This window comes from Amphiura filiformis, chromosome 17 (genome assembly GCF_039555335.1).
Source record: "Amphiura filiformis chromosome 17, Afil_fr2py, whole genome shotgun sequence".
NCBI lineage: Eukaryota > Metazoa > Echinodermata > Ophiuroidea > Amphilepidida > Amphiuridae > Amphiura > Amphiura filiformis.
Genome location: NC_092644.1, coordinates 22,982,168 through 23,126,346, shown reverse-complemented (window position 1 = coordinate 23,126,346; position 144,179 = coordinate 22,982,168). Strand labels below are relative to the sequence as shown.

The following is a 144,179-nucleotide window of genomic DNA, read 5'->3' as shown; positions in this document are numbered from 1 at the left end:
AGATCTTTTCAACTGCGTTGGCAACAACAATGGAGCTGTCCACCAAGATGAAAAGAATTTCACTTGTTATTTACCTATTTGTATGAATCTGCTGAAAAAGAGATAACGAACTTCGCCATTTTCTCACTTGACGTCAACGCCGTTATTAAACCGTTAGTACATTTTGTGTTGCTCCTGGGCGTTTTAAACCGCTTCTGAAGCGTATTCCACGAGTAGAATGAAGAATCATTTTCGCATCTTTGCGATCATACTTTGGTGTTGGGTTATGGTTTATGCCCAAGAAGGTCTGTATTATTGTGTTTGTAATTTTTATGGTAATATTGGCAATTCCGAAGCGCATGATTCTGCAACGCGAAGTTTGTATATGATTTTTTTTAAATGTAGCTGCCAAACATATTGGTGAATAGTATAATGGAAACTGTTTTTGGTAAATGAATGATTAAAGTAGGAGAAACTTTTCCAAACCACTCGAATTTCCTAATTTGCATATGCAGACTTAGCGTTGCGGAATAAAGCGCTTGGAATTGCCAAGATATGTGACCGTACAGCACGAATGAGCCGTAAATGTCCTCAATTGTATTCTGAGTTACAGTGTAAAATGGGCATGAAGGTCATATCCATAGGTATTTCAATTTGGTGCTACGTGTATCTCATTAAATGAGGTACACGTAGCACCCAATTGAGGTACCTATGAATACGACCTTCATGCCCATTTTACACTGTAACTCAGAATACAATTGAGGACATTTACGGCTCATTCGTGCTGTACGGTCACATATTGAATCGCATTAAGGGATGGGGTATGAACTTTTGGACAGTATTTTTTTGTGAGACATGAAAGCACATCAGACATACTTAATTGCATTCTTGATATCAAATAATTTTGATTTTTTTTTTAAATTCGCGATATAATACACATTTTATGGCAAATGATTAAAAATTTATATTTTTGATATTTAACAGTTCTTGATGTAAACAAGTATTTCTAAATCTAATGATATGTACTTAAAGGGTATGTAGCTGGGATGAAAAACCGACGATCAATTGAAAATGTTGACCTTTTGTATTGAAGATATGGATTTTTCCCAAAAGACCTAATTTTTTGGAGAAAAAGTTGAACAGGTCAACCACTTCAAGTATCTGGGCTTGGAGAAAACATATTGCACGGCAGCCATCAAAGCCATGATTGAAATGGCCAAAGGAAGAATGATTGAACTTCAGGATCTGTGGAATGATCGGAACCTTGCAACAGAACTGATAATAAAATTGTTTAAGATACTGGTATGGAGTGTATTCCCTTATGGCTTGGAGGGCTGGACTATGACTAAAGCAGATGAAAACCGGGTGCTTGCTGCTGAAATGTGGTTCTGGAGAAGAATGCTAAACATCAGTTGGAAGGAGAACAGAACAAACAGGAGCATCCTTGAGGAACTTTGTGTGAAGAGAAAGCGGCTTGGAGAGTTGGTAACAAGAAAGTAAATCTACCTTGGTCACATCTTCAGAGGAAGTGGCAGTGCATTAACACTCCAGATAATAGAAGGAAAAGTTGAAGGGAAAAAGAAGAAACAATAGTTTGACAATGTCAAAGAGTGGACAGGAATGAACCTACTGCAAGTCAAGCGTCTAGCTCAGAACAGCTTTGAAGGAGATAAGGAGATGCAGCCAGATTGTAGCCAATCGTTAGTTATGTTAGTAGTGACGGCGGCCGAAGAAGCAGTTTTCACTGTCAGATAATTATGTCCTCTTTTATATGTTGGAAAATATTCAGGAAGGTCTTATTGAAGCCAGTTGATGCACCCTTTTTACACTATTATTGCTTTCACCAAAAAGTGTACGGGTGTCCAAAATGACTACGAGTGACATTTTATTTTACTATGTGTCCACTCGTGACACATTAGGCACCAGAACCAAATTTGTTTGATCTTTGGATCGACCGTCGATGCTGTTTCGATGCTTGTAATTAAACAAGCTATCAACTAATCAACCAGAATTAGTGGTAAATTTGTCCCCCTCCCCACGTTCATTTCTTTCTCCCAATCCGAACTTTTCAATTGACTTTGATTTGATGTCAGACTTGCCAAATTTTGCATTCCAGTCTCTCCAAGATTATAAACATATCTTACAAGATATCCAGGATATCTTGGAGTTGACCATAAAAAAATTCCATAGCTTCAGCAGGCGCAGATGATATTGGTGCATAAACCTAGACGATTGAGGTGTTGAAATGGTTATCATGCACTGTGAGAAAAGATGATTCTGTCACTGATTGGGTTGAAGCTCAGGAAGGACATAGCTATACAGGGTGTCCCTGAAAGAACTGTATCGTCGTAAACTTAATTGTTTGGGTATTTTATCGCCACAACTAAACATAACGAAATAACTGGCGTGGTTATGGGAAAATCAGCTATCATATAGGCCTACCATTTGAATTTTGACAATTGGCTATTCATCCTTCTTGAAAAATAAGAATTTGACGAAACTCCCTCATTTTCAAACCTTTCCACGGATTAAAATATCAATCGATGATATGTGTTCGGATTGCTAATCGCTGCGCATCATCGTCTATTAGCATTGATAGACATTTGACTCCGTGGAACGGATTGAGAAATCAAAATGTATTTTAACGCCACAACTAAACATAACTAAATAACTGACGTGGTTGAGGAAAACATCAGCTATCATATACCATTTGAATTTTGACAATTGACTATACATCCTTCTTGAAAAATAAGAATTTTACGAAACTCCCTCATTTTCAAACCTTTCCACGGATTCAAATATCAATCAATGATATGTGTTCGGATTGCTAATCGCTGCGCATCATCGTCTATTGGCATTGATAGATATTTGACTCCGTGGAACGGATTGAAAAATTAAAATTACATGATATCAGAAGGGCATTTAAAATTCAGTATTTTGTCAATAAAATTCAGGATTAATTTTAATAATAATTATGTTTGTGTCTCTAAATATGCAGAGGATTGGTTTCTGGTCTTTCGTGCAGTATCTGGCGTATCGTCTCCAGACCCATATGAATTATGGATATCACATGCAGCCCATAACGAAGACAAACCAGAAGCTAAGGTCCTGACAGATTATTTTCAAGGCCACTACAAGAGCCCGTTAGTTCGATACTGGAATTATTTGGATATTGACAAGGTAAGGCTCACACATCCCCGTACACCCCATCCCCATTGTTACACACTCTTCACACACAAACACACCCAGATCAACCTGGTTTTCGAATAATTTTATTTATTTGTTTATTTATATATTTATTTATGTGTTCAGTGTTCAGCTATTTATCTGATGATCACCGTTTTAGGCGTGAAACTCCGAGTAATAAATCATGCTGTTATAACATAATTACGCTGTTTTATGTATTTTATTACACGCTCTACTATCTAATAGTATCGAGCACTATCTTCAGCTGTTTTGATTAACTATATATTATATATTTATTTACATATTTTGTTTTATCCACCTTCATCTCCCAGTGTTAAATTAAAATTCATAAGTCGTTTAAACAAAATTACCGTATATGATGTTTTTGGTGCACCTCTTTACACTATTTGCGTGTAAAATTCTCGTTGGAAAATATTTTGCAAATGGTCTATTGATATGTCGATGGTTATATAAGTAAATAATGATCGAGTACCAATAATTGTTTCATAACAATACACGACTGGCACCGAACAACAATTCCATTGTATTTGCTAAATAGGACTACTTTGAACACTAACTGATGGATGAGCATATATGGTCGAATCCAACCAAAAGTGTCCACGGGCCAAAAATAAAACTCCGAAATAAAAATGTCTCCACAATTTTTTCCTTTTGCCCATTGATTGATGACATATTGGCCTTATAGGAACCAAAAGTGCCATTACTAATCTTGAAAAATAAATCCAGGACGTGTGATAGTAAATGTGATATCAAAACCCAATGTTACCTACGAATACCACTAGGATGCTTTCACTATCGCAATACTAATCAACCTAAAACAAATGGAATATTCCCATTAACGCTTTTTTTCGTGTAATGTAGACCACAGGGTGTCAGGAAAATGCTAGCTCAACCAGAAAATATTTGTTTTTATTTTTATAACGCGATCAATATGATCTTAGTCAATTTATGCTAGTTTATTTTTGAAAATGAAGTTTAGGTCAGTTTCTGTATTTTATTTATCAAATGAGTATGAATCAATTTACACATTGTATAAGAACGAGTAGGATATATGTTTTCAAGAATATTAGGAATTATAAGCATACACCTAACGCTTTATACAATGAAAAGGTGAACAAACCCGGGTATTCGTAGGTAACATGAGCGATTTAACAATATCTATATTGAGTTTAGAGGTTTAAAGTTTGCTATTATGGTAATGAATTAATAAAATGGTAGTTTTTAGATCTCTTTCAGATGGTACGTCCAAATGAATAAATGCTATTACCTTAGATCAAAATTTTTTGATGCTTTTAGCAAGATTTTGACCACTTCATTTTGATATACAAGTAGTTAATCAGCAATTTACATAATAAATAATTGTTGAATGAATCCGTATATGGGTAATAATAGTGTCCTGAGGTACCGCTTAAAGTTTTTGACAATTAATTTCCATTGGTAGCGACACTTCATTACACATGTCATGTATTATGCTGTATTCGTAAGTAACATTTCAGTATTTGTAGGTAAGAATTAGACTTTTGGTGGATATCCCAATCAAAACTTCATTTTATAAAGCACTTTGAATGTATCATTTTCTTTATGTGCGTTTATTGATACTTTAGACCCTATCATGTATTAATAATGTCGGTTCACAGCGGTTGAAAGAGTATTGAAGTAAGAAACAAAGGCACTAAAGTGACTTTAATTTGCTTAATTGCACACAACTCGCTTAAAACCGTTATTGCAGACTTGTGAAGTCCATCTTGGAGTCAGTTACGTCTTGTGGCCTTTGGTTTGAGGGCAACTACAATTAGCTTTATACCAGGGTCCATCATTATGTTGTCTAGACCATGAGACAATGAGAACAGTCGTTTTTCCATGGTATTCGTAGGTAACCTTAGCGAAAACGTCAAAAGTTACCTTCGAATAAGTCAATTTGGACACAAATTACTCAGACACCAGAAGGTCGGTAAACATTTAAAATGAAGCACACATGACAGTTGACAAATCCAAGTATTTATCCCTTCTAATCTTCTTTGAATCTGATTTTTCTTTCAAATGAGCAGACCGTCGTCTATTTCAGTACATATTTTTCAACAATTAAGCCGTATTCAGTTTTGCATGGTGGGCATGTATGTGAATTCGCAACTTTCATTGACATATGATTTGATAGCAAACATACAGGCCCTCGTTATGTACCAATATGGGCATTGGCATGAATGGCGGTGTTTCACAATACTGTCATGATGTCAAATTGTATTCGTAGGTAACATTCGGTTACCGAAATTTACCTACGAATACTTGCTTTTATTGTTGACATCTCAGAAATATTTAAACGCAGGCTTTTGAAACTTGGTAGAAATAAAGAGTGTATTACCCTGCACCTATTGCTTAACTATTGTTTACTATTCTCTCACTTTGTGGAAATGACACAGCTTTTAACATGTATTCGGAGGTAATGCATATTTTTTACCAAACCTACCTTTGTGCCATTTAGAATTTCTGGCAGCTAAACACAATAATAAAGATGCCTGAATGCAATGCATTTCAGCATTGGACATATCAAAGCTTGTATCAATTGCGCATTTATTAGTGATTTCCATTTTTAAAGATATATCTAGTGCTATGAAAAATTGTATTCGTAGGTAATGTAAAAAATACCACTCAAAAAATGATCACAAAAATTCATAATTATGTACAAATATGTGAAAAATTGAACAGGCAATCTTTGAATACACGCCTTTCAGGAAATCAATTTAGATTCAATCCAATGACTTCTTTTCATAACTGATTTAGACGTTTTAAAAATACTTTAAGAAATATTTTGAAAAAATGGGTAAAAATAGCATGTTTTGGGGTCTCTGTGTCTAAGTTTTTCACAGAAGGGGTCTTATTATATATGGCGCGAAGCGTATGATCAAAGCGAATAAACACAATACAAAAATGAATGCCAATTGATTAATACTTTTAAGTTATGACCCTGAACATGCCGTGTACACTTTTCGTTGGATTCGACCATATAGATATTTTGGCACGGGAATGAATGATGAAGATGGTTGCTTTTGATTTTGATGTCGACCTTTTACAATGCTTATTGACTCCACAGGTATTCCTGCAATTATGTGTCAAGTTTTAATTAAACCAGAACAAAATTGATAGATGGGGCCAAACTTACAAGCTCAATCCTTTAGTTGGGGCCAAACTTACAAGCTCAATCCTAAGCCACTGGTTTGATATGTCTGGGAATAAAGTCACATTCCATATTCAAATAAGTAAAAGGTTTGCTAAAATGTAATAATGTGTAATATCTCTGCAAGCAAAATCCTAAATAGTAATCATCGTCTTTATACAGTGTAAGAAGAAGTGCTCTGGATGATCAACAGTATCACAAGAATTGCACAAATTTGTATCTTCTTTCCCCATTTTACTTTTTGTAGGATAAATGTTATGAATAATTTTCCAATTATGTGAAATAGGGCTGGCCTCTTTGGTATAACATGAGATTGAACCCCAAATATTTTCCCAATTAAAATCAAGTTTTAACAACCATCCTTGTATCATATTCATTTAACCTCTCAATTACAAGACACATGATCTACCGGTATTGAGATACTTGGAGAGAAATACACATCAAGGATTTTACCAGTGTTATTTGGCGCTAATTTCAAATTGCCGAAATTATTATTTTTCAAGAACCTCAAATTAAAGAAAATATGCTCATAATCATATTTCATAGTTTAAAATAATAGTTTTTAAATAAAAAATTTAAAAAAAAAGGTTTTAAATAATTATGCTTACCATTGATTCATAAATTTAATAACTGCGTAATACTTGAATGAAAAATCAGCCAAAATCATGCAGATGCGCAAGCCCCGAAAATGCAGTTTTTAGCCCATTTCATAAAATGACAAAATGTTGGGTGTTTTTTCAGAGAAGTTCTCTATTATTATCAATGTATAGAAATGTAATTGCTGTTATTTTCTTCCACCCAGGTTAAAGTATCACTCTACAAAGATGGCGTACCTGCTAAAGAAATTATATTTGACGCCGGAGATACTGATGACCGTAGTCCAGACTTGCTTAGTTGGTTTGATGTTTCTAGAATTCAGTCATCACCGTGGACAGATCTTAGGTCATCTAGTTCTAATCTTGCATTCTTCAGTGCTCAAGGGTAACTTATAACGTTATTATCAACAAATAAAATAAAATAGTGGTTGCACTTACGGGTTGGAGGGAAGCAATAAGAGTTGCGTTTGTAGTTAATTAAGACAAATAAAGCTGACATCCAAAATGAATTGTATTTGTTCTATAAAGGTCATGCAAACGTTTGTAAAAGGTTATTATAAAACATTTTGCAAATTACTTTTGTCAACACTTAAATAATATTATGTTTAGAATGTTTTCATTAAGTTTTCAAAAATGTATTTGAATGTTATTAAAACGTTTTTATACCCTTTTTCTGTAAAACGTTTTGTGAAAAAAAAAAAAAAAGTGGAAAGTGTCATTTACACTCCATTTTTCTCAAGGTTTCGTTTTGATACATTATTGCCCTTAACTATGTTTTTGACGATATTGCTGTATGAAGTTAAGCGATATTTTCACCATTTTTTCCCCTTTTCGTTGCCTTTCTTTCTTTCGTTCTTTCATATCCCAGTGACAATCAACCATCACAAGCGGTCATAAGGTTTTTGATTCAGGAGACATCAGGAGAAGTGTGTAATAGTTTCGAAAAAGGATGGCTAGCAATGATTACCTCTACTGGACCAGATGTATGTCTTCCTGCGGATAACCCAAATGTAGAGACACCACCGTTTTTTGTCTTCAGCAGTGGTGCTAGAGCAGCGGATACAGGTATTTACAGGGGTATTTGCGATCAGATCTAATCCAATCATGCGAAAGTCGGCAATAATGAAAGCACACTAAAACTAGGTTTTTTTTAACATTTCCGACTTTGGCCTGAGTGGATCAGATCAGGTCACATTTGATTTGACTCATTTCTTGACCTTTGCACATTCATATGTTTGTGTGAGATATGTTTATTAGTTTTGAACACCATTATGGTGACTTGCTTGCTTGCTTGCTTGCTTGCTTATGTCGACCTGTCTAGTCGGACTCCGCTGATGGCTCTCAACACAACTCTGTACTGCACGCAGTTCCTAATGTCTTGTTTCTCTAGTCCAGTATCCTCGATTAGTTGCTTAATGTAGATAGATAGATAGATTTATTATTGTAGTCCTTCCGTGGTTGTCCTCTTGATCTTTTACCATGCGTAGGCTGCCACAGCAAAACTCTGGAAGCTGCCTCTGTTTCACTTCTGGCACAGTGTCCAGCAAATCTCAGCCATTTTGTTTTCAGCCTTTTGGAGATTGGGGAGAGATTGCCGTACAGCCCCTTATTGGTTGTGTGCGACTGCTAGGTAACATTGGGGATGCAGCCATATTGCAAACCATTGCCTTGATTTTCTTGGCGTTCATGCTGAGACCGACTGTTAGTGCTGCAGTCTCAACAAGATGGAGTATCTCTTCGGCATTACTGAGACTGTCGGCCAGTAGTGCTATGTCGTCAGCGAAGTCGAGGTCTGTAATGGTTTGTGGGCCTATCCTCCGACTTTTCCTTGTTTTTCGTGTGAGCCCTGGACGATCTTCATTCCCATGTAGTGCTTTCCTGAGAACATAGTCGAGGACTGTTACAAATAGAAATGGTGCAAGCGTGTCTCCCTGCAGTACTCCAGCCTGAATTATGAAGTCGTCTGTGATTCCATCTGGTATGGTAACATGGGCAACTGTGTTCTCATAGGTGTTTCCAATAGCCGCCACAAGTTTCTCTGGTACTCCATATGCTCTTAGGATGTCTAGCATTTTCCTTCGATGGATGGTGTCAAATGCTTTTTTAAAATGATTATGGTGACTATGTGCTGTTAAAAATATTTCCATAAATTGCTTCAACCCCGGGGCTTCAACACCCGGTACCAGATGGTATCAAATGCAGTTGCGCAAAGTCACATGTGTTGATTCAGCAATCAACTATAACAATTTGACCAAATACCTCGTACGTTTTTAATCTGGTGCCATTTTTCAAACTTAACTGTTTATTGATATACATCTTCTCTAGTCCCTATGTGTATTTGAGTGAATTTGTGTGTATGTGACAAAAAACTTTGGTTTGTTTTTTACCGATATCTCTAGAAATACTTCTAACAGGTAAATCTGTGAGTCAAAGTTCGACAGACAGTACTAGCGGCTTTCCTGCAGATGCCGATCTTGCAATAGATGAAAACCTGGCACAAGATCACTCCGGGCGATCATGTTCGCATACAGGTAGCCATTTATTACTGTTAAATTGGGAACACTACATACACCCAACAGTCCTGTACATAGATAATATAAAGTCGATAATATATTATCGAGTACAGCTCATGGAGGCAGCCATTAGCATACCACCCATTGTCAGATGTTTGGATGATTTTCAGCTACACACACTACTGCAAAAATTCTGAGCATTGGGCGATTCTGAGTTTCATACAATGCAAAAAACAATATTTTTATCGATAGGATTGTCTGTAAAAGAGTTTTAAATTAGTAAAAATATTTTTGGCGGTTCTTTCTGGCTTTGAATCTTACAACGAGCCATATGCTTTAGGCCAGTTGACCATATTTGGTCACTGACCATTGAATCGGGGCAGAAATGTTACATGGCAAACTTCCGGTCAAAGATGATCCACTTCCGGTTAACGTGATTTTCACTAAAAATGCTACTCCCACAAATTACATAGCACGACGAAGTCACTTGCACACATACATCAGCTATAGCCAGCGTCTAAATGTTGTACCAAATCCCGTCAAAGGTCATTAAGGTCACGCTCTTCGGTTAAAAAATAAGTACCTTCAACATTTTTATTAACCAGCAAAAACATCAAAGTGACGGTATCCTCACATATGGCTTGTTTACTACCTAGTGTATAATGTGGTATTTTTGGGTAAAAAAGGGTTGCGATTGTATGCGCTCTGTACGCGCAAATTACCTCGTTCTTTCTGTTAATCTTATAAATAGCCATCATAGCCATATACTTTAGCCAGTTTGACCATATTTGGGTGGGCTCACAAATGTCACATAACCAACTTTGGGTCAAAGATTATCAGTCACTATTATTACATAACACAATGACGTCACTTGCACACATGCATCGGCCTTAGCAAGTGTCTAAAAGTTGTTCCCAGAATTGGTGTCATGTGTTATATAGGGGTCACTTCCGGTCAAAAACCAAATCGGTTCAACATTTTGTATTAGCCAGAAAAAAGTAACCCAGACTCCCTATTGAAATGAGATAATAATCATTCTACAACTGGTCTTAAAATGATACAATCTTCAAGAAGAAGAAGTTCGGCTGAAGTTAAATAATGAAAAATATTATTAGTGCATAAAAAACATCGTCATCAAAAAATAATATTAACATTAATAATCACATTTTAAGCATATTCGTTTTCGTTGCAGTCCAATGTCATACCCACATCACGAACAATTATGGACAAGGGAGGGTGCAAAACACAAATTTCCAATATCCTTGGCCACAACTTCCTGCTGGTATCACAAGATTCACCGTGTTTATCCAAGGAAACATGGATGCTTACATCACTTTGTCACCGAGTAATGATGGAATTACTGATGATGCACCCGCCGATGTCGGCATTCCCAAGATTGGTAGGTCGAGGCAAAGGTTTGTTTTTAGGTATGAATGATCAATGTTGACACAATTGCAAATAATACCTTAGTTACTTTTTGTGACTTTGCGTCTGGAACCATCAGACTTCATCATGCAACTGACCTGCTGTACAGAACATGTTATAGAAAGGTAAGAAGTAAAACAGTTTTATACTTGTCTACAGTATAAGCATGATATTAAGGGAGGTGTAATGAGCGTGAACCTGGTTTGGATGCAGAGGGAGTGTGCCTGTAACAGACACAGCCACCAGAAAAGGACCAGCTCAGATCGCGCGCCAAATAAGTTTGCAGTCCAGAAATTTCATTTTTTCTCAGCCTTGCAAAAAATAGGCAGAGGTGGGAATCGAACCCGGGACCTCGGTGTTGTAAAACCTACTGCGTTACCACTGAGCCAACTGACAATCAGCTATGAGAAGTTTGACAGTAATCCTTGATATTGCTGAATAGAATAAATCAATACTGATAGGTCTATTTATCTAATGTACGATGTTATTCAAATTGGCCTATACACTAGGAATATAATGTGAAATGACTATCAATCGATCATTCAATCAAGTTGTCAAGTTATCAACAATCAATAATAAACCGACGTAGGCCTATCATGGAATATTACTAACTAGGCCTACTAACTAATATACCAAATAAATAAAATAAATAAATAAGTCAGTAAATAAATAAATAGGCATAGGCCTAAATAAATAAATAAATACATAATGCAGAATGCAGTTAGTATTTTAGTTGCAAAATTCCAAACATTCTATTCACACATTCTATTAAATTTTCTGCTATACACGCAAAGGACCTGTGCCTTTAATATGTCCGCGCCTAATCAATAATGAGTCTTTCACCATGCTCACACACCATGTTAAACTATTGTATCCCTGCAAGTATTATCTACTGACCAATTCCTAACACCTCAATGAAATGGATGCTATAACGTACCCAATCAAGCGAACATATCAAGGTCATATCAGGGCGTTATACAAAGAATGGTCAAAGGTCAACGTTTCCAAAGAAGTATAGTAATAGATGTAGACACAAGCTTTCGTGCGGGAAACATAAACACATAGTCGTCAGTCGTGTGGTTTTTATGAGATTTGATACGGCGCTGAAGTCTATTGGCTGTCCCAAAATCAGTACCAGACCCGGTTTCCAGACGGCAATGTGTGTGTTGTTACAAGGAATGCAAACTCATTTTATCAATGAGTGAACCACATAGAGGAATACGACATCTATCGTGAGCCAATCTGCATTCTGTTGCCTGCAAAAGCCGACGACGATCAGGTAAAATTTCTAAAAGCAGCGTGACTAGATATTTGCGTTAATTTCATGATACGTGTAAAACGCATTGAAAACGCCAAATTGCAGTCATAAAATATATAATATTAGTAAATCACCCAATCGAATGTTAACGTAGGTATGTGGAAAAGAACTGCAATAACAATAACAAACTATGTGCCCAAAAAGTTGTCTTTGGCATGTCGCTTTTTTGAAATATGACCAAAAATATCAAATTTTGGAAAAACGCCCCAAAATTTAAAACAAACACGAACCTTCCAAAATAAATATATATTAGCACTCGGCGGCCCAGTCACTACCTGCCGCTGTGATTTGGGGTAATTCATTGCTTTCCCTCTCCAGATACCGGAACTTCAAGGTCGCTCATACCCCAGCCCTTAACAGTATTAGATTTATTTTTAACATTCTGCTAACAACTTCTGGTGTGTATAAATGTTATTCTTTCTTTCAAATGAACAATGCTGGTTCCAACCAGAAATGAGGTATGGGTCTCATGGGTACGTGGCAACTAGCTATGTTAGACATTACCAAGCCCGTAAGGGGGGTGCACTTGACTTTCGAAGTGGCGGGGATATGCGGACACCAGTTACAAACTAGGGACCTTTCGGAGACACCAAAGAATGGGTCATTCATTGAGAAGGCCCAAGAAAGGGGGTCTCTCCGTGAGACCGGGGAAATGTTGCCCAACATGGGGGTTTTCCGTGAGTCTGGAAAAAATTGGTTCAAAATGTTAAAATATTTGATACATTTTTGATACAAAATTTTCAAAAAGTTACCCAAATTTGATTTGGTCACGAGCGATTATCAGAAAGTTGTCCAAAAAAGCTTGAAAAGAGGGGTTTATTTTTGGTGACGGGAAAACAAAAAAGGGGGTCATTGTGCGAGAGGGAGTTATTAAATGGGGGTCAAAGTGGCCACATATCCCCGTCACTTATGTTTTGTGAATGCCCCCTTCGGGACCAGGCCCCGATTGCAAAGAGTTACCAGCCTTGAAATTTGGATTACAAACACTAATTATGCTCAACTGAAATTGATACCTGGCAGACAGATGCATAGTTACTTTTGAAATTTTACAAGCCCCCAAAAAAGAAAAGTAATACCCGCCGATGATCGGTTTTAAGATACAGTCTAATCTCGTATGAGTTTTGAGTATTTTGGAATACTGATTAACCCCGTCCCATGAACTATCGATCGTTACACATGCAACTTATTCCTTCCGTAATTCCTTCTTTTAATATTCTTATCAATAGCAATTGGTGGATGGTCAAATCAGGAATCTGGATTCCTATGCAACTCGAACGATGACTGGGAACGATTTCCTTCACCCAACATTCTTAGTTCAATCGAGGAAAGGGAATTTTTTGTGCAATTTGTAGACGGCTCTTTGGAAGTAGGAAAAGTTGGGGAAGCGCCGTTTATGACTGTAAGTTACAGTTGTGCCGTGGATGTCAAGTATATTGGCATAGCATCTGGTCATGGCGGCGACGTTCAATGGAGATATTGTGAATATGGTAAGAATTTTTGTCTTGCACACATCCACCCACTTACACCCCACATACACCAATCCCACCCTCATGTGATTGAAATGATTTACTTACTACAAAATGTGCTTTGGTTACTCATAGCTGCCAGGTTTTGGATTCCCGAATTTTGTGCTTTTTGAACTTTTTGAGTTTTGAGCTCGGATAGCGACGCTTTCATAAATCAATACACAATATACACAATACATAAATCGATTTTGATTTAGGCCACGTGCTCTGCTCAGGACATCGCATCGGTTGCGAGGTATGGAGCCTATTCAGCCTACCATTTTCTTGTAAAACGGTCTGAATTTTTGCAAAATTATAGGAAAAGTCCACGTAGGTCCCCAAAGTTTCTTTCGGAGATTAAAAAAATTATATTCCCATAAAGACGAAACAGTAATCTTTACTCGGGACCTACGTAAAATTTACATAAAATTTTAATCATCAATTCAGTGTTAATTTTGACTAAATGAAGAAAATATTTTGGCGTAAATAAAATTGAAACAAAATTCTCTGCCTCCTAAACCACATAAATTTTAGAACGATTGGGTATCACGAATCGTTATATATGATGTGCAGTTAATATTCATATATTCTTTTATACATAGGATGCTTCAGTTTTAACACAAAAATATTTCATTGAAAACCCTCGCACTCGGCGATTTCAAAAAGGTAACCACGCTTCCCTAGAATGTGCAATAAATTAGCATTACAATTTTTTCTTATTTTAGCAGCATTCTAGACTTGGCGTATGGCGAGTACTGCTGTAGTAAGGCAGTTACCAAGAAGGGTGACACTAAATTCACGGTTATTCTAATAGCAACGCAAAACCTATGAAAAATTCAGCTGGTTTACTAGCTAGAAAGTGAGGCCAGTTATCGATCCGTTATGAATAATTCATGTTCGACCCCTTGGATCATGTTAATTGATATTGTCAAATAACAACGTTGTTAGTTTTGCGAACTTTGCCTGTTCAATGAGAGTATAGCGCGCCCCCAATACATCTGGGCACAAACCAGACGAAAACGATCCAGTTTAATGGTATGGCGGACGGGTATTCCCATCAGGCACCAGTGATATGTTTTTTCAAAGAAAGTCTACTAATTTGATATGAAATGACATTTTGCAATAGCAAAGTCAAAATTAGGACTTGCTGTCAATAATATGAAGGAAATATGTGACAGAGGCAAGGTGTGAAATACAAGTAGTATTTGAAGTTATAATAACCTTTGATACCCGACCTGACCTTCCATCATGGCGCCTTATTCGTCTTATGTATTTCTATTATGCTCTCAAGTAAAATAAAATATCAATCTACACTAAGCAGACAGAATGTTACTTGGCTCCCAGCATGAATTATTGATTTTATACGGAGGTAAAGAAATGCACAGTGTATGTGCAAACCGTGCAACAATACTCCAAATATATACGGTAAATCTGAATAGTGGTCACATGTTGACATATCATGTGTTCGGGAAATCACGTGGCAACATTTTAAGATTTCAGGCTTGTTTACTAGTTAATTGCCATTTGTACTCTTTATTATTTATCTTTGTTGAAGGGGCATTTCGTGATCCACAGCCTCATCCCCCCACTTTTCCCAAAAAAAGTTGAAGATTTTTACACCGCTGGATACCTCTGGCTACATAATGTTTATGTACCAAATATTTCTTGCAGATTAATTCGTTTAGCAAAAATATCGCCAAATTTGAATTTCGTTCTGGTGCACCAGAACGAAATTACAACACATTGTCTATGGAGCAGTGTAATACACATAATCATGCATAACTCGCAAACGCAAAATCGGAATCAACTGAAATTTTGGAAATAAGCTTTTGCGCGGATATCTACTGAAAAATGTCATAAAAAGAGGATGCTAGAATCCTCCTTTAATTAACATATATTTTAAATGCTGATAAATCGTGGTTGGCTGCCCATAATATCTGTAAAATTCAATGTTTTATGAATATAATTCTACCACGCAGAGGGGGTCACGCAGAAGAATTTCACATCACCTGACTTAGCTAGATTTCGAAGCTCTGCTCTTCAAATTCATGTAAATTTCAAAGTTTATACACTTAATATATTTAATATGATACTAATTTTTTGTTATAACCAACTGGTACACGAAATATACTAGCTTATTACCTATACAGATAGGTGAATATCAGCCTTCACTCAGCAATTTGACATGCCCGGCATATGCAGCCATTCTCCGTCTGGATAACAAAAAGGAATGTCGCCCTCAATACGTCTGGGCACAAATTTAAATAACAATACGCTATTTACATATCAATGCGGCATCATGCTAATTAAAGCTGCCCCATCCAGGAGTTCATCTATGCAGTTACGCCACTTGCACATATGTATTGTTATTAGCCAGTGTCTATAAATCATACACAGATTTAGGTCGAAGGTCATTGATGGGTCGTTTCCGGTAAGAATCCAAATACATGCACACATTTTTATTAGCCAGGAAAAACATAGCAAAGTGACGGTATGTTAACACAGTAATTGTTGTTATCCGGTGTATATAGACCACTTAACATCGTTGTTTATCAACAAAGGCGAGGAACTGATCTATCGATATGTTTGAAGGAACCGCTACACTGTTCAATGGCTTTCTTGTGCTATATGAAATGTGGTGGGCGCAAAGAACAATGGAAAATGGAAAACATACAAGAGTGACGTAAAATACTATTGACTTTATTACAATAATACGAGTGTTTGGATTTACCTTATACAGGCCCTTGGTGGAAACTCGATCTGGGAACAAGTATGTGCATCAACAAGGTTATCCTCTATAACAGAAATGACATACGTAAGTAGGGCTCCAGTCGTTAAGCTGGCTATCAATTTCTTTGGAGGGGGGGATATTCCAAATTTCCGATCATTTGGTATTTTTGGAATAAATATTTGGCAAAAAAGGTACAAAGCAGTATTGACAAAGATGCCTTCTTCTGTACCTTTGAAGAATACGTCCAATTTTGACTTTAATACACGACTAGCAACTTTTGGCTTGACCTATTGCAGACTATGTTTGGACATCTATTCTACTTTCAAGGGTACAAAAAACTGAATTTGGATGATATAAATGATCAAATCACTGAATGAGCCTTTAAACACGCGTTTTAAAGCCCGAATATTCAAGGATTGTGCTGTTTGCTAATTATGATTTTAAATGAATTGTGATGCATGTTAGCTTATCCAGTACTTCTTATCGTTTAAATTTAGCATCACAAGATCGTATAGTCAATGCAGAAGTACGTGTGGGGGATAACGACGATGTTACCAACCCGGAATGTACCGGTTCACCAATTACCCAGGCTACTTACGACGCTTCCACTGATCAGGTGTTTGAAATCACATGCAACCGGAATGGACGATACATAACAGTTAGTCTTCCTTCAGATATTAGCAATGTTCTCAACTTTTGTGAACTCAGGGCATTTAGTTGTTCATCAGGTAGGTACTAGTCTATAGGGGTACTGATTTATATATATCCATGATCCAAGTGCTCGACTGCGCTCGTTCAAAACCCGCAAACACAACTTCATATATCCACATACCGTAAAAACTCGATAGTTAGCATATGTGCTTACTATTGAGCGCTTTTAAAATACGCAAACATGAAGAGAGCCATCCATAAAAGTGTAAAGGGTTTTGAGCAAATCATCGATACACATAGTTATATACGAACAAGTAAACCTGCAAATGTGTGTCTCAACCCCATTAGCTCAGTTGGTAAAGCACCCGACTTTGGTACAATTTCATGTTTTTAAAAGCGCTCGATAGTAAGCACATATGCTAACTATCGAGTTTTTACGGTAGTCTGAATTTACACGCATGTGAGTTGGGACTTTATTGACGCGCGCAGTAACAAAAGCCGAATAATTTCCGTCCTATATATAAGCCAAACAAACATTTAGTGTAGTAACTAAGGTATGACGTATTCACTACGACGGCAAATAGATGACAATAGACGAGATGCCCTTCATGATTCTGTCCCAGCCGTGAGAATTTGCCCGGTCGAACTCCTGCACCGTAATTTTGACCTACTTTTTGCCCAATTTCCTTATTGGGCGGAACCCATCTCCAGAAGAGGTCATCAACAAACTTTGCTTTGTCAGCCCCCGCCCATGATGTTGAAAATTTATCGGAGACACTGGTATAAATACAGCTGTTGTCAAAATAACAGATCATCTTTATGAACAACATAAATTTAAGTGGTTGACACTAGAGCCTACTTGTATTTTGCAGGACAGCTTGACTATGCCGATGTGTTTGCAATATCGATAAAGCTAAACCCAACTGCACAATGTAAGTACACAAACACAAACACAAACTTTTGAGTTTAGGTGTGTAGTATGTTGATATTGTCATGTGGGACGAATGCGAAGCGCTATGAAAATGACAACGATACGTCCAGTTCGTATCAAAGTTTACATTGATTAAATTTAAATTGATCGTTAAGATATTGATCAACAATATACACACAATAAACACATAAAACAAGAATATAATGTCGGACTTCAGTTAATTTCGGGTACATCAATTTATATCAGCCCAGATTTGGATATCCCGGTTGACCCGGGTCGGGTGCATCTTAAATTTTTTTTTTTTATATATACACAGCACCTTTGTCATTGACGTGTGATACATCCCCATGTGTGGTAGACGAAACAGCTGGCTGCGTCGGTATTCACATTAACTTAGTCTTGGGAACACCGATTACAACTGATGTTGAGCGTCGGAAGAGGGATCTTAGCAACTTTCAATTCGCTGCAAACAACGCAAGTCAGTAGGACGTGCTTTTAATTCGTGAATTCTGGCGATTCACAATACGATGTGCCATCAGCGGTTGCCCTTGTCCAATTTTTGACCTTCAGGGTCGACATCGCCGTTCTAGCCACTATTTGATTTTAACGCGAGTGTGACAATAGTTGAGAACATCTCCACGAAGGATTCAGTGTGATTGACAGAAGAAATAGATAATAATTGTAAATTACTGTTTTACTGCGCATTCGTGTGTAACGTCGTTATATTGACATTTAAATACATAATGACATTATGTTCCTGTGTTGTGTTCGCATTACGCGGGGTTTGGATGTCGACATTTTCCAATTCTCGCTATTCGCAATAAGGGCGCCGCCAGCGGTTTGCGATGTAATCGTGATGTATCATGGGAAAATCGTGATGTATCATGGGAAAAGGTCGACATCCAAGTCCGCGCAATACGAATATTACCATGCTATTACATAGGAACACGTGACAATATTTTTAGTTTGTCAATATAACGGTATTACACGCAAATCGATAGAGAAAAATTAATTGTGCACATTTCAAATTACATTATTAAGTATTATTGAGTATCGATTCGCGTGTAACACCTTTATTTTGACAAACTAAAAAATATTGTCACGTGTTCCTATGTAATAGCATGGTAATATTCGTATTGCGCGGACTTGATGTCGACCTTTTCCCATGATACATCACGATTACATCGCAAAATCCGCTGGCGGCGCCCTTATTGCGAATAGCGAGAATTATGCACTGCACTGCCTATTTTGACCTCTCTCCCAGCAAACGCTGGAGGCGTATTGTGAATCGATCGAATTTGTATCTTTCGAGTTTCTTCCTTTTTTTTAATTCCAGAACTTGATAGATAATATTAAATTTGTAGCAATCGTAAATTTGAAACTGTCAGTTCTGGGTGCTATAATGATGAATAAAAATATTAAGTTTTCTGAATGACGTATGTTTATAGACCAATTGCTAAAATCATAATTTAAAATACAGGTACGGCATAAACAGATAGACACACATTTCCTTCTGTTATTAAGATCCATGATATTGAGTTTACTATGTCTATAACTGTTTACTTTCCCCTATATGTTAGCTGGACACCGACGACATAGGCGAGCTTCTGATGTTCTAGTAAGTGCAGGTACGTTATACAATCCACTTGTAGCTGTTGAATAGTATTAAATAATGCACAACGTTGGGAAAAGAACATAACTCTTGTATCGTATATCTTTTCTCCTGTTTAAAGAGTAGAAAAAAATATTTAGAATAAAGAAGACGAACAATGTTCGAATGTTCCTCCTAAAAACATCAATAATACTGTTTGTTTTCTCAATAAAGACATTTTTTACCACTTTTGCAACTTCTCTATAATCATGTAACTATAAAATTCAATGGCAAAGCAACCATTATATTGAACCTGAATTTATAATAGTATAGATGATGATTAATATACAGTTGAATTTTAATTCCATTGTTAGTTTTTCAGACTAAGGAGGGGGATTCCGACACCGCTACTGCAATTAGGGATTTTGGACCACAAACTATTGAGACAACAGAGGACATGACAGTCTGTATTCAGATAGTTGATGATGATTTGGTGGAAGGGGATGAGTCTTTCACTGTAGAGCTTATTCCTTTACTCTCATTTGGAGCATCAATGGATCCTGTCACATTGACCGTGATTATCAGGGACAACGAAGGTACGAGAACTGTTCAAACACAATCATTTTCATCACAGTACTAATGATTTAAACCTCAAAGTTGTCCGCATTTTAAACACAGATGTCCCAGAAAAACAGAAATAGCTACAAATGTAAGTCGCGCAAGTCCATTTATTTGCCCTCTCGTTATAACCAATTTGCCATTTTGATTTAGGACACGACTTTGAACTCTGAACACTGTCTAGTTTCGTTTTCTGTTTTTTTCTTTAAACTTTCAACATTCAACAAAAAATCAGAGGTATCATACGAGTTTGATCGACCAACATACATCACTCGAGAATCAGATGATGGTGATAATGGTGGTTATTTTTCTGTCAAGATTTTACGATTAGGAGATTTAACCCGTCAGACGTCTGTTCGTAAGTATTGGAAATGTTCTACAGTAGTTGCATTGTTTGAAAGTCATTTATTTAAATAACCCAAATATGTGTAAGACGAATAGGTATGAAATTTCTAACGTTCGGAATGCAGAAATATTAAATTTCAATAACGCATCTTACAAATATTTTAGTTTAGTCAAAATGAGAGGTCTGTAATACAAAAAATGAAAAGTAAAATTGAAGAGCTACTTGTAATAGCTGTAAAGATTTATGTGCAAATTGTTCGAACATCTCCCGTTTTCAATTGGTAAGTCGAGGGTTAACATATTTGTAGTCACGAAGAGGCATCACCTTCGATGTTCAAACAGCAAAGAAAGTTTTAATATTTATAATTGTCGAATTTTGTTTTGTATAGAGATTAGAAGCATTGATACTAACAGTGCAGAAGACATCGTCGATTATAACGGCTTTACAGCTAGCGCTGTTACTTTTGAGCGTGGGGAGGATTCCAAAGAATTTTTCATTGGCATCGTAAATGATGAAAAGCAGGAGTGTTTTGGGAAAGCTGAGTTTGGCAACGATTAATATTGCGGATGATGATGAAGGTAAGTGTATGTCTGACTGACGCTAGTAACAAATGTATCTATTCATATCGAGTTCTAATAATATATTAATAATAATATTAACATTAATAATTAATTATAATAATGATAATAGTAATAATGATGATAGTAACAATAATAACTAGAGGCAATTTGTGCACATAGTGCGCGATGCATTAGCCAATGATCTTTTAGACACTGGCTATATAGATGATGCATGTGTACAAATGACGTTACGCTGCTATGTATTATGTGGAGTAGGATTATTAATGAAAATTACGTTTTTGGCCATTGACCGGAAGTGGATGACCTTTGACAAGAAGTTGATCATGTGACATTCTGTCTCCTCTTTTTACTGTGTAATTTGTGGAAGAAGCAGCATATCGAAGGTATTTGGTTATATCTGGAAGTAACCTCTAAATGACCTTTGACCCTAATTTTGAATAATAAATTTTAGACACTTGCTATAGCTGATGCATATGTGCACAGTGACGTCATTGTATTATGTAATGTGGAAGGAGTAGCATTTTTAGTAAAAACAGGAAATCACATTTTCGGCCATAATGACCTCTGCATGGCATTTGACCTCCAGTATGGCGAGAACTCAACAAAAAAAAACAGGGTTCATCTCAACAATACTGTTGTCATATCAAATTTACAGGACCAACATATCACCTAGAAAAGAACACGTACACAGTGCAAGAATCAAACGGACAGGTAACTGTTGCAGTCAACAGGGATGGGGATACATCACAAGCAGGGAGTGTAGGTGAGTGGAAGGGTCAACAGGGATGGGGATACATCACAAGCAGGGAGTGTAGGTGAGTGTAAGGGTCAACAGGGATGGGGATACATCACAAGCAGGGAGTGTAGGTGAGTGTAAGGGTCAACAGGGATGGCGATACATCACAAGCAGGGAGTGTAGGTGAGTGGAAGGGTCAACAGGGATGGGGATACATCACAAGCAGGGAGTGTAGGTCCCGGGTGTAGGTGAGTGTGAGGGTCAACAGGGATGGGGATACATCACAAGCAGGGAGTGGGGGTGAGTGGAAGGGTCAACAGGGATGGGGATACATCACAAGCAGGGAGTGTAGGTGAGTGTAAGGGTCAACAGGGATGGGGATACATCACAAGCAGGGAGTGTAGGTGAGTGGAAGGGTCAACAGGGATGGGGATACATCACAAGCAGGGAGTGTAGGTGAGTGTAAGGGTCAACAGGGATGGGGATACATCATAAGCAGGGAGTGTAGGTGAGTGGAAGGGTCAACAGGGATGGGGATACATCACAAGCAGGGAGTGTAGGTGAGTGGAAGGGTCAACAGGGATGGGGATACATCACAAGCAGGGAGTGTAGGTGAGTGTAAGGAAACATATACCAGAATAAACTCTTCTTTGTGGGTTTGTGAGACCTACTGCTTTACAAAACAAGACGAGGCTACCGATGAAGATCACGTTTCATAACAATTTTGCATTAAGATAATCTCCTAGAATATACTAATAATATGCTAAGCGACGTTTAATATTTATTGTTACTGATTATATCAACCCCCGGGGGGTCACTCCCATTGTGGCCTGTACACCATCCGCGATAATCAACTTTTGAAAAGCACCATAAAGAAGGATTTAACCCTTGGCTAAAACGATACCCTAAACAGGTAACACGCACCTGTTTTCACACCCTATTCAAATTTCATACCCTAAATTTCATTTCCGCGTATTAGCAATTGCAATTTTGCTACCCTTTTTTCCAATTTTCATGTTTTTGACACCCTAAACACGATACGCGCGTATCGTGCCTACCCACGAAAAACTACCCTTTTTACGCGTTTTTATTATCGCGGATGGTGTACAGGCCACATTGGGAGTGACTCCGGGGGTCATCCAGGTAATGGAGGTCAATGCATTTATATTGTTCGTTTTTTCTGTCATGACTATAAATGTATTTTAGAAACTAGTGTTTCTTTGTCTTGCGTATAAACATTGTGTACCATGTCGTGTGATGCTCTGAATTAATGTTGACTTTTTCCCTGTCCAATAACACACCGACATCTTAGCACGGGCATTGACCTCTCTCTCAAAAATACAGAGTTTTGAGCCTGTAATTATTGGCTATGTACACGATGTAGCTATTGAAAAAGTTACTGGAAATCAATTTTTGTCTAAAATGGTACATATCATTTGGCCATTAAAGTATCAAACAAAAGTATCACAAACATTTCTAATGCAGTAGTTACTTCAGTCTCAATGTTATATACAATAGCTACTACATATTCATGACTGTATGATGATGGTTGAAAGTGGTAAGGCAGCTGCAACCATTGATTGTGTGTTCTTCTGAGATATCGCAAGTCATTGGTGTATTGTCAATGCATATACAACATTGCTCAGATGACTATGTTCATACGACGTTTATGGCAAGCTAAGCGGCTCAGAACGTGGGACTAGCTACGCGCAGCTTCTTTCTCGTTACGTGCAGCTTATTAACCAATCAGATTCGCGGTTTTAAACACGTGGAGCTGATGTAAACATCCTCTCCCACAAATATTACGTTGTTAATTTTTGTAAATGAAAATATCTGTAGTATATCAGCAAAAAATGGTATAGGTGGTATTAAAGTAATATCTGAACAGAATGATGATTGTTCTATATCATTTTCTTCGGAAGGGGATCCCAAATATAGGGGTCATACTTTTTGGAAAGAAAAAAAATAAGGGGAGGGGGTCATAAATTGATAATGACAAAATGTAGGGAGTCACAAGATGACTACAGATAGTGTGTTTATTGTATTCAAAAGACTGATTTCAATACAATTTTAGCCTGTCTAGGGGTAAGGTGTATCGGTGGTGGGAGTCGGGGGTCATAACATTTTGATGCCGAAATAGTGAGGGCCGCAATTTATTGACGCCGACTTTTTGTAAATTTAGGAACCCCCCGTTCCGAAAAAAAATGATGACCCATTTTACTCTCTCCATATTTACACAGTGGCATGCATGTGATATCGCTTTCCCTGCAATATCTTTACACAGCGCTTTACATCAGTAGTAGTTGTTGTTTGACCTTCATATCCCCTGCACCGCTAATACAGCCCGAGCCCGAGTATAAAGTTACTTGCTATTAAACACGGTGTAAACTTGGAAACACTAAATAAATATGCTTTGTGTCATTTTAGCCAGGCATTAGCAACATGTTCTCTTGACACGTGCTGTGATTTGGCCTCCTTTACCCGTTCGTTATCTATGCTAATTCCGTAAATTAATTACAAGATAATAATTGTGAAAGAGGATACCTATAACTATACTACGCGCAGCTAACGACCCAACCACGTGATTAAATTTGACTATTTTGATTGGTCAAACAGCTGCTCGTAACGAGAAAGAAGCTACGCGTAGCTGTTCCACGCTTTTGGCCCCCTTGGCTTGCCATAGACGTTTTGTTCAAGGACATCCATTTCGATTAGTGGTTTTCAACAGCCAGCGACACACACCAAGTGTCTTCATGAGCATGATAATTGGAAGCTGTTGTCACCGTCTCACACGTTTGCCACAGCTGATCTGATACTGACCTGTACATGTATTTGTATAGGTGCTCATTGCTCAGAATGATAGACCTACGACGTTTTGTTCACAGACGTCCATTTCGATCAGCGGTTTAACAGCCGGAGACCCACTTCAAGTTTCTTCTTGAGCATGATAAGTAGAAGCCGTTGTCAGCGTACTACATATTTGCCACTGCTGCCCGGCACTGCTGGTCTGATACCCGGGGGGGCACATCAAAAATTTTGGTGGGTTATGTTCCACCGGAATTTTGAGGTGGTGGGTCTTTGGGAGCTGACGGCGTACCGGTAAAAGGGGGTCTTTCGGAGCTGCGAACCGGGCTGCGAACAAGTAAAATGGGGTCTTTTGGAGCTGCGAACAGTCAAAATCAAGGGTCTTTCTTGGCTTTTTGGTCGCCTGAAATAAAGAAATATGAGGAATGAGAAATTTAGAGCTGAAATGCTCAAAATCAAGGGTCTTTCGAAGCTCTATTATGGTCAAACATAGGGGTCTTTCGGAGCTGCGAAATCCAAAAAGGGGGGTCTTTCCGAGGGAACATATCCGTATGGTCATTTGAGTTGAGTGCCCCCCCGGGGTCTGATACTGACTGGTCCATGTATTGAACAGGTGTACAAAAATATTTTCCTTTATATTTTACAGTGCTTTACACGTCAGATGTTGAGGCAGAGTCTCCATCAGATTATGCGGCATCTTCATTTGAGATCAGTTTCCAACCGGGAGAAAGCACACAAAGCCGAACGATACCAATAACTACCGATAATATCTTAGAACCATCACAGTCGTTTGAGGTGACCCTGAGGGATCCTGTGAATGGAGATCTGTCTTCACCTGTTGCATCAACGGTAGTGATCAATGATGATGATGGTAAAATAAGCTGCTGACTTTATTACGATTTACTAACGTAAAATGCATCATCGTATATGTGCCGTATATAAATGGTCAACCACAGTCGCATATGTGGGATTTATGGCCGTAATGAGGAGCCCGTGTGGCCGAGTGGATAAGTCGCTCGACTCATAATCCATAGGTTGCGAGTTCGAACCCCATTTGTGTCAACGTGTTGTGTCCTTGGGCAAGGCACTTTATCCTCATTGCCTATGGGGAGTTACGTTATGGTGGGGATGTTTAGGTGTGTTTAATGTAAATTCTAGCAATTTGACCTGCGGGTCACCATTAGAGTTTGTAGTAAAACCTCAGCTTATTGACATGATTGAGCACCAAGAACTGGCTAGTCAGGTACAGCATGTACAGGGGTTTAGGATGTTATCTGTGTGTTCTCCGGTTCCATTGGATGATTGGAAGGGGGAGGGGGAAACCTACTCATTACCGTTGAGAAACTATCGATCGTGTATTTGATATCATTCGGAATTGATAGTGCGTATGCATTACTCTTATATCTTAAATGTTAAATCAATAACAATGTGACTCAGTGACCGACTGTGTAACTCAGTGACCGACTGTTTAGTCGTTTAAACGATGCAAACAGCTCCATATTTCTATCCTTATTTTTCAGTGACAGTATCACTGCTAAATAATAACTTACTCGCAAGTGAGGATGGGGGCTCTGTAAGAATCACTTTTGTGAGACAAGGATATTTGGGTGGACAGTCAACTGTATGTAAGTCACATAGTGCATTTCGTCTCAAGTTGAAAGTAACACCATGTTTGATTTCGTTGTGCATTATTTGAATCAATGTGTTTACGCGGTTGTATCGCCAGCGTACGGACTAATCGCGCTTCTTCGCGTGTATATAATCTGCACCGCACGATTAGGTTAGCGCATGGGATTCAAATCTGACACTGCAAAATCCAACATGGCATTAATCTTAACTTGAGACGAGACAGACGAAAATCTTGAATTTAAATCTTGAGACCTATAGTCTGAAAGCTGATTTGTCCGAAAATAAGCAAACAGAAGAAATTTTAACAAATCACAGTGTAGCATGAAAAAAAACACGCCGGTTCGAACCCCCACTACAGTCTATCTCTTTGCTTTTCCGTTCAATTTGCTATACAGTTTTATTAGCGTGTTTCATATTTTACTACTTTGCTGTGTTTCTTAATTAGATGTTCGTACTAAAGATGCCACCGCTTCTAGTATTCAACCTAATGCTGATTTTGAAGCAATTGATACAACAGTTCAGTTCGATTCTCGCGAGTCAACTAAATATCTGGATATCAAAATCCATTCGGACAGGGTTCCTGAGAATTGGGAATATTTTCACTTGGAAATTGTAGGCACTGATGCAACTACTATTGCTGAGCCATCAACTGCAATTGTGACGATTTCGGATTCAGGTTGGAAAATTTACAGTAATTCGTATATAATATGCATGAAAGGTCGATATCAGGGCAGGTCACCTACATGATAGGACACTTTACTTCTAATTAAGATGTTAAAAGTAATTTGGTATCTTCTACACACAAATAATGTGTCCCAGGCAGTAAAAATTGAATTTGATTTGAAGAGCACCAGTCATAGGGCGTATTTTTTTAACGTTGCATATTCATTATTCCGATTTGTTTATAAATATTTTGAAACTTCTTTAAAATTGACATGCTAGCAATGTATTTGGATTACACAATATCATCCATGATTTCCACGGATGAACATATTCTTTTATTTTGAAAATGAGTCGTAGGTAGCTTTTCCTTTGAGACACAGTGCCCGCACCAGGACTAGAATTTCTGTTCCGAAGAATTTTTTAGCAACAAAAGTTGGATTTCATCAGACACAAAAAATGCCATTGTTTACGATCTACTTTTTAAATTGTAATTGTGAGTATAACTGATATTTACTTCCATCCGTTATTTGGCCTTTATTTAGTGTCTACGAAACGGATCTCAGGCAGCTTTAATCTTGTTGAAGTTGATGGAGAGCCAGCCATCTTCCAGTCGGATTTAGGAAACGATATCTCTCAAGCTTATCTTGACCTAGAGGAAGATGTGTTAGCAACGGTAAGGGTGAGAGTGATGGCTCATTAAGGGGGTGGGGCAAGTTGTCCCGTGGCTTGCCGGGAATTAACAAAAAACTGCGATTTGCATCTTCAGGTCTATTTCAGGTCAAAGTTAATCTCAATTTGGTCCATTTTAGGAAGCAAATTGCACATGTTTGTGCACTTCGCATTTGGCCTGGTTAAATCATTCTGGTTTTGCAGTCAGGGGGATGAACATATACCCGCAACATAGATTGCGGATATATTCTTCCTGTTTCTGTTCGTCAAGTTTTAACACATTGTTCTTAACGTGAATGCATTTCATTTTAGCTCAAACCTGTTTTAACTCAACTTGCTGGGTTTGTGGATGTTCAGATTGTGGCATTTTTACCAGGAAAGAGCATAATCGTTGAATTTGTAGTCGAGTGTTCATCGAGCTCACCTGTTAGATTTGTAGATGTCGTTAGAGTTGTGGCGTCTAACACTGACAACAATGGATATCTTGGTGGCTCTACGCTACGGCTGTATTATACAGGTATACCATTCTACAAAAAACACACACAAAAAAAACATGACCTTGCTTAACTTCTCTTTCTATAACTTCCTTAAAACTTGAATATACAGGTATACATGCATAAACATACCAATTAGTACATAATTAATAATAGTGTAGATATTAATCAGTTTGTTTGAACGGTACGTCGCTCCATGTGGAGACACACTTGGGTCCTGTTTGGACTAGGCTCAAATCGAATGCTCAAGCCAGGCAAAAAAGCATTATTGTAATAGTAATGGAGAGAGAAGCGAGAAACAGATATCGATGAGGTCGAAGATGCTGCTGCTGCTTATGTTGTTGCGTTGTTGTTGTTGTTGTTGTTGTTGTTGTTGTTGTTGTTGTTGTTGGTGTTGTTGTTGGTGTTGTTGTTGATGATGGGTATTATCATTATCAATTATATTGTCATTATCGTTATCATCATGGGGCAAAGTGTTGGATTTCTCTTTTAACAACTAATATCTCCGATCGCCATTTCTTACAGCTGAAGAAGGTTTATCTGATGCAGGGAAAGCAGGTATTGCCATTGCATCAGTGGTGACATTTCTCACCATAATAATTCTCTCTGCAATGATTTGCTTCCGAATGTTACGACCTCGCTCTGGTAAAACACTTAATGTCTCTAACTTGTCTCCTGACTACCAAACCAATCCACCTATCGTGTATGATGGAGCCAATATACAGGTAATTATGGTGATTTCGATCTGTTTCCAATAAGCCCAGAATATAGAGGCATTATCATAGAAAAGTTAGCAGTACACCGACAAAAATTGCAATTGACTGTTTAAAGTGATGGATAATCACTACACTTACACAATCATAACATATAGCAAATTGGATGTTTCGTAATTTTAGCATCTTAATGAAATGGTTAAAAACAACGCATTTCCAAACTTTCAGTTGATACAGACATTTCATTTGTAAGTTACTCATACATATAACAGCGTCTCATTGGCCACTTTGAAATTTAACTTTAAATTTAATTAGTGACCTGGTAACACAAAAGTTGCTAAAACCTCATATTTGAATATAATAATATGTGACGTGTCATGTCAAAAGGAGACACTTTTGGGCAGGTTATGAATTTTGAGGTTTTTACATATCTTAAATGTAGAGATATCTTGCTCCACAACGCCGTTTTCCCCAATGAAATCGGACATTCCTAAGTGAAGATATTGAGTTCGGAAGTTGTGGTATTATAAAATTGGAAATTGAGATATCGGCCTTTAAAAATATTATTGACAATGTTGAGAGTAGGAATTAACTTGAAAAATGTCTCAAAAAATACAAGATGCCAGTTATATTCCGGTCTGAAACTATCAGACAATATTTTTAACATTAATAACATCACAAATTCGCAACAAACCTGAATTGTGAAAAAATCACCCACCAGCAGATTTTTGGCTATTTCTCTATTTACGATCCTGCCCAAAAGTGTCTCCTTTTGACATGACACGTCACATATGAGCTTTTATTTTGCTCTTTTAGCCCATATTTATGTGTTGTTCCTATCAAAAGTTGTGACATATTTTGTAAGCAAAAATTCGGTCAAATTTGAAAGATTTCATTCAATTTCAATACGTTTTTGTATATTAGAATTTTATTGTTTTTCAACCAGCTATTTTGAATAAATTTTAACTTAAAAACAAAAACTAAGCTTATAGAGTTAATTTCTGATTAGAAATCTACTATAATTATGTTTGGTAATTATATAACATACCTAAATATATTGATACATTATCGGGTGGATAAAGTGAATTTGAAGGGAAATTTTACCTTGTGATAGAATGAGAGTTTCTCGAGATTGAATGTTGCACGACATGACTAAACTGTTTGACATCATTTTGTGCACAATGTTTATTCAAATGCCATGAAATTTGGCATGATGACTCTATATAGTATTCTGCAGGTATTGACTGTTTCAGAATTTTTGAAAAACGCTGCCCAATTGTAAAATTAGCTATGCGCATACTTAATTAGACGCCAAAATTTAAGACATGTTTTTTAAAATTATGCAAAACTCTGTAGGTGGTAGGGTTTAGGAGAAACGACGTCAAACAGAATGTCTCATTCTCGCTCTACCGGCGGCCATATTGGATACCTAATTTACATAATTTATGCCTAATTGAGTGAAATCGCTTAAATTTTTACCGATCATCTAATTTGGGCCAAGAAAGAGAAATAATTAGACTTTAAAGTAAAGAAAAAACATTTTTCTACCTTACCATAGTTCTTGAATCAATTCCTTATAAACGTCTATTTTTGACAAATATTGCAAATGAAATTAACTTTATTATCAATTTTGCTTTGCTTTCCTCATAGACTGGATTGCCGTATTCACAACAAAATCATCTGTTGTTTTGAAATGAACCAAACGGTATTTCTTCAGTGGAATAATAGTGAATTATTTTCGATTTGCACCAATACACCATGAACAGTTCGGGCAAATTTCCAAATTATGAAATGTGATCAATCTGGCAACACATTGCCTGATCAGGAAATTGATTCCGCGATGCATTGAGCATGGGCTTACGTAATGCTAGTTTCATACTTTCCTGCCGCTTGCCGCTATGCCTCTCTGAAGATGATTTTACTTCACTGCGCAATCTCGCCAAAAACGCTAGCGGTGACCAGCGGCAAACCGATATATCGATCACTCCACCGCTTTGCCGCCGCGGCAGCACCTCTGGGAGTTGAATTCAAGTCAACTCGGAGCGTTGCCGCTCTGACGTATGAGAACAACATTTTGGAGCGGTGCTGAGCGGCAAGAGTGGCTTTCAGAGTCATGCCGCTGCCGCTCAGCGGTGTGCCGCTCCGCGTGCAGAAAAGTACAAGCGGCATGATGTAGCGTCATGCCGCTCAGAGTCAAGCGGCAGAAAGTATGAAACCAGCATAATTCACATTTCTCAGCTTAAAATCAACCGTTTAAGTATACGTTTTTATTAATGTATTTTACAGAAAATAATTAGGAATGCTGGAACAACAATTATATAGTAAAAACAATAATATTTCAGATAAAGTTTGTACATATCATAAGGGTGTGATCTGTAAAAATGTTTTTATTTTATCTAAAACAATAAATATGGAAGTAATACGTTTTTATTAATGTATTTTACAGAAAATAATTAGCAATGCTGGAACAACAATTATATAGTAAAAACAATAATATTTCGGATAAAGTTTGTACATAACAACATATGGGTATCGGGTGCCTCCAGTTACACTTAATGTTGGTGATGATGTTAAGAAACCAACCTCTTCTGTTAGTTTAAAACCTGTGTGTACCGTTTGATGCGCAAAATGTCTATGATAACAGAAAGGTCAGGTCTTTAGCATAACCTGCTTATTTTATGTTGTTATGTTAAGAAAAGCCGGATCTTGGGCAAAAATCAAATTCAAATCAGTAGAGAGTAATTTTCTTTGTATAACGTCGTAAAATAATGACTAATAAAAGAATAAATAGTCAATGGCGGCGGAAACGTTAAAATTTAGGTGGGGAGCATATTTTCTATTTTAGCCCCAAATGAAGATAAACTTTGGTATTTGATGGGTCACTGCGGCAAAACTGTGTTTTTGTACCTTATTTTAGCACCAAAAAGGGTTTTTTTAGGGAGGGACGGTCCCAGTGGCGTAACTAGGGATGGTAGCGCCCGGGGCAAGAAACAAAATTGGCGCACCTACCCCCACCCCACCCGATAATTATCTTAGACGCGGGCAGTGGCGTAGCTAAGGGTTGTGGCGCCCAGGGCTAAGGATATATAATCCCCCCCCCATTCTTGAAATAATTGCTCGCGCTCCGCGCGCCATTTTGGAAAATAAGGCTTACCACTAATCAATTTTGGTTATTGAATATCGGTCTTAAAATGTTCTTTCAATTGATTTTGTGCTGAAATGCGCTCGTAGCGCGCGACTTTTTTTTGTTGCGACTTTCATCGCTTGGAGGGGCGCAGAATCGATGCTGAATTGGTCAATTTGGCGCCCCTGCCCCCCTAATTACGCAAATGGAAAAATTTAGGGGGAGTGTCCCCTACGTCTACCGCTTCCGCTGCTTATGTAGATAGTCAATCAATATTACTATAACAAATTAATGATTTGGTCGGCTTGTGTAATCTAAATGATGTAAATGAACTCGTCATTAAAATAATATGAGTTGTAGCATTTTTGTCTTGCTTTATTAACAGCCATTGTAGTCATAGAACCAAATCAGTGCAATCTTTCGATCTACCATGAATGCATGGTCGTTAGGAAATCTATTGACTATTGTTAATTGTGATCAGATGTGAAACTTTTCATGTAATGACATTGACCAATACAAATTTACCATTCAAAATTGTAATTATGATTTGATAGATCATTAATAACAAGCATCGAAGCAGCATCGACGGTCGATCCAAAGATAGAATAAATTTGGTTCTGGTGCCAAAGAGTGTACCATGTGGTGTTATAAGTGGGTCATGGATTTTTTGAAATATGCTAATAGCATGTTACCCCAAGGAACTATTGCGAAATTTTTAGCATCCTGACAATTTCGGTTTGTGAGATAAAAATTCTTGAAATTTTAGACCAAAAAACCTCATGAAACGATTAACACATTCACAGTGAATGGGAAATTGTAGCTAATTGTGCGCCAATATTATCTCAATGAAAGTAAATCAAATTTTGAAACCAAATGTTTTGCCCAAATGTACATATAAAATTGTCGGGATCTTCTTGACGCACAGAGATAATATAGGTCAAAGGTCAAATTTTACCATTTTGTTGCATTTTAGGACAGTAGTTTTAGAACTAGGAAAATGACACCAGATGGTAGAGAGAGTTACAAGGTCAAAAAGTTCGCAGAACAAGGTATGATACTTTGCCGCACGGAAATGCAAAAATGTTCGATTTTGCATCACTGCATATGGGCGGGACACTCTGCAGAGGAAGCCTACCTCCTTGAATTCACAGGTACTACAAGAAGTGAACACAGGGTCATCATGAAATGAAATTTAACATATACAGTTGTTGTAAATGGTGATGAAGTCCTTGATATTCCACAGCAACGAAATGTTCCTTAGAGTTCAAAAATGGAATGAGCATCCTTGAAGATCATCCAAGGTCCAAAATAATTGCTGACGCCGCCACTAATGATATACGTATACTTATACAGTGACATTGATAATGAATAAAGAACCAAACAAGAACAATAAGATAGCCACAAAATATGGCAACTGTGATGAAACATTTCGGTATTCCATGATGTCTTCTAGACGGGGTCCCCGAATCTTTATGCACAAAATTGATACCAGTTGACATAATCAGATCCATACCTTCTATACACTTCTATGACCGAGACAAAGTTTATCTAAATTAGGTTAAAGGTGATAAGACATACATTAATTACTGGAATTATGAGTCCATTCAGTGTACGAACCTGGATCTCCCATCCCTAAGAAGATCATCACTCTGTCACCACAGTGGAGGATCTTCATCGCTGTTTTCTGAAATTGCGGGCACAAAAAAAAAAATGGGACCAATTCTAGTTTTATCCTTTGAGATGTAAGAATGCCAAAAGCATTGGTTCCATAAATGTAGGGAAACTAGATGCTAACTTAAAAATCGCCCCATAGTGCCCTGTACAAACAGCTCCAGGGCAGCTCCTAGTCACCTAGTGCGCCACCAATAGTTTATGTATAGATCTCACAAGTTCAGTCAGTGGAGGTTGGCAGTTACCTGGCTGATTGAATGCATTTATGAACTTAAGGGGTAAATATATATGTGACTATTTTTGAATTTTTCTCAAAAATAATAACAAACTGGTAACAAACATGTATATTATAGGGGCAAGGAATCCAGTCACTACACTGGAATTTCGAAAAGGGGTATAATCCTTCTTGTCTTCCATGAGCAACCGCGTCACATCGGGTATAATCTTCCTTCCAGGAGCAACCACTGTACATGATTGACGGGCTATTTCATTGCTCGTAATAGGGTAGTGTATTTTAGCGGGACAATGCTGGATGGTGCACGCGCGCGTGCACGATGTGACTTTCGCCAACGACTTGGCATGTGGTTGTTGGTGTAGGGGTGTGGGGGTGTGTGTGGTGGGGGAGGGGGGGGCGTGTTGTCCGAGATGTTAGGAATTATTTAATAATAGTTATTAATATTGGAAGAACGTTTTAAACTTTAATTTAAGATATCATATACGATTTTATACTATTTTAGATTTTCAATTAATAACAAAATAATAAAATAGCATTTAAAAATTATATTAATAGGCCTATTTATTATCGCACGCCATGGTAACAATTAAAAAAAATGGCACACTTTCCGATGAAAATTTGGGAAACAAATTAATTTAAAAAAAAATAAATACAATCTTCCTTAAACCAAATTTTCATGAAATTGAGGGCCATCAATAAACCAAAATGCACCCCGAATCTGTCGCACATCCCCGTAGTAGGCCTACCCTCCTTTCCACCCCTGTTGCTAAAACTAGACGTGTAATATAACCGCCACGAGTATTTTTTTTACCTGTAGGCAAGCTCACCCCTACAGTCGCAATAGTTCTAGCCCAGATAGCTTTTAACTCACGCCTGCTAGTAACGTACTTTCATCAAGTGATGGCGCTATAAGGTTTACCACGGAAGCTGTTTGGTTTACCGTGGAAGAAGATTATACCCTATATGGGAATTTCAGTGACTCAAGACAAGCGGTATGTTATTTATGATCAGAAAAGAGGTACCGCCAGAAACTGCTAGAATGTACCTCATTTCTTAACATGTAAATAATGAACCACTTGTCTTGAATCACTGAAATTTCAGTGAAGTAACTGGATTCCTTGCCCTATAGCCTATACATAACTTTTGTAACCAGTGTGTAGTTATTTTTTGAGAAAAATGAAAAATTAGTCATAAAATTTATCAGGGTGTAGTTCCACGTTGTTGAACATGCAAGTTTTAACTACTGAATTGAATTGGAATCAAAATGCACTAAAAATATTGATTTTTACAATAACTGAATAACTGAATTTAATTTTGATGCATTGAATTGGAATTGAAGCAAAATGATTTCAAATAGAAAGAATATTGAATTTGATTCGAAATAATAAAAGGATAGTGACTTAAAATTGAATAAAAAATGATTGGAATTGAACCTAAATAAATTTAGTAGCAAGTGAATTGAATTTGAATCGAATTGAAATCAAAAACCAGAATCGAAATAACACTAGCCACATACTATAAAAAATGGTAAATAAATCTGTGTATGAATGAGTACTACCCTAGCAGAAATTCTATACAGCAAGAAGTGTATCAAAAGTGTATCAAAGTGTATTAAAACTGTATCAAACAGCAATTTAATACAGTTTTGATATACAAAGGGTGTATTGAAAATGTATCAACTGAAAATATAAGGTATCAAAACTGTATCAAATACCACCTAACTGTATCAAAAATGTATCAAAAGTGTATCGAATTTGAACTTAGTTAATTTTGGCCATGCTTGTGGTGTATCAAAAGTGTATCAAATTGAACTTTGCAGTTTTTCAGTGTATGTAAAGTGTATCAAAGTGAACTTTTGGTGCTAGATGTATATCAAAAGTGTATCAAATTGGACTTAGTCAAATTCTGGCTGCATACAGTGTATCAAAAGTGTATTAAATTGGACTTTGCCTGTTTTTTAGTGTATGTAAAGTGTATCAAATTGAACTTAGTTAATTTTTGGTGGCTAGAGGTATATCAAAAGTGTATCAAATTGGACTTGGTCAAATTCTGGCTGCCTATAGTGTATCAAAAGCATATTAAATTGGACTTAGTTTATTTTGGGTGGCTAGAGGTATATCAAAAGTGTATAAAATTGGGCTTTCATAAACTGACCTTTTGTAGTGTATCAAAACTGTATCAATAACTGATCACATGTCTAGATAATGACTCATCATTTTCAAATTTGCCCATGTGGCATGTATGCAGTTAACACCAGGATTTGCATTTGGAAATGTACTGTATTTTAGAGCAAATTATGGTGTTTTATTTATCATGACGAAGATACAAACATGCTTGTAGACTGCACATTAGGTTACAATGTAGTTGTAATCAGGGACTGTGATTAAAGAGGAAATATACTTTGTTCTGATAAGGTAAGCTTACTATATATTATATATAGGGCCTCAATGTATATGTATTAAGCATGAATATAGCACATGCCTGTATAGTAGATGTTATTGGTAGCCTTTTTGTCTCTTTATTGAGGGTAACAACTTCAGTGACAAGCACTGCATTCCAAGCAGGCCCTCTGATGTATGTATGTTCCATTTTGGTTGGGTTTTGCTTCTTTTTTTGCAAGACTTTCTCACACATTTATCCTATTGCGTTGTAATTTTGAACGTTGATAGGGGAAAGTGCATTGAGCTGCTCCGTGATGGGGGAAAGTGCTAGAGGTCAGCATTAGCAGTAGAGGGCAGTGTTGAATTTGAGCTTGATTAGACTAATTTCAAAATTTGACCTTTGACCCCTTCACTTTGGGGTCATTAATGTTTGCAAATATGTTTAGATCATGTAAGGATAATTCTTGTTGAATTTGAGCTTGATTGGACCAATTTTGAAATTTGAAAAACTGTATCAAAAGTGTATAAAAAACTGTATCAAAAGTGTATCAAAACTGTATCAAAAGTGTATAAAAAACTGTATCAAAAGTGTATCAAAAACTATCAAAAGTGTATCAAAAACTATCAAAAGTGTATAAAAAACTGTATCAAAAGTGTATCAAAAACTATATCAAAAGTGTATCAAATGGCATGTATCAAAAATAGGGCGGTCCCGCTGGCCAGCATTAGAATTGGAACGCTGATTTGATACAGTGACATATTTGATGCACTTTTGATATAATTATGTATAAAATGTGTATAAAATGAAAGGATAAGAATTTCAATGCTAATTTGATACAGTTTAAATTGGAACGCTGATTTGATACAGTGACATATTTGATACACTTTTGATATAATTATGTATGAAATGTGTATGAAATGAAAGGATCAAAATTTCAACGCTAATTTGATACAGTTTAAATTGGAACGCTGATTTGATACAGTAACATATTCGATACACTTTTGATATAAATTATGTATGAAATGTGTATGAAATGAAAGGATAAAAATTTCAACGCTAATTTGATACAGTTTAAATTGGAACCCTGATTTGATACAGTTACATATTTCATACACTTTTGATATAATTATGTATGAAATGTGTATGAAATGAAAGGATAAAATTTGAACGCTAATTTGATAGTTTAAATTGGAACGCTGATTTGATACATGCAGTTACATATTTCATACACTTTTGATATAATTATGTATGAAATGTGTATGAAATGAAAGGATAAAAATTTCAACGCTAATTTGATACAGTTTAAATTGGAACCCTCATTTGATACAGTAACATATTCGATACACTTTTGATATAAATGATGTATGAAATGTGTATGAAATGAAAGGATAAAAATTTGAATGCTAATTTGATACAGTTTAAATTGGAACCCTGATTTGATACAGTAACATATTCAATACACTTTTGATATAAATTATGTATGAAATGTGTATGAAATGAAAGGATAAAAATTTGAACGCAAATTTGATACAGTTTAAATTGGAACCCTCATTTGATACAGTAACATATTCGATACACTTTTGATATAAATTATGTATGAAATGTGTATGAAATGAAAGGATAAAAATTTCAATGCTAATTTGATACAGTTTAAATTGGAACCCTCATTTGATACAGTCACATATTCAATACTCTTTTGATATAAATGATGTATGAAATGTGTATGAAATGAAAGGATAAAAATTTGAATGTTAATTTGATACAGTTTAAATTGGAACCCTGATTTGATACAGTAACATATTCAATACACTTTTGATATAAATGATGTATGAAATGTGTATGAAATGAAAGGATAAAATTTGAACGCAAATTTGATACAGTTTAAATTGGAACCCTCATTTGATACAGTAACATATTCGATACACTTTTGATATAAATTATGTATGAAATGTATATGAAATGAAAGGATAAAAATTTGAATGTTAATTTGATACAGTTTAAATTGGAACCCTGATTTGATACAGTAACATATTCAATACACTTTTGATATAAATTATGTATGAAATATGTATGAAATGAAAGGATAAAAATTTGAATGTTAATTTGATACAGTTTAAATTGGAACGCTGATTTGATAGTTATATATTTCATACACTTTTGATATAATTATGTATGAAATGAAAGGATAAAAATTTGAACGCAAATTTGATACAGTTTAAATTGGAACCCTCATTTGATACAGTAACATATTCGATACACTTTTGATATAAATTATGTATGAAATGTGTATGAAATGAAAGGATAAAAATTTGAACGCAAATTTGATACAGTTTAAATTGGAACCCTCATTTGATACAGTAACATATTCGATACACTTTTGATATAAATTATGTATGAAATGTGTATGAAATGAAAGGATAAAAATTTGAACGCAAATTTGATACAGTTTAAATTGGAACCCTCATTTGATACAGTAACATATTCAATACACTTTTGATATAAATTATGTATGAAATGTGTATGAAATGAAAGGATAAAAATTTCAACGAAAATTTGATACAGTTTAAATTGGAACCCTCATTTGATACAGTAACATATTCAATACACTTTTGATATAAATTATGTATGAAATGTGTATGAAATGAAAGGATAAAAATTTCAACGAAAATTTGATACAGTTTAAATTGGAACCCTCATTTGATACAGTAACATATTCGATACACTTTTGATATAAATTATGTATGAAATGTGTATGAAATGAAAGGATAAAAATTTCAATGCTAATTTGATACAGTTTAAATTGGAACCCTCATTTGATACAGTAACATATTCGATACACTTTTGATATAAATGATGTATGAAATGTGTATGAAATGAAAGGATAAAAATTTGAACGCTAATTTGATACAGTTTAAATTGGAACCCTCATTTGATACAGTAACATATTCGATACACTTTTGATATAAATTATGTATGAAATGTGTATGAAATGAAAGGATAAAAATTTGAACGCTAATTTGATACAGTTTAAATTGGAACCCTGATTTGATACAGTTACTTATTTGATACACTTTTGATATAATTATGTATCAAATATGTATGAAATGAAAGGATACATTTCATTTGATACTTTTTTGATACATTATTTTGGCATTTGATACACTTTTGATATGTATAAAATGTGTATGCAATGTTAATTTGATACAGTTTTGATACATAAAAGTGTATGAAATGAGGGTTCCAATTCAAAGCCTTTTATTTCATACATTTTTCATACGTATCAAAAGTGTATCAAATTTCAGCCAGGGTAGTAAATGAATGAACGGACGAACGAATGTGACATTTGCTTCAAAAACCCAGCACCATATTTGGACCATAATGGGTAAAAAGTACGTGACGATTTGCACAGGAAAAATCTATGAACCGTTGCAATGACAATTAGCCATTTTTTGGTCATTGTCATTTTGCGTTTTGTGTATATGCCAACTATTGTGTGGTAATATACTTGTATAGAGTAAACCCAACCACTTGCTCTGAAAATACGTAGTGACATGAGGATTCGAATATAATTATACGTGAACTGGTAAGTTAACCGTTTCTTGTTTGTAATATTAGTCTGGATATTGTTTTGTTTATTTGTGTTCAAATCAAACGTGTTCATTACAAAAGTAAGCAAAATCCTTGGCTGACAAAACTGTGAACAAATCATTACAATAATCACAGTGGCGTAGCTAGGATTTGTTTGGGGAGAAAATCCCATGTTAAGGGTAGACGCGGTATTGTTCCGGGTTCAGTATCTTAATCAATATATTATTGGAAAATAATACTTTCATGTTTTGCAAAAGTTCATTCTACAAATCGTGTACTTTGAAATCTTGTTTGATTTATTGTTGTTAGTGAGTTATTTACGTTTTACAAAAGTGTTGTTGTTTCAGCCCACTTTACAACATAACTCAAGAACCACAGGGCGTACAAAAGTATATCTGTGATAATTGAATTTTTCTAAACACTCGCTATGAAATGATCAATGCAATTTTGTCAAATCTCACTGCCATTCGCAAGATGCTCTGAATTACCAAAACGCAAGAGTTTAAAATAGTTGCCTTAAGAGACAGTGGCTCAACATGGGCCTCAAAAGTGACAAGCAAAAAAAAAAAAAAGTCAACGATTTTGTAACACCATATTTCATCATAGTCAAATTAAAGAGAAACAGTTTTTCGACTGCATGGAGGGTTGGGGCCCAAAATGGTAAATTTTTGTCATGGGTCGGCCCCTGCAGCATTTAATCAATCTAGGTTGGCTTAGATGTGCTTTTTAAGTAGCCAGGTATTATAGTTAAACATTTGAAAACCATTTGATAAAATCACAGTGTGTAAGGAACGCAACTGTCAAGATTTTTTAAAAGTTTAGTGTTCGTTCATGTGATGATATTTGTATTTCCTCGGGCCGAGTCAACTTTCAACAGTGTCAAAGGCTTTGGAATAGTCAATAAAACACATATACAGAGTGAGTGGCTAACTGTATACTTTGATCTATATATTATATTCCTTTATATTAATATCACTGTTGACTACTTGATCCCTTGTTCCTCTTTCCTTCATAAATGTATTGCTGGAACCTGACAAAGTCCTATGGTATTACATTAACCCACCAAACTACTTTAAATTTGTCAAAATGACTTCGCACTACGTGAAATTCAACTTGGTAACATTGATTTTCGTTTTCAGCATCAATAGAATTTATGGTATTACATTAACCCACCAAACTCATTTAAATTTGTCAAAATGACTTCGCACTACATGAACTTCAACTTGGTAACATTGATTTTCGTTTTCAGCATCAATAGAATTTATGGTATTACATTAACCCACCAAACTACTTTAAATTTGTTAAAATGACTTCGCACTACGTGAACTTCAACTTGGTAACATTGATTTTCGTTATCAGCATCAATAGAATTTATAAAATCTCTTGGAAAACATTATCATACTCGAACTATTTAACTATAATTGAACTAAATAAATATTGCATTTTCGTCTACCGCCATCCAGATGCACAATGTGATCTAAACAATGAATGCAATTGTGGTGTGAGAACTTCAAGTTAGACAAAATTAGTGAATATAACTAACGTTAACTCTTTTTTTCTTTTTTTAAAAATTAAATCATGATTATCATGCTTGACATAATTTCCAAACCAATGTTTTTGTTTCGTAATTCTGGAATACCTTGCGGACTACCCTAAATATAACAACAACCATAATACCTATACTAAGGGGCTGTGCAATAAATATGAACCCTAGGGGAGGGTAAAATTGGGTTGGGGCAAAGATTTTTTGGTAAGCCTAGAGAGGGCAGTCAAGCAATATTTTGGCACACATTTACGGGCCACCTTTTAAATAACACTCAATCTAAAAAGGCGTAGGAAAACACTATACAGAAACGTTAAAATATGTAATATTTCCTGCTCGCATCATTCCGGAATCATACGACACCGACCATTTAAAGTTTGCAATTTGGGAACCCCAAAATTTGTAAATGTGGAAAGGGGAGGGGCAAAGATTTTTTGACAAGCCGAGAGGGGGCAAACAATTTTGGCGAGTCATTTAAAAATTTTACCCTAAGCATGACACTAATCCAACACCCCATTGTGCGTGGGGAAAACCATTTAAATTCAATTTTCTGCATTCGGTCTGCAATTTTTGGCAATGTTTTATTTTAATGCTATAATTCCTCCACCAAGATCCCTTTGCAGATACATGTTATTGACGTCACTCAAATAACCTTTTATTGAAAATGAATTTTTTTGTAGAAAAAGTTCCTCGATCTTTCAAGTTCAGCAAACACTAGGAATTAACACAGGTGAATCCGGTCACCTTTTGATACTATTGTAGCATAAAAGAAGTTCAAGTGCAAACAGCTCATCCGAAACACTAAGGGACGCACCATTAGATATTATCGGGGGGGGGGGGGGGAGTTTTTTGAAAAAAATTGCCTCACTGATGAGTAAAAAAAAATTGCCTCACTGATGACCAAAAAAAAAATTTCCCCTACCCAGCTCTGTATAAAGGTATACATTAAAATTGAAAATAGGCAACTTCGCCGCCGAAGGCTGCGAATAAAAAAAATTTGCCTCCAAAGGCAGCGAAAAAAACCCCATTTCGCCGCCTTCGGCGGCCAAAAAAAAATTATGCCTGACCCAAACTCCCTACTCCCCCGATAATATCTAATGGTGCGTCCCTAAATCTTGTTGCATACGATCGTAATAGTACTCAGCCACTTTAGTGCTCAGACTACTCAGCCAAGCGGCGAGATATGAAGCGTAGGGAACCAGCGAAGTTTTGCCACGCTTGAATTATCGTTAATAATTGCACACTTTATGTAAGAGGTCATATTCTGCGGTTAAAAGGGAAAATTCAGGGGAAAAACTTAGTTATAGACAAGTTTAATTTGGCATTAAAATTTGTAAAAGGCATCTGTTATTTACCTTCTACATTCTACTACATTCTGCTACCACAAATCAGTGAGTTTGTTTGTGGTGAGTTAACTGTTTCTTGTGCCAGATTTCATTTGCCCAATGATATGACTGTTTGTTCATTTTTGCCAATATTTTGCTCAAAATCAATGCATAAATGTCCATGGCACTTTCATTTTGCAGTCTTTTAATGTTTCTACTATTCTAATGTATTATATGTTTAATTTGCATATTTGCATAATTAATGAGCTAATTGACATAATTAGCTAATTAATCATGCAAATTAGGGCGGCTAGCTAATTAATTATGCATAAGTTACATAAGTTAACTGGAAGTCGTTAGGAACAGATCCTAAGCAGATTTAGTGCTTTAGCCTTTGAGAAATAGGTTTGTCGTTATTAATACAATATTTTGCACTAATATTTGAATCTTATCTCTGAACCAATAAAAGTAAAGGGCAATAAAGGGCTAACCATATCTTCTTGGATGAGAAGATGATAGAGCTGAAGGCCTATAGATAATAACATCACTGCTCTTCTCCATCTGACTCATTGGCTCAGTTGGCAGAGCATCGGTCCGGTGATCCGAAGGTCCCAGGTTCAAATCCTGGATGGTCAGTGAAATTTTTTCACTGGCTGTCATTTATGTATGTGGAGACTTGTGTTTAAAAAAGACCTTTCTCTAACCATATATAGTATACTCATTTGGTATAGGTATCGTCATAATAGATTTTGAGTTTGTGACGTCATGCTCTGACCTTCATAATGAATACATTTATAGTTAAGTTCAATCACTTCAATGAACATCATTGCAAGGTTCATCAAGTACAATGTTATCACTTAATTTGACACTGTACATGAGAGAAGTTGATACGGAAATTAACGGAAAGTGCTGAAAAAAATCCAGAGTAATTGGTATATGGTATGTAACATTTTGCTTTGATTACATTTAATTTATTAATTTGCATTTATGGGGTATGAGCGTTTGTACAGTATTTTGTGTGGGATGTTATACGTCTGGATTAAACACTAAATATAAATACACTGTATCATTAAGGGCTCTGAAATGAGGGTTTCGACAGTATTTTTTGTGGGACATGAGACTGAGGACATCAGACATATCGAATTGCATTCTGAATACGAAAAATGTCCTTCTGATATCAAATAATTTTGATTTTTTGAAATTCGCAATGTAATACACATTTTATGGCAAATGATTAAAAATTGAAATTTTTGATATTTAACAGTCCTCGAAGAAGTAAACTTTATAAATCTGGTGATATGTACTTAAAGTGTATGTAGCTGGGATGAAAAGCCGACGATCAATTGAACATTTTGACCTTTCGTATTGAAGATATGGATTTTTTCCCCAAAACACCAACAAAAATTGTGACATGATCAAGGGGAATAAGTCGGATGTCGCAAATATTTTTTTTGGAGATATTGGCAAAAACAGTGTTCAAATTCTTTTGTTTTACATTGTTTCAGCCATTGATAAATTGCTCGTAACTTGGTAACCAGATGTCCAATTTTGATGGGGTTTGCATCAAAATGTAGCATTTGTAAACTGCCAGAAAATGATGCAAAAAGCTTCTATTTGAAAATTGCCGACATGCGACTCATTCCTCTTGATCCTGTCACAATTATGTCTTTTCGGGAGAAAAAAATTTACATCTTCAATATGAAAGGTTAAAATTTTCAATTGATCGTCCGGGCTTTTCCTCCCAGCTACATTATACACTTTCAGTACACCATTAGATTTATAAAGTTTATTTCGAGGACTGTTATCCAAAAATTAGGCTATAAAAAAAAATTGAAAAATCAAATTTTAATAATTTGTCATAAAATTTGTATTATATCGCAAATTATATTTCAAAAAATGAAAATTATTTGATATCAGAAGGACATTCTTCGTATTCAGAATGCAATTTGATATGTCTGATGTGCTCGCATTTCCCACAAAAAATATGGTCGAAACGCTCATTCCAGAGACCTTAATGATAGAGTGTGTGTTTACTGTTTAATCCAGACGTATGACGTCATCATCACATGGACAAACGCCCAAAATCATTTATTTACAAACTTTCTTCTATACTTTTTTTCCAATAAAACCGCATCATAGCAATGTGCTAATACGTATCAATGCACACGTATAGCCAGTATTATTAGCTACTGGTATGCAATACAAACTTGGCAAAAATCTTAATTATACTAATTTTCTGCTAATTTCAACAACAAGTATCATTTGGATACGTATAGGTAAGGGCAGGTGATTTAAATTAAAACAAACTATATCATTAGTATTGATTATTATCAATAATAGCATTATTATTTTGTACATGTAATAGGACCGGCAGTAAATTTATTTGAACCATGAACGACACTCTGCTTTGGAGGTGAAATGTTGCAGACTATTTCATTATTTGCACGGTTTTAAGGGATCTAAAATGAGCGTTTATTGCGTTTCGACAGTATTTTTTGTGGGACATGAGAGCACCTCAGACCTATCGAATTGCATTCTGAATACGAAGCATGTCTTTCTGATATCAAATAATTTTCATTTTTGAAAATCACAATATAATACAAATTTTATGACAAATTATAAAACTTTGATATTTTCCAAATTTTTGATATAAAACAGTCCTCGAAGTAAATTATATAAATCTAATGATATATTCTTAAAGTGTATGTAGCAGGGAGGAAAAGCCGACGGTCAATTGAAAATTTTGACCTTTCATATTGAAGATATGGATTTTTTCCCAAAAAGACCTAATTTTTTTGGTGTTTTGGGAAAAAATCGATATCTTCAATACGAAAGGTCAGAATTTTCAATTGATCGTCGGCTTTTCATCCCACCTACATGCACTTTAAGTATAAATCATCAGATTTATAAAGTTTACTTCAAGTACTGTTAAATATCAAAAATATCAATTTTAATGATTTGCCATAAAATGTGTATTAAATTGCGAATTTCAAAAATCAAAATTATTTGATATCAGAATGACATTCTTCGTATTCAGAATGCAATTCGATATGTCTGATGTGCTCTAATGTCCCAAAATAAATACTGTCCAAACGTTCATACCCCAGCCCTTAACGCTTTGGTTTGCTTGAACAATTGCTTTGTACATTATTTGATATGGTTGGTACAGCCTCGAAATAATTGGTATCTATTGTATGTTCGTTGCCGTACGTATATTTGAACGTACTGATCCACAACAAGATTTAAGCAAAACATCTTATATTAGAACATTCATGTGATTCGGCTGGTTAAGAGTAGCCTCAAAATGTAATTGAACCAAATGATACTTTTAAAATTAATTTTGTCTTTCCAAAACGGGTTTGAAATAAACATGATACAGTTTTTCCTATTTTTCTATGACTTATATTATAAATACAACTAACATAAGCATATGTAGGCATGAATCTGACAAGTTTGTACATAGACAATTGTATGGCCTATGGTTTATAATAGGTCTAACGATCTTTTGTCATGTTTGTTTTAAAATAATGTTCCTACATTCAGTGCTCTCTTTCCTTTTGAAATAATGCTCGAGGGGGCACCTAACTAAATGGCCATACGGATAAGAGAAACCCCAGCTTTTGGACAGCGCAGTTCCCACAGACCCCTGAATTTTAACAAAACAGCGCGCTGAAAGACCCTTAATTTCAGCTCTAAAGGACCCCTAAATTGATCTATTGCGATGAGTTATAGCTATTTATAAACTAGAAAAAGTCACAGTGTACTTCTTAAACAGGTTTAATACTATTAAACATTGATAAAAGATAGAAAATACAATTTAACATTAATACTATATTAAACATTGGTAAAAGACAGAAAATGAAAAAAGACAGGAAAGGTTGGAGTTATAAATTAGAGAGTTGACAGAAACTTTTAGGATAGGAGTTTATGTTTGGTTTGTTGTTGAAGGGTGCATGTCCCATTATTGATGGCCTTTTGGACTGTCATGAAATATGGTAGATGTAATCGCGAAAAAATGTCATAGATTGTCGTGAAACTTTACTTGATGTTATTTACAATCGGAGCGCCCACAATTTAAAGTCATGTCATATGTGGTTAATTGAGCAATTCATAAAATGTGGTGGATGTGATCACCATTAAGCGCCAATCATATTCAAGGTCATGTCAAGGTCATATGAGGTCTGTTGTTGGATTGTTGGACGGTAATGAAACTTGGTGGGTGTTATCATCTTTCAGTGGGGAACATTTTTTATCTGAGGTCAACTGAATATTGATTGTCGCATTATCAGGAAACTTGCTTGGATTGAAATGCATGGAGATTTTTGTTATACAATTCTGCATTAGATATATTTAGCACACATTTTAAGAGTAAATTTGTATTTCCTATATTCTTGGTGGTATTTACCAATAAATACCCATATGTCCCATCCGGAAATAAATTTACACATAAAACATATTACCAGCATATCATGGACTATCAATGCAAATTATGAAACATGGTCTTCATCCGTGGCATTGTCTTTTTAAAGACATTTCTTGTTAAGGTTAGCTACTATTTAAAACTGTTGCGATTTGGTAGTTCACAGCATCTTGCGAATGAGAGTGAGCTTTGGCAAAAATTGCATTGATCATCTCATAGCGAGTGTGTAGAAGAATTCAAATATCACAGATATACTTTTGTAGGTCCTGTGGAGTTTTGTTGTAAAGAGGGCTGAAACAACAATCTTTTTGTAAAACGTGCATAACTCATTCACAACAATAAATCAAGCAAGTTTTCAAAGTATATGATTTGTAGAATAAATTTTCGCAAAACTTCAAAATGTTATTTTTCAATAATATATTGATTTAGATAATAAAAATCTATTTTTTTTGGTGGTTGTTTTGACCAACAATAGCTCGTCTACCTTAAGAGCGTACGTGGATGACTTGTGGTTTATTCCGTTGAACAGTGGGTGATACCTAATAGGTCTGTCACACTACACCAAATAGGTCTTCCGTACAAGAAACGGATGGCATTTTAGTAAATCCGTTGTTGTTCGTCAATGATCGTTTTATGTTCTTTTTATGTCCTGCTATCATCCGCCAAATGCGTTTCGTGTTGGGTGATGTTCGTTAAGTCCGTCGGCAAGTTTGTGCATGCACAAAACTTGAAATGGAGTGTACCGAATACACATGTTCGGTATTTATCCGATGTGCGTTCGTATGGTGCTGCATATTGCCGGAGTTTGTTCGCTCTCCTTTCGTTCATGTTCGTTCTTTGTTCGTTGCACTCGGCCCGTGTTCGTTACAAATACGTTTCTGTGGGGCCTTCACCACCGGATAGCATATTTTTGCATTCGGTGATGTACGTTGACCCAGACCGTCTTAGTGTCACACTACACCGGATCGGTCTTCCGTATAAGAAACGGATGGTATTTTAGCAAATCCGTTAGTGTTCGTCAATGTTCGTTTTATGTTCTTCATATGTCCTGTTATTATCCGCCAAATGCGTTTCGTGTTAGGTGATGTTTGTTTAGTCCGTCGACAATACGCTTCAAGTTTTGTGCATGCACAAAACTTGAAACGGAGTGTGCCGAATACACATGTTCGGAAGTTGTCCGATGTGTGTTCGTACTGTTCTGTATGTACCCTGGGTTTGTTCGTTATTCTTTCGTTTATATACCGCAGGTGTTTGCAAGGTTTCGCAGGCGCTTGTGCCGGATGTAGGCCTATGGCGAACATGTGCATCGATCATGGGGGAGGGGGACTTTCTGAAGGAAGTGTGACGCAATATCATATTTCCCCCAGTACTTTAGTGACTGACAAGTAGAAAAAGGGGGAAAGGAGAGAAAAAAAGAAAGTGAGAAAAATTGAAGAGAGAAGAGAAGAGAAGAGAAAAAGTTAAATTGCACGTAATTTAGTAGTAGGCCTATGCATGTAAGTAGTATTGAAGAGAGAGGGAGGGGCACTTTCTGAAGGGTAGAGGACGCAATATCAAATTCCTACCAGTTTTAGTGATTGACAAGAAAGAAAAAAGAAGAGAAAACATGGAAAAGCTTAAATTGTATACGTTATTGAGTAGGCCCAGGATAGTAGCACTAGTAAGCCTAAGTATAGGCATGTGATTATTATAGACAGTGCTTAAATGTGGTTCCTTGGCCCAAAAGCCTGTGAAAATTACTGCCGGCCAGTCCATATGCAGGGCCCGTGATATTTTGTCACCAAAGCCAGTATTTAAGACTGACTTATACAGCCTGTCTCAAAAAAAATTGTGCAAGTGAAAAGCGCCCTCTTTGGCAATTAGAAAATACCGTTGTGACCGGATGCTTACATCAACGTCAAGGGGAAGTCTTAGCTCTCAAATGCCGTTTGTTCTGTTCAATTTACTTGTTTTAATCTCGAGATATGCTTAGTTAACGACGAAAGGGTAAAATCACATTTGTGCCACTTTTACTAGGGAAGAGGGCTTTACATGTAAATCAGTGATAGCATCAAGTTTATCAAGGGTTCCTTCGTGAAATCAAAAGAATGCATCAATTACACAATACAAATTTTTTTACTGTTTTTACTATTTTATCATGATGCATGAATAATGATGCTCTTTTTCCCAGATTAAAAGAATAAATATTTCACATTCTGCTGTAAATTTAAATACATGTGTACGTCAATGATTTTATCATGGTAAATACTGTTGTCTTAGTCACTCAAGACATGTGAAAAGACAAACAAATATTGCACACTAAGGTCCGTATGCACAAAAGAGTTAGACAGGGTCTAAAGTTAGACCTGGTCTAACTGGAATTAAGTAAAGGAATGGTCCTTTACTCTTATTTCCTTCCTAGAGTAGTTAGCACATTCTAAAGTTCAAAAATAATACAAAATAACTTAAACAAATGTAAAGAAAAATCAAAATGTCCTTTCTCATGGTACTAAATTCCACTTAAACCAGGTCTAACTTTAGACCCGGTCTAACTCTTTTGTGCATACGGACTTTAAGGTTTATATTACTTGTTGGGAGAGAAATTAGACAAAATAATGCACGCGCGCTGATGTTGATGAGAATGATGCGTCTAATGCACGAGCCCCGAAGGGGGAGTGCATTAGACGCATCAACTTCAGCTATCATTGATGTAAAGCTCTCTTCCTTAGTAAAAGTGGCACAATTGTGATTTTTCCCTTTCGCTCTTAAATAAACATATCTCAAGATTAAAACAAGCAAATTGAACAGAACAAACGGCATTTGAGAGCTAAGATTACGCCCTTGACGTTGATGTAAGCATCATGTCACAATGGTATTTTCTAACTGCCAGAGAGGGCGCTTTTCACTTGCACAATTTTTTTTGAGACAGGCTGTAGGTCTATTCCTGACTTTAACATATGCATGCTTTACCTGAAATTACGAGTCTGAAGTCTTATATCTGTTATTTTTAAAACAATTGTTTATATTATACAATAATGGTGAAAACTTTTCAATGGCTTCAATTAGGCTTTCGTTTCACCAAATTGCGGCTGTTTCAAACTAAAACAGTACCCAATAATAGTGCTAAAATTGATCCAAAAAATGACAAATGGCTTCAATTGGGCCTTCATTGTCCAAAGGTTTCTCACCTCTATTGCCCCCGGACGCTGGTTGCCCTGATATATCAGATTTGTAGCCCTTTTGTACTTATTAGCCAATATTTGACCATTTTCTTCAAAATTTACCCCCTTAAAAGTTGTCTTTCCCCACTTTGTTCACCCTCTGAAAAAGTGCTTGCTACGTCACTGCCTCTAAGGGGTCAAAAACCCCTCTCAAACACCCTCTCCTCCCCCACTTTTATGATAGGGTGGACGTCCCTGTTGGTGCCACATGCGACGGATTCGCCGGTCATTTGTCGGACGTTGAACGATTGAATATAAAACGCCTGCAGGATTATTAGCGGCCACAACGCATAGAGAGACGAACGGGAATCGGACTCCCAAATTCGGACATTTTGTCGGACGTTGACCCCCAAATCCGGTCATTTGTCGGACGTTGAACGATCGAATATAAGACGCCTGCAGGATTATTAGCGGCCACAACGCATAGAGAAACGAACGGGAATCGGACCCCAAATCCGGTCATTTGTCGGACGTTGAACGATCGGATATAAGACGCCTGCAGGATTATTAGCGGCCACAACGCATAGAGAGACGAACGGGAATCGGACCCAAAATCCCACCGAATCTTCTGCCGGACTGGTGATTTTTCCACCGAATAAAATATATTTGTATTCGGTGATGTACGTTGATCCAGTCCGTCGTAGTGTGACAGACCTATAAACGGATCGACAAAGTTTGGATGTAATCCCGAGAATGGCATTTCAATATGAGGTTGATACGGGTGTAAGGCTAAGACGTTCGCAGTAACGTGTATTCGGTGACAGAAAAATGTTAAAGATATGCGGACTTTTGGACTTGAATTAGGAGGCAGTTGGGTGACGTGGCTTTTTAAAGGGGACCTTTGTGTGATAACCATAGCAGTCACGCAGAAGCTTCGAACATTGAAGGTCTAGTTTTAAAATGTCTTTGCTACACTGTTCAAAGTAGAATATCACGTGTCTCTAGTCCGAAGGGTTGCTAGTCCGAAGGTTCTCTAGTCCGAAGGGTCGCTAGTCCGAAAACTAAACTACGTTGGCTAATCCGAAGATATATCTAGTCCGAATATAGAATAAGGGTTAGGTTTGGGTTAGGGTTAGGGTTAGCGAGCCTTATTCTATATGACTAGAGAACCTTATTTCTTATTCGGACTAACGAATCGTCGGACTAGCGAACCCGATATTCGGACTAGCGAACCTTTTCTCATAATTCGGACTAGCAAATGGTATATTACGTGTTTGGACTAAGAAGCCTTCGAACTAGAGAGTTGTCACCGGTAGTGACACCCCCGGGGAGTACGGTTTGTACCAAATATGCTTCGGTCAACCGTCATCAAACCTATAGTGTTTCATTGTCATATTGTTTTCTTATAGATACCGTATACCAATACAATCATAAATACCGAGATTACAAAATGGCTGCAAATCAATATGGCCCACAATATGGACAGCAATATGCTCCGCAATATGGCCAACCAGGGCCAAAATATAATGGAGGATCGGGAGACCTGTGCACCTCGGGCAACTGTGGTGCTATAATAGTAGGGTCTATATTGATTTTATTTGGTATGGCTTCTATTGGAGTCGGCATTGCACTAGCTACTGTATACGGGGAACTGGGATTTTCTGGTACATCTATTCCCCTATATGGGCCGGTCTTCTGGTGAGCATAAAAATTACAAAAAACAATAAATGATAGGAAAATACATAAAAATAATAATAATGATCATGGTGATGATAATGATAATGGCGGGTAATGGTGACAATGATGACGATCATGATGATGATGCCAATATTGCTGCTGATGATGATGATGACGACGATGATGATAATGATATATCAATGACGGATGATGATAAAGATGATGAAGAATGATGATGACGACGATGATGATGAAGATTAAGATGATGAAGATGATCATAATGATGATGTTGGCGATGACGATGAATATAAAGATGATGAAGACGATGCGATATCGATGAAGATGATGTTGATGATGACGATATCAGCGATTGATGATGATGTGACGATGTCAGTGATTGATGATGATGATGATGATAATGATGATGATGATGATGATGATGATGATGCTTTTCACTTTTTCAGTACCTGCTCGCTGGTGCTTTGGGTGCATCCACTTGTTGTTGCTCCGGAAATCAAGGTGGTGGACGATGTACGGTAAGTTTCTTAAGCCTCCCTATACTCAAATGTTCCCTATCTCTGATTGGCTCAATACATCATTAACCTCTATTTGTAAGCAATTAACATGTAGCGAAGAACTCATTTTATACGCTTGACTATATTGGCGCTTCTCTGCCTTTCGGTAATCGGTACTAAAATCGGCATTTACATCGATAAACGGTCGTTTTTCGAATCTAGTTTCAAAGGGGTCGGGGATAGCGCGGAGTTGGGATTGGCTATCGTGTGAATCGAAAGTCCTGGAGTACGTGTACTTAACGCAGCTAGTTCTACCCTGCTACATATCATTATACATTACATTATCATCAGCCCATATCATCCACTGCTGGGCAAAGGCCTGCAATTCCTGTCCAAGATGCTGTTCCCAAGTAGCTGATTAGCTCATTTCTCCATCTAGCTCGATGCCTTCCTCTTTTTCTCGCTATATATAACGGGTGCCACTCTGTTGTGAGCTGACTCCATCTTCAATCTGTTACCCAGTCCACACTCATTTTTATCCTTTTTACTGTTATTGACACATCCTCTCCATTACTCTTGTTTGTTCCCCAAGTAAGATACACTTTTTCCGGTAAGATGCACTGATTGAAAGGCTTTGTTTTCAGATAATTTCCCGTGGTTTTGTCTGTTAGTTTGTCTTTGTATCTGCAGAAAGCTGACCATCCTGCTTGTGTTTTTTTCTATAATTCCTGTGACTGGTTCCCATCTGGCCAAATATCTTCTCCTTGGTGTATTTGGATACCTGTTCCAGTGTTTCACCACCAATTTTGATTTTCTTGTTATATGCCTACATGTTGAACATGACCTTTGTTTTAGACATGTTATTTTAGCCCCACTTTCCTACTCTTGTTCGAATCAGCATTTCTTCCAATCGGCTGCATCTCCAGATATGATCACAATGTCATCTGCAAACCTTAAATGGTTGCTTTCCATTGAGATTGATGCCTTTATTACTTTGACTTACTTGACTTAACTGCATAGGACGTTGTGTCCCCTTGCACCCTGCCGAGTAAGCCTCCTCCATTCAGTTCTGTCTGTTGCTTGTGTCTTTGCTTCATGTGAGGTCATTCCCTAGTCCCTCTGAATTCGGTCCTTCCATCTGGTTGGTGGACGACCTGGTGGTCTTTTCTTGCTTAAGTCATTAATATAGGCTTAGTGGGGAAGCCGATGTTGAGGCATCCTGAAGATGTGCCCAGCCCATTTCAAACGTCTCCGGCAGATACCATCATTGATGGAGCTAGTGATGTTGAGACCCTGTCTAATGGAATTGTTGCGTATTTTGTCAAGTACTGAAACTCCAAGCATTGCCCTAAAGCATCGCATTTCAAAAACATCCAATCTGTGTCGATCAGATTCACGTAACGCCCAGGATTCTGACCCATAGGTGGCAATAGGGAGGATGAGCGACTGGTAGATCCTGTCTTTCAGCGATCCGGTGATGTCATGGTTAGACCAGATGATTTTTTTCAATCTACCAAATACCCAGGCTGCCAACTTTGTGCGACGTTTAGTATCCTCTTCTACTGAGGGCACTACCCAAAAAGACGAAGTTATTTATTTTGTCAATGGGTATTTGGTTCAGCATGATATCTCTTGGATCGTCAGACATGATCTTGCATTTTGTTGGGTTAATTTTCATTCCCCAGCTGCTGCATGTTTTTTCCAATTCATTAGTGGAGATATGCAGGTTCTCAAAGTCCATATCCATGAGTGTGGTGTCATCTGCATATCGGATGTTGTTAATGCACATGTCACCCATCTGCACACCTGAGCCTAGATTTTGGATGTCCTTCATGACAAATTCCAGATATAGATTGAAGAGGAATGGTGAGAGAAGACATCCCTGTCTAACATCAACTAGGACTTCAAAGCAATCGGTGATTTATTAACCTTTATTAATCCAGTTAATTAACCTTTATTAAGCCTTTATTAACCCCGTTAAATCTCTTGGAAGATTTCTTCTAGCATGTCTACCATGTCTATGGCTGCCACGTACAATTTGGGTGACATGGTATCTCCCTAACAAACTCCCCTTCTAATACAAAAAATTGTTCACTTATGAAGGGTTAGTATAGCTGTAATATTGGTATAGATTTTCTGGATTGTCTTAATCTAAGTTATGTTTATACCTTGGTTTTTGAGTGCTTGGATGATAGCATTAATTTTGTTTCCACCGAATCAAAAGCTTTCTCATAGTCAAAAAAAGCAACGCATAAGGGCAGCTGGTACATGTATTCCCTAGATTTTTCTATTTCAAAGGTGATTTACTGCCTGTAAGTAGTCAATTGTGGAGAATTTTGCTCCTGAATCCAGCTTGTTTTTCAGGTTGATTTTCATCCACACATTTCTGCTACGTTATCATCTGACCCTGGAGATTATCCATTATTCATTGACTTCAACTGCTTCCACCTCATCTGCTCCCATATCAAGGATATCTTCTTCCTGATCTTCTGGATCTAGATTTACATCAGGTACTGGTGTTTTACTGTCATATAAATCTCGGTAAAATTATTCTGCATTTTTGACTATTCTATCCCTATCATTGATGATGGTACCACAGCCTTTCTTCATTTGAATGATTTGAATTTTCCCTGTGACTAGTCTTATTGTAACCTTTATTAACTTATTTTAACCTTTATTACACTCCTGTTACTTTCCAGTTCTCTTCTGACATGCTCTTTTTTTAAATTGCGAATATCGGTTTTCATTTTCTTTCTTGCTGATTTACATAGCTCTTTAGGCTGATGTATTGTGTCTTTCTTGTGCTGACCTTACAACTCCTTTAGATCGGACAGGAGTCCAAGAAGTCATGATCCAGCACATCTATTAATTCAAACGCAGTGGCTGCGCCCAATTCCCCCACTTTTGAGGCAAAGCCCCCAAATTACGTAAATTTCCACTTTTGCGGCAATTTTGCGCAAAATTTGTCGATTTTGCCTCCCCTGAAATTCACTTTGCCCCCCCCATGCCCCCAAAAATTCTGGTGCCGCCACTGTTCAATCGTGGTAGACTTAAAAGTTTATTATGTAAATTAATTCAACTAGACATGTTATAGAGTTTTGAGATTTTCTAGAAAAGATCACTTTGTATGAATTTTATTCATTTGTGTTTTTTTTTTTATTTCAGTTGATTTCATTCATGGTGATGTGCATCATAGCCTTACTAGCTGCTGGAACACAGGTTATTGCAGAAGCATCGTGGGCCACGACATGGGGGATTTTATATGATCTGACAGATTGTGATTCGGTATCCAATACCGGTTGTACCATTAATGATTTGGTAAGTCTTAGATTCGTAACTTCTCTCTAGTCCGACGGGTCGCTAGTCCGAAGGGTCGCTAGTCCGAAAACCAAATTAAATTCGCTAATCCGAAGTCTGAATATAGAATAAGGTTTAGTGTTATGCTGGTTTCATACTACCCTGCCGCTTGCCGCTGAGCGGCATGGCGCACGCGCATTGCAGACAAACGGACACAATAAAAGGCTTGTCATTGGTTGAAACGCCCTGCCGCTTGCCGCAGCGGCAAGCGGCAGGAAAGTATGCTGGAGGCTTTAGGGTTAGGGTTTAGGGTTATGGTTGGGATTAGGGTTAGAGAACCTTATTTATTATTCGGACTAGCGAACCCTCGGACTAGAGAACCCGATATTCGGACTAGCGAGCCTTTTACAGAATTCGGACTAGCGAATGGTAAATTACGTGTTCGCTCTAGCGAACCTTCGGACTAAGGTGCCTTCGGACTAGAGAGTTGTCCCCCTTAGATTTAGCTTATTGATATCATAAAAGCTATAATTCAACTACGTGCTGTATCTTACAGCATTGCATCCTTTATTTCATACACTGTAGATTTATCAACGATTGATATGTTTTTTTTATTTTTTTGTTTAAAAATTAATAAATACATTTTGAATTATTATCTCATGGGGGTGTTTCAATTCGAGTTTACCCTGTGTACCCTGTATTTTAAGTACAATTCCGGCTTACCCTGCGCACCCTGTATTTTAGGGTTAGGGTAAGGGTTAGGTTGGGGTCAGGGTTAAGTTTAGGGTTTCAATTCTGGTTTACCTTGCGCACCCTGTGTTTTAAGTACAATTCTGGTTTACCCTGCGCACCCTGTATTTTAGGGTTAGGTTAAGGGCTGGGGTTAGGGTTAAGATTTCCATGGGGAAAATTTTGTGAGGTATAGGTGATGTTTTTCCTTCGACGAATAGCCGTTGTTCGCCTTCGTCACTACCCGCGCTCTGTGTATAGGCAAATGAAAGTGGATGCCGAGAGTCCCGTAACATGTTTTCGGCATCGTAATGAGGCAACTTTTTCATTATTCATTACTTTGTCCACTTTCATTTTTCATTGTTTTACATAAAAAAAAAGCGGGCATTAAGGGCTGGGGTATGAACGTTTGGACAGTATTTATTTTGGGACATTAGAGCACATCAGACATATCGAATTGCATTCTGAATACGAAGAATGTCATTCTGATATCAAATAATTTTGATTTTTTGAAATTCGCAATTTAATATACATTTTATGGCAAATCATTAAAAATTGATATTTTTGATATTTAACAGTACTTGAAGTAAACTTTATAAATCTGATGATTTATACTTAAAGTGTATTTAGGTGGGATGAAAAGCCGACGATCAATTGAAAATTTTGACCTTTGTTATTGAAGATATGGATTTTTTCCCAAAACACCAAAAAAAATTAGGTCTTTTGGGAAAAAAATCCATATCTTCAATATGAAAGGTCAAAATTTTCAATTGACCGTCGGCTTTTCCTCCCTGCTACATACACTTTAAGAATATATCATTAGATTTATATAATTTACTTCGAGGACTGTATTATATCAAAAATTTGAAAAATATCAAATTTTTATAATTTGTCATAAAATTTGTATTATATTGTGATTTTCAAAAAATGAAAATTATTTGATATCAGAAAGACATTCTTCGTATTCAGAATGCAATTCGATAGGTCTGGGGTGCTCTCATGTCCCACAAAAAATACTGTCGAAACCCAATAAACGCTCATTTTAGATCCCTTAATACAGTACTTAATGGCTTTTACCTATATTGTTAATGAAAGACCATGCAAAACACATTAATTTCTGAGATAATCTTTACAGAAATTTGGAAAAAGATTGAGAAAGAATTTGTTTTGATTAAAATGAAAAGATATTTGCGATTTTTGTAATCACCAGAAACTTGATGAGAGAATCCTTGCTTAAATTTCAATGATTTACTACATCCTCTACCCCTACAACTAAAAAATCGGCTAATTATGATCAGCAGGGCACGTCAGATATTTATAGATTTTCAATTTTAATTATTTCCATCTCAATTTGCAGATAATTGACTTTCTTTTAATGAAAATAATGAAAGTTTTGACCAAAATTATTAAAAGGTGATGCAGGCAGGTGACGGGAAACTTGAAATCAACTTTCATTATCGTCCCTATCTAACACTTCGCCGTGGGTATGTATCGACCACAGCAACCACTTTCGATGCTAAAGCCATATTATAACATTTCTATAAAAATAGATTAATATTTATTTTCCATAAAATGTTAGCTTTTACTGTCAAATATGTCCCCTTTTAATTTTGAGCCGAACGAGTGAGGTAAAGCAAAGAAAACTGGAATTTACTACTAGCGCCAATGCATGTTACTCCCGCGGTTGTAATACGGTACGATCCTCTGATGTGTATGTGTGTATGAGTCCCGCACGCCGTGTACGTATTGTGTTATGTGTTATGAACATCGCATACGTGTTCGACTAATATTTCCATCGTAATAATAAAACGCCGGTTCCATCGTTTTATTCAAAATCTCGGTTTTTGACAAAACTACAGCACCTCAAGTCTTGATTTTTGCAGAGTATCTTTGTTTACTAAAGTACATTACAATCTTGTAAAAACCAGAATTAAAATTTTTTTGAGGGCGTTCTCCCAGCAAATGTTATAATATGGCTTTAACTAACCATCTGTAGTCATATAATAAACACAGCCAAATCAAAATTTTAAAAATGACATAGAGAGTTGCATCACACGGCGTACGTGAGTGCCAAGAATTACGTCGCCTGAATAGGCCGACACATCTACACATATACACGCATCTGAGAGGTCTAATTTCGTTTTCATTAAAGGTTTACCCATGCATATCAAAATGCAAATCAAATACCCCGCTCTTTTAATTGCGCGCAGGCAAGTGTACAATGATTCCTGTACGGGTTGCTTCGGGCCACATAATAAGCTGATTTGTCATTTTTAAAATTGTACGAATTTCCAAACAACGGTTCTTGTGCTCACGATGATTAAACTTTTGATATCAAATTTGGTATCAACCTTTGAAGGAAAGTGTATAGAAAATTATTATATCAATTATTTTGCCATAAACTCATCAGACTCTGATTAAATGGGGATGGAACTAGTGGCGACTTTTTAATTTGGCTGTGTTTAGAAAGGGATGCGGTCACGGCCGGTTTATAGTTTGGTTTTGGGAATTATTAGGCTTTTAGGCACCACCTCTTTTTGGTCCTGTAGCACTATCGGTGTCCGGTTTAGACAACGATGACTCTTTTTGTCATACCTTGGTGATGTAATAGATTGTATCAAGCATGATAATTAACATTTGCACAGTATTATCGATTTTCATTTAAATAAAAAACAAAATCACTGTGAAAATGTTCCGGGTTCGATAGAAAGAGCCATCGGTACCTCGATCGGGGCATGCTATGGTACCAAATTAAATGTTGTACCTTCCCAGCAAACACAAAACGTTTTCGACATAATTCGCAAAGGGTTATAAAAGGTTGTCAGAACACGTTTAAATGTCGGGTGATATAAAGGGTATACTAAGGGTATAAAACGTTTTCATAACATTAAAAAACATTTCTTGATAATCTACTGCGCAGCAAATAAAAATGTTTTACACAAAACGTTTAAATGTCGGGTTATATAAAGGGTATAAAAACGTTTTAATAACATTCAAAAAACATTTTTGAAAAATTGATACAAAACAATTTAAACAGGATGTTATTTTGGGGTTGCCAAAAATATTTTACGAAAAATGTTTGCCCAAAATATTTGCAATAACGTTTTAAAAACGTTTTCATGACCTTTATATAACCCGATATTTAAATGTTATTAAAACGTTTTGAAAAAACATCAAAAAATATTTCTGTGTTTGCTGGGTGCTAATATTTTAACATAATGCTATTTAAGTGTTGAAAAAATATTTGGTACAAAATGTTTGCAAAAATTGTTTACAATAATATTTTGAAAACATCTTAAAAATATTTTTGTATTGTGTTTTCATACAAAACGTTTTAAAACGTTTTCATGACCTTTATATAACCCGACATTTTAATGTTATTAAAACGTTTTTACCTAAACCAAAAGCCAAAATATAACTTATTTAAAACGTTTTTAAAACGTTTTTTTTTTGCTGGGTTACCACTACGCCGAAAAGTAGAACCGCGTTAAGAATTATATAGGCCTAGTTGACCTGTCTCGTCTATATTGTACATGATTAAGAAAGTATACAAAGTATGGGACTTGAATAAATGATTTGAATGGTTTTGGCGAGATGTCACAAGACATTTCTCGAAACAAAATATATTGACATTAATCCGCGATGTTATAAAGCCCGTCGATTACGAGCTGATTAAACTATAGAGACAGTTTTGAATTTACATTCTATCGCTGCGTGAAGAGCGATGGGGTTTTAACCAATGAGGTAGCGCTTTTTGTTGCGTTGGTAAAAAGCGGACTAACTCATTGGTCATAAACCGATCTTTTATCACATACAGGATGTTCACGCAGCACATGTATCAGCAGCAGTGATTGGTGGATTGGCAGGGATAGCTGCTCTTACTGGAAGTATTATGGGATGCGTTGGACTATGCAGTGGGAACACCAGTGGTGGAAATCAAACGGTTATCGTCCAGGGAGGACCAGCGGTGAGTTGCTGAATAGGCCAATCAAATTAAGGAAATTACCAACCACTAATTGTAATAGAATCCATTTCACGTGAAAAAGGCTTATTTTAAATATGTATACTTTTATTTACTTACTACCAACATTTTAGCAGTTATGAGGCTTAATATACGATTATTATTATTATTATTATTATTATTATTATTATTATTATTATTATTATTGTATTGTTAATCCCATTATTCTTACAGCCTGGACAAGGAGGATACACGGGAGGATATGGATCACCACAGCCACAGGGAGGATATGGACAACCACAGCCACAGGGAGGATACCCGATGACCACCTATAGCGGGCCACCCCCACAGTATATGGACCCTTATGCTTCCACACGCGGACCACAACAGTTGAATTATGGTTACATGTAAAACGGATGACTTATGAGCAAGGCAATAAGATTGCTGACCAAAATCCGGGGGTGGGGGGGTGGGGGAGGCACACTCGACTTTGGAATTGACAGGGATATGCTGATACTAGTTCAAAACTAGGGGTCTTTTGGTGAGAGATTTGACAAACTCATTCAGTAAAAAGCCTTCCAAAAGAGGGGTCTTTCCATGAGACCGGTGACATTCTACAATAAAATGGGGGGGTCTTCCGCGAGACTGCGTAAAATTTGTTCAAAATATATAATTTGAAACAAAATTGTCAAAAAGTCGTTGAGAGATTACCAGAATTTTTTCCAAAATTCAGTGAAAAAAAAAAAAAAAGGTCATTGGGTGAGAGGGAGTTCATTAAAAGACAAAAGAGGAGGTCATGGGGTGAGAGGGAGTTTAAGAAGGGGGGGTCACCCATTTTACTGAGTACCCCACAGACCAAACGATACGCGGGGTGTGTGTGTAAATTTTTCTTACCCTTGCCATCATAATACTCTTCTACTTGCACGTAATATTCACATGCAACATTTTTACACAGAAAAATAGTACTACATGTAGTCTGATTTATCTTGGTCATTTAACTGTTACGTGTAAGGGCGGCGATTACCATTATGTGGACCGCGCATTGATAGGTAGCCCCCCCTCCCCTACCAGGTGTAGCAAATTTGGTCCCACCGCGGTTTTCGTTGCCGTTTGGAATCATGTTTCGTAGTGTATATTTATCTAAAAAAATGAATAAAAAAATAATAAAAACGAATCATAATATTTATTCCAAAAATGGGGACATAAATTGACGCTTCTTCACATAAAATAGGGTCAGTAATCAAGATTTGAACCAGTACCCTGTATCATTCAAGGCGCACGCTCTGCCGACTGAGCTAACGGGTCAGACAGAAAAACAGTCTGATTCACAAACTATGAAAAAATACAATGGTAGATTTACCAAAATCAGAGAAGATGATAAAAGAGGAGGTCGCTCGCTGCCCACATCAAATAAATAATGTGTGCATCCGCCTATTGATGGAAACAATGATCTAATCCGATTGATCAACTAATACGATAAGTGGCTTTGCGAGTCACGACTGTCTAGCTCTAAACGACGCATGCCCGGATATCAATTTGTTACGTCAGTTGACCGCGAAATATAATTTCTGTATTGTTTGGCATGACTGGCTGCTAAATTTGACCTGAGATCCCTGTGAAAAAGACCCGCATTTTGGATCCAAATAGCATTTTTGGACACGTTTGGACACAAAACGGGAGTATATGGAGAAACTGACACGAGTTTGAATTACTGATTACACTGGTTTTAAGTTTCCGTCAACTGCCGCAAATATTCAAATAGTTATCATTTAAATTTCTTTTCCTTTGACCTTATATTAATTTGATTGGAAAATTAATTATGCTTGACTTTCCATAACTTAACAATTTTTTGATTTTTTTTAATGGGAGTTGCGATATATATAATGCTTTTTCACTCGTTTAAAAATCATGGTCACCCTGGTTAGTATTTTTTTTTAAAAGAAAAAAGCATGATTTGACTGCAAAATTGGGACTTTAACGATGTACTTCCGTGTGTGGAATATTTTCTCCACTAGAGAGAACTACCAAATCAGACGAGCGTGTGGCGGATGAACAGATTACCACAAAGGAAGTTTCAAGTGGTGTTTTAAGTATACCCCAAACAAAGAAAAGTGAATAGAGGTTAACTGTGGGTAATCGGATTATTATGTTCGAGCGATCTCCTCTTTTCTCATCTTCTCTGCCAAAATGAATCGATTTGCAAATTAAGGACAATGACATTTTGAGAAAGAATACCTGACCCCACCCCCCCCCCCCACCCCCACAAAAACCACCACAATATTTTCTACTCTAGTAATTATTAACCTGGAGCGTTTTTATAGTGAGCCAGATTATACGTTATTCAGCGTATATTAGCGTATAAGTAGTATTGCAAAATCAATAGAGGTTATCAGCTGCATATCCTATCAGCGACTGCTATACCTTGTTTAGGACTTTCAAAAGAAGTATCCATCACTGTTTCAAAATAGCCCGTCAAAGTCATGCCGGTAACTCCGAGGTCGTGCATTGAATTAGTTTGAATGAGGAATACTACGGGAACCATCGCCTTTTGTTATAAAAGTGGATAACCTCTATTGTTATTGCAGTATAATCTTTCCGTATACAGCCACTATAATCACTCTCCAAGTGACCTAACTGTTTGATCACGTCACGAAAGTTTGTTTCTGAATCATTATGTCGAGGTTCACACCACTCCACGCCATACATAAATTCTCCCAGTCACATTTCCCCAATATGAAATTTAAAAAAAAGTTAAAATTTAATTTTACTTCTTTTAAAGTTTGTCAGAGGCGGGGTTCGAACTCACGTCGCACCACGCTGTTTTGGATAATATGCTCTATGAGCCTAGCGCCTTAGACCACTCGGCCACTTGTATGGAATATATTTGAAACTTATTTGAAGATATAATCGCAACTTCAATATAGGCCTACCACGTGACGAGCAAAAGCAGAAAACGTACCATATTTTGGAATTTTATTTTCCTAAAAACATTAATGTGTATTATAGCGCTCAATTGTTGTTAATCCGACAATAAACATGATAAATGCGCGTCTATATGGACAATACATTATATCGATTTTGACATGTGCTCGCACGGTGTCAGTACATTTCCATGGTCAGTAAAATACTATAGAGGAACCTACCATTTTCTTGTATGTCGTTCGATGTTTTTATCAATTACATCAAAAATCCATTTTAGACCCCAAATGTTTTTTCAGGAAATAAAAGATTAGATTACCATAAAAATGAAACAGTAATTTTTTGCCGGGTCTAATGTTATTTATACATAGAATTTTCAACGTTTTCTCTATCCTTATTCTTGCTCAATTAAAAAAATATTTTGGCGTATATAAAATTGAAATAAAATTATCTGCCTCATAAACAACATCAAATGTGCCACAATTGGGTATCACGAATCGTTATATATGATGTGCAGTTAATATTCATATTTTCTTTTATACAGAGGATGCTTCAGTTTTGACAGGAAAAATATTTTCTTGAAAACCCTCTCACTCGGTTATTTCAAAACGGTAACCACGCTTCCCTAGAATGTGCAATAATTTAACATTAAAATTTTTCTTATTCTAACAGCAAGCGTTTCTAGAATGAATTATGGCGAAATGTGGTGTAGTCGAGGTTGCAGACTAGACTCTAACTACACGTATCCTTAATGCTGTTGGGATTTTGCAAGGATGGCGCTCTCTCATTTCTAAAAAATCTATAGCGCCATTAGGCGAACTTATACGGTATGTCAATATTAAAAGCTAAATCTTCTCAAAAGTGTTTGTTGAAGACAGAAATGTATGTTGATGATACGTTCAAATTTGCTTGTTAGTAGTAAATATCAAAAATATCTCCCAAACTGAACTTGGTTTGAAGATGACAATTATTAAAAGTCTTAATTATTCTTTAAATAGTAAAACTAAATTCATGCTTTGTGGTACATCTGATAGTTTAGACAAAACGAGATCGCACTTGGGTATAACTGTAGTCTACTTTGTAGCTCCTTTTTGAAATCCAATTCTGATACAATATCTCTCAATAAAATTGCATTTAGAACCAGACACGTTCCCATCCGAAAGCCGCAGCCCAGAAACAAGGCTTTCTCTGAGGCAGAGCAGTCGGGATGTGTTATGTTTTATGGAAGGTTGCAGCTGGACGATTTCAAAAAGGGACTAAAATTAGGCTGACAATGGCGGTAGGTATTGTGATTCACTATACCTTGGTAGACTATGGTTAGATCATATTTATTTATTTAGGCCTATCTGCCGATTCTGAAATAAGCATTTCATGTCAGAGCATCTTATGATGTCTATGAAATCGACTGCTCAGTGCCAGAAGTGGGTAAGTGCAATAGCTGCCCTGTGAACATTTGGCAATTAACACACAGTATATTGTATACATCTACACATTGTAGCTACACATGGCAGTTATTGCACTTAGGCCTACCAAACTTCTGGCACTGAGCAGTCGAAATACATATCGTTCATTAAACCGAGATTCTTTGCCACTGTCTACCGTCCAGTTGAACTTGCACCCATATAAAAGACGTGAGCTTAATCTCTCACATAGGGGGTATAAATGGAGTCTTTCATTAATAACCCCATTTGAAATTCACACCCCTGTTTGAGGTCTCATGTCTTCCATAGAAGGTGTGCGGATTTCAATTGTCCATTAAACCATCATGTTATCTTTAATGATTACTAGTAATATAAGTCTACTGACTTGTAGTCGAATCATGACTCGTGACTCAGTAAACAGTCGCGACTGGACTCGATAGCTCAATGATGACTCGGAGACCTGAAGTTTCGTGACTCGACTATAAGTCTGCATAAGTTTGAATTATGTATATATCATGTAAACAGGGCCAGGGCCTCTTTTGGTCGGAAAATACAAACCCAAAATAGTACTAGCATTTATACATTTAAATTAGTTTACTAAAAGAAAATACTAGTAGTCTTTAAAATGTTAAGGAGTAAGAGCCACTCTTTTAAGGGGTGGTCATAAAGGGACTATTCTTTTTTGAATTTTTAAGGTGTGTTCCTCAATCCACTCTTATGCATTTTAGAGAGCGTGTGTACTTTATGGAGTATTATAGTTTAAACAATTAAAATACTATTTTTGAATATAAATTGTGTATTTTCTTGCTTGTGTCTCTTCATTATTATTATTACTTATAATCTTTATTCAGGGTAGGCCCGAATCTGCTAACCGCTGGTCTTACCCGGGGACCTGCAATAATATATATGGTCAATTCCAGCGAAAGCGGGACAAAATTATCTTTATGTTAACTTTCCACTTTAAAATGTCATTAATAATGGAAATCACGTTATTGATGGGGCATATCATGTCACGTCCAATGTGCTCTCTTTGAGCATATAGGCCTTTACTAGCAAGTCATACCAGGGGACAAGTTATGATGGCTTAAATGAATTGGCGTTACCCACGAATTCAAAAAATAAAGCACCATATATGTCATTGAATGTCCTTCAATCAAAATGAAATTATTACCGTTAGAAAGAAGTTTGCATGATCTCTCATCATATGTAAAACGATTGAATTCCACCAAAGTTTGTGGACTCTAGAGGCCATTAAGTCAATTTGGCTAATAATTTTGTTACCCACGTATCAAAAATAAAATGATCGTTCTGTAAAATGTTAAGTGAATATGCCATAAATGATTATATCATAAAACGAAGTTTCGTACTATAATTCTGAGGTCCAAGTGATTATTTTATACAAATACATTTTACCCATAAAATTGCACAAAATCAAATTTGACGTTACCCACGCATCAAATGTTATCCATGAGTCTAGCAAATATAATTGCCATAACTTAATTAGACCTTGGACACTGAATTTAGTTTGCCAAGCGCTTAAAATAAATACGTTCACCGCTTTAAAAAAAAATCTACAACGGTTTAAACTTTTGATACCCACGAATCCCGAATAGATGCTAACCTTGAAAAACAAGGAGAATATTTATTTTAAATCTAAATCAGCACATATTCAAGCCATGGGTATGCTATAATTTTTACAGTACTTATAGTTTATGCACCTAAGAAACGCAATCCCCAAACGGTACTATAGTACTTATAGCTTTACCTACGAATTCGACTTTACCCACGAATCCAAGGATTTACTCGTAAATTAGATGTTTCTTATATTCATCTTAACATTTTGAAAACATGCGAAATAGGTTCCAAAACAGTCCTGTTTAATAGCGTCCTCTTGAAGGTATACTGAAGCTGTATCGTAAGGTTTTGATTGGTTATCGTAAATTACCATATTTGAGTGCATACAATTGGTTAGAGAAACGGGAATCATTGAAACACAATGGAGGAATAACCACATGATGATTTCCAACCTTCTGTAAAATTTTCTATTTTGCCGCTTACCAATACATACCTTCAAATATGTGTTACCCACGAACATTTTAAAATTGGATACCAACGAATCCCTACTTAAATTATAGTTAACAATGTCTTGATAGTGTTTTAGTTCATAGGAACCATCAAACACGATTTAATAGAATATTGCTGCATGAAAATATGGAATGATTTTATTTAAAATAATAATAAAAAACTGTTTGCTATGTCTATTTGAATTTGGCAACTTCATTATTCTCAAAATTTTTATACACAAAATGCCATAATGATGAATTCTAAATATTCCATGTAGTTTGTATTTTGATTAAAATTCATTAGTGCCATTGTAGCCTGAATTATTGACATGCGGAAAAGTAATTTTCATTTTTATAAAAAAAAATAATAGGAATTTGCTCATTTTCAGACGCTGTTACCCCACGAATCCATCCGAGGTCCTCATCCTGCGACGAGATACAAAAGCTAACTTTATATTTCTATAAAGCATTTATTCTAATCTTTCGAACTAATGCAGTAATGTTAAATGATAGCCACTTTGGAAAGAGCTCGAAGAATTGACACAATCTTACCTGTACACCTGGTTCTTTCTTAAAATTTGTAATAACCAAAAAATTTCCTTGTAGATATATGTAATAAAATTCTATTTTATGTTCAAAGTCTTCACTGATTTCTGGTGTATATGGGTCACACGTAAAATATTGAAAGATGTTAAAGAAAGTGAAATTTTATGGCGTACAACAGGTGAAAAAGGCTTAAATTCGTGGGTAACATGCATATGCGCATTTAACACTTTATTTGGTCTAGCAAGAAAAGTTATTTTTCAATCCGATGGCACTTCCACCTGATGATTCACTAGATATGATCTTCTCATTTGATAAGTCTAGAATTGAAAAGGAAAACTTTTTTATTAAATGGCCCCCAGAGAGAATTTTGTCCCGCTTTGGCTGGAATGGCTGAAGGACATGCTTTTCCCGATACCTATCCATATCCGAAATATCGGATCGATGCGTCGAAGCACGGCGAAACGCATAGCCGGGCAGACAGACAAACACCCACACAGACACACAGACACACTTCGCTCATTATTTTAGTATATCAATTAGCAATATCGCCCTCAAAACACAATTTATATTATTATAGTGGATATCTCGGATGAGGGGGCTGGATTTTACAGAAGTCGGCCCTGCCCGTTACACAGCGTGTTTATAGTGAATATACCTCATTTTGAGTATACCGTACCGTATACGATAATCCTTGTATACGTAAATACCGATACCCTTGCTGTTTATAGTGAGACACAGTTACCGCACAAATTATATACCAACTAACATTATCGTACAATTGCAATGACCCCGGGGTCACACGGGGAATGTGTAAATATTTTGGCGCGAGCTATAAACAGCCCATTCAACAATATGATCATGGCGGTGAACATGTTTGATAACTCTTGGGGGTGAGAATCGTTCCGAATGTCCTGCGCGCATCCTACGCATCATGAAGAAGCTCCTACTTCCGGTAATACCGCACACAATTTATACTGGTGTGTTTATAGTGCAAATATCTCGCGACAATATCCTTCGGTTGAGAAGGATATCGATGTCCCGTACATACATTATACTGCTAGTGTTTATAGTGGGCAAGTATCCGGATAATTTCTGACCGGATAGAAACTATACCGCAATGTACCGCACATCTGCTCCTACTATAAACACGCTCACAGACACGAGTAGGGTGCGTAACAGAGACCGATATATTGTACAGAATTGTAGGGGATGATTGATATTATTAAAGACAGAGATAAAAGCAATTTATCGCGTCTGATGTCACTGTCAATTACGATCCTTGATTGGTTTACACAGGTTAATCAGCGCGTAAATGGAAGACCGATCTATCTGGTGCTGATCGGAGAAAAGGAATAGCAGCAAATGGCGAAAAAGTTCGTACTTTTACAAGGCAAAAAGCAGCTTTTCTAGGCATTGTGGACATGGTGCCTTCACCAAAGAAAGTTTCCCACTATAAAGATCTAACTTTTGAGATGGTTTGCATGTCGAAAGGTGCAAAACTAACAATAAGGCGCCCGGTTATAAATCCGCGTTCAGCAAGTCATCATCACGACACTTGTAAACAAACCGTGCTCAAGTTTGATTGACAGGTGACGTCAGACGCGATAAATTGTCTTTATCTTTGTCTTTCATTATAGCTATTAAGGCATTATAGCCATGGATAGTGGCATCATACAGCGTGTTTGTGAATATACCGCAATAGATTATGTAATGCTTTGTTCGTTTGATGCCGATTAGAGTTTGCGACAGGCTATTCATAAAAGTGGTACCATTGTTTCCAACAAAGGGTTCCGCCATTAAATTGGTCACTGATTCGGCATCATATTAACGTTCTACACAACAGGCGACCACAATACAGTCATGTGTAAGGGCAGTCATGTGTAAAGTGGTACCATTGTTCTCACGTATCCCAAATGTGTGCTTGTGTGAGTCTGAGGTCTATAAAGGAAGCTTTAGTTGTCGATGCATTCATCTTTACCACCACCTGACTTTCGGCGCTTCATTTAAATAAATTGAATGCTCTTGCTGATCGATTACACACCAGAATGTATTAAGGCTGCCATGTTCACATATCTATATTACTCTATAATGGTAATCGCTATACGTATGTACGGTCGAATCCAACCAAAAGTGTACACGGGCCAAAAATAGAAGTCCAAAATAAGGTATGTTGGCCTTATAGGAACCAAAAGTGCCATTACTAATCTTGAAAAATAAATCCAGGACGTGTAATAGTAAATGTGACACCATAACCCAATGTTACCTACGAATACCACTAGGATGCTTTCACTATTGCAATACGAATCAACCTAAAACAAATGGAATATTCCCATTTTTAATTATTTGTTTTCATTTTTATAACGCGATCAATATGATCTTATTCAATTTATGCTAGATTATTTTTGAAAATGAAGTTTAGGTCAGTTTCTGTATTTTATTCATCAAATGAGTAAAAAATAAATTGTATAAGAAAGAGTGGGATATCTGTTTTCAGGAATATTGGGAAATATAAGCATACACCTAACGCTTTATAAAATGATAGGTGAAGAAACCCGGGTATTCGTAGGTAACATGATCGATTTAACAATATCTATATTGAGTTTAGAGGTTCAAATTTTGCTATTATGTTAATGAATGAATGAATGAATGAATGAATGAATGAATGAATGAAATCGTAGGTTTTAGATCTGTTTCAGATGGTACGTCCAAATGAATAAATGTTATTACCTTAGATCAAAAAAATTTTGATGTTTTTACAAGATTTTGAAAACTTCATTTTGATATACAAGTAGTTAAACAGCAAATTTACACAATAAATAATTGTTGAATGAAGCCGGATTATGTGTAATAATATTGTCCGGGGGTACCGCTTAAAGTTTTTGACAATTAATTTCCATTGGTAGGGACACTTCATTACACATGTCATGTATTATGCTGTATTCGTAAGTAACATTTCAGTATTTGTAGGTAAGAATTAGACTTTTGGAGGATATCGCAATCAAATCTTGATTTTATAAAGCACTTTGAATGTATTATTTTCTTTATGTGCGTTTATTGATACTAGAGACCCTATCATGTATTAACAATGTCGGTTCACAGCGGTTGATTGAGGATTGAAGTAAGAAACAAAGGCACTAAAGTGACTTTAATTTGCTTAATTGCACACAAATCGCTTAAAACCGTTATTACAGACTTGCGAAGTCCATCTTGGACTGTTACGTCTTGTGGCCCTTCGTTTGAGGGCAATTACAATTAGCTTTATACCAGGATCCATCACTGTGTTGTCTAGATCACGAGACAATGAGAACAGTCGTTTTTGTCCATGGTATTCGTAGGTAACCGTAGCGAAAACGTCAAAAGATACCTTCAAATAAATCAATTTGCACAAATTACTCAAAAACCAGAAGGTCTGTAAACGTTTAAATGAAGCACACATGACAGCTGACAAATCCAAGTACTTATCCCCTTCTAATCTTCCTCGAATCTGATTTTTCTTTCAAATGAGCAGACGGTCGTCTATTTTCAGTACATATTTTTCAACAATTAAGCCGTATTTAGTTTTGCATGGCAGGCATGTATGTGAATTCGCAACTATCATTGACATATGATTTGATAGCGAACGTACGGGCCTTCTTTATGTACCGATATGGGCATTGGCATGAACGGAAAGGAATGATGAAAACAACATTTATTTTCATTTTAGACTTTTTTATAGTCTATGTTTTCTTCATTTCAGCTTAATTTAGCAGTTGTCATGGTTGTGTGTAAATTCCTATTACTATTAGAATATGCCAGTCCTCTGTGGCACAGTAGTATCACTAAACACCAAGCTGACCAGATGGAACTTATCCAAAAGCGCGCCTGTCGTATAATACTCGGTAACCAGTACAGCTCGTATTCAGAGGCTCTGAAGACGCTTGAGCTCTGTTCTCTTGTTGAAAGGCGGGAACATCTCCTTAGAGGTTTTGGCGAGAGCATTTTGAAATCAGAGCGTCACAACAGGATGCTCCCTGCTCCCAAAAGTAAAAGACACGGTAAAAACCTCAGGAATGCTCAACAACTTGACCCGCCTAGATGCAAGAGAACTCGCTACCAAAAATCAACAATTCCTGCAGTTGTGAATCTTTTAAATTCTTGATTTGTTGTTTGTCAAAATATGGGTTTTTTTTTTATATTTCTGTGTTTTTTGATGTATGCATTGTTAACCAGATGTCTCAGTTTTCTGACTGTATTTCTGGATTTTATACCGTAATAAATAAATAAATAAATAAAAAAAATTAGATACGTTGTAATAAAACACGATTTTAAATATTTGTATATTAATTTTCTCTGAGGGTTTGCAGCAAAATTGATATTTTATTTTCCTTGGTATGGGTTTCAGTTGTGGCTAGTAGTCAGGTAATGATGATGGTGATGATGATGATGATATGATGATGATGATGACGACGACGACGATGATGACGATAATGATGACGATGATGATGACGATGATGATGACGATGATGATGATGATGATGATGATGATGATGATAAATTAATACACAAACGACAAGAGGAACAAACATGCCTAGCATGTAATTCTATTTTAACATGGAAACGTTTGACCTCTTATCTTCTCGCAAACTAAGATTATGCATATCTTATCTCTTCAATAAACATTGTGAAAGTCGATTTGGCCTTGACACGTGGGGCTTGCCGAAAATGTGAGCATGTCTACTATTTCCATGCTGTGGGTGATACCATAGAAACGTGCTCTTTGTTTAAACATTACAAGTAACATGAGTGGCAAACATTAATGTTTCATATTGCTTGCAACCCCCCCCCCCCCCCCAAAGCAATGTTGGAGCCAATACTAGACCAATTGTCCGTTCCTGTCTCAGTATCAAAACAACATTGACTGGTGGGTGCGGAGGGGGTTGAGAATTTCATACTAAATTAAATCCCTCATCACTGCCATCATCGTCACCATCACGACTCTAATAATCATCTGACATCAGTTGTATTATCCATCATCATCATCATCATCATCATCATCATCATCAACAACAACAACAAAAAAAACAACATCATCATCATCATCATCTAAACCATCATCATTATCACCATCATCATCACCATCATCATCATCATCGTCGTCGTCATCATCATTTACACTATAGCCACACAAATAGAAATCTTACATTAACTGCAAGTCATCAGAAAAACAAAATATTTTAAACAAATTATTGTTTTATTACTGTGCGCACAGTTTGCAACAATAACATCAACTGCTAGATTATGCTCAAATGAAAAATAAAATAGACTTTCAAAAATCTATAATGAAAAAATATTTTGTTTGAATACATTTAATAATAATTATTAGGCCTATATAATAACTAAACACATAACAGCACTGGGCAGCCATTCGATGATGTCAATGCCTTTATTCGTTACGTAATTAAAACGCCAAGTCAGATGTATTTCACACCTGCCAAACACAAGTCACCCAATTTCGAAAACTGGAAGTTGAATGTACACTCTCATGAATATTGATTGGCAACATTTTCCAATATGTCAGCGCTCTGATCGGAAACGATAGAACAAAAGACAATGCAGAGCGTTGCTAGTAAATGAATGAATGGATGAACGAATGTGACATTTGCTTCAATAACCGCCCAGCACGATATTTGGACCATAATGGGTAAAAAAGAACGTGACGATTTGCACAGGGAAAATCTGTCAACCGTTAAAATGATAATCAGCTATTTTGGTCATTGTCATTTTGTGTTTTGTACATGGGCCAACTATGTGTGGTAATATCATCGTAAAGTTAACACAACCACTTGTTCTGAAAATACGTAGTGACATGAGGATTCGAATATAATTATACGTGAACTGGTAAGTTAACCGTTTCTTGTTTGTAATATTAGTCTGGATATTGTTTATTTGTTTCTTTATGTTCAAAGCAAATGTGTCTCATTACAAAAGTAAGCAAAATCCTTGGATGACAAACTGTGAACAAAGCATTACAATAACCATAGTGGCGTAGTTAGGATTTGTTTCAGGGGGAAAGCTCATGTTAAGGGGCAGTGGCTCAACATGGGACTCAATAGTGACAAGCAAAAAAAAAAAAAAAGTCACAACGATTTTGTAACACAATCTTTCATCATAGTGATTTTAAACTAGCTATAGAAAGACCCATAGGTTACAGAGAAGCGGAGGGGTGGGGCCCAAAATGGCAAAATTCATATGGAAAGGTTTCTATTCAAAAATGATTCTCTTATAAACCATCATGCGCACAGTTTCCACCTCGATACACCTGAGCACACATTTTCGTCCAAGAGCTTCCAAACAGAGAACAACAAGCAGTGAATGTCTCCACCACAGTCTTTGATTAGACTACGCGGCTGAATGCATAGCAATGTAAGAGCTGTGGAGCTTCTAGCTGAAAAATGGGCCTCCTTGATTGGTTTTTATCGAAACCTCATGTGTTCCCTTCATCCAATCTGAATTTTTTTAAATATCAAACGAAAGGTAACACTTCCCCCTAAAAACACTTTTCGTCACTAGGTCAACAGATAACGCAATTCAATGTTATAGCAAGGCGAATGTGGTAAATCTGTTGACAACTACCTGTCCAAGCACATTTTTTGACCAAAATGTAGGTTTTAAAAGTCAAAACCTCAAGTGTTCCTCAAGTGAAAGTACTCATGTGGTAAAAATAAAATTGTTTATAAATTGCATAAAAGTCATTTAAATTCGCATTTGGTATTCTTAGAATGAAAACTTGGGCAAAAACGAAAAAAAAAAACCCAGCAGTATCGCGAAGTTGAATCCCCATTCAAATACATGTAGCTAATTCATATACTGTCAGTATATAAATTACAGATTCATACAAATGCCTTATTTTGCCTTTTTTTACAATTTTTTACGATCGTCCGGATGAGCGAATTACCGTCCCCTGAATGGGCCTTTAATTGCACTTGCTGAGGCAAACCCCAGTTAAATACACAATGCAAAAGATTATGGCATAAATTTATTTCACAAATCACCAAACCTCACCTATACATATAACTGTTATGTTATGTTATGTTATGTTATGTTATGTTATGTTATGTTATGTTATGTTATGTTATGTTATTCAATTCATTATTCAATGGAAAATGCTAGTAAAGAATCATACATAATAAAGGGTTGGCGCTATTACAATAATCATGTACCACAGGTGTTCTGATTGGTTTGTGTTCAGGTAATGATCTATTAAGAAATGATTTAATATGCCATAAATAGTGAAGATAATACTAGAATGGTAACAAATTAGATTTAATTCATGGAGAGTAAATTATTTTAGCAGTAGTTTAGAGTTATAACAGGGAACTCTATGGAACGTATGTTAGTGAGTGGTGGTACAAAATTATATCATATTATTACAATTATACCATAATTGTGTGAAGTCTTCAAACTTCGGTTCGCGTTTCTTGTGTGTTAGAGAGAAGAAAATACGCCAAAGGCGGTAGTGAAAGACAATAGCGCTTGCAACTCAAAGAAGTGACAAACTGAAATCTCTCCATCAACGAACAGTGGTATTTGCTGGACTAACATAGTGTGTTATCTGACTGTCAAGTGGAGCAGAGGGCTTGCTCAAGTGATCTCCGATAGAGGAACTTACGGTCAAAATAGAAGTCCATTTGGAATATACTCTAGCATAGCAGCTAGGATAATGAAAACATAGTCTACAGGACTTGGACTGTGGTAGACCAGCGGTTTCCCTTGCCTAGACAGGATCTTGGACATTGCAGGATCTTGGATCAAGAACTGATACCATCAAAGGAATCTCATCAGAAAGTCAGCCAATCAATATCTTCAGGCTTAGTTAAATAACCATAGCAAAAAAATCTTTGTACTAATATAAAGTTTGATTCTTGCATGATCTTATATTGTAATTTGATTGACAGCCATACTGGATACTGCACTGATTAATAACCATAAGTTGTTTGATTTAATAAACAGTGTGTTTGTGTGTATATTGTTGAGTGAACTCGGTAGCAGGTGATTTTGGATTTGGTCATTTTAGTGACCATAACAAGGCAGATTGGGCACCGTCTCTCGTAGACAGAGGTTCTGTCAGCTCGCTAGCAATATAGACACGACGCTCTCCATAAGGAGATAAAGATAACCAGAACCTTACGCTATAAGTAAAGTCAACAATGTCAAAGGCTTTAGAATAGTCAATAAAACACAGATACAGAGTGAGTGGCTGACTGTATACTTTGATTTATCCATCATATTCCTTATTATTACTGATTATTGACTACTTGATTCCTTGTTATTCTTTCTTTCACAAATGTATTGCCGGTACCTGCCAAGGCCTTGTGGTATTATAACCCAAACCCACCAAACTACTTAATAATTGTCAAAATGACTTTACTCGACGCGAAATTCAGCCTGATTATTACCATTGATTTTCGTAATAACCATAAATATATTTTATGAATTTTATGAATCTTGGAAACTTATCTAGACATACTTGAACTATAATTGAACTAAATTAATACTGCCTTTTTTGGCGGGAGGGGGGGGGGAGCGAGAAATTTTTGGCGAGCCATTTGAAAATTTTACCCCCTCCCTCTCCGGGCTCGTAATTATTGCACAGTCCCTAACCAACCATAACCATAACTCTAATCCAACACCCCATGGTGCGTGGGGTAAACCACTTTCAATTTTTTGGCAATGTTTTACTTAATTTAATGCTATATTACCTCAGCCATACATCCCCACCAACACCCTGCATATACATGTTATTGACTTTACTTAAATTACGTTATAACTGTTATTAAGAAAATATTTTTGCAGAAATAGTTCCTCTTTCAGGTTCAGCAAACACTAGGAATTGACAAAAGTGAATCTGGTCACCTTTTGATACTATTCTGGCATAAAAGAAGTTCGAACAGATCGCAATGGTACTCAGCCACTTTAGTGCTCAGACTACTCAACCAAGCGGCGAGATATTAAGCGCAGGGAACCAGCGAAATTTTGCCGTGCTTGAATTATCGTTTATAATTGCACACTTTGTGGCAGATCATATTCTACGATTAAAAGGGGAAAATCAGGGGAAAACGTAATATAGACAATAAGATTTGGCAATTGTAAATTTTGTAAAAGGTATCTGTTATTTACCTTCTACATTCTGCTACATTCTGCTACCACGAATCAATGGTGTGTTTGGTGAGTTAACTGTTTCTTGTACCAGATTAGATTTTCCCAATGATATGACTGTTTGTTTTGGGGTATGTCTATATATACGTGTATGGGGGTGAGGGTAGGGTGTGGCATTTGTAAATCGAGAGTCCACGCACACCCTCTGCATAAATATAAATATAAAAGGGAATCACAAATCTAAATACCACTACCAGTTTAAACATGTTAAACTCAATATCACTATTTTGTAAGAGCAAAGAAAAATATCAGAATATACTCTAACATATCAGCTAGGATAGTGAAAACATAGTCTACAGGACTTGGACTGTGGTAGACCGGCGGTTTCCCTTGCCTAGACAGGATCTTGGACATTGCAGGATCTTGGATCAAGAACTGATACCATCAAAGGAATCTCATCAGAAAGTCAGCCAATAAGGTATCCAGGCTTAGTTAAATAACCATAGCAACAATAACTCTTTGTACTGATATAAAGTTCGATTATTGCATGATCTTATATTGTAGTTTGATTAACAGCCATACTGGATCAGTTGGGGTTGGTGTAATGAGACGATGTTCTTGAACTCCGGCAATGTCAATACCTGCATCAGCACAGCCCATGAATAGCTGATGGATTTTCCCTTGTTGATTAACAGTACGGACATTAATAATAGGTTTGAAGGTAGACAGGCGACAATAGTCAAGGGCAACCGTTCGTGATGATGTGCCAAGTTCCTGCTGGTCCTTCATGGAGTCAACAGTAGATTTGGGACAAATCTAAATTAAGTATATAGAAAATTTCCTTCTGCTTGTATTTCATGCGCTATTGTCCCACCAGGAACGTGACCCAGATACCACACCACTGGAAACAACATTATTAAGTATAATGTTTGTTATCTTATACATTAATGGGGGGGGTCAAAAACGTTTTTTCTGTCAAAAGAGGGGGGTCAAAAAGTTTAGCGGTCCATCGAGAGGGGGGGTCAAAAAGTTTTCGAGCGAAAATGTGAGGAAGACCAGCCCCCCTACCAAAGTATTAATGCACACTCCATAAAGGACAACTAAAAGTGCTAACCGTGCAGTGTACTCAATTGAGTATGGGTATGGAAGTAAGAGACATGTTTCTTACTTCCATGGTATGGGTTTCATGCCATTTGAATTATTTGTGTCGTTATGCTCTGACGGGTTCTTACCTGGATAATGAATGCATTTATCATATCAAATTATAATAGTTAAGTACAATTAACGCTACTGCAAGGGTCACCAATTTCAAGGTTACCTCTAAATTTAACACTCCCTCATTTCAAATATATAGTTTTGGTTTCTCTATTGTTCAGAAACCAAAAATCAAGGGATTAAAATGTGGAGATGAACTGGTATGTAATCATAACACTATTGTGCTGGGAGGACACAAGAGGGTATATATAATCAAAAGTATAAAGGCCTATAACCATACGTATATAATAGCCTATTGTGCTAACATTTTCATTATCGATATCTATCAACGCGGACGACTTTTGATGCTCTCTGCCGTAGATGGCACACTTCCATGACACCATAAAATTACACCCAAGTTATGCATAGACATCACGTGCATATATTGAGGGGTGGGGGTGGGGGTGTTTTGTTTATTTGTCTGAAATATAAACGATGCATGATGATGTAGATGATTTGATTATGAATTAAATTATTCCCCGGAAAGCACAACCCATAGGCCTACCTCTTACCTATGTTCCCTCCGCCACCTATATATAACCTCCTCCCTCCCCCCTCCCCACACTCGATATCGACTCTTCCCTATTATTCCACTCCACTCTTGAGCCCCCCTCTCCCTCCTTCCCTTCCCACTTCCAATGCTCTCTCCCCTCTGTTTCTCTTTCTCCCTTACCCTTACCCCCTGCCCCTCACACACACATAGGCCTACCCTCTTTCCCTGGCGATCTCTTCTATCTCTCTCTCTCTATTCTCCAATAAATAAATTGAATAAAAGTTAGTTTAAACCAGCTTTCTATGATATTGATCTTCCGTCATGCGACATGCACATAAATAGAGTTGTGTATAATAGTGTTTATAACACTGAAGTCATAATCTGTCAAGTGCCTATTGTAATGTCTGTGGAAATATTTCGATGGTCTATATATTTTCACAGTGAAATCAGCTTAGGCTAATTCGTAGTCTCATGTCAATGCTTTCAAACTAAATCAATGCTTTCAAATGTAGACTGCTTTGTTCGACTTCTCTGCTCGTGAATATTGCACTGCGAAATTTAAACATTTCTTTTGTATACTTAGAGTAGGTATCTTCAAATCAAATAATTTTACGATCCACACCACTTATAAGAAACTGAAACCAAAACCGAAACTGACTGTCACAAATGTTCGGTTTTAAACAAAAGGTAGAAACAATGAGTTCGATATCTTATGATTCAAGTGGTTAGGCAGGACAATAGGAAACCACGTGACCAAAACCAAAACCAAAACTAAAACTATATATTTGAAATGAGGCAGTGCGTGCATGAGAATAGTTGGTAAGGAAATAAAAGTACCGCAAAATCCCGAGTATTGGTATGTAGCATTTTGCTTTGATTTACATTTAATTTATTAATGTTCATTTAGCTCACGATTACAGTGTATTTATGTTTAGTGTTTAATCAAGAGCTGTAGGCATTCTTGTATTGTTTGTGATATTTGTACAATGTGTGAAATAAACTAACGTTTTTAACAAATATTATGTGTGAATCTGTCTGATTTTTTTACTCTTTCTGATGTTTTAATAAATTTATAATTAAAAGACACAACAAAATATTGTTAATTCCACCGTAAATGATCGTTTTAAAATGGTATTCATTTACTTGCCCTCTCCCCTGAGAAAAATATCCTTCCGAAACGCCACCACTTTTCTGATTTTCGCGACACTATATACACGTAGTAAACGCCCAAAACACGATACGATTCAATCGGATCATGATAACATGCATATTCATGATCGATAAATGATATATTATTCATAAGTAGTGTTTATTTCCGCATATTAAATAGAGAAGGTGTGTGCAACACTCGCCGATTGACCAATCAGAGACCCGCATTATCACCTTTCAATTCTGACGACAATGTCACACCGATGACCTCTCAATAATTTGTGTGATTTGCGTGACCTCGAAATTCGAACGCACTTTCACCCGCGATTTTTACAATTTCTTGCCGGAAATGGGACTGGAGCAGGTGCGAGTTTCACTTTGTTTACATGTGAAATGCGATGCAGATTGCGATCGTGAACAACCGGAGATTCTTTTTCTTAATTTTGTGAGTAATACTGTATATTCCAAATGAATTCACTGGGGGACTGATACATGAAAATACAAATAACCAACTGAGTAAATTTCACCGAACTGAATAAAATCATGAAATTATTCAGGGACACTGTCACTGACAAATTTCAGTACAATACATGACACTCCGATGTAATTGTAAGCTTACTTACAAATAAGTGATAAATATATAACATGATTATTATGGAAATGCCACCGGCCATGCGCCGCGAAATCGACGGCATTCACAATTCTACAGATCCTGTCATGCATGGGCCCAAGCCGCCTGGCACAGTGGCATACCATGCTGAATGCATGCATGGACATGGTAGGCCTACCCATAAGTACGGGGTACAGTACAGCCACAGCACAGAATAGTCTGTAGGTATCCCAGGCAAACTTTAGTTTATAACACATTTGCTAGTCAGCGAAATTCGCTGAGACGGGGGCCCAAACACAATGTCAATGGATATTTACATAGAAATTTGATTTTTTTTTTGAGAACAGGTCGGTGAAGGAAACCTACATAAATATGTTTTCTATACTTCACTTGACCCATGAATATATGATTTTTATGGTGATAATCAAGTCGCACATGGAATTTTAGAGGATTTTGATAGCAGTTCCATTAAAAAAGCTGCTATCGCCATGAGACTAAGATCTAGAAACACCCCTAAATGCCGCTTTTGGGGATTTTGCTAGCAGAATCTTTTTTTGATGAAAGTCAATCTTTGACAAGATGTAACTTTGTTACGGAAAGTGCTATGACAAAAATGTTTTCAGTTTTGGCTTTCTTTACTCAAGGGCTTTAATTTGATATGTAAAATGATGCAGTTTGATGGCAAATTTGAATTCACCTAGCATACCTATAGTCTGTCATGCCCGACTGTACATCATGACATGTATATGACTGCCGCAATGCAATGATGATTAGTATTATGAAAGTATACATTTTCAGGAAGGAAATAATAAAAGTTGTGATTATGAATGACTACAATTTACAAGATCTAGGATTCAGGATTGGTGTTCTTTGAAAGATTGTAGAACAGCCAATAGGTTCAGTGGGTTAACCATCCTCCACAAGGCTAAGAGGGTCTCCTGCCCCTGCCGCTTGATAAACAAGGATTGCTATAATTATTCGTTCTGGCCAAGAACAGTTCAAGATTGGAACAAACTACCCTACCACATCACCACGATACAAGACTCCAAAGAATTCAAGAATCAAGCAACCAACTACACTACAACCTGTATTAAAGCCATAATGTGAGATATGCTCCACAGCAACGCCTCAATTTTTTTTTGAATTTCTACTTTTGCACCATTGTAATGGCCATTGGTGTACATGCCCTGTGAACGACTATAAAGCCTGAACTTGAGTGCTTTAATTACATTAAAATTTATCATTTATTTAAACCGGTCGCCCGGTTTTATTCTGAGCTCATCGATCGAGTACTGAATAAATACGCTCCTGCGTGTGTATATTGAATCATTTTATAAACTGTATGCATATACCTTGGTAGAATGTCTTGTTTGTACATCCCATCAGCTGCGTGTAACTCCATCAATAATGATATAAATAATACGATTGGCAAGATTATACATTATTGTAGGCGCTGTACGTTAACTTGACGCATAAAGTGTGTGTATATCGCTATTCAGGTCTTGCCGTTTGAGGCAATCGATCGCTCTCGCTCGCCACCGCTCGCCCAAACTCGATTTCTAGTGAGCGATTTTCCACTCGCCATAGACACTAAATATCACTCGCTGCAAATCTCTCAAAATCAGCCATTGAATCAGCCATTTCAGCATTAAATCGAGTCTGCCCTCTCAAAGCGGAAAAAGTCACAAATTTTAGCCGCTTACAAGATTTCAACATAAATACATAAATACCGTATTAAGACCGAAGCTCTATTTTATTATTATACCCAAGTGGTATTTGTGAAAATTCACCACTCGCTTAGTTTGCTAGCGAGTGATTAACCACTCGCCTTTAAAATCTAAACGGCAAGGCCTGCTATTTGTCTTTAATACGCCTTGTTTGAATCCCATTAACTGTGTGAAGCTCCCGATAGGCGCTTTCTCTGTTTTACCTCATTTGCGCTCTCTCCGCTTTTACCTCATTTGTTTGGCTCAAATTAAAAGGGGTCAATGTGATCAGTAGCTATTCAATGAAAACTGGCATTTAGATATAGGAATCTATTTTGATGCAAATCACACATTGCTTTAAGGGGGTATTACACCCCTGCCCAATTTTGTGCCTATTTTTGCATTTTTCTCAAAAATTATAGCACATTGGGGACAAGTAAGATATGTATATTATAGGGGCAAGGACTACAACTATTAAATGCAATGGAAATTTTATTTCAGCACAGACAACAGTTGTGGAGTTACAGTCAAAAATGAGAGAAAACCAATATTTGATCAATAAATCAATAACTACTTGCTTTGACTTGCTTAATTTTCAGTACAGTAGGTGTAGTCCTTGCCCTATAGGGGCCTATATACATTTTGTTCAATCACTCTTTTAGAAGCAACCTTAAATTTGGACAGTACCGGTACTAAGGACATTTTATAATTGTTATTCACTCATTTTATCTATTAAAGTCATAATGTACGATCTTATATTTTATGAATTTGGTTAATTTTTTTCAAACCTGATTTTTGGCATATTTGTAATGTTTACACATGTCACAACTTGCACCTAAATGGAATCAGCCAAATTTGTTGTGTTTGTAGGTAAACAGAGTAAAGTTTGATATAAAGTCATAATTCAAGAAATTATGACTTTATGTCCTCCCATAGAACTGCGTGTTAAACAGCCAAAATAACAAGCAGTGTTTCTTTCACTTTACCTCGTTATTTCAGCTCAAAATGGACAGAAACCATTTCCCGATAATTATTACTAGTATTATTTCAGCATTTTGAGTATATAATGACAAATTTTAAATTTGAAGGAAATTGTACATTAAGCCTTTAAATGCAATATTTGATAAAAAACACAAAGTATTTACATTTAAATTCAGTCCAAAAACACACAATTTTTTCCCTTAAGGTTGGTCTCATAACTGCTAAATTGTTGGTCTGAAGTATATAAAAGTATACATATTTAGAATGGCCAAGACTTGATAAGTTTATCCGTAAGGTCAAATTTGGGCCAAAATGCCATTTTTGGCCCAAAATCCCAAAAAATAACGGTTTTTGGTCCACTTTTTTCGTTTGAACGTAACAAAAAATTCTTGGGCAACAATTTTTTTAAATTAATTTTTAAAAACTAGATAAAAATATCTAGGAGCCGCTTTTTTATTTTTTTTAAATTTTGACCAACTTCGAGAAATTTGCACCAAAAAATGCTGAATTTTCAAAAAAATCATAAAAAAGGGCAACCAAACAATTTACTTTGGCCTCACTAAAGTAAATTTTGATACTCCTACTTCTATTTTTGTTTCATTTCATTAGAAAAAGTTATTGAAATCTTTAAAACTATAGACCCAATTACAGCAAAAGTATACATATTTGGAAAGCTTATGTTCCAAGCAATGCAACTGTGCAAAATGGAAGTTGGTATTCAGGGTGTGTAAGAAAAAATATAGTGTGATATCATGAAAAAACCTGGTTTTACTTGATAATTTATTGCATTTGCTATTTAGTACTTGTATGAATGAAACAACTCAAAAGAAATCTAATTTTGTTGCAGGTTACACTATGAGCTTTAATAAATTGTATAGTTAGTTAGCTATGCAATGAATAACTGAAGTGGTGATACAGGGTGTAAAATAATAAGTAAGTTCATGCACTTACGGGCTCGAATAGCAACATTTGCACAGTATTTTTCGTGGGATAAAATCTTGTGAATTGACGATCTTTAGGGACCGCTCACAAACACTTGCTAGGGGGGACTGATGCAAAAAAATGTAATCGCGAAAAATTTTCGACGCCCCCCTTTACAGACCTCAAAATTTCAGGGCCCCCCTTAATTTTGACATGAAAATTATGGGTCAACCCCATAGAAAAGCATATAAACTAAACAATTTCCAGGAAAATTTGTGGTAATTTTTTTCAGGGCCCCGCTTAGGAGGGTAAAAATTTTTCAGGCCCCCCTTTTTTTTGCATCAGGCCCCCCTTACAAGTGTTTGTGAACAGTGCCTTAGCTTGTTTTCTTTGTTGAAAGGGATTCAGTGCAGAGTGTACTTCCATCATGTATTTAATATTCAATTTCCTGTAAATTTCATGAATACAGGTAACAGTATCATCAACGACAGGCATAATCATGGTTAACCAGAACCAGCATGATGACAGTACATTGTATCTCAGTTGAGCTGTTGAGAATGAACATCTGCAGGGACTTCTTGCTATACTTTAAATCATGGATGATGACTTCTGTTCAAAACAGAAGCAGAGAAAGAATACATGCAACAGGTAATTTATATATTTATGTTTTTTTTTTTGGGGGGGGTTGTGAAGACAAGCATGACAGTGGCATATTTTCTGCTCAAGTTTGTCTGTAGCACTGTATGATGTGTCATCACTCATTTGAACAGTAAACGGAATGAATGAATCAATCTTATCTCCTTAAAATAAACCAAATACAATGAAATTTAAGGCTGTGACCTATCGGTAATGACGATTCGGGTACCCGAGGTGAATTTCGGCGTGTAACCTGGTACCCGTATCAAACATATTTTTTTAAGTTACCGGTATTTATTTTTTCGGCTTTGTAGTGTCCCTGGACCTAGAGCTAATTAAATGCTAGGATCATTCAATTTTCATGGCTGACTTATTAAAAAAAATGTAGGCCTATGTCATTTGAATAAATTTGTACTCATGTCATACTCTATTAATAATTTCAAAATTGATACTAATTCAATGAATGAATAAGTCAACAATGAATTATCCTAGCATTTAGCTCTAGGTCCAGGGCCACTACAAACCCGAAAAAAATAAATAACTTTTTTTTTTTAAATTTGGGTAATCCGTAAATGGGGATCTACGCCTAATCGCCTATGATATATGTTTTTATTTAATGACTTTTTGTTTATTCTTATCCTTGCATTGCAAGCAAATTAAAAAAATATTCGACCGCTTTTTACGGCGACAGTAGTACTACTTCCAACTTCCAAGCTCTTTCGTGCTCGATCTGATGATGTATACTAGTAGTTATTAGTTTGACAGGATGTACCTTTCTTAGGTTATAGCTGAGAAAGTCAAAGGTCACATTTATGGTCCAAGGGGTCAAAAATATCAGAGTGCTCTGATTTTGACAAAAGGTGTATCAAAATGTTTGTTTTCATACAATTCAAAATAGGATTTAACAATTTAATGAATAAATCTAGGATGTTTCACTTTCCATGTGTTACAATAGGTGCAGGTCAATAGGCCTCAATGGTACTTCAGTGACCTATTTTGAGAAGCTTGATGTGAATCAAAAATGCAGTACTTGGTCAACTTGTTTATGGTGTGTGCCAATGTTATACTGACAATTTCAACACCTTTTGTAAATAGGTTATAATACCCCCTCTCTCTTTCTCTCTCTCACTGTTTTTCAGAGTCATAGATCCACCATGGATATCCACCTGAGTTCTGATTGATCAGCTCAAGAGAAAATTTCCCTGCTTGTGGTATTAGAGAGTGCATGTGATACATTGTTGTTTGCTGCATACTTTTCAACATCAGCCAGGATGACTTAAAATGCAGGACCTTATGATTATGTCGGCCATCAATGACGTGGAAGCTTCTGATGCTGATGAAGTAGACCTGGTGCGGGTGGGACCTGGTCCAGTTCGCTGATGTGACTGACCCTCCATAGTAATAACCAATTGAACTACACCGCCCCCAGGAACTGAGGCATTGCTATCAGCCCTAAGCCCTCAAATTAAGGATCTGAAGGGGCGCAGCAACTTTTTAGGGCAAGTTGATAATTGCCTTAGATGTTCACTGAAAAGGCAAGGCAGCACAGCACTTTGTAATATTTCAAGAGGGCATCATGGGAACTGTTGAAAATTTGAGAAGGGCACCAAGGCAATTTCTCAAAAGTGAAGAAAACACACAAACATAGATAGATAATTTTATATAATGTAGAGGCAGGGCTGGGGCACTGACTGCCTTGGGTAAAGGACATATTTTGAGAGCCAGGAAGCCTTAACCCACAGTCACCTGCTTCCACAAAATGAGCACAAGTCACCAGAACACTAGAAGATCAGTGGCATAACTAGGGGGTGGGGGATTTGAACCCTTGCCCCCCATGAGAAAGGTAAAGTAGGCCTACTTCTGAGAGTTAATTAACCTCATATTTGGTCAGTTTAACCTAAACCGTACCCTAATTTTTGCGCGTTTCGCGTGCATTTATTCCACTTCTATACTACACTCCAGTTTAGCTTCAATATGCCAAAAATTTTCACGCCAAGATTTGTACCATAAACTTCTTTTGTCGCCAAAAGGTGCTGGACTGCTGGATTCACTATACTTCAAGACAAATTTTCCACCCCACCCCACATGTCAAAAAGAAATCTACGCCACTGTTGCAGGACACATTCACGGTTTTCTGGTTCTGAACCCTTGATATGTATAATTTCCCATGTATACATCTTGCAAAAGCTCACACAAAAATTAGGAGGGTGTAATTTCATTTCAATATTGGTCATACAATAAAATAAAAAAATACCAATGTATTCCTCTCATCATGACCTAGTATTTCCTATTTAGTTATAGCAGGAAAATAGGAAAAGGACAAATTTTGGCTCCACAGGGCTCTAAAACTTACATGGGTGACCTGGCTCATAGGTGAAAGCCTGTTGGACCATGACCTATTGTGTGATGTTATCTAAACTGGCCTCAAAAAGAAACTTATACTTTTTCACAAGGTCAAATCTTAAAATCCTGTCTATAAATTGAACAAAATTACACAGGATTACTTCAATACTCTACTCTAACGCATGTCAGTAACCAAGCAGTTGTCCAACTGACACAACAGCAAAATGCACTGATATGGAACACCTTGCTGGACCACATTCACAGCCCAGCAGATTTCTTTTGCTGGGTTCACATTATTCGCCTGTGAATGTGGTCCCGGAGCTATTCCGTGTCAGTGCATTTTACTGTTGTGTCAGTTGGACAACTGCTTGGTTACTGACATGTGTTTAGAGTAGAGTATTGAAGTAATCCTGTGTGTAATTTTGTCCATGTACAGGCGAATAATTGGAACCCAGGAAAAGAAATCTGTTGGGCTGTGAATGTGGTCCAGTAAGCTGTTCCGTGTCAGTGTATTTTGCTGTTGTGTCAAATGGACAACTGTTTAGTTACTGACATATGTTTAGAGTAGAGTATTGAAGTAATCCTGTGTGCAATTTTTGTTCATTTTATGGAGAGGATTTTAAGATATGACCTTGTGAAAAATTATAAGTTTCTTTTTTGAGGCCAGTTTACATGCCCAGTATCTATGTTACAAAACTATGCAAACTATCTTTACTTTGATGTATCTATTTATTTAATTTTTAGCTCATTGTGTTAGCACAATGAACTCTAGGCATGGTCCATTTTTCTGTATGTTTTTTTCTTTCTCTTGCTACATCGTTTGAGCAATGGATCTGGTAATTTGAGGCTGCGATCTTTGCATGATGGTTCATGATTGTTACTTATTAAGCTAAAAAATTCGGACGGAAAGTATCATTTTTGGAGCATTTTCTTACGAAAAGTTTTACCTAATTTCATGGAATAGTCTCATATGCAGACTGTTTGTGGTGCTTTTCATATTACAAACACTGTACAAACTCCTTGATCGTGCGAATTTGTAAAAGAGATGTTGAACTTTACTGTTTCAGTGCGGCTACAATGTCTGCTTTTCAGTGTTGCTTTTAGCACCAATCGGGCTTGTGCTGTCTATAGGCCCTTACTTATGTGCACGAGCCATGAGCAAATAGTGTCTCAAATTCTCCCAAATCAGAACTAATTGGGCTACCAAATTGTTGATTGGCAACCCTGACTATGAACAAACATCTCACTCAATTACACTTTATATCATCTGGAACATTTTCACCAGTAGTGAATTGGATGCTCAAATGCGTTTCATCTTAGGAAGTAATGTTATGTATTTTATGCCACTTTTCCCCCCAGAATCATATCAAGCCATAGATTGTATTTTTGATAGGTATTGTAAAACATTTCTCAAGAAGGCATGGGCTCATAGAAATAACCATAAAAATCAATAGTCCACTGTCACCGTAGTTTATTATGTTCATAAATGTATTTGTATTGAAGTCCCTGTTTGAGCTTACTTTGCTATAGACATATAACGAAGTTATAGCTCAGAAAAGTGTTGTATATAGATAATCGGGTTAATTATGTATATATTTAATGTTATTTAATGTCTACATGTATAGGGCCTACTTCGGCCAGGGAAATGTTTGGACCCTTTTTCAATTTTGGATTTGTATCAATGTATTTATGTTTTGTTTTGCTTGTTTTTGAATCACCTTTTGTAACTTTGTAGACTAAATGTAGAACGCACCGTCTTAAACGTGTGCCGCTGATGTAAAAGCGTATGTTCTAATAAATATCTATCTATCTATCTATCACACATCTTGACCCAATTAGTTATGTAAACATTTACTCAAGGTGAAATGTCCTTTTGACTGGCACTGGCCTAGTATATCAGTATATGGGACCATGACAACCCCTCTCGTGACATTACAAAACAGACAAACAGAAAGTCTGAACAGGGAAGTGCTGGGGGTAAACACTAGGCTAGTGGCCTTTCCCTGTTCTGAAGATTGAAGGAGCACTTGTTTGAAATATGAAGTCAGGAAAATTAGATGTGTGTGCAAAATTTTATTTATTTATTTATTTCATTTACCATGAAAGTGTTGTAGTTTTTAAGTTTCAAGTTTTTATTTGGAAATTGCTTTTACATCAGTGGCACTCATCTATCCGATGGTGCATCCAAGACATTAAATATACAAACAAAACTGTATTAAACAAATTAAAATCAAAGGATACTCGACAAGCAAAAGGTACAAATAAATAAATGCCTTGAATAAATAAATATCTTGAGAACCGCAAGTATATTTTCAAAATGCTGATTTGTGCTTGATCACAGCACTAGGGTGATTTTGAGGTTTGAGAATACTGAAATGTGTTTTTTTTTTTTTGGTAGCCCTGTATACATAGTTATACATGGCTATACATAGCTATATATGGCTATGACATGGTTACATATGGCTATACATAGCTATGGCCATACATAGCTATCCATGGCTATACATAGCTATGCATGGCTATACATAGCTATGCATGGCTATACATAGCTATGTATGGCTATACATAGCTATGCATGGCTATACATATCAGGGTTGTCACGTAGACTGAATTTAGTGCCGGCTAAATGTCCATGATATTTGTCCAAAATACTCTCATGCGTAACTATCCAACTATTTAAAAAAATAAAAAGTACAATTTCTCTACTTTAGTGCCGATTGGCAAGTCCTCATATTCCCTTGAGTGCCGGTTGGTCTGCCTGAGTGCTGGTTACTACCGACCGGCACCGACCAGTGTAGTGACAACCCTGATACATATATCTATGCATGGCTATACATAGCTACGCATGGTATTCCTGACCATAACCCATAACAATGAGCTACAGCACCAGTGGTGCTCTTGTTACAAACTTCAGACATGTCTGTGTAGGGGTGGGTGTATGCGTGTCATCACGTATGTGTGCAATATGACTTTCCACCTTTTTACCTAGAACTCTCAAAAAACCCTTTAAATTTCAGTTTATTTCACCACTGCACAAGTGACCATACTGGATTTATGCAAAGTAGGCACTACTTGGGAATTTCATAGACTTTTTAATTTTTTTATGTGAGCTAGCTTTTAGGGGATGGATGTGTGTGAAATGGATTGGATTCTGTTGCAATTACTCCAGATTCCAGAAAAATACAACACTAATTTTTTTGAATTAAAGACAAGATCTTTGCCAATTGAAACATGGTGGAGTCTAAGTATCCAAAATCTTTTAAAATACAGACTAAGAGTGAGCTCATAATTAAAATATTTTAAGTTAATGTTGATTATTTGGTTATGGTAAAGAACAGAAAATCTGTTTTCTAAAAAAAAGAATGCAATTAGTCTTAGTACAAGTCTTTGGGCTTGATTGTCACAGCCTATGAAAAATGCCATAAACATGCATTATTTTGGCCCTTATTGCCAAAAATTGACCAAAATATTAAAATTTGACTTTCATTAGAACTAAGTAAAGGATTAGGATTTAGGTATGTGTCATTTAGCACAAAGGGCTATATTTTTCTAGAATAGGAACTAGTGATGGAGTCTGTTAACCTAGGGGGTTATAATTTATAAGGGGGGGGGGTCCCAAATTTACAAAAAGTTTGTGTCAATAAAATTGCAACAATAGGTTTGAGTGGATCAGATTGAATGATATATAGCTAAGGTGTATCTTGTTCATTTGATCAGATCATGGAAGTACTTACTTCCAAGCAGCTGTACTTACTTCCATGATCAGATATTGATTAATCAAAATTTTTAGTGGTAAAACGGGCACCTTTTTGAAACAGTATTGCTGTTTGATTAAAATTGATTGATTTATTGGGAAAGTCTATCCTGATTAATTTTTTGTACAACAAACTGTATATTTTCTAAAGAAGTCTATCCTGATCAATAATTTTTGTACGACAAACTTTATATTTATTAAATAAAGAATTAATTTCCTGAACAATAACCTGGTTTGTGGTGTGAATTTATTTTGCCTCATCATACATGTACATAAGGGTATCAATAAAGCACCATTTCCCCATTTCCTTTTGCCAGCCATTACTACAAGGTTGAGGTTGGTCGATTGCAGATCTGTTGGAACACGCTTTCAATATGGAATAAATGCTGACCTCATCGTGACATCATCCAAGCAGCAAAGTTCATTTCCTATTGAAAAAGCGTTATCCAACGGATCTACAGTCGACCATTCTGCTACCCATGGCCAGAAAATTGTTTATCTAAGTTTGTTGCACAACAGATATTTATTATCGTATTTACCAAATTCCACAAACTTCTGGTCTGTGACATAAACTTTGACATATGTGGGAATTTTCACACAATCTATTAAAGCTCATGTTGTGTTTGTGCTTTGCCAGTTTTGAAATACCTTGGGATAGCGGCTTTTTTTAATTTGTGAGTTTTCTCGCAGTCCTATACATGGATGAACATAATTATTCGAGCATTTATTATTTACGTGGCATGTGTAAAGCGGGCGGGAAAAGCACAAATATTAATGTTCTGTAAAAATGTCCACTTTTACAGTATTTATGTGCCATGGGGAGGGCTAAATTGGGATGAGCAAGAAACAATTTCTGGCAGGAAAAACTACTATATCTGGGAGGCTATACAACAGGCTGTATCAAAATGATTGATACACAAATATTTGTGATATTTGCAAAATAGAATTCTCTTGAAATGACAAAAGTTTATATATTGATCCACAATTGGGTTATTATGCCTCCACCGCGAGGCATACTGTTTTTGCAATGTCTGTGCTTCCGTCCGGATGCCATATCTCGGCCATGGATGGGCGGATTGACTTCAGATTTTCAGGATAGGTGGGTCATGGTCAAAAACTCTGGCTACTTTTTTTTTTTTGGGCGAGGTTCAAGGTCATATACTGAGGTAAAAGGTCATTTGAGGTCAGGGGCTCATTTTCCTTATTTACCTCTTTTCTCGGAGACTAAGGGTCGTGATGTTCCTCAAACTTGGTGGGTGGGTGCATCTTGAACCCAGTCAGAACAAGTTTGTATTGGTTAGTGTGTCAAGGTCACCTGAGGTCATGCAGGGGTCATTTGAGGTCAAATTAGCAAAACTGTCATATGGCCATGAAACTTGGTAGGTACAGTCAATATTTAGAGCCTAATTTTTGGAAGGTCATTTTGGGGTCACCCAGGGGTCATCCGAGGTCAAATTAGTAAAAACTGTCGTATGGGAATGAAACTTGGTGGGTACAGTCAACATTTAGAGCCTAATTTTTGGAAGGTCATTTTGGGGTCATCCAGGGTCACCCAGGGGTCATCTGAGGTCAAATTAGTAAAAACTGTCGTATGGGCATGAAATTTGGTGGGTACAGTCAATATATAGAGACAAATTTTTGGAAGGTCATTTCGGTGTCATCTGAGGTCATCCAGGGGTCATCTGAGGTCAAATTAGTAAAAACTGTTGGATGGGCATGAAACTTGGTGGGTACTGTCAACATTTAGAGCCAAATTTTTGGAAGGTCATTTTGAGGTCACCAGGGGGCAACTGAGGTCAAATTAGTAAAAACTATCATATGGGCATGAAACTTGGTGGGTACAGTCAACATTTAGAGCCAAATTTTGGGAGGTCATTTTGGGGTCACTAGGGGTCATTTGAGGTCAAATTAGTTAAAACTATCATATGGGCATGAAACTTAGTGAGTACAGTCAACATTTAGAGCCAACTTTTTGGGAGGTCATTTTGGGGTCACCCAGGGGTCATCTGAGGTCAAATTAGTAAAAACTGTCATACGTACATGAAACTTGGTGGGTACTTTCAACATTTAGAGCCAAATATTTGGAAGGTCATTTTGGGGTCATCTGGGGTCAGCCAGCTTTGTATCAACTTGTGAGTACATGCCACATCACTCCCTTTGGTGGAGGTGATCACGGTCGACGCTTTATGCCGAAAAACCGCAACAGCCGAGAACCAAGCTGTACATCTAGTTTTGTGTTGCAGTCTTGTACATACTTGTACTTGAAACTTGGGTAATAATCATTTTGATACAGCCTTATACATAGGTATAGGCCTACATGGCTATACATAGTTATCAAAAAAACTACCAAATACAAACAAGCATAAGTAAATTTTGGGAGTTATTTTATTTATTACATACACAACATTTTGACTTCTGGATACACAATTGGAATTTAGAAGTTGGTTAAATCTTGTTAAACCCGATATCAATGTATTGTTCTCATCAAAAGGTTTCAGAAAAAGTATAGTTTGATCTGTCTCCGACATACAGTTGAGTCCCGAGTTATAGGAAAAAAGGTCAAATTTTGAGGTCCACAGCTGGTGTCCACAATTGAAAAATGCTCCTTTTTTCATCCAATACATTGTTTTGGATGTTTTGTTCTATAGGTATCAATAGGTCAATGGTCAAAATAGGTCAATATCAACATGCAGGGCTCAATTGATTTTGATCTTTTTTGCCCATGTTACTAAGGTAACAAAGCACCCGAGATATGGTAAACTTCTTTTTTTTCTAACTGTTTTTGCAAGCAGAGCAATCTGAGACCATTTTTATTAAAATCAGAGAATTTTTAAATGTGTGTTCCCCCTGTGGAATCCAAATTTTAACATTTGACCTTTTCCACTCATAACTGTACATCTGAGATAGGTCAACCTAAAATTATCCTTATGACGAGAAGAATACATTGACATGGTTTCTAAATCGAAATTTGACCAACTCAGAAATTTTACCCCTGCATAAACAGCCTTTTTTGATTCATGCAAATTAGGCACTGTTCCACGCCTCCTGTGAGATTTTGTTCAATGAGTATATTTTAAAGTCCAACATGCTCCAAGAGCATGTTTTGAATGCACACTGCTCCAGGAGCATATATATGTTGGACATGCTCCTTGAGCATTGTGCATTCAAAACATGCTCCTGGAGCATGTTGGACTTAGAATATTACTCCAGATTATTCATGCTTGGAGCAGCTGTTCCTGGAGCAGCTGTTCCTGGAGCATAATTGAGGACCAAAATCTCACAGAAGCACATACAACTACTTGGATATCCTGTGACATTTGATGTTTTTGCAAGCTTTTGGGAGATGGACGATGTGAAATGGATTCTGTTGCATTTAGTAGTGGGTAATTTCATATTTAGACTGACCTATGATTACACAGTGTATAGTGCTATCTACTGAAGATAACAGACACACTGATCAGCATGCGTGTAAAGTGCTATCAACTGAAGATAACGATATACCACTGATTACAGTGTATGGTGTTATCTACTGAAGATAACAGGCACACTGCTGATCATGCAGTGTAAACTACTATCAACTGAAGATAACAGATATACCACTGATTACATACCGTATACTACATATAGTGCTATCTACTGAAGATAACAGACACACTGCTGATCGTGCAGTGTAAAGTGCTATCAACTGAAGATAACAGTGTACCGTATGGTGCTATCTACTGAAGATAGCAGACACACTGCTGATCATGCAGTATGAAGTGCTATCAACTGAAGATAACAGATATACCACCGATTACAGTGTATGGTGCTACGGAAGATAGCAGACCCACTGTTGATCATGCAGTCATACTATCTACTGAAGATATTAGATATTACAGTCATCTTAGGCTATTTAAATGCAGGCACTTAATTTAATGCCCCCGTGGCCAGATGGGTGCTGACATTACAGCTTGTAGACAGGGTCACATGGGCATTAAATTAAGTGCCTTAAATAGCCTAGGATGACGGAGAGTGCTGATCTACTGAAGATAGCAGACACACTGCTGATCATGCAGTGTAAAGTGCTATCAACTGAAGGGTTATTAGTCAATAAATACAGCAACTTAGTTTTAATCCATAAACCTTACCCTAAATGTCACCCTTACCTGTAACCTAAGCTCTAACTCAGACTCTAAAATAGCAGTCAGTTGGTCACTTTTAGTTCCATTCCATGCATGTTTCAGAATTATCACCTACCAGCCCAGTCTAATTAAAAAATGACCCACCACTAAATGCACCAGAATCTATTACATATGCACCCATCTCCTAAAAAGCTCACACAAAAATATCAAAATTACAGAAAATCCAAGTGGAACATTGCCAAATTGGCATAAATCAAAAATGGCCACTTATACAGGGGTGACATTTTAAAGTTGGTCAAATCTTGTTAAAGCCAATGATACCAATGTATTCCCCTCGTCATAGGGATTGAGTATACAGCTTTCGAGTAATAGGGAAAAGGTCAAATGTCAAAATTGGGGTACCACAGGGAATAAAGATGTAAAAATTCTATGATTGTGAGAAAAACAAACTCGGATTGCTATGCTTGCAAAAACATTTTAAACAAAGAAAAGTTTGTCATATCTCAGGTGGTTGTTTTACCCCTACATGCAGTAGGGGTAAAATCATCAAATTTGCTGAAATTTGCCCCTAAAAGTAGACAATTCCCTAATTTTGGGTTTTAATGGGGAACAAGGGGCAAGAGTTCTGAATGGGGAATTTCCAGGCTCCGCCACTGGGCTGAAGGAATAATTTGAAACCAGTTTCATTAAAATTAGAATATTTTTCAACTGTAGCTGCCTGTGGACCCCAAAATTTGACCTATCACCTTTTTGCCTATAACTCAAGAACTGTATGTTGGAGACAGGTCAAACTATACTTATTCTGCATCCTTATATGAGAGGAGTATGGATATTATCCAGAGTAGAATAACTTTGAAATCTCACATATGCATAAGTGGCCATTTTGGATTCATGCAAAAATTAAGCATTGTTCCACTAAGTGACTTCTGGTGAAATTTATTGATATATTCTTTAATATGTTTTTCTGAAAAGAATGGATGATAAATAGAACTCGCCCAATTTGCAAAACCGCAATGCCCCTCAAATAGCGAAAGCGAAAGTGCTATTCGCAAAGCGTGATACCCCTCTAATAGCAAGCATCTTAGATCATTGTATGAGGGCCTGCTTGGAAAGCAGTGCTTGCCACTGAAGTATAGGAGTCGAGCTCACAGCCTGTCTGTACTAGGTGGTTATATGAATTATGTTGCAATTAGTGGTGGGTTATTCAGGTTAAGCCCTTATTTACCTTTGACTGGGCTACACGCACCTCTTCCACAACAGTTTAAAAAAACACAATACAGTGTCATTCATGTGAAGTCACAAATTTAGCACTCCAGTTCTTAAATATAGTCTGATAAAATGTCACTTTAATATATTACCAAAGATAATTCATTTCACCTCTTGATTTTTGCTGAATACTGGTACTTTACATTATACTTTAACATTGTTTGCCAAATGTGTAGATTGAATGACCAACAAGAAAATGTATGCTCTATACAAAAAGCATATTTGTTTATGGCAGCTATCATTCATGAGATACATTGTAGATTGATGTCCTGAGGCCCCTTTTTCAAATCATCATGCCCCTGTGAAACAAAAAAAAAAAATAAGAAGAAGAACATGATTATTTAAAAGCTTGAATTATAAAACCATTTGATGTATGAGCAATACATGCAATGCATAGATGAAATCTACCAACATGAATTTCAACCAATGAATTTCTTGGATCTTGTATTCTATATCTACCTGTAGAAGTTTAAACTGGAGGTATGATTGGGAGGTCTATTTTTGGAGTCAGGGTATTGTGTCAGAACATTCAGCTAGAACAGATTTGAAAGCTGAAGTTGTCTGATGAGTAACGGGGGCAAGGTGGCGCAGCAGTACAGGTTCTACCTCAATAATCAGAGTTTTGCAAGTTTGAGCCCCAGCAGTGCCATCGTGTTGTGCCATTGTATTGAACAAGGCGCTTTACTTCACTTGCCTTTCTCTACCCAGGGGTGAAATGGGGAGCTGTTAGGAATATTGTCCATTTAGCGCCGTCCAAAGGTATGAGCATGCTTTAGGCATTGTATGGCAGCTGACACATTCTAACAACAGCGGAATAAATTTAAAGCGCTTTGATACATGTGAAAGGCGCTGTATAAATGGCAGCATTTATTAATGGTGGATGTAAGCAAGTTGTTCCACTCTTTTACTGAATGAAAGAATTGAGCATTGTACAATTCGTATCCTCGGAACATTTTCCATAATACTTGACTTGGCTATGAAACTGCTTAACCCTAACCGCCTCAGGGTTTTTTTTGGCAACGGAAGGGAAAGAAGGAAGAAATAAAGAGAGAAAACAAAGAGAGAAGTTGTTTGGTCTGGGTGGGATTCAATTTATCCCAATTTTCAACAATTTGTTTTCTGTATTTAGTTTTGATGTTGACTGTAGTCTACTTACCAATTTACAGCAACAGATCAATTGTATCTTCACAGACTCTTCATAGAGATAATTAATCCATTTCCACATTGACAAGCTAGGTCAACTGCAAACCAAACACACACAAACATAAAAGCATTTAATATAAAATATGACTAAGGGACCTATTGTTATAACAGCAGGGGAGAATGGGTGCTTTGGAAAAAATATTGACAGGAAAATTTGCTCAAAAGTTCCGGATCCCCCCTTGTTTTCCCAGGGTGCACCGCCAGTCCGACACACCGCTAGTCCGACAACACAAATTCCCTATACTTAGAGGTGCGCCAGTCCGAAAATGAAAAGCATGGCGCTAGTCCAAAAAAAGCATGCGCTAGTCTGAAAATGAAAACCACTGCAACAGTCCGACACGCCGCTAGTCCGAATCTGAAAACACAGTTTTCATTCCGACACACCGCTAGACCGAATCCGAAATACACTGCGCTTAGTCCGAATTTGGAAAACACTTCTTCAGTCCGACACTGCGCTAGTCCGAAACTGAAAACCATGGCGCTAGTCCGAAACTGAAAACCATGGCGCTTAGTCCGAAACTGAAAACCATGGCGCTTAGTCCGAAACTGAAAACTACAGCGCTGAAAAACACTGCGCTTAGTCCGAATCTGAGAACACTGCGCGCTAGTCCGAATATCAGACTAGCGCAGTGTTTCCCCAATTCAAATTCAAACTAGCACAGTGCTTTTCAAAATCGTTTTCAGTTTCGTACTAGCGCAGTGATTTTTAGATTCGATTCGGCGCAGTCTCGGACTGAAAGAGTGTTTTCCAGATTCGGACTAGCGCAGTAGTTTTCAATTTTGACTAGCGCAGTGGTTTTCATTATCGGACTAGCGGCGTGCGGACTGGCAAAGTGTATTTTAGATTCGGACTAGCGGCATGTCGGACTGGTGCAGTGCATTTCAGATTCGGACTAGCGGCGTGTCGGACTAGTGGCGTGCCGGACTAGCGGAGTGTCGGACTAGCGGCGTGTCGGACTAATGGCCTGTACCTGTTTTCCCGCATTTCTCCATTTAAAACTTAAAATCCCCCCCTGGTTCAACAAAAAATTTTGCATTCCACCCTCAAGAAACAAAACATGGCGCTTAGTCCGAAACTGAAAACCATGGCGCTTAGTCAGAAACTGAAAACTACAGCGCTGAAAAACACTGTGCTAGTCCGAATCTGAGAAACACTGCGCTAGTCCGAATATCATATCAATATCATATCAATAAAATTTTGCATTCGGTAGTGTTAGTGTTAGGCCTATAATTTGGTTCACCAAGTTCGGTAGTGACCTAGGTGCTTATTTTGCTCGCACGCCCAGACAAACAAGTACCTAGACCAGTGACTTTGACAAGGACGCAAGCAAGCAGATTACGCTCGAAGTCTACAGAACATGTTGCATTTGACGCGAGCAATATGACGCAACATCACGCAAACAAGCGCCGCTTTTCTCCAGACATGAACGCTTATTTATCTGCGTTCGACTACCCGACCAAAATCAGCTTGGATACGTGGCTTCACCTACTGCCATGGTTAAGTATGGGCACTCATACGCCTATGCTTGCCGCAGTATCGAATCGCTGCGTAAAGTTAAACGCAATGTACACGCACGCCGCACAGGGGCGATTTGTCAGCACGCTTATGCACAACCGCGAAAGAGAGGTAGTCATCAATAGAGGTAGTCATTGACATTGTGACATCAACGCCGCCATCTTGTGGGTATGAGTACCTTGCACAGAGGAGTAAGATAAAACAGAGCGCGTACCACCAGTCAAAGTCCCTGTGTATTGTATGCTACCAGTTCTAGCATATTCATGAGGGCCGATTGTTCGATCGTGCTGTGTCTAACAATCACGCCAGCGCTATGCGTGCCTTAGCGATATCGCCGATAGAGCGCTATGCGTTTTCGCGACACGCAATAGACCATGAAAATACGCGGTAATTGCGTAGCAGTCACGCCTGTAGCATTTGGAACAATCAGCCCTCATTAATTGTTGAGGCGGAGACTTTGACTGGTGGTACGCGCTTCTGTTTTATCTTACTCTCTGTGGTACCTTGTTGCTAAGATCACCGCGTTGACGCTTGACTGAAGAGGTGCGCAACGCGTTGCAACTACCGCGTAATCGAGGACATAATGTCTATCGCATCCCAGACAAACAAGTACCTACATGTAGACCTATGACTGCCCATCCCTTACCACAGCGGGAGGTGAAGCCCCGTATCCAAGGTGATATTGACGGATTGACGGGTTACCAGGCGCGAGAAATATTATGCATTCTGACGCGCTTGTTTATGCGTGGTTACTGCGCCGTTATCGCCAGCGCCAAATGCAGCATGTTCCGTAGACGCCAACACGCCTGCTTATTTGCGCCTGGGTTGCGCCCTTGTCAAAATTGTTGCTATGCAGTGTTGACTTCACTACGCGAAGCAAAGTCATAGGTCTAGGTGGTATGTCTATGTATCGCATGGCATGCAGTACGGCAGGACCCACTGGATGGCGGATCCCGCGGAAAAGGCTATTGCTGTTGCCGATTGCTCAGACCATTTCGTTCTAATTTCCGGCAGAAACCTAATTAATTAACCTCAGCAAGGTCAAGGACAATGTCAGGAATACGTGTAAGCTCATGAACATATTGAATGAATACATGAATAACGTCCATGTTAACATGTAACATCACGACATGAACATAAGCACATGCCAGTGCATCTACATATTACATGTAAGCTAGCTTACAAAATTAAACATTGGCCCGGGACCGGGCGGACTCAGTCAGGCCGATCAGACAGTCACATTTCTCTCAGAATTCAGCCACGGCTTCAGCTCACGACACAGGCAACTGCAGACAACAAGGCTAGTGGAAAGGTTTGTGTACTCAACATGCTCAAAGGAATGATCAATCATGATTTCGATCATACATCAGGCGACAGGAATGCACATCCGTATTAATTTACCATGGCATGACCCGGAAGTTTTGACTGGTTAAAAAACACAAAAAAACAAAAATTGTAACAACTATCCGATGTCCTCAAAATTTACCCGCAAAATCAGTTTCTAATTTCGCTTTTATCAACATTCGATTAAAAAACAAGTATAATGTTTTAAATACCTTGTTTCTGCCGTGTGCCCGATTCTGCAGCAATAAAATATATCCATTTGGCCCGGCCATTTGGTTCATCTTTGTTGACAAACTCCGCTGAAATTGAAATCCGTCGATGTGTGTGCCTGCCAAATCTCTTTGTGTTTCGCCGCCGACCCTTCGCCCCGCCCACAATTTCTTAAAAGTTTTATCTGCCCAGGCTCCGACGTCATTCTGCCCTAGCGACCAATCTGCCCTGGCGACCATAACTTGTTTGTCTGGGCTGGCGACGGTGTGACATTTTGGTCAGATAAAAACTGCCTTCGTTGCTCACCCCATCTATTTAAGAGATCAAGCGTTACACCGAAGTATTCTGATTGGTCCGCAATGTGAATATGAATATTCATCTCGAAATGTCAATATGAATATTAAGTAGATTCGGCCGTCTTTCATCTTGATCATGTCAAGTATATAGTGATTTATGAAAGGTTCGATCGGGAAAAGTGGTGGCGCTATATTAATAATTAATCAAACCAGCAGGGACACGATACGATGAATCGATATTTATTGAATATTTTTTATGATATTTTCTGATTACTTGTAACAAACAGAAAGAGACAAAAATAAGATAAATGAACACATAATATTTTAAAGATGTATTTTATTTGACAAAACATTTTACAAACAATACAAGAATGCCTACAGCTCTTGGTTTAATCCTTGACCAAACAATCACAAGCATAACGTCGTCATCATCACCTGGATAAACGTATTGCCAAAATCATTCATTTTTATACTTATTGTTGTGTTGTTTCTTCAATAAAACCACATAACCAAAAGCTACCAAATTACCTACGTATCAATCAGCCAGTGTTTAATATTAATATTAAATAAATCCAAATAATGCTTTAATAAATCACCAAGTCTATTTTAAATGTAATATTAATATTAGCTATATGTATGCAATACAAGCTTTGCTAAAGTCTTAATTATATTTTATTACTTTGTTGAGCTGTTAGTATCACTTGTATATTGATGTTGATGATTGATGAAAATGAAATATGAATGAATGAATGAATGAATGAATGAATGAATGAATGAATGAATGAATGAATGAATGAATGAATGAATGAATTTTCTGCTAATTTCAATAACCATCATCATTTGGAAACGTACAAGTAAGCGCTAGTGATGTAAATTAAATCAAACTATATATATCATTATTATCAATTATTATTAATAATAATCATTATAATTTTGTAGTAGGACCGGTACACAGTGTCATCGCCCCGATATCTTCAATGCAGATATCGCCATGGTAGGTTGAATCCACAACCACGCATGGCCATTTTGTTCCGACCTTTGAGACGCATGATGAGCCGAGGGCATCCGACTAAGGCTACTGACAATAGCCTGGTAATTAACCTCTCTGTGTGTGAGTGAGCATGTATACGCCATTGATGAGGTCAATGGTCGTATGCTTTTAGACTGCTTGCACGAGTGAGTGCAGCTAGCCTACGCTGCACTATGCATATAAAATCAGAATATTTTTGTCAGTTTTTGAGTTCAAGACGCAATGGTTCTTTCTCAGGACGCAAGCTAATGACTATCATATCCGTTGAACACGTATATTCAAGTGCAAGGAACAAAATCTGGCTTCTTTAGACTAAATCAATTACGGGATATATTCATCATTTTCTACCCGGTATCCAAAGATTTATCGTCTGAATACCAAATCGTGCATAGCACATTCACGTGTATCGATCCCGGGTATTCATTTTAGTATCTCTGCTGTACCAAGTAATTATTAGCCAGGCGATGTCGGTGTGCGGTAGTAAACCATAACCATGATAAGTTAAACTTGAACGATACCTGCTTTGCAGCTGGAATGTTGCCAAAACCAGAGTATTTCATTATTTGCACAGTTTTTGACGCTTTAGTTTGTTTTAACAATTATTGCTTTATTCGTTATTTGATATGGTTGGTACAGCCTCAAAATGATTGGTACCCATGTTCGTTATTGTATATACTTGTCTATTTGAACGTACAATATAATAATGAACACAATCATAATTCTATGTACAGCCTGATTCAGAATGAAACGGACTTGTCTTTAACCCTAGAACTACGAATTTTTTATCCGTCATAAGATAACGCACGCATTTATGCCCAAACGACTAAGCTAATCCTAGATCCATCCTTTGCACCTCCTGTAACACCACATCTCAAAAGCATCAACTCTTTTCCATTCATTCTTGGTGACAGCCCAAGACACTCATCCGTAAGTGGCAATGGAAAACACAGTTGCACGTAGCAGACAGGTCAGTGGATTGGCCTCGGATTTTCTATATGCTTGACATGCCAAAGTCCACTGTTGTCCATGCAACAGCCAGTCTTCGTTTAATGTCAGTTGTGCTATCACCGATGTTGTTAACCATGTATTCAAATGTCTTCACCTCCTCAATCTTTTAGTCAATCTATTACAAACTCATCACTTTTTCGCTCTCTGTTTACAACCATTAAGCTGGTTTCATACTACCCTGCCGCTTGCCGCTAAGTGGCGTGGCGCACGCGCATTGCAGACAAGCGGACACAATGAAGGCTTGTCATTGGTTGAAACGCCCTGCCGCTTGCCGCAGCGGCAAGCGGCAGGAAAGTATGCTGGAGGCTTTACCTTTGTCTTCTTTTGGAGAAGGCTTTTTCACTGGCCTCTTTGATGGGCTTTCAAAGATCAATCAGCTCTGTTCTGCTGCTACGAATAAGAGTGGTATCATCATCGTACCTCAGGCTAGTGATCCTTGTTGTACCGCCAAACTTCACTCCACCTTCAAACTCCTTCAAAGCTGTTCTCATGTCTTCAGAGTAGATGTTAAATAGATTTGGTAAAATACGCAGCTCTGCCGTAAGCCTTCTTCCCATCTTGAATTTGTGTCCCCACTACTTGTTCTGACAGCAAATTACTGGTCTTCATATAAGCGACTGATCAGGTCCACAAGATGACTTGTGAAACCAATCTTCTTTCCGATATCTGAGGATGGCGAACACTGTCAAAAGCGTTACTGTAATCTATGAAGCATAATAATGTAAAGAGGAAGTCTCTAGTCCCCCTTTCTTCACGAAATCCTGCCTGATCATCAGATATTTCTTGCTCCATTTGTTGTTCATTCTATTCATGATGATGTTCAGAAGCACTTTTTTGCATGGCAAATCTGGCTGATGGTCAGGTGATGGGCACACTCTTTCAAATTTAACGTTTAACATAGACTCAGGCTAAGTATAATAATATGATAGGTATTCCCCACAAAATATGCGTCATTTACACAATGGGAGTGATCCCACAGGTTTGTAACAAACATGCTTCGAACATCAAACATGTGTGGTGTTTCACTGTCATATTGTTTCCTTACAGATTTACCATATATCAATAAATTAATTAATACCGAGATTACAAAATGGCTGGAAATCAATATGGCCGACCAGTGCCAACAAATAATGGAGGACCTGAATTTTGCAACGCGGGTAACTGTGGCGCTATAGTGGTAGGATCCATATTGATTGTATTTGGTATGGCTTCTATTGGAGTGGGCATCACACTAGCTACTGTATACGGGGGAACTTGGATTTTCTGGTACATCTATTCCCCTATATGGGCCGGAGTTCTGGTGAGCAACAATTTTAAAAAATTTAGAGGGTAAAAATTAATACAAGGAAAATACATAAAGAGTAATAGTAATAATAATGATGATGATGGTGATAATGATAATGGTCATGATGATGATGATGCCAATGATGACGTTCATGATGATGACGACGATGGCGATGTTGATATTGCTATCAATGACTGATGATGATGATAATGATGAAGATGACGAAGAATGACGATGATGGTGGTGATGAAGATTAAGATGAAGATGATGCCATAAATAAATAAATAAATAAAAAGATGATAATAACGATGAATATGAAGATGATGGTGATAATGATAATGATGATGGTAATGATGATGGTTATGGTGATGATAATGATGATGGCGATGGTGATGGTGATGATGATATCAGCGATGATGGTAAATATGAAGAAGATGACGATGATGATACTTTTCACTTTTTCAGTACCTAATCGCTGGAGCTTTGGGTGCATCTACCTGTTGTTGCTTCGGAAATCAAGATGGCACACGATGTACGGTAAGTTCCATAAATCAAATTTTGCCGCATTCATGCCAATTTGTACGGAAGCGTCTAAGTGTCATAATGCACGACAACATAACGAGATAATACAAGTAAAGATAGTATCAGATGTCGACATGGCCGGATAGTTTACATCACCATGTCGACTTCCTAATCTTGTCAAGTCGATATGCACGGCGAGTTTAGATTTTCTAGCCATGCCCCTATCTGAAGAGCTGATTTCCAAACCTGTTAAAGCCTTAATGTACGATCTTTTTTCAGAATATAGCTTTATTTTTTTCAAAACCGATTTTTTTGGCATATTTGTAATACTTACACATGTTTCGACTCAATGAGCAAACTGTCAAATTCGCCCTATTTGTAGTAAAACGGGATGATTTTCTGTTGGTCCGACATATTATCATAATTTTTCAGATTATGATAATATGTCGGAATGGTCGCAAATCGTAGTCTCCTACGAAACCATTTGGTTACGCTCCCTCCGAACATTTTGAGGAAGCGTAACTAAACTGGCTGCGAAGGTGATTAACTCTGAGGCCGCACTCGCCGTCCTAATCCAAAAAATGCGAGATATTTCGAGTGATAGAGGTGAAGTTTATGATGTTTTCCAATGTTTTTCGCATCCAAATGTATTGGGAACTTTCATAATGATTGCATATTAACTATTTTATCATTTTGGAAGAAAAAAAGAAAAATCTAAAAATTTAAAAAGATCGCACATTAAGGCTTTAAGTCCACAAACCCATATTTCTGATTTGCTTGTGCAATATTGCAATGGGTTGTGATGATCCCCCATCCTTCTTTAAGGGGAGGGTGTTATGTGCCCCAAAATATTTCATAATATTCATTTAAAAGTATGTATTTTGTCATCAAACATTAATTTCTACTAGTTTTGATATTTATCTCCATTGATTTCTACATAGAATATTCTAGAATGCGAATGAACAAGAAATTCGTATACCTAGTAATATGCAGAAAGTTCTGGAGACGTTTGGATAATACTCTAATGGTTTTGATTACCACACAGTACTAAGTGCTGGCACTGTGCCAAAATCATGGTACAGTGTCTGATTGGTTGGTGTTGAGGTAATGTGTTATTTTTAGAACTGACTAATGAGTGATTGGCTTGTGGTGATGTAAGGATCTATTTTAAGAAATGAGGTAATATGCCATATATGGGATGATTAAATGTTGTAATATGATGTAAATAGTTTATATTAATCTAGAATCATAAGAAATAGTATAAAAAGCCTGGATAGGAAATGATTAGAGGAGACTGGATGATGTTCTAAAAGTCTTCAAACTTCAGTTCACGGTTCTTGTGTTAGAGAGAATTAAATACGCCAAAGGCTTGATTGTGCTGTCGACTCAAATATCTCCATCATCGAACTGTGGTATATTGCTGGACTAACATAGTCTGTCATAGTCTGGAGCAGAAAGCTTGCTCAAGAGATCTCCAAGAGAGGAGTTTGCGGTCAACATAGAAGACCATTTCGTCGGCAGAGTGCTACACTATCGTAAGTGCAGTTTGGACAGTTTTACAGAAGGAGCATATTTGTGTTTTTCGTAGCCGTTTGTTTCCATGTAGCCATAAAATGACATGGGAATGTAAAGGAATTTGATTTTAATAATATAAAATATATAAATGGTGTTAAAGTTGATAAATCGATGAATTATTTACTTATTTAGATCAATTAGATGTCGTAAGTGTCACATACGATAGTGTTGCACTCAAATAGAAATAAGTGTAGAGTGCAACACTATCGTATGTGCCACATACGATAGTGTAGCATTCATTGCTAAATTAGGATATGCGTAATATCGGCTCAAATGTCCAATATTTTGTCATTTTATGTTTCTTAACAAGTGTTAATTTATTTTGGCACATAATATTTACAATAGCAAGACACCTTTCGCCGTAATGTTATCTCTCAAGATTTATTACTGAATCTAAAAAATTAAAACTCGTCTCTATTGCCAGTCATGGGAGATATGAACAGCATGATGACAACGCACATACGATGATCTTGCAGCAAATGAAAAACAAATTTAGCGTGCAAGACTATCGTAAGTGGCACATACGATAGTCTTGCATGCATTAATTAAAATTGCATTGCACTTACGATATTTTATTTTATTAATTAAAAAATAATTAAGCAATTTTGAAACTTAAAACCTGGTTTAAAGGTGTGTTTTTATATGGCCTCCCATAATTCGTCAAAATCTCATTTTGGCCAAAAGTGTCACTTACGATAGAGTAGCACTCTGCCGACGATTTGGAAAGCACTAGCATAGCAGCTAGGATCGTGAAAACATATTCATCAGGACTTTGGACTGAGATTGTGGGGTTTACCTTGAATAGACAGGATCTCGGACATTGCCGGATCTTGGATCAAGAACTGAGACCATCAACGGAATCTCAGAAACACAACCAATCAAGATCTCCAGGCTTGGTTAAGTAAATATAGCTAAAGATATTCTTTGTAATAATTTTGATAATTGTTGTAATATTTTATTTAAGGATCTGATAGCCATACTGCACTAAATAATCATAAGAGTTCTATGTAACTAAACAGTGTGTTTGCGTGTTTGGTGTTGCGTAAACTCAAAGCAGGTGATTTTGGCCTGACGCATCGTTCTCGGAACCACCGATAAGTGGCAGCGCACGACGATAGCTTTGATGGAACACCTTAATTACTTTCATATGCGAAGACCAGGTAATGCTCTGAGATGGCCCAGATATCTATGATGTAGCCACAATTTTGACATTGTAGCGCATGGAATGCCTTAGGATGGTTTCAGAAGGGTTGGTTTCAGAAGGGTTTCAGAAACGCTGATAAATATACGAAACAGCTTAGATCTGGGCCAAAAAAACGACGTCATGGGTCTAGCCGGGTATAGCCCCCTTCATCTGGTCAGACGCCACCAACGGCATCTATCTCTAGTTCCAAAAAAAGCTGGGTCATTATATATTATAATTTTAGTTGGATGCACCATTACAAAGCAAACAGTGGATGGATGCACAGTAACAATACTGTGAGGCCTTGTTATGGTAAATAATGGCTTGTTGATGATACAACCCAACTCATACAAATGATGATACAACTCATTGTGCCAATGTCAAACCTGTCAAAGTAATTGTGATTGTATGACACAAGTTAATGAGAAACATGGGGTTGTGGACAACACGGTTTGGAAATAAGCTCTTTAATTCTGCCGAATATCGTTTAAATTTGTCACATGTCGAGAACCACTTCAACCGATTTTCAGTAAATCAATGATTCACTACAGTCATGGGCTCTGAGAGATTTTGCGAAGAAATCAAATGAGAAGGCATTGCCTAGATTGAATACTCCTAGACTACCGAGCAGTAACTTAGAGCCACAAATTTGCAATATTAAGAATACCATTCTGAGCTCTGTGTTATGGTAATCTGCTATTGAACTGTGTAATGGAATATTTCCGGGTCCGGAATTTTATTAAAATTTTTTTACACAAAAGACGCCGAATTAAGCTTAACTATTTCAAATGCTGATTAGTATTTGGATAATTATTGCGTACATTAAAAACTGAACTTTGAGACTAAAATTGAAGGCGCATTATTTGTGAAATCCCACAACGCCCGTTGAAACAATCGTTCTTCTAGCGAGAAAAAACAACCGGCCAGGTTGTCCTACACGATATACCATCCTACACTTCTCATGATTCCTTTGCAAGACTATCAATGCCTTAAAGATGAGGTTAATCTACTCATGTTACTATATCTGGCCATGGTCTTACCTGCTGTCTGCTGGGCAACTCTTATTCTACCCTGTTACCCCAGCAAACACAAAAATGTTTTTAAAACGTTTTAAATAAGTTATATTTTGGGTTTTGGTTTAGGTAAAAACGTTTTAATAACATTAAAATGTCGGGTTATATAAAGGTCATGAAATCGTTTTAAAACGTTTTTTATGAAAACACACTACAACAATATTTTTAAAATGTTTTCGAAATGTCATTGTAAACTATTTTTGCAAACATTTTTGGCCAAATATTTTGTCAACACTTAAATAACATTATGTTAAAATATTTGCACCCAGTAAACACAGAAATGTTTTTTACAAAACGTTTTAATAACATTTAAATGTCGGGTTATATAAAGGTCGTGAAAACATTTTAAAAACGTTATTGTAAATATTTTGAGTAAACATTTTTTCCAAAATATTTTTCAACCCCAAAATAACATTCTGTTTAGAATGATTTGTACCAAGTTTCAAAAATGTTTTTGGAATGTTATTAAAACGTTTTTATACCCTTTATATAACCCGACATTTAAATGTTTTCTGTAAAACATTTGTGTTTGCTGTGCAGTAAATTACCAACAAATGTTATTTAATGTTATGAAAACGTTTTATACCATTAATGTACCCTTTATATAACCCGACATTTAAACGTTTTCTGACAACCTTTTATAACTTTTTGCGAATGATGTCAAAAACGTTTTGTGTTTGCTGGGACATGCCCTGTTACAAAACGGAAACAACCTTAAAATGGTCTGACATAATTTTAAAATGTTTACTATATTAATTATGAGATTTCCAAGAAAAGACCCGGTAGAAAATATCAAACCTTGTATGAATTTTATTCCTTTGTGTTTGTTTTCATTTCATTCATTTGTGTTTGCTTTTATTTCAGTTGATAGCATTTATGGTGATGTCCATCTTTGCCTTACTAGCTGCTGGAGTGCAGGTTATTGGAGAAGCGTTGTGGGCCACGACATGGACTGTATTATGTGATCCGTTTATCAGCGATTGTACCTTCTTAAATGATCTGGTAAACAGCATCTCAAATTCATAACATCATAAAGCTAAAAACTGCTCTTACAGCATTCCCCCATTTGTAGCTCTTTATTTACCATTGCAGCAATTTAACAACGATCTTGACGATTGATGATGACGGGTTTCTTTTTACATAGCCGTGACGTTAGTCACCGCTGTGTCTTTTACTGTACATGATCTTCTTTCTTATCTATGCCTAACTATTCTGCTTAATGCTATACTTCTCCTTTGGGGGGGCACTTGGAGTGTGGCCTAGTATCAACAATAAAATCGAGGCCGAAGGGCCGACGACTTCCATACGACGACTAAACACTCCAAGTGGAATCCCAATATAAGTGACCCGCAGGGCAAGACAGTATGGGTAACATTAAGGGTGACCGGCTGACTCTACTGGGTGACGGGCTGTCGATAACATTTCACACTTTTTACTTTTTTTACATTAATTTTACCCCATAATTTTCCCTCATTCTTCAGGCCCTGCCCTCTAGGGAACACACCACTAAATAATCGCCCCATTGAAATACGTGTAAAAATGCCGGTTTTCTTTGCTCGTTTTAAGGCCTTTCGGGCGCTTTTTGATATATTTTATGATAACCAGTCGATTGCAAATCACTCAAAGGTTTAACATATGTTTCAATCAATGTATAGCCCTCCACCTACTTTTCCCTGTACGAGGCCGTTAACAGCGCCCTCACTGGTTTTGACATGCTTTCAACAATGCAAACCTGTTTCTGTCCACTTTTAATTCGCGGACCTATTTTCTCGATAATTATAAAAATGCGACTTTGTTGGCGACTCAAATTCATGCATAGGCTTTACACTTTTATTTCAGCTATAATTCGATACTCTCTTTGATTATTAGTCTAAAAAGCAGCCCAAAAGTCTTCAAAAAAGGTTTTGTCGTTTACCGGAACTCATTACACAAAAGGGTTACACAAATGGCGCATTGATTTAGTGGTGTGCTCCCTCTATCGGGGGCTAATTTATATATCCACATTTCACATTATTCACATTTTACTTATCAAAAATTAATACTAGTTTCTATATTCTGTGGCATTATTTATTAACGTTTAATAAAAGAAGTAGGTAATGGTGAATCCAACGGACGAGGACACAAAACACATCAAGGATCAATAAATGATACAAGAGGATACCTTGAATATATGAACAACTGAAAAAAGCAAGGTACACCAACTTGACGTGGGGGAACATACAGACTAGACAGTACGAGGGGGGGGGGGGAACAAAATAGGCATTAGAAGAAAAAGTGTACTAGAACAAGCGATGAAAATCACTGAGCACATAAGTAGACAAAAACCAAACAACCAATGTAAGCCTAAAAACAGGCAAAGTTCGGTGCAGAGTGCCAAAGATTAATGACCAAAAATCGCCAATTCCAGAACCCACAGAGATGTCAGGAAAACAGTACAAAAGTACACTGGGGTGATGAAAATCACTGTGTACAACGTTTAATAGCTGAACAGTTCAGCTGAATAGTTTAGCTATGGTGCGGGAACCGCTCTAGTCCAACAGGGCGCTATTAACTGCCGTATATTCAATGCGATATATACTGAATATCGAATGTGATTCAGTGCGATATTGACTGAATATTAGAGAGACCAGGTTGTTAAGGGATGTTTTTGAACTTACACTCTATCGCTGAGCGAAGAGCGATTGCGGTTTTAACCAATGAGGTAGCGCTTTATGTTGCGTTGCTAAAAAGCGGACTTCATCATTGGTTATAAACCTCTCTATATGTTCATATACAGGATGTTCGCGCAGCACATATATCAGCAGCAGTGATTGGTGGATTGGCAGGGATAGCTGCTCTTATTGGAAGTATTATGGGATGCGTTGGAATATGCAGCGGGAGCACTACTGGTGGGAATCAAACGACGATTGTTGTCCAGGGAGGACCAGCGGTGAGTTGCACACGACGAGTGCGTTGGAATTGTTAGAAAATCATTCGCCTCTCCTTTAGAGCTAGAGCTGAATTTTTTTAAAGGTTCCGCCGCCGATGCATCACATCAATTTGTAAGCACTCTTTATCAAAGTCATAGTTCATTGAATTTACAACAGGCGAAATAGTAATTTTTTGCACAAGATTTGCAATTGAAAGAGAATTGGCCATTGCTCATTAAAATGATGGTAACATAATGACAATATAAGTGTGCTCTTTCATTTCATGACATAAACTTTGAAAACTTTTATAAGGAACACTTGAGGTTTTGAAGTTTAAAACCTACGTTTTGGTCAAAAATGTGCTTGGATAGGTAGTTTTCAACAGAAATATCATATTCGCCTTAAAATAACTTTGAATTGCTTTATCTGTTGACCTAATGGGGGAAAGTGTATTTAGGGGGTGATGTTAGCTTTCGTTTGATATAAAATAAATCTGATTGGATGAAGGGAACTACTACTAGTGGTCACCAGTCTTTCACGGTGCGTAAATAAATGCAATTTGCAAATGAATGCATCATCACCCTCCGAGATTTTATTGCACACAATTTTACCAACTCCCTAATTGATTAAAGATTGATCAGTCTCATTTGAAAGAGCATTTCGTGATCCATAGCACCATGCCCCCACTTTTAATTAATTCTTGAAGATTAATTCGTTTATGGATCAGTGTAATACACAGAAATCATGCGTAGGCTAATTCGCAAACGCAAAATCGGAATCAACTCAAATGTTTGAAATTTTTTTTTTCCGTGGATATCTACAGAAAAATGTCATAAAAAGAGGATGCTAGGATCACGAAATACTCCTTTGATTCACTGATTTTAATCAACTTCTTCTTTGTAATCCCTCGCGCACAAACAGCGATGCGTAGATAAACGCGATAGCTTAGGCCAAAAAAAAAAGAAGAAGGTTTGTCTCAAAGCTCACGAGAAATTTAAAAACAAATGCGAAATGCGTATTTGGTACTCATGGTATTTTGAGAAAAAAGTCTGATTTTCGCCGATTTTTTCTAAAACTAAAATTTCCGCATTTGTTTTTGTCAAATCGTGGGATTTTACAAACGCGCGCGCAAGCTTTGAGACGAACCCTTTTTTTTTTTTTTTTTTTGCCTTTGTAACTGTACCGTATTTTTTGGACACTGGATAATATTATATAGCCTAATGTTTTTAGGCTGTTTTTGGACTCATTTAAAATGAGGTGAATATGCAGCGAAACTCGGTGTATGATTTGCTGTCATTGCAAAATGCAATTTGCAAATGCGTCAGCATTGTTCGAGATCATCATCATCATCATTATTATTATTATTGCTGCTGTTATTGTTATTTATTATTATTATTATTATTATTATTATTATTATTGTTATTGTTATTGTTATTATTATTATTATTATTATTATTAGTATTATTATTATTATTATTATTAGTATTATTATTATTATTGTATTGTTAATCCCATTTTTCTCACAGCCTGGACAAGGAGGATACCCGGGAGGATATGGATCACCACAGCCACAGGGAGGATATGGACAACCACAGCCACAGGGAGGATATCCGATGTCCACCTATAGCGGGCCACCCCCACAGTACATAGAACCCTATGCTTACGCACGGGGACCACAACAGGCTAATTATGGTTACATGTAAATCGGATGACTTATGAGTAAGGCAATATAGATTGCTTAACAAAATGGGGGGGCACTCGAGTGACTCGACTTTGGAAGTGACAGGGATGTGCGGGCACAAAACTACACCAAAAAACTCATTCAAGGGGAAGGCTCATTTTACCAAATAAGGAGTCTTTCTGTGAGACTGGGAACAATTTTGAGTCAAAATATAAAAGTTGACCAAATGTGTAAGTTTTGAAGGCGTTCAGTAAGACGAATGGGGGTGAATGTGGTCGCACATCCCCGTCACGGACCCATCCCCACGGACCAAAATATACATGGGGTTATGTGGGTGTATATGTAAGATATGTATGACCACGGTTATTCGGTTAATGTACAAAAGATGAACCGTGTGGGATAGGGATTATCGGTGTTGGGGTGGGTTTGGTGTGTCCCGGGGGGGGTCTTCGAAAAACATTTTACGGGGATGTGCCACGCAGACTTTCGGATGCTGACTTTCTCTATACCTAGTTTTTGCTACCCATCAATAAACCAATTTTCAACAAAAAACACCCCAAAATCACCCCAATTTGCCTTAATTGGGCGCTTTTAAGAGCACTATTACCAAAATGCGTCCAATTGGGCGCATTGGTCTCCACTGAAAACCCACCCATCGATATACCAAAATCGCTGAAAGGTACCCCAAGACCGTGGCACATCCCCGTTTACCTTCAACCAGGGAGAACCCACTCCGGGTGTGTGTGCATGTGGGGTTGTGACAATGTGGTGGTGGTGTATGTGTTATCTGTTTCAAATAATCCTACCTAACACAATAAGACGAATCATCACGGCGGCAATGCAACTACCTGAATTGAAAAATGGGGAAAATTGGCTTTGCCCCCCTCAAACTAAAATCCTGGCTACATACTGACTACACATTATGATGGTTACATTATATCGATTATTTATCTATCTTCCGATTTTGACAGTCGCATTTTATTAGCATCTTATGATATCTTTGAAATACATAATTATCTCCAATATCGTTCAAATCAAACAGAGAGGTTTGTGACTGTCCTATCCAGTTGACATTCATACACTCCTCTCATAGTGGGTGTAAATTAATGCAAATGAAGTCTCCCATTTAGGTAACCCAATTTGAAAAAGTCAGACTATCTGTGTGGGAGGTTAAAGCAATAATGTGTGATTTGTATAAAGAATAGATTTCTATTTAAATGTTAGTTTTCACTGATAGCTACTGATCACATTGTCCCCTTTTGATTTCGAGCCGAACAGTGAGTAAAACGAAGAAAATTGCTATTTCATTTCAGCGCCTACAATGCACGTATCAGTTCGCTGAACGTATTATTGTCATGCATATTGGCGTAGTTTTACTCAGCTAGGACGAACAGACAAGACGTAAGACGAATAGCGATATACACACAAATTATACGTCAAGACGGACAGCACGTACAGTGTGTGTATAATCTCCCTGATCGTATTTATTATCATGATTATTGGCAGAGCTACACGCAGCTAATGTGATGTACAAACAAGACGTAAGACGAATAGCGATATGCATACAGTTTATACGGTACGTCACTGATTCATTGATTCAATAATAAACACGCACGCGATATGTTTATCCAGCACTCGATCAGTGAGCTCGGAATAAAACTGGAGATCTCCGATTTTATTATAAATGTTACATTTTACTGTAACTAAAGCACTTCGGGCTTTAATTTTTACATGGCATTTATGTATACCAATGGCCATTACAATGGTGCAAAAAGTAGAAATTCGAAAAAGATTGAGGGCGTTGCTGTGGAGCAAATCACACATTATGGCTTTAAGGTATCATGTCTTCCATATAAGGTGTATGGATTTCAAGTGTAATAATCCATTAAACCATCATGCTATCTTTAATAATTACTATAGTAATACAAGTGTATTGACTTGTAGTCGAGTCATGAATCGCGACTCGGTAAACAGTCGCGACTGGACTCGATTGAATTTCTCAATATTTTCCACATTCAAATTGTACAGGGAATCGATTGACTCGACTTAATTTTTAAACAACCTGCAAAATAGCTCAATGATGACTCCGGACTCCTGGACCTGAAGTTTCGTGACTCGACTATAAGTATGCAGTATTCGAATTATGTTTATATTGTGCAAATAAGGTCTCTTTTGATCGCACGATATAAACCATAATAGTACTAGCATACACGTTATAAGCTGTTAATATATTCGAATTAGTATACTCTAAGTATATATTCTTTTAATGTAAACGAGTAAGAGACACTCTTTTAAGGGGTGGTCATAAAGGGACAGTTATTTTTTGAATTTTTAAGGTGGTGTTCCTCAATCCACTCTTATGCATTTTAGAAAATGTGTGTATTTCATGGTGTATATATTATAGTTTAAACAATTAAAATTATTATTTTTGAATAATTGTGTATTTTCTTGCTTGTGTCTCTTCTTGCGTGCCTAGTAATTATTTTTATCACTATTTTCAGAATAGCAATATCGCCCTCAAAACCCAATATATATCATTGTAGTGGATTCGTGGATGAGGGGGTTATATGAACAGGTCACCCATTCAGGCAACTCCATTTGATATTCACACTCCCTGTGTGGAAGATGTCTTGCCGGGTGGGCAGTATGAAATTCAAATGGAATAGCCCAACAGATCTTCTTTTGTAGGATTTGAAGGATTTCAAATTTTTAGGCCCCATGTCACATGGGGGGAAATGGTAAATCACACATATTTAGCAGCACTTCTCCTCATTTATCACAATTTTGCAGAATTCAGCAGCTTGTTTCAACAGATTTTGTCGTTATTTTAGGAAAGGGAATCTGGCTATTTTTTGTGTGAGCTACCATTTCCCCTATGTGACATGGGGCCTAATAAAAGTAAAGGAGTCGAACCTACACTTGTTACAAGACGGAGAGTGCCGATCTTTTTTTCGTTAGCGATTAGGCCAGACTCCACTGTGAAATGTTGCTGTGGGAGATTGTTACGAGTCGCTTATTGACTCAAGGCCACAAATACCTTTTGCCCCCTTAGTTCACTTCAGAATGCACAAGAAAACACACTGTTTGATTAAGTTAACAAAATCTGAATCTTTAATCAAAAATAAAGTATGATTTAACAATAATTTTGTGAGTGAACATAAATACATACAATCAGTAAGAATTAATCAAATACACTGTTTCGTAATGTCATTTACTGATGTCCTGTGAAGATCCTAAAGACCTTTGCATAAAATCCTCGCACAGATGACAATCTCCATAAATTGTGCTCTTTTCACCTTTCACACAATTTCTAATGGAAAACAAGCATGCCTTGCATACAGTCGCTCTGTTTCCACTTACATTGCCTGATGTGTTGTTTCATAAACCAGACTTCGGCAAGTCAACAGAAGAATATATTCCTTTCTTGGAAGAGGCACGCACTTTGATGTATTCTAGATATTCTCCGTTATTACTGGATAGTAGTACATTGACTACACAAGATATCTCTAGTTCGCAATTACCTTTCTTTTGACATGTACTGTAAGTACACTACCTACCCCATAATAACACTGTAGTAATCTCTGCCAAAATGTACATTTTCTTATAATTATACTGAACACCAAAAAGTCCCATTATATTAATAGCCCATTACTTCATCCCCATCTTCACAACATATGATGTAATCTGGAAATTCCCAAGACTAATCATAAACATTAACCTTTCACATTACACTTTCTAGGAGATTCCCAATATGACGTCAAATCCATTTTTACATTGTAATGCAGGGAATTCCCAATGCATAAATAGTCCTTACTTTCTTCACTGTGATTACATGACAAGGGGATTCCCAACTTTAAATTGTAAATAAAGATAAATGATCAAATTAAATTATCCACTGCGAGTCTGTTACCTTCCCGGCCTTTAAGATTAAGAATGCCGGTACCCATTTATACACCTGGGTGGAGAGGAGAGGAGTAATCGAGATAAAATGCCTTACTCAACGGTGTTGCCGGGGCTCGAACCAGCAGTCTTCCGATATGAGTAGGAACCCGCCCCCGCTTCACTACTCGTTACATATAACTCACAAATATTATTTTGACAGAAGGCAGAATGCAGAAGGTAGAAGGTAAAATACATTAACCGTTTTGTACAGGTTAAGATGGGAAGCTTTAATAAGCAAATAATGTCAGTGGTGCCATCCAAAATGAACTATGTATATCGTTAATACAACTCGCCAGACTCCTATATTTTGCACCAATATTTGAATCTTTTATCTCTGAACCAATATGCAAAGTGCAACAAAGGGCTAACCGTGCAGTATACTCATTTGGTATGGATTTCATGCCATATAGATTTTGTGTCGTCATGCTCTGACGGAGCTCTGACCTTGACAATTAACCCATTTATCATGTCAAATTTTTACAATATGGGGCCTAGTTCAATTAACACTATTAACATCATTGCAAGAGTCAACAAGTACAAGGTTACCACTAAATTTAACACTGTACATGAGAGAAGTTGATATTAAGGAATTAAAAGTACTGGAAAAACTCCAGGGTGTTGGTGTATGGTATGTAACATTTTGCTTTGATTTACATTTGATTTATTAATGTTCATTTAGCCTAATTTATGTTTAGTGTTTAATCCAGACGTATAACGCCATCACTACACGGACAAACGTATGCCCAAAATTATTCTTGAAAAACTTTCTTCTATACTTTTCTTTCAATAAAACCACATAAACAAATTACTTACGTACAAGTACATCCGGGTACATGTCCGTGGATAAAAGTTAAAACCATGTTTGGTAGTTAATTATGCACCTTGACACGTTGGGTGTCAAATTGACCACGCCATCCGTGGTAGACAAAAATGACCATGCCGGTGTCAAATTTAACCACAATACGGGGTCAAATTAAAGTAATACCTATGGTGTGGTTGCCCAGATAGTAAAGCATAGTTGGCCCGACGTTGGCACACCATATTGCTGGCCGCCGTGGCCGAGATTGCTGGATGTTGGCACAATGTTGGTACGTGAACGATGGGCCAACGCAATTTTGTCCGTCGGCCCAATATTGTCATGATGACGGTAATTTGACCTTAATTAATGACAGATTATAATTTACAAGACTATGAAGAGAGGCATGATGATTACACTGGGTTTCAGAGAAGAACGGCACTCCCTTGTTCAGATTGACGCGAGTGCCCACTTAATGAGCGACATACGCGGAGCTTTGTGTTCAGTTCAAGGGCGCCGATCTGCACCGACCAACGATTTGACGCACAATCGGCCAATCAGATTATCGGTCTGTTGCTATGATTGTCAGACGATTGATTCAGCCAATCAGAACATCACTTCCATGTTTACGCTCTGCACGCTCTCAAAATGTAAACAAGTGCCGTTCTTCTCTGACATGCCTGACAAAAACTTTAGTCGAATCTCTCTTATGTACATGAACCAAGAGCCCTCGGGTAAATGTTTTCGGGACATTTAGGTATCGGCTCGTTTAGGGATCAGTACCACCCATATACAGTACGTGGATGACTTGCTGTATATTCCGTTGAAAAGTAGGTAATACCTAGACGGATCGGCACCGTTTGGGTATATGATCGGAGGAGGGCACTTCAATAGGAGGTTGATACGGGTGTAAGGCTGAAACCTTAGCAAAGAGCATTCGGTGAGACAAAAATGTAAAAATATGGGGTCTTCTAGTAAAGGGTGGACTTTTGGACTTGAATTAAATATCATTAGATGAAACATGACTTTTTGAGTGAGAGCCACAACAGTCAAGCTCATTGAACATTGAATTTCTAGTTTAAAATGGCTTTGCTACACTGTTTTAGAGAAATATCAGTGATAAAATGAGTTGCTGTTCAAATTGAAATTGTAGAGATAGATCGAATGGAAAATAAGGGCTCTTTGGGTGATAGCGATGCTGAAAAGGTGGGTCTTAACCCCCAAGGTTTGTTTCGAACATCAAACCTATGTAGTGATTCACTGTCGTATTGTTTCCTTACAGATTTACCATATACCCATAGATTAATAAATACCGAGATTACAAAATGGCTGGAAATCAATATGGCCGACCAGTGCCAATAAATAATGGAGGACCTGAATTTTGCAACGCAGGCAACTGTGGCGCTATAGTGGTAGGATCTATATTGATTGTATTTGGTATGGCTTCTATTGGAGTGGGCATCGCAATAGCTACTGCATACAGCGATATTTGGATTATTTCGGACAGCTATATATATTCCCCTATATGGGCCGGTGTTCTGGTGAGCGACAATTTAAAAACCGTTAGAGGGTAAAAAATAATGAAAGGAAAATGCATAAAAAGTAATAGTGATGATGATGATGATGATGATGATGATGATGATGATGATGATGATGATGATGATGATGATGATGATGCTGTTGATGATGATGATAATGATGATGGTGATAATGATCATGGCCATGATAATGATGCCAATGATGACGTTGATGATGAAGACGACGATGGCGATGATGATGATATTCTGATGATGATATTAAAGATGACGAAGAATGGTGATGATGATGTGATGAAGATTAAGATGATGATGGCGACGGCGATGAATATGAAGATGATGGTAATAATGATGATGGCGATGGTGATGATAATGATGATATCAGTGATTGATGATGTCGATAACAATGATGATGGCGATGGAGATGATGATGATGATGATGATGGTGCTTTTCACTTTTTTAGTATCTAATCGCTGGTGGTTTGGGTACGTCTACCTGTTGTTGCTTCGGAAGTCAAGATGGTACACGATGTACGGTAAGTTCCATAAGTCAAATTCCCCAGGTCAAATTCTGCCACATTCATGCTAATTTGTACGGAAGCGTCTAAGTGTCCTCCTACACGACGACATAGCGAGATAATCTAGACAAGTAAATCTGGTATCAGTATGTTGTCGACATGGCCGGATAGTTTACATCACCATGTCGACTTCCTAATCTTGTCAAGTCGATATGCACGTCGAGTTTAGATTTTCTAGCCATGTCCACTTCCAAAAAAGAGGATCACGTGATGGAGAGAATTGAGCTTGTGTAAGTTTGAGGTGTTCAGAGATGAATTCTTACACCTGTTATGTATGTCAATATAATATAATCATATCCCTCCATATTGAATTTAAAATCACATACTGCAAATGTTTCTACATAATTGTAAAGCTTAGAATCGTTTTATTCGACATCTGCATATCGTTTAAATTTGTTACATGTTACATGTCGGGAACCACTTTAGAACACTATAGAATATAAAAAACTAGTATTTTTAGAAGTTACATTTCAAGGTCGTTACATTAAGGTTACTCAAGGTTTTAACATTAAGGTTTTTTTAATTAGAGACAGCCCGTCACCCTTAAGGTTACTCATTGTTGTTTGTTGATGCTGGGGCCCAGTATCAACCAAAAACATCAAGGCCGCAGGGCCGGCAGGCCCGAGGCCGGAGACTCCCATACGACGACTAAACACTCCAAGTGGGACCCCAGTATAAGGGCCCCGCAGGGCAAGAAAGCAACAGTAACCTTAAGGATGACGAACTGATAACGAAAATTCTGTTATATTTTACATTTTTTTTACTCTTTACCCCATAATTTCCCTCATTCTTCAGGCCCTGCCCTCTATCGGGGGCTAATTTATAGTTTAAGCTTGTTTGCTTTTGTTTTTGGAGCAACATTGTTTCTTTATAAGCCTGCGGCGCAACCTTGAACAATATTGTCTTAGCAATATTGTCTTTTGAGATACCCCATAATTTCCCTCATTCTTCAGGCCCTGCCCTCTATCGGGGGTAATTTAAAGTTTAAGCTTGTTTGCTATTGTTTTTGGAGCAACATTGTTTCTTTATAAGCCTGCGGCGCAACCTTGAACAATATTGTCTTAGCAATATTGTCTTTTGAGATAACGCCCCGTAGCCACCCCCAGCCAGCCCCATACCTCATTTTGATTTTTAACATACCAATATTCTGCTTTTTATATTCTATGGGGTCGACCCGGCATTCAAATTCATTTGTGTTTGTTTTTATTTCAGTTGATAGCATTCATGGTGATGTGCATCTTTGCCTTACTAGCTGCTGGAGTTCAGGTTATTGGAGAAACGTTGTGGGCCACATGGAATGTATGGGCCAGACAGAATATATTATGTGATCCGTTTATTAATGATTGTACCTTCGCAAATGATCTGGTAAACAACGTCTCATTTTCATGACATCATAAACTAACAAATTCTGCTGCATTTAATAGCATTGCACCTTTCATGGCTCTTTATTTACCATTGCAGCAAATTTAACAACGATCGTGACGATTGATGATGATGGGTTTCTTTTTACACAGCCGTGACGCTGTGTCTTTTACCGTACAGGATCTTCTTTCTTATCTATGCCTGCTAGAACTATATTCCCCGGGACTATATTACTATTACTATATACACTTGATCCGTAAACTGTGTCTGTTTTAAAGACTCTTCTTGTTTCAGTTTTACTGTAGTGTACTAAATTTTAAAACACAGAAAAGACAAACAGACAGAAGTTTAGAGTTACGAATTTGAGTGTTGACAAAAAATTGTAAGAGTTAAATTGTTATGGACATGATGGGTATAAGCGCGAAAATGTTGATCCGTGAACTTTGTCATTTTTAAAGACATTTTGTGTTGAATTTACGCTCAAGAGCGATTGGGGTTTTAACCAATGAGGTAGCGCTTTTGTTACGTTGGTAAAAAGCAGGCTTCCTCATTGGTTACCTCATTAACCTCTATATATTTTCATGTGAACAGGATGTTCGCGCAGCACATATATCAGCAGCAGTGATTGGTGGATTGGCAGGGTTAACTGCTCTTATTGGAAGTATTATGGGATGCGTTGGATTATGCAGCGGGAGCACTACTGGTGGAAATCAAACGACGATTGTTGTCCAGGGAGGACCAGCGGTGAGTTGCAGACGACGAGTGGTGGTGGTAGTGGTAGTAGTAGTAGTAGTAGTAGTAGTGGTAGTGGTAGTGGTAGTGGTAGTGGTAGTGGCAGTGGTAGTGGTAGTGGTAGTAGTGTAGTGGTAGTGGTAGTGGTAGTGGTAGTGGTAGTAGTAGTAGTATTTATTATTGAAATTGTATTGTTAATCCCATTATTCTTGCAGCCTGTACAAGGAGGATACCCGGGAGGATATGGGCCACCACAGCTACAGGGAGGATATGGACCACCACAGCCACAGGGAGGATATAGCGGGCCTCCCCCACAGTATATACAACCCTATGGTTACGCAGGCGGACCACAACAGGCTAATTATGGTTACATGTGAAACGGGTGACTTATGAGTAAGGCACTATAACGTATTGCTATTAACAGAATTCAGGGGGGGGGGGGCACTTGCTCATTCAAAACAATTAGGTGAGAGGGCGTTCAGTAAAACAAAAAGAGGGATCATGGTGAGAGGGAGTTGACGAATGGGGGTGAATGTGGCCGCACATCCCCGTCCCGGACTCATCCCCACGGACCAAAATATACATCGGGTTATGTGGGTTAATGCACAAAACATGAACCATGGGGATGGGGATCATCGGTGTTGGGGTGGGTTGGGGTGTGGGTGTGTGTGCATGTGGGGGTGTGCCCGTGTAGTGGTGGTATAATCTGTTTCAAATAATCCTACCTAACACAATATACCGTAAACGTTCGCCTAATGGCGCTTTGGAGTTCATGGAAATGAGAGAGCGCCATCCCTGTAAAAGCCGACTATTATCACTGATCATTAAGGGTACGTGTAGTTAAAGGGTGAAACCTATCGACACATACAATTATGAACAAGATCGAACAAACTTGTTCATGATAATGCGGTAATCATTCACCTGATACGTTGTGGCCCAGTGAGCAGAGCATTAGACTATAGTGCGAGGATAAAGAGAACTTGTGGAGAAGATTGATGGTTCGAATCTCATGCAGTAATTTCTGACAGATTATGAAGTCTGTCAATGTTTTTTTTTTCTGATTTGAGGAAATTTTATTCTCTATTTTCTTGATTTTATCTTTAACATTGTTTATATAATTTTATTATTTTATCTTGTATGTGTCTTTTTCATGATTCTTTGTTTTTATCGTTTCATTTTAGAGTAACTCAATCCATTCAATCAAATGTTGTAATGAACCTATTTGATTGTATAGGCATTTGTTATGTGTGAGACGAACTGTTGCGTGCGACAAGTCTTTCAATTCGCGCGAGTGTCCTTGCCTATGCATCAGTGGTCATAAGAGGTATATCATTTTATTCGAAAGGGGGGGTCCCAAATATACGGGGGTCATAATGTCTTGGAAAGAATAATAGGAGGGTCATAAAATGTTTTATGACCAAAATGTAGGGAGTCACACGATGACCACAGAAAGTGTGTTATTTTATTCAAAAAGACTGATTTCAATACAATTTTGGGGTTTGGGATCATAAAATTTTTGTTGCCGAAATAGGGGGCCGGGGGTGCGCAATTTTATTGACGCAGACTTTTTGTAAATTTGGGACCCCCCTTCCGAAAAAAATGATAGCCCTCTAAGAGGATTCAAAAGATAACCTCTGCCCCAATCTCAGTCTTCAAATTATATAAATAAAATTTGAATGAGTGAACGAACAAAATCATACACGAAACTGAATAGAGGCTGTGCATATGACGTATCATCCCGTAAATATGGCGGACTACTCAAATGCATTCAACAAAAGCATGATTGCATCTACCGCGACAGTTCGTCTCACACACATAACAAAATGCACTACGATCAAATAGGTTGATGACAACATTTGATTGAATGGACTGCACTGCGCCATGATTACGGGGAAGAAACCGGTTCAAATCCTTTGTTTGGAGCCAATCGATAAACGCAAGGCCTCTATAGCTATCATTGAATACTGGCTAGGATTCCACAACACAATGAGAACATGTTGTTATAAGGCGCTTTGGAAGGCACACAATACCCCAATGGCTTTCCATATTATGTGCACTCAACAACTATTCAGTATCGAAGCCCGGTATCGAAGTTACGTAATGTTACTATGTCAACGGGATCACTCGCTTAAGTAAGCGTGATCGTGATGATCGCCATACAAACAGTGCTTGGTTCCGATACCATCACGGAGTTACGTAACTACTTCGTGGTCTGATAGTTATATGATCAATGGTCTGATCTACTTGGGTTCGATCCTTTTAAGAAAAGAAAAAATAGCTGATCATTTATAATGCATAAATGAATAAAGTAATGTAGTTACACAATTTGAAACATTGAGGCCGTTCTATTTTTCAAAGGTCATTTTTAAAACTGTTAAATGTAGTGGAATATATCACGCATTGTTAGGTAGGTAGCAGGTGGAGCAAATTTTGTTAGCGGTTTTTGTTGCCGTTTGTTCGCAGTGCCTATTTATCTAAAAAAAAATAAGAAAATAAAAATTAAATTAAATTAATTCACCATATTCGTTCGTAAAATGGGGACAAAATCCAAAAACATTTCTTGACCCTTCTTCACATAAAAGTGGGGGCAGAAATCAAGATTCGAACAAGTACCATTCACCATTCAAGGCGCACCCTCTACCGACTGAGCTAACGGGTCAGACAATAGAAGGGTGTAATTTTGAACTGAAGAATATTTAAAAAAATATGAAGAAATTACAATGTTATAAAAAGATTTCCCAAAATGAGTTATAACGTATGAATCGATTTACAAATTAAGTCCAATGGCACTTTGAGAAAGAATACCTGAAGAAACCCCAAAACATTTGCTGCTCTAGCAACTAACCTAGTGACCTAAAGTATTGGGTCATGTCACGATATTTTTCTGAGGCATTATGTCCAGGTTGCTCAATTTAACATACACGTATCCTTAATGCTGTTGAGATTTTACAAGGATGGCGCTCTCACATTTCTAAGAATCCAAAAGCCCCATTAGGCGAACGTTTACGGTATTGTAAAGTGTTTGGTAGTTTTTAAGTCTGTAAAGCGTATGAGGAATCTGATATTCACAATGCGCTATATAAATATTGTTTTATTATTATTATTCTTAGTGGATGTAGATCTGAATGAAGTCTCTCATTTAGGTAACCCCATTTGAAAAGGTCACACTATCTGTGTGAAAGGTTTAAGGTATTATGTCTTCCATCATGTCTTCCATAGAAGGTGTGTGGATTAACTGGATTTCAAGTGTAATAGTAGGGATGACCACTGTTAATACAGTTTCCACTAGAACGATTTTTCATTTACTGTGTGCGTGCACTCACACACGTATTGTCTATGGAGAAAGTGATCGATACAAGACATCCCAGGCCTGTTAAATGGCGCACATACTTGTTTTGATCCAAATGTGGGCCTATATCAGGGTGTTTCAAGAAATTCCTGATTCCACCAGAAAACATTAACCAAAAATGTTTCTTTCATCAATTCCAAGCCAATAAGTTAGGTCTGAATCAATTTAAATGTACTTCAATTTTTAGTGGACATGCCTAGTAATAGTCCATTAAACCATTATGCTATCTTTATGCTATCTTGCCCATCAATTTCATTCAGGGGCGTGTTTGAAAAACGGCACAGCGCATTAGTAGTAACAAGAATAAAAAATACTAACATTTTCACCGGGGTTCGAACCACTGCCAATTGCACTATGAATGCTAAAGATGCCTACTGTGCCACGGTGACTGTGGTTACCATTCGGCGATTTTAAAAGATATACATATCAACACGTTTCTAGTGTATTGAAAATCAGATTTTGGTAGGAATACGGTCATAGAAAGACATATGACTCAACTTGTCTGTTTGTTTTTCATTTAATACAAATTAATTTTGATGAATTGAACTGGTACGACTCTTAGGACTCGTGATAAACGACGATTAATTTAGTAATAATAAAATGAAAACGCTGGGTCATTCACGACGTCATTTGTAATTCATGTCAAAACCTAGGGAGGACCACACACATCCGTGTTGCATGTATACGTGCGCAATCGATACTCAATGATCCAGACAATAGCGTTTGAATATACCGCCCTTATGTCACTTGCGGGAAGTTACCTCGCTGATCCAGTATATACGCGTAGCGTACGCACTTTTGAACCATATTTTGTTCAAAAATGTTAGAAAGGGACTGTTTTCAGCTAAAATGTTGGTTATCAACAGATGATTGATGATACCGGGAAGTGTTGCAGAAAGGTAAGCGTACTCTTTATTTATTCAAAATATCACATATCAATGAATTTAAATTGGAAATCCAAAAAGGAAATGTCAGGTCAAAATTTTCACCTTAGAATTTTTGTGAAATAAAATCAAACCAAATTTAGGCTCCGCAAACAACGTCCAATTATTCCCATTGGTGTTTGCTACACGTGCATATAATAAATTATGATTTGGGGCTAATTTGAGAAGAGTTAATGCCTCGAGTTTCAAAATACACCGAGTGATGTTTTTTGATCAAAAACATCGACAATTCAAGACACTGTAAAAACAAATCAAGAATTTTCCATTTGAAAAGGTCACACTATCTGTGTGAAAGGTTTAAGGTATTATGTCTTCCATCATGTCTTCCATAGAAGGTGTGTGGATTAACTGGATTTCAAGTGTAATAGTAGGGATGACCACTGTTAATACAGTTTCCACTAGAACGATTTTTCATTTACTGTGTGCGTGCACTCACACACGTATTGTCTATGGAGAAAGTGATCGATACAAGACATCCCAGGCCTGTTAAATGGCGCACATACTTGTTTTGATCCAAATGTGGGCCTATATCAGGGTGTTTCAAGAAATTCCTGATTCCACCAGAAAACATTAACCAAAAATGTTTCTTTCATCAATTCCAAGCCAATAAGTTAGGTCTGAATCAATTTAAATGTACTTCAATTTTTAGTGGACATGCCTAGTAATAGTCCATTAAACCATTATGCTATCTTTATGCTATCTTGCCCATCAATTTCATTCAGGGGCGTGTTTGAAAAACGGCACAGCGCATTAGTAGTAACAAGAATAAAAAATACTAAAATTTTCACCGGGGTTCGAACCACTGCCAATTGCACTATGAATGCTAAAGATGCCTACTGTGCCACGGTGACTGTGGTTACCATTCGGCGATTTTAAAAGATATACATATCAACACGTTTCTAGTGTATTGAAAATCAGATTTTGGTAGGAATACGGTCATAGAAAGACATATGACTCAACTTGTCTGTTTGTTTTCATTTAATACAAATTAATTTTGATGAATTGAACTGGTACGACTCTTAGGACTCGTGATAAACGACGATTAATTTAGTAATAATAAAATGAAAACGCTGGGTCATTCACGACGTCATTTGTAATTCATGTCAAAACCTGGGGAGGACCACACACATCCGTGTTGCATGTATACGTGCGCAATCGATACTCAATGATCCAGACAATAGCGTTTGAATATACCGCCCTTATGTCACTTGCGGGAAGTTACCTCGCTGATCCAGTATATACGCGTAGCGTACGCACTTTGAACCATATTTTGTTCAAAAATGTTAGAAAGGGACTGTTTTCAGATAAAATGTTGGTTATAAACAGATGATTAATGATAACGGGAAGTGTTGCAGAAAGGTAAGCGTACTCTTTATTTATTAAAAATATCACATATCAATGAATTTAAAAAAAAAAAAAAAAAAGGAAATGTCAGGTCAAAATTTTCACCTTAGAATTTTTGTGAAATAAAATCAAACCAAATTTAGGCTCCGCAAACAACGTCCAATTATTCCCATTGGTGTTTGCTACACGTGCATATAATAAATTATGATTTGGGGCTAATTTGAGAAGAGTTAATGCCTCGAGTTTCAAAATACACCGAGTGATGTTTTTTTTTCAAAAACATCGACAATTCAAGACACTGTAAAAACAAATCAAGAATTTTCTGGGATAATTGCAACTAAGTATAATGAAAGTTATGATCTAAGCTACCAGCTGCATCATAAATTTCCTGACTATGATATTTAGTTGTGGGAAAAGATTACTTTAATTTTTTGGCGGGATTATTTCCCGCCAAAAATTTCAACCAAAAAGAGCATGTAGCCTTAATGATTACTATCAGGAGTCGAGCCATGACTCGTGACTCGGTAAACAGTCGCGACTGGACTCGATTAAATTTTTCAATATTTTGCCCATTAGAATTGTACAGGGAATTGACTGGCTCAACTTACCAACCTGAAAAATAGCTCAATGATGACTCCTCGACACCGGCAGTTTCGTGACTCTACTATAAGTCTACAGTATTAGAATTATTTTATATCATGTAAATAGGGCTTCCTTTGGTCGTTAATATATATTTGAATTAGTATACTTTAAGGTGGTACTACAGCCTTTGATAAATTTGTGACTATTTGCGCATTTTTCTCAAAAAATAATAAAACGCTGGTAACAAAAGTTGTGTATATTATAGGGGCAAGGAATCCAGTTACTACACTGGAATTTCAGTGACTCAAGACAAGCGGTACATTATTTATGACAAGGAAAGAGGTACCACTAGAATGTACTTCATTTCTTAACATATATAATGAACCACTTGTCTTGAATCACTGAAATTTCAGTGACGTAATTGGATTCCTTGTTCTTATAATATACATAACTTTTGTTACCAGTGTGTAGTTATTTTTGAGAAAAATGCAACATTAGTCACAAAATTTATCAGGGGTGTAGTACAACTTTATTATTCTTTTAATGTAAAAGATTAAGAGCCACTCTTAAACGGTTGGTCATAAAGGTTTTTTTTGTAATTTTTAAGGTGGTTTTCCTCAATCCACTCTTATGCATTTTAGAGAGTGTGTGTATTTTATGGTGTATATATTATATAGTTTAAACAATTAAAATGTTATTTTTGAAAAATTGTATATTTTCTTGCTTGTGTCTCTTCCTGCGTGTCTAGTACTTATTTTTTTTATCACTACTTTCAGAATAGCAAATATATATATATCAATATCGCCCTCAAAACCCAATTTATATCATTGTAGTGGATTCGCGGATGAGGGGGCTATTTTTTCCAGAAGTTACGGTAGGGTGTTTAACAGAGACCGATATTTTGTACAGAATTGTTGGGGGATGATTGATGATGATGGTGATGCCTAGTACCGTTGCATTCTGTGTTATACTAGACGGTTGATTGCATAGCATCATAAGAGCTGTATGAGATTTAGCGGAAAATAGGATTCTGTGATTGGTTTTTGTCAAAACCTCACTCCCTTCATCCAATCAGATTTTTTTAAATATCAAACGAAAGCTAATACTTACCCCTAAAAACACTTTTCCCCATTGGGTCAACAGATAACGCAATTCAATAGCAACACGAATGTGGTAAATCAGTTGAAAACTACCAAGCACATATTATTAAAAGCCAAAACCTCTAGTGTTACTTACAATACCGTAAATCCCCGTCTACAAGCATATATAGTGTTTTTTTTTATATTAAAGCTTAATTAATTCGAAGCAAGCGTTAATATACCAATACAATAGATCGGTCTTCAAATAATACTTGTTTGTATATGCTTGGATCCGTAATTTATTTGCTCAAACTCCATAATGGCGACTGGATTAATGTAGCTTTCATAAGAAGCACACTATATGCTTGTAGACGGGGTTTTACGGTATTCTTAAAATGTTATGTCATTAAATAAAAGAGCACACTTATATTGTCCATTTACAAGAATCATTTCTCGTCAATTCTCTTTAAATTGCAAATCTTGTGCAAAAAAGTTAATATTTTCGCCTATTTTGTCATACGGCTGTAAATTCAATGAACTATGACTTTGCTAAAGATCGTTTACAAATTGATATGTTATGACGACGATAATGATTATTATTATTATTATTATTATTACTATTATTATTATTATTATTATTATTATTATTATTATTATTATTATTATTATTATTATTATTATTATTATTACTATTATTATTATTATTATTGCTATTACTATTATTATTACTATTATTATTATTATTATTATTATTATTATTATTACTATTATTATTATTATTATTATTATTATTATTATTATTATTATTATTATTATTATTATTATTATTATTATAGTAATTGGATTCATTGGATTATTTCCTTTCTAAAAATGTTTACTTTTATATACTTCTCGTCATTGCATTTAGAGATACAATAAAACACTGTATCTAAATTACTGACTCGAAGAAGGTAGGCTATAGCCTACACTACAGACTATATCACATAATTATTTGTCTTTATTACACAATCATGAGTTCATGACAATAACAAAAAAAGTCAAAAACTGTCAAACTTGAATACAATATTAACCCTTCAACCCTATTCAACCTGCATCTTTCAAGATTTAGTCGACCTTGTTATTCATTGTTTAATTGTGTAAATCCTATTCAGATTCAAATTCAAAGTCGATACTTTCAATTAATGCTCACTGAACCAATTCAAAACAAAAAAAATATCAAACTCAGTCTGCAAATCTGACAACACTGAAAATCCCTAGGTCCCTTTCCACGGTTCAGAATACTTCTTTGCATAGTTTTATGTCGAATTGTGCTATTCAATGTCAAACAGACTGTCTAGAAGTCAAAGTATCCATTTTGACCGATTTTCAAAAGAAATACCTCGTACGTGTGTGAATAAGCATAAAACGTAAGATTTTCGCGAGCATAAAAGGTAAACATTACGAACTTTATTTAACCCTAGAACATAATATGTAGAACTACTGAGCATACTGACTGAGCCATATTTAGTAACACGGTTGTTGAAGTTCGGCTAAAAATTCTATGAACATGCGATTTTCACCGAAAAGGAAATGACTATTTCAACCAAACAAGTAAAAAGTCATTAGCTCTTGGAAGAGCGAAATGAAAATCATGGACTTTACTGTAGAAAACAAAGGGGGGCCTCACCACCCTCCCATGGTCATTTTTGATGGCCGGTCCTACCCATGGGTAAGGTCCTGGGGTAACAATTTTATCACTAAAATGAGCGCAATTAAAATGTATCTGCGATAAGCTTAGGTCGTTTGGGCGTAAACATGCACGTTTATGACGAATAAAAAAATGGGGGGGGGGGGGGGTAATTACAGTTTTGGCAATATTATTGACCTGTTAAAATGGAGTGGAACATCTCGTGTATAATTATATTTAGATGTGGGTCACAAATGGATTTGGATTTGGTTACATTAAATTCTTGAGTTATTAACGAAAAGGTCACGTTTTTTACAGTTTGTCCATTCTGAAGTACAAAGTGACAACACTCGCGTATACAGCGCGTAAACAGTGCGCAGTGCTGCGTCTCTGCTGCAGGAATGCGTGCCTTCAAAGTCGGTACAATGTTTGTGTCCGCGTCGGTACTTTGAACTTCAGAGTGGACTGACTCCTGAAGTGCTTTAATTACAGTAAAATTTAACATTTATAATCGTGACCGGATATCCCCGGTTTTATTCTAAGCTCACCGATCGAGTGCTGAGTAAATACGTAGCCTAGCTGCGTGTGTATATTGGATCATTGAATAAGTGACGTACCGTATAAAATGTATGCATATCGCTATTCGTAGTACGTCTTGTCTGTACATCCCATCAGCTGTGTGCAGCTCCGCCACTAATCATGATAAATAATAGGATTGGCGAAATTAAACACGCATTGTAGGCGCTGTACGTCGACTTGACGCATCGCGCATAAACATTGGGAGTATATAATTTACATCTTTGGCTTCGCTTTCAGTTTTCCGCTTAGCTAACTCCGGCATACTTGGAGTTAGGGGTGGTGCAATAATTATGTGTACCCCCGGGGTGGTGAATTATAGGGGGAATATTTTTAGCAGGCCAAAAGGGAGGGAGGGGCAAGCATTTTTTGGCAGGTCCAAAGGGGGGGTCAAGCGATTTTGGCAGGTCGAAAGGGGGGGCAAGCAATTTTTGGCACAGATATTTTGGGTACCATTTTATATTACGCCCTAAAAAGGCGTAGGAAAACGTTAGGAACACGTTCAAATATGTAAAATTTCCTGCTCGCTGCGCTCGCATTATATAATAAGACAATTTAAGGTTTTAAATTCGGGTTCCCCAAAATCTTGCATGTGTAAGGGTGGGGGGCAAAGATTCTTTTGGCACGTCAAAGGGGGGGGCAAAGGTTTTTGGCACGTCGAAAGGGGGGGCAAAGATTTTTGGCACGGCCAAAGGGGGGGGCAAGCGATTTTTGGCAGACCATTTGACACATAATTATTGCACCAGCGAAGTGGTCAATTACAAAAAAGGTGGATAAGCTGACATTTATAAAAGTACATAATCTTTTATATGTAACTTGTTAAGAGCCTCGGGTAAGAGCCACTCATTTTAGGGGTGGTCATAAAGGGACAATTTTTTTCTGAATTTTTAAGGCGGTGTTCCTCAATCCACTCTTATGCACAAAGAGTATGTATGGTGTATACAATACAGTGGCTCCGGAACCAGGAACCCTAAAGCCCCCCCATTATCTTAGGTAAAACTCATAATTTTAGGGTAAAATTCATAATTAAAAGGATCAGATTCATAATTTTAATTCATAATTTTAGGATATAATTCAAAATGTAAGGTACAATTCATGTAAAAATGTACCGGTATGCATTTCAAAAGCTTCCGCGCGATGCGCGGGAGAGGGATAGCCCCGCACCCAACCCCTTCAGCGTTTTGTGCCTCGGAGCAGGCTACAAATGTTGCCCCCCCAATATTCAAAATCTTCCGGAGCCTCTGCAATACCGTAGAATTCCGTCTACAAGCATAGGCCTATATATGCCTCTAAACGAGGTTTTTTTGACACAAGAGACAAGAGGCAGACACTCTCAGCAAAAACGTTATTTGGAGTTTGAACAACTATATTACTGATAAAGGCGGCTGTACAAACATGTATATTTGTAAGACCAATCAATTGTAATGTTTTTGAGAAGGGTATTGGCTTTTCATATCTTTCGTTAAAAAAAACCCTCGTTTAGAGGCATATATGCTTCTAGACGGAATTCTACGGTATTAGTTTTAATAATTAAAATATTAATAATTGTGTAATTTCTTGCTTGTGTCGCTTCCTGCCTTGTAATTATTTTTATCACTGCTTTCAGAATAGCAATGTCGCCCTCAAAGCACAATGTATATCGTTGTATTGGATTCTCGAGATGGCCCACGGGCCTGCATAGGAATAAATGCTAACCTCATCGTGACATCATCCAAGCAGCAAAGTTCATTTCCCATTGAAAAAGCGTTATCCGACGGATCTGCAGTCGAATATTCTGTAGTATGGAATGTTTGTGTCGTCATGCTCTGACGGGGCTCTGACCTGAACCCATTTATCTTCTTTTCAAATTAAGGTAACGCTAATTGTAAGGTTCATCAAGTCCAAGGTTACCACTAAATTTAACACTTGTACACGAGAGAAACTGCCAGGAAATAAAGGAAAAGTACTGAACAACTCCACAGTATTGGTATGTAACATTTTGCTTTGATTAACATTCAAATTATTAATGTGCAATTAGCAAATAATACGCTGTGCAGTGTCTGCAATCAGGTGCGTAGCAGTAGCAAAATGCTACACAATTTTCACCAATTGCTCACAGGTTTGGAATGTGTAGCAATTTGTACCATTCATAAGCATTCGCTCCCAAATTTGATGAGCATTTTTGCTACACAAATAAAATATTAGGCCTACTTACTGCGGACCCTGACACTGTGTATTTGTATTTACCCTTTAATAACATAGTTATGCATGGCTATACATGACCATATAAGTTATAGGCCTAGCTAGATAGGCTATTCATGGCTAATACATGACCATACATGGCTATGCATGGCTATACATGACCATGCATCGACATTTTTTTAGGCATATGAACCGGAGGGCTTGAGGGGGCTCAGCCCCCTCAATAATTTTGGTGAACATAAACAATTGTGATCAAATAGAGGGAAAGGGGGTCTTTGTGACCTATATTTTGCAAAATTTTCTGACTGCGAGGGAGGAACGCACCTCGCGCACCCCCACTCTGGCTCCACAATATTTTTCTATTTTTAAAAGTTTCAGCCCCCAATGTTGAAAATGTTCCTAAGCCTATGCATAGCTGTACATAACAGCTCATATTTTTACATTACCAGGCATATACATAACCATACATAGGTACATGTATACAAGACTATCAGGCCCGTAGCTATACTTGGGGGTGCGGATTTTCAAATGCAGACCCCCGGTGCGGTACAGACCTTTTCAAGAGAAATCTTCATTTTTCATTCTGGCCAAAAGTAGACCTTTAAGGTTAGCAACTGTTTTAAATTGTTGTGATTTGGTAGCTCACAGCATCTTGCGAATGGTAGTGAGCTTTGGCAAAATTTGCATTGATCATTTCATAGTGAGTGTGAAGAAGAATCAAATATCACATATACTTTTGTAAGCCCTGTGGTTCAATAAATCAAGTTTTCAAAGTATATGATTTGTAGACTGAACTTTTGCAAAACATCAAAGTGTTATTTTTTAATAATATATTGATTTTGATAATTAAAATCGATTTTTTTTTTTGGCTGCTTCGACCAACAATTCATCGAAAACCTAATTGATTCTTGGATCCTATTTTTTAATAAACTCTAGCCAGAGAGTGGTCACCAAATTGAAGTTTTTGCTTTAACTACAATGTTGATGATTTGGTCCAATTGATAAATGAAAACTTCTTTTTGGCCAATCGGCAGGTAGTTCTCATGGGGTTAAACATGCTACGAACATCAAACTTATAATGTTTCACTGTCGTATGTCATATTGTTTCCTTATATATTTACCGTATGCAGGTACCAATAAATTAATCAATGCCTAGATTACAAAATGGCTGGAAATAAATATGGCGCTATAATAGTAGGAGCTATATTGATATTACTTGGTTTGGCTTCTGTTGGAGCGGGCATCGCACTATCTACTATTTACAAGGAAGTTAGTACTAGTCTTTTGAGGTACACCTATTCCCCTACATGGGCCGGTGTTCTGGTGAGCAACAATTTTACAAAGTTTAGAGCGAAAAAATAATGAAAGAAAAATACATAAAAAATAATAGTAATAATGATAATGATGATGATGGCGATGATGATGATTGTGATGGTGACAATGATGATGATGCCAATGATGCTGCTGCTGATGATGATGGTAATGATGATGATAATACATGATAATGACATCACTGACTGATGCACACCGACACCGCCTGGCTAATAATTATTTGGTGCAGAAGGGACACTAAAATGAATACACGGGATCGATACACGTGAATTGCTATGCACGATTTTGATATCAGACGAAAATCTTCTGATACCGGGTTAGAAAATGATGAATATCTCCCGTCATGATTTTTTTCTTTGGTCTCATAAACTTGGAAATACGTGTTGAACAGATATGATAGTCGCTAGAATGCGCTTTGAAAATTGGCCGTGCGCTTTGAACTCAAAATTTGACCATTTTATATTGCGTTGGTCCTGTTATGGACTACAGCGTGCAGCGTGTAGTACAGCTGCACTCACTGTAGGCAGTATAAAAGTCGATGACCATTGACCTCAATGGGGTATACAAGCTTAATCACGCACAACCAAGATCGATTACCCGGCTATTGTGAGTAGCCTTAGTTATGTCCCTCGACTAATTATTAGTTTAAAAGAGCTTTAAAGGTTTGAACCAAATGGCTAATCGTGGCTGTGGATTTAACCTACCATGGCGATTCCTGCCATGAAGATATAGGGTCGAAGACACTGTGTGATGATGGTGCTGCTGCTGCTCCTGCTGATGATGATGATTATGGTGAAGTTGATAATGATGATGATGATGATGATGATGACGATGGCAATGAATGTGGAGATGATGAAGACGCTGACTATAACGATAGCGATAAAGATGATGGTGATGACCCGGCGGGGGTGATGATGATGATTATTATGACGATGATGATATCAGCAATTTGTGATGATGATGACGATGATCGCGATAGTGACAATGATGATGATAATGATAACGATGTTGATAATGATGATATCAATGATTGATGACGACGATGACAATGATGATGATGATGATAATGATGATGATGATGATGATGATGATGATGATGATGATGATAATGATAATGATGATGATAATGATAATGATAATGATGATGATGATGATGATGATGATGATGATGATGATGGTGATGATGATGATATCAGCGATTGATATCAGCGATTGGTGATGATGACGATGATGAATATGAAGAAGATGATGGTGATGATAATAATAATGATGATGATGATGATGATGATGATGATGATGATGATGATAATGATAATGATGATGATGATGATGATGATGATGATGATGGTGATGATGATGATGATATCAGCGATTGGTGATGATGACGATGATGAATATGAAGAAGATGATGGTGATGATAATAATAATAATGATGATGATGATGATGATGATGATGATGACGATGATGATGATGATGATGAAGAAGATGATGGTGATGATAATAATAATAATGATGATGATGATGATGATGATGATGATGATGATGATGATGATGATGCTTTTCACTTTTTCAGTACATACTCGCTGGTATTGTGGGTACGTCTACCTGTTGTTGCTTCGGAAGTCAAGATGGTACAAAATGTACGGTAAGTTTCATAAGTCAAATTCCCCGGGTCAAATTCTGCATTATGCCAATTTTTTCTCAGTTGTACGGAAGCGTCAAAGTGTCATCCTACTCGACGATATAGCGAGATCATTCAGTTAAGTGAATCGGTATGACAGATGCATAATGTCGACATGATCAAATAGTTGACTTTTAAAAAAGCAGCTGGGCAGCTCTAGTTCAACCGTGAAACAAACCTTTTAAGTCTAATACCTAAATTAATTAGACACATGCTAGACTCTCACATAATTTTAAAATGTTTACGCTCCTTACGATAATAAGATTTTCAAGAAAAGACCCGGGAGAAAAGATCAACCTGTGAAGAGATTCATCAGGTTTGTAGATAATTATAATTTGAAGTTTTCGTATACAAAACCAAAATTTTTGACACTGACCTGACAGTTTCGTATGTCTTGGACGACATACTTCTTCAGAGTGATTGGTATCCCATCATCCTCTGTGCTGGTGGTAACAGAGCTCCATCCCTTGGGGGCGTGGTCTTGAGGAGAGGGTCATACACGTGACTTAAATGGTAGACAAAACTGACTGTATCTACGAGATTCCTTGCAAAAACTGTGACTGTACATACGTTGGTGAGACCGGCCGAATAAATTGAACACCCGGCTTAAGGAACACCAAAAAGAAACGGAAAAAGTGGAAAGGGACAAAAAGAACTTTACGCGCCAGACCAGAAAAGAGTCAGTTACAGAACAAAGCAAGTCAGCCATAGCGGATCACGCCATTCAACAGAACCATGTCATCAACTGGGACGATACCAAAGTTTTACAGAAGGAGTGTGATGCGAGTACTCGCTTCATCAGAGAATCAATCTGGATACGTAAGAGAGGCCCGGCCGTCATGAACAGGGACGAGGGGGCCTACCATTTAAGTCACGTGTATGACCCTCTCCTCAAGACCACGCCCCCAAGGGATGGAGCTGTGTTACCACCAGCACAGAGGATGATGGGATACCAATCACTCTGAAGAAGTATGTCGTCCAAGACATACGAAACTGTCAGGTCAGGGTCAAAAATTTTGGTTTTGTATATGAAAACTTCAAATTATAAAGATCAACCTTATGAATTTCCTTTGTGTTTGTTTATATTTCAGTTGATAGTATTCATAGCGATATCCGTCATAGCCTTACTAGCTGCTGGAGTTCAGGTTATTACAGAAGCATTTTGGGCCACGGCATGGATTTATCCGACTGATTGTGATAAGTTGTACAATAACCAGGGTAGCGGTTGTGTCATTTTTGGTCTGGTAAATAACCTTTTATATCCAGCTTCTTGACACTACAGCCTGTCTCAAAAAAGTTGTGCAAGTGAAAATCGCCCTCTCTGGCAATTAGAAAATACCGTTGAGACATGATGCTTACATCAACGTCAAGTACACAGTCTTAGCTCTCAAATACCGTTTGTTCTGTTCAATTTACTCTTTTTAATCTCGAGATATGTTTAGTTAACGACGAAAGGGTGAAATCACAATTGTGCCACTTTCACTAGCGAATAGGGCTGTACATGTAAATCAATGATAGCTGATGTTGATGCGTCTAATATGCACTCCCCCCTTCGGGGCTCGTGCATGAGACGCATCAACACCAGCGCGCGTGCATTATTTTGTCTAATTTCATTAATTTGTCAAATTTCATGAACTTGTTAAAGTTCATTAACCTATAAGTGTGCAATATTTGTTTGTCTTTTAACATGTCTTGAATGTCAAAGAGAACAGTATTTACCATGGTAAAATCATTGACATGCACGTGTATTTAATTTTACAGCAGAATGTGAAATATTCATTTATCGTTTAATTTGTCGTAAGTGGAAAAAGAGAATTATTATACATTTATCATGATAAAACACTAAAAACAATTTTGTATTGTTGTGTAATTGATGCATTCTTTTGATTTCATGAAGGAACTCTTGATCATTGATTTACATGTACAGCCATATCCCCATGTAAAAATGGCACAATTGTGATTTTACCCTTTCGTTGTTAAGTAAGCATATCTCGAGATTAAAACAAGCAAATTGAACAGACTAAACGGCATTAGAGAGCTAAGACTATGCCCTTGACGTTGATGTAAGCATTATGTCACAACGGTATTTTCTAATTGCCAACGAGGGCGCTTTTCACTTGCACAATTTTTTTTGAGACAGGCTGTATAAAACCTATAAAATGGCTGTGTGGTTATCTTGCAGCATTGCATCTTTTATTTTATAGGTCACCAAAGTTGTTGCTAAGCTCCAAACAGGGAACCATTGTGCAGTGTGCACTTCCGAGTAAAACATGAGAATTATCACACATTAAGTACAAGGTCCAATATTGATTTTACTATAGACGTGAGGCTATTTTGGATTTGACCCCTGGTGACCGAAAGGTCATACAGGGGTAAATAAATATTCACCTCTATGTTGAAATTAGTGTACAGCATTATATATATTAGGCAGGCTGGTGTATTTATTTATAAATAACATTTAAAAAAAGGGTAACGCACACTTGAAAATACATATAGCCGCAAAAGAATACGTAGGATGTAAAATGTCGGTGACAATGTTCAATCACACATGGGCTATAACAACTCCTCAAGGAGCAGCCCCCAAAAGGGGGGCATTTGTTCAAGAGCAATTCATTTGCATAATTACCTTTTTCATGAGTCATCCCACTGTTTGGGGCGTGGTTCCTATATAATTGACCAATCAGAGAGCAGGATCTCAATATTTTGGCGCTATTATGACACCATCACAAATTCCGCTCCTGACACCTGCCCCCAAACCCTAATAAAAAGTCACCTATATCACTACTTCTGTGATTGCTTTAGTGCTTAAGCTCGTGGGATTGACTTATTTTGGTAACTAAACACCATCACCATATGGAGAAATACATTTGTGCATAGTTTTATGAATATTAATTAGCTCATTTGCATAATTAATTAGCTGAAAACCGAGAAACGTCAAAAAATGTAGAGCAACAACTAAACATCGTATGAAGCTCATTAAGGTATCAAATTAAAGCTCTTAAAGCCATGTTATAACATTTCTTTAAAAATAGATTTGTATTTCATTACTCGTTGATGGTCGATAAACGTCCCAATAAATCGGACTTAGTCACCGGTCAGTTCTACAGCATAGATATCCATGGCTAACGATGGTTAACTATGGAAACATGTTAAAGGACATCAAGAAAATTTTCTAAGTTATTTATTTTGAGCTCTTTCGAGACGAGTAATGGATATATTCTGTAGATTTAGGTTTTGTCTGTGACTGCTAATGTGAGGCCGTCGTAGGTCGTACGGGGCTCAAACTCGGTGGGTGGGTGTAGTTCTGTCCTGGCAAGAAGAAGTTTATGTTCGTTAAGTCATCCGACCCCGGGCCCCCTCCAAGGGGTCATTTGAGGTCAAATGACTAAAAACTGCCATATGGGCATGAAACTAGGTACTACGGGACTCAAACTCGGTGGGTGGGTGTAGTTCTGTCCTGGCAAGAAGATGTTCATGTTCGTTAAGTCATCCGACCCTGGGGCCCCCCCCAGGGGTCATTTGAGGTAAAATGACTAAAAACTGTCATATGGGCATGAAACTAGGTCGTACGGGGCTCAAACTCGGTGGGTGGGTGTAGTTCTGTCCTGTCAAGAAGATGTTTATGTTCGTTTTAAAGTCATCTGACACCGGGGTCCGCTCCCAGGGGTCATCTGAGGTCAAATTACTAAAAAGTGTCGTATGGGCATGAAACTTGGTAGGTACAGTCAACATTTAAAACAACATTTTTGAAGGTCATTTTGGGGTCATCCAAGGTCACCACGGGTCATCTGAAGTCAAATTAGTAAAAACTCATATATGGGCATGAAACTTGGTGGGTACAGTCAACATTTAGAGTTATAAGTTTAGATCATTTTGGGGTCATCCAAGGTCACCCAGGGGTCATCTGAGGTCAAATTACTAAAACTATCGTATGGGCATGAAACTTGGTGGGTACAGTCAACATTTAGAGCCAAATTTTTGGAAGGTCATTTTGGGGTCGCCAGGGGTCATCTTAGGTCAAATTAGTAAAAACTGTCATATGGACATGCCACCATCAGCCTGGTAATCGCGCCCAGCCGAGAACCGCCAAATATGGTAAAATATTTTAAAACTGATGCATCAATGACTATGTTCATCATGTTATTATTGTATCATTCTCACATACATTAGGAAATGAATTTGGAGAATAGAGGCCTTGCATGTGATCTGACATATCATCCCGTAAATATGGCGGACTACTCAAATGTATTCAACAAAAGCATGATTGCAATCAAATAGGTTGATGACAACATTTGATTGAATGGACTGCACTCCGCCATAACTACGGTGAAGGACACCGGCTCAAATCCTTTCTTTGGAGCCAATCGATAATTTCATGCAGGGCCTCTATACTTTCTGTTAATAAAATACTATGCTGACCTCACACTCCAGTAATTTCAGATCATTGAGCTCAGTACATTAATACATCAAAGAATGTCTTCCAATTCATGAAAACAAATAGATAATCTGCATATCGGATTAAAAGCTTGAGGCATTTCAATTGCAAGGCCCATTACTTATACACCAACAACAACATAGGCCTACAAGTGTATATAATGTAGCATGTGCACACATTATCATGTTGTGGATGGTGAATCAAGCTGCAGTGCCTACCCATTCCCAAATAAATGCAGTGACCAACCGGTGTTCACTCATGATTGACGTACTGATCATTATGTATGATTTAAACTCATAGGTTTTGGCAATTTGGGAGGGGTGGGTTCAAAATGACCCCATAGGATTATACGGGGTAAAATTTCAAATTGCTCAAATACCCTTTCAAATATATCAAATTATTTAAATAAATAAATGAATGAATGAATGAATGAATGAATGAATGAATGAATGAATGAATGAATGAATGAATGAATGATTAAATAAATAAATAAATAAATAAATGAAAAAAAATTGAACAAATTGTAGCGTAGCATTAAAATCATAATAACCATTGCTGGCAGGCGGATTCGAACCAACGATATTGACATTACCAGTCTGATGCTCTAACACTGAGCTATGCCATCATCTAGTATTGAGGGTCAAGTTTTTAGCGTATACAGTGTTTGTCTGTGAAAATGCCGCCTTGTGAAATAAATAAATATAAAGTCTCAATTTTAATTTAAATTTATTTGATAATTTTCTAACCTATATTTTCTTTAGAGCAGGGACAAATATTTCCCCTTTTATCCAATTTGGCCGCTAAATAAGAATCTACTTCTTTTATTACTGATTTAATTCCGCGATTTGTTCCATTCAGCAATATCAAAGATTAATGTCAAGCATCTCACGACAGATATTTAGTTGGCTTAGTGGTTTTGCACAGTGCTTTTTAACCGGTAGGTACCGAGATCGATTCCCACCTCTGCCTGCAATTTTTTTTCAAGACTGGGAAATAATAACCTGACATTCGCCGCTGACATTCGTACTGCAGAAGCGGAGTTGTAACTTGTTAAACTTTGCTCCTTCCGTAAAAGGGTACATTATTTTGGCACTACATTATTTCTTTTTTTTCCACATTGCTGGTAGGCCCCTATTAAATATCAAATGGTCATAATTGGCGGTCACTTCAAATCATCGCCAACTGAACGAGGTTCAGGAATGTACTCTCATTGTTAATTGTTGGTTAATCCACCACTTGAACAGGACTTAACCAAAGCAAACAAAGACTTAAGCTCTTTTACGAATGCTATACATAAGTATAAGCTTATTATCCTCTTCAACAATAGGATTAAAGATTGGTGCTTGACTGGAATTACGTGCTAGTGTCATTGGTTATTGTTAAAAGGCAATAAGGTGTGTAATTGCAATATTTCCTCTGAATAGGAAAGACTCTCTACATCGAACCATGGATGCTGGTGGTTCGAATTAAGCCCGATCCTGACTCCACTTCGCAGCGGTATGCGATGCTGCGATGCTTTTCAAACATCTCAGCATCCCGCGATGAAATTAAAATGTACAGGTGGAGTCAGTATCGGGCTTTAGGAATAAAAACCCAATTAGAAATGATGCGCTTGAGAATTCAACAATATAAATAATGGTAGCTCTATTATGATACACATTAATGATAAAATTCCAAAATATAATACGTTTTCTGTCTTTGCTTGTCACGTGGTAGCGATTATATTTTTAAATAAGTTTCAAATGAATAACAACAAGGCAAGTGGCCGACTGGCCGAGTGGTCTAAGGCGCTAGGCTCATAGAGTACTAAGCGTTGCGCCGTGAGTTCGAACCCCGCCTCTGCCAAACTTTAAAAGAAGTAAATTAAAATTTGACTTTTTTTAATTTCATATCTGGGAAATATGACTGGGAGAATTTATGTATGGTGTGGAGTGGTGTGATAGGGCATGTACTTTAACTGGCCGGCGCGGTCCGGTGACTAAGTCTTTATTGGGCGTTTTATCGGCAGTCAACGAGTAATGTATTTTCCATAAGATGTTAGCTTTTACTGTCAGATATATCCCCTTTTAATTTTGAGCCGAACAAGTGAAGTAAAGCATAGAAAACTGGAATTTACTACAAGCGCCCATGCATGTTACTCCCGCGGTTGTAAATACGATACGATCCTCGGGGTGTGTCTATGTGTGTGTCCCGCGCGCCGTGCACGTACTGGGCATATGTGTTCGACTAATATTTCCATCGTAATAATAAAACGCCGGTTCCATCGCATCGTTTTATTCAAAATCTCAGATTTTGACAAAACTACAGCACCTAAAGTCTTGATTTTTGCAGAGTATCTTTATTGATAAAGTAGATTACAATTGTGTAAAAAACAGAATTTAATTTTTTTTTCAGGGCGTTCTCCTCAGCAAATGTTATAATATGGCTTTAATGAGATATGTGCATTGAGCCTATCTGTACAGACTTAGCTTTTAGAGGGGTAAGGCTATCAACTGTGTCCAAGAATCATGTCATGGGGAATTTTTGGCATGGGCAACTTTCGTATGGCAGACATTTCACATTGAAGCATGCAGTTAACATTTTCAAAAGTAGGCTCAGTGCACAGATCAGGGATTAAAGCGCATATTCATTCCAAATTTCAGGCCAGTAGGGGGTGTAGTTTTGCTTTTTTTGAGGTGAAAATATGAAATACGAGAAAATTGACTTTAATAAAATCAATAATGAATATTAATTGCTAATTAACATAATTTTGATGATTAGCATGATTATTTTTACTGTTGTAACATTTTGATATACAACAATATGTTTTGGTGTAACTGGTGCATTTTGGACCTGTAATTAATTTGTATTAAATGATTTCTAAAATATTACTTCTTGAAAACAATAGAATACATAAGAAATAGAATGCATGTATTATGGCATAACAATCATTATGGATTATTTTCGCATTTTCTGTTGACAGTTTTTCATTTGTAAAATTTGAACGGAATGTTCAATTTTGATCAAATAGAAAAGTAAAAGAAAGTTGAAAGTTTGGGGAATTCCATACGAAAACCTACCCAATCCCAGGTCAATAATTGAAGACAGAATTAAAAAGACAAGTTTGCGTATGACGTCCTGTCAACTAGACCAAAAATACCGTACAGCGCAGGTCAGTAACCAATCACATCGCGCCTTTGCCATGACGTCAGAAGGAAACTAGTCTTTTTAATTCGGTCTTCAATTATTATACCACCTTTGTTTCATAGTATGTTATCGTCAGGATTTCCACATAATCCCAAATAACCGTATAAATCGTCATCTACCTCACAGTGTCATCGCCCCGATATCTTCATGTCAGAAATCGCCATGGTAGGTTGAATCCACAGCCACGCATGACCATTTTGTTCCGACCTGTTTAATAGTTTTGAGACGGATAATGAGCCGAGGGA

General features: G+C 37.1%; 6 protein-coding genes and 2 long non-coding RNA genes across 14 annotated transcripts in view; 7 read left to right on the top strand and 1 right to left on the bottom strand.

Moving 5' to 3' along the window:
* Positions 1 to 10,784: 10,784 nt before the first annotated feature.
* Positions 10,785 to 14,451, top strand: LOC140137070 (uncharacterized). Its single transcript, XM_072158727.1, has 3 exons — positions 10,785 to 10,866; positions 13,437 to 13,697; positions 14,441 to 14,451. The coding sequence occupies exons 1-3, from the start codon at positions 10,785 to 10,787 to the stop codon at positions 14,449 to 14,451; spliced, it is 354 nt and encodes a 117-aa protein (XP_072014828.1).
* A 2,501-nt stretch (positions 14,452 to 16,952) lies between these two features.
* Positions 16,953 to 19,656, top strand: LOC140138329 (uncharacterized). The gene is made up of 4 exons (XR_011856980.1): positions 16,953 to 17,174; positions 17,970 to 18,029; positions 18,345 to 18,506; positions 19,609 to 19,656. It is a non-coding gene; the product is annotated as an uncharacterized lncRNA (long non-coding RNA).
* A 420-nt stretch (positions 19,657 to 20,076) lies between these two features.
* Positions 20,077 to 30,709, top strand: LOC140137069 (extracellular matrix organizing protein FRAS1-like). The gene is made up of 10 exons (XM_072158726.1): positions 20,077 to 20,215; positions 20,473 to 20,595; positions 21,820 to 21,927; positions 25,352 to 25,576; positions 26,226 to 26,330; positions 26,780 to 27,010; positions 27,540 to 27,670; positions 27,979 to 28,183; positions 28,686 to 28,885; positions 30,524 to 30,709. The coding sequence occupies exons 1-10, from the start codon at positions 20,077 to 20,079 to the stop codon at positions 30,563 to 30,565; spliced, it is 1,509 nt and encodes a 502-aa protein (XP_072014827.1). The 3' UTR covers positions 30,566 to 30,709.
* A 9,003-nt stretch (positions 30,710 to 39,712) lies between these two features.
* LOC140137489 (uncharacterized) lies at positions 39,713 to 65,612 on the top strand. 3 transcript variants are annotated; one of them, XM_072159204.1, is made up of 6 exons: positions 39,713 to 39,868; positions 51,711 to 51,999; positions 52,443 to 52,514; positions 55,659 to 55,811; positions 60,337 to 60,486; positions 60,715 to 65,612. In XM_072159204.1, exons 4-6 carry the CDS (start codon positions 55,671 to 55,673, stop codon positions 60,889 to 60,891), a joined length of 468 nt encoding a protein of 155 aa, XP_072015305.1. In that variant the 5' UTR covers positions 39,713 to 39,868; positions 51,711 to 51,999; positions 52,443 to 52,514; positions 55,659 to 55,670; the 3' UTR covers positions 60,892 to 65,612. The 3 variants fall into 3 exon arrangements, with proteins under 3 accessions (XP_072015305.1, XP_072015306.1, XP_072015307.1); XM_072159205.1 differs by lacking the exon at positions 39,713 to 39,868 and adding an exon at positions 43,563 to 43,680; XM_072159206.1 differs by lacking the exon at positions 39,713 to 39,868 and adding an exon at positions 44,997 to 45,017.
* A 7,560-nt stretch (positions 65,613 to 73,172) lies between these two features.
* Positions 73,173 to 113,072, top strand: LOC140137488 (uncharacterized). Of its 3 annotated transcripts, none has more exons than XM_072159201.1 (6): positions 73,173 to 73,306; positions 103,453 to 103,705; positions 104,156 to 104,227; positions 108,908 to 109,045; positions 110,820 to 110,972; positions 112,479 to 113,072. In XM_072159201.1, exons 2-6 carry the CDS (start codon positions 103,496 to 103,498, stop codon positions 112,653 to 112,655), a joined length of 750 nt encoding a protein of 249 aa, XP_072015302.1. In that variant the 5' UTR covers positions 73,173 to 73,306; positions 103,453 to 103,495; the 3' UTR covers positions 112,656 to 113,072. The 3 variants fall into 3 exon arrangements, with proteins under 3 accessions (XP_072015302.1, XP_072015303.1, XP_072015304.1); XM_072159202.1 differs by lacking the exon at positions 73,173 to 73,306 and adding an exon at positions 76,502 to 76,633; XM_072159203.1 differs by lacking the exon at positions 73,173 to 73,306 and adding an exon at positions 79,146 to 79,167.
* LOC140138328 (uncharacterized) lies at positions 95,593 to 100,246 on the bottom strand. Its single transcript, XR_011856979.1, has 3 exons — positions 100,074 to 100,246; positions 96,955 to 97,039; positions 95,593 to 96,097 (listed from the first exon to the last, which is right to left on the bottom strand). It is a non-coding gene; the product is annotated as an uncharacterized lncRNA (long non-coding RNA).
* Positions 113,073 to 116,996: 3,924 nt separating the features above from the next.
* On the top strand, positions 116,997 to 122,222 carry LOC140137487 (uncharacterized). Of its 3 annotated transcripts, none has more exons than XM_072159198.1 (6): positions 116,997 to 117,203; positions 118,654 to 118,912; positions 119,371 to 119,442; positions 120,697 to 120,849; positions 121,438 to 121,590; positions 121,794 to 122,221. In XM_072159198.1, the coding sequence occupies exons 2-6, from the start codon at positions 118,697 to 118,699 to the stop codon at positions 121,953 to 121,955; spliced, it is 756 nt and encodes a 251-aa protein (XP_072015299.1). In that variant the 5' UTR covers positions 116,997 to 117,203; positions 118,654 to 118,696; the 3' UTR covers positions 121,956 to 122,221. The 3 variants fall into 3 exon arrangements, with proteins under 3 accessions (XP_072015299.1, XP_072015301.1, XP_072015300.1); XM_072159200.1 differs by lacking the exon at positions 116,997 to 117,203 and adding an exon at positions 117,644 to 117,663 and having other exon boundaries at positions 121,794 to 122,222; XM_072159199.1 differs by lacking the exon at positions 116,997 to 117,203 and adding an exon at positions 117,661 to 117,722 and having other exon boundaries at positions 121,794 to 122,222.
* Positions 122,223 to 132,935: 10,713 nt separating this feature from the next.
* Positions 132,936 to 144,179, top strand: part of LOC140137486 (uncharacterized) — a 15,182-nt gene continuing 3,938 nt past the window's right edge. The window contains exons 1-4 of the mRNA XM_072159197.1: positions 132,936 to 133,084; positions 134,430 to 134,622; positions 136,206 to 136,277; positions 137,405 to 137,557. Of these exons, the coding sequence (XP_072015298.1) occupies positions 134,464 to 134,622; positions 136,206 to 136,277; positions 137,405 to 137,557 (384 nt within the window). The 5' untranslated portion in view covers positions 132,936 to 133,084; positions 134,430 to 134,463. The remainder of the gene's footprint in view (positions 133,085 to 134,429; positions 134,623 to 136,205; positions 136,278 to 137,404; positions 137,558 to 144,179) is intronic.

Excerpts from the sequence above, each read along its gene's own strand:
- LOC140137070 (XM_072158727.1), top strand. The coding sequence starts at position 10,785 with ATGGATGCTTACATCACTTTGTCACCGAGTAATGATGGAATTACTGAT. Across the intron at positions 10,867-13,436 it reads TGTCGGCATTCCCAAGATTG|CAATTGGTGGATGGTCAAAT; the intron begins GTAGGTCGAGGC and ends TCTTATCAATAG.
- LOC140137069 (XM_072158726.1), top strand. The coding sequence starts at position 20,077 with ATGACAGTCTGTATTCAGATAGTTGATGATGATTTGGTGGAAGGGGAT. Across the intron at positions 20,216-20,472 it reads GATTATCAGGGACAACGAAG|AGGTATCATACGAGTTTGAT; the intron begins GTACGAGAACTG and ends ACAAAAAATCAG. Across the intron at positions 27,011-27,539 it reads TGTGACGATTTCGGATTCAG|TGTCTACGAAACGGATCTCA; the intron begins GTTGGAAAATTT and ends GCCTTTATTTAG.
- LOC140137489 (XM_072159204.1), top strand. The coding sequence starts at position 55,671 with ATGGTGATGTGCATCATAGCCTTACTAGCTGCTGGAACACAGGTTATT. Across the intron at positions 55,812-60,336 it reads GTTGTACCATTAATGATTTG|GATGTTCACGCAGCACATGT; the intron begins GTAAGTCTTAGA and ends TATCACATACAG. Across the intron at positions 60,487-60,714 it reads TCGTCCAGGGAGGACCAGCG|CCTGGACAAGGAGGATACAC; the intron begins GTGAGTTGCTGA and ends TTATTCTTACAG.
- LOC140137487 (XM_072159200.1), top strand. The coding sequence starts at position 118,697 with ATGGCTGGAAATCAATATGGCCGACCAGTGCCAATAAATAATGGAGGA. Across the intron at positions 118,913-119,370 it reads CTATATGGGCCGGTGTTCTG|TATCTAATCGCTGGTGGTTT; the intron begins GTGAGCGACAAT and ends TCACTTTTTTAG. Across the intron at positions 121,591-121,793 it reads TTGTCCAGGGAGGACCAGCG|CCTGTACAAGGAGGATACCC; the intron begins GTGAGTTGCAGA and ends TTATTCTTGCAG.
- LOC140137488 (XM_072159201.1), top strand. The coding sequence starts at position 103,496 with ATGGCTGGAAATCAATATGGCCGACCAGTGCCAACAAATAATGGAGGA. Across the intron at positions 103,706-104,155 it reads CTATATGGGCCGGAGTTCTG|TACCTAATCGCTGGAGCTTT; the intron begins GTGAGCAACAAT and ends TCACTTTTTCAG. Across the intron at positions 110,973-112,478 it reads TTGTCCAGGGAGGACCAGCG|CCTGGACAAGGAGGATACCC; the intron begins GTGAGTTGCACA and ends TTTTTCTCACAG.